The sequence below is a fragment of the Bos javanicus genome, chromosome 15 (genome assembly GCF_032452875.1).
Source record: "Bos javanicus breed banteng chromosome 15, ARS-OSU_banteng_1.0, whole genome shotgun sequence".
Classification (NCBI taxonomy): Eukaryota; Metazoa; Chordata; class Mammalia; order Artiodactyla; family Bovidae; genus Bos; species Bos javanicus.
Genome location: NC_083882.1, coordinates 11,620,284 through 11,764,462, shown reverse-complemented (window position 1 = coordinate 11,764,462; position 144,179 = coordinate 11,620,284).

Genomic DNA, 144,179 nt, shown 5'->3' with positions numbered 1-144,179 from the left:
TTATATCAGAAAAACACTTAGATAAAATTTTATTTTATTTATATGTTAATATTGACTACCTTATCTTACCTTAATGTAATTTTAGTCATCTGTCTCACTAATATCTTGTGAGTTGGATGGTTAATCATGGTTAACTGACTTTATTATTTTTTTAATTTTATTTTATTTTTAAACTTTAAAATATTGTATTAGTTTTGCCAAATATCGAAATAAATCCGCCATAGGTATACCTGTGTTCCCCATCCTGAACCCTCCTTCCTCCTCCCTCCCCATACCCTCCCTCTAGTTCATCCCAGTGCACCAGCCCCAAGCATCCAATATATTGCATCGAACCTGGACTGGTGACTTGTCTCATACATGATACTATAGATGTTTCAATGCCATTCTCCCAAATCTCCCCACCCTCTCCCTCTCCCACAGAGTCCATAAGACTGTTCTATACATCAGTGTCTCTTTTACTGTCTTGTACACAGGGTTATTGTTACCATCTTTCTAAATTCCATATATATGCGTTAGTATACTGTATTGGTGTTTTTCTTTCTGGCTTACTTCACTCTGTATAATAGGCTCCAGTTTCAACCACCTCATTAGAACTGATTCAAATGTTTTCTTTTTAATGGCTGAGTAATACTCCATTGTGTATATGTACCACTGCTTTCTTATCCATTCATCTCCTGATGGGCATCTAGGTTGCTTCCATGTCCTGGCTATTATAAACAGTGTTGTGATGAAGACTGGGGTACACATGTCTCTTTCCCTTCTGGTTTCCTCAGTGTGTATGCCCAGCAGTGGGATTGCTGCATCATACGGCAGTTCTATTTCCAGTTTTTTAAGGAATCTCCACACTGTTCTCCATAGTGGCTGTACTAGTTTGCATTCCCACCAACAGTGTAAGAGGGTTCCCTTTTCTCCACACTCTCTCCAGCATTTATTGCTTGTAGACTTTTGGATTGCAGCCATTCTGACTGGCGTGAAATGGTACCTCATAGTGGTTTTGATTTGCATTTCTCTGATAATGAGTGATGTTGAGCATCATGTCATGTGTTTGTTAGCAATCTGTATGTCTTCTTTGGAGAAATGTCTATTTAGTTCTTTGGCCCATGTTTTGATTGGGTCATTTATTTTTCTGGAGTTGAGCTGTAGGAGTTGCTTGTATATTTTTGAGATTAGTTGTTTGTCAGTTGCTTCATTTGCTATTATTTCTCCCATTCTGAAGGCTGCTTTTTCACCTTGCTAATAGTTTCCTTTGTTGTGCAGAAGCTTTTAAGTTTAATTAGGTCCCATTTGTTTATTTTTGCTTTTATTTCCAATATTCTGTGAGGTGGGTCATAGAGGATCCTGCAGTGATGTATGTCGGAGAGTGTTTTGCCTATATTCTCCTCTAGGAGTTTTATAGTTTCTGGTCTTACGTTGAGATCTTTAATCCATTTTGAGTTTATTTTTGTGTATGGTGTCAGAAAGTGTTCTAGTTTGATTCTTTTACAAGTGGTTGACCAGTTTTCCCAGCACCACTTGTTAAAGAGATTGTCTTTAATCCATTGTATATTCTTGCCTCCTTTGTCAAAGATAAGGTGTCCATATGTGCATGGATTTATCTCTGGGCTTTCTGTTTTGTTCCATTGATCTATATTTCTGTCTTTGTGCAAGTACCATACTGTCTTGATAACTGTGGCTTTGTAATAGAGCCTGAAGTCAGGCAGGTTGATTCCTCCAGTTCCATTCTTCTTTCTCAAGATAGCTTTGGCTATTCGAGGTTTTTTGTATTTCCATACAAATTGTGAAATTATTTGTTCTAGCTCTGTGAAGAATACTGTTGGTAGCTTAATAGGGATTGCATTGAATCTATAAATTGCTTTGGGTAGTATACTCATTTTCACTATATTGATTCTTCCAATCCATGAACATGGTATATTTCTCCATCTATTAGTGTCCTCTTTGATTTCTTTCACCAGTGTTTTATAGTTTTCTATATATGAGTCTTTATTTTCTTTAGGTATATATATTCCTAAGTATTTTATTCTTTCCGTTGCAATGGTGAATGGAATTGTTTCCTTAATTTCTCTTTCTGTTTTCTCATTATTAGTGTATAGGAATGCAAGGGATTTCTGTGTGTTGATTTTATATCCTGGAACTTTATCATAGTCATTGATTAGTTCTAGTAATTTTCTGGTGGAGTCTTTAGGGTTTTCTATGTAGAGGATCATGTCATCTGCAAACAGTGAGAGTTTTACGTCTTCTTTTTGAATTTGGATTCCTTTTATTTATTTTTCTGCTCTGATTGCTGTGGCCAAAACTTCCAAAACTATGTTGAATAGTAATGGTGAAAGTGGTCACCCTTGTCTTGTTCCTGACTTTAGAGGAAATGCTTTCAATTTTTCACCATTGAGGATAATGTTTGCTGTGGGTTTGTCATCTATAGCTTTTATTATGTTGAGGTATGTTCCTTCTATTCCTGCTTTCTGGAGAGTTTTTATCATAAATGGATGTTGAATTTTGTCAAAGGCTTTCTCTGCATCTATTGAGATAATCATATGGGTTTTATTTTTCAATTTGTTAATGTGGTGTATTACGTTGGTTGATTTGCAGATAGTGAAGAATCCTTGCATCCCTGGGATAAACCCACTTGGTCATGGTGTATGATCTTTTTAATGTGTGGTTGGATTCTGATTGCTAGAATTTTGTTAAGGATTTTTGCATCTATGTTCATCAGTGATATTTGCCTGTAGTTTTCTTTTTTTGTGGGATCTTTGTCAGGTTTTGGTATTAAGGTGATGGTGGCCTCATAGAATGAGTTTGGAAGTTTACCTTCCTCTGCAATTTTCTGGAAGAGTTTGAGCAGGATAGGTGTTAGCTCTTCTCTAAATTTTTGGTAGAATTCAGCTGTGAAGCCTTCTGGACCTGGGCTTTTGTTTGCTGGAAGATTTTTGATTACAGTTTCAATTTCCATGCTTGTGATGGGTCTGTTAAGATTTTCTATTTCTTCCTGGTCGAATTTTGGAAAGTTGTACTTTTCTAAGAATTTGTCCATTTCTTCCACGTTGTCCATTTTATTGGCATATAATTGTTGATAGTAGTCTCTTATGATCCTTTCTATTTCTGTGTTGTCTGTTGTGATCTCTCCGTTTTCGTTTCTAATTTTGTTGATTTGATTTTTCTCCCTTTGTTTCTTGATGAGTCTGGCTAATGGTTTGTCAATTTTATTTATCCTTTCAAAGAAGCAGCTTTTGGCTTTGTTGATTTTTGCTATGGTCTCTTTTGTTTCCTTTTGCATTTATTTCTGCCCTAATTTTTAAGATTTCTTTCCTTCTACTCACCCTGGGGTTCTTCATTTCTTCCTTTTCTAGTTGCTTTAGGTGTAGGGTTAGGTTATTTATTTGACTTTTTTATTGTTTCTTGAGGTATGCCTGTATTGCTATGAACTTTCCCCTTAGGACTGCTTTTAAAGTGTCCAATAGATTTTGGGTTGTTGTGTTTTCATTTTCATTCGTTTCTATGCAAATTTTGATTTCTTTTTTGATTTCTTCTGTGATTTGTTGGTTATTCAGCAGCGTGTTGTTCAGCCTCCATATGTTGGGATTTTTAATAGTTTTTCTCTGTAATTGAGATCTAATCTTACTGCATTGTGGTCAGAAAAGATGCTTGGAATGATTTCTATTTTTTTTGAATTTACCAAGGCTAGATTTATGGCCCAGGCTGTGATCTATCCTGGAGAAGGTTCCATGTGCACTTGAGAAAAAGGTGAAATTCATTGTTTTGGGACGAAATGTCCTATAGATATCAATTAGGTCTAACTGGTCTATATTATCATTTAATGTTTGTGTTTCCTTGTTATTTTTCTGTTTAGTTGATCTATCCATAGGTGTGAGTGGGGTATTAAAGTCTCCCACTATTACTGTGTTATTGTTAATTTCTCCTTTCATACTTGTTAGCATTTGTCTTACATATTGCAGTGCTCCTGTGTTGGGTGCATATATATTTATAATTGTTATATCTCCTTCTTGGATTGATCCTTTGATCATTATGTAGTGACCATCTTTGTCTCTTCACAGCCTTTGTTTTAAAGTCTATTTTATCTGATATAAGTATGCTACTCCTGCTTTCTTTTGGTCCCCATTTGCATGGAAAATCTTTTTCCAGCCCTTCACTTCCAGTCTATATGTGTTCCCTGTTTTGAGGTGGGTCTCTTGTAGACAACATATGGAGGGGTCTTGTTTTTGTATCTCTTCGGCCAGTCTTTGTCTTTTGGTTGGGGCATTCAACCCATTTACGTTTAAGGTAATTACTGATAAGTATGATCCTGTTGCCATTTACTTTATTGTTTTGGGTTCAATTTTATACACCATTTTTGTGTTTCCTGTCTAGAGAATATCCTTTAGTATTTGTTGGAGAGCTGGTTTGGTGGTGCTGAATTCTCTCAGCTTTTGCTTGTCTGAAAAGCTTTTGATTTCTCCTTCATATTTGAATGAGATCCTTGCTGGGTACAATAATCTGGGCTGTAGGTTATTTTCTTTCATCACTTTAAGTATGTCTTGCCATTCCCTCCTGGCTTGAAAAGTTTCTATTGAAAGATCAGCTGTTATCCTTATGGGGATTCCTTTGTGTGTTATTTGTTTTTTTTTTTTTTTTTCCCGTGCTGCTTTTAATATTTGTTCTTTGTGTTTGATCTTTGTTAATTTGATTAATATGTGTCTTGGCGTGTTTCGCCTTGGGTTTATCCTGTTTGGGACTCTCTGGGTTTCTTGGACTTGGGTGATTATTTCTTTCCCCATTTTAGGGATGTGTTCAACTATTATCTCTTCAAGTATTTTCTCATGGTCTTTCTTTTTGTCTTCTTCTTCTGGGACCCCTATGATTCGAATGTTGTAGCGTTTAATATTGTCCTGGAGGTCTCTGAGATTGTCCTCATTTCTTTTAATTCGTTTTTCTTTTATCCTCTCTGATTCATTTATTTCTACCATTCTATCTTCTAATTCACTAATCCTATCTTCTGCCTCTGTTATTCTACTATTTGTTGCCTCCAGAGTGTTTTTAATTTCATTTATTGCATTATTCATTATATATTGACTCTCTTTTATTTCTTCTAGGTCCTTGATAAACCTTTCTTGCATCTTCTCAATCTTTGTCTCCAGGCTATTTATCTGTGATTCCATTTTGATTTCAAGATTTTGGATCAATTTCACTATCATTATTCGGAATTCTTTTCGGGTAGATTCCCTATCTCTTCCTCTTTTGTTTGGTTTGGTGGGCATTTATCCTGTTCCTTTATCTGCTGGGTATTCCTCTGTCTCTTCATCTTGTTTAAATTGCTGAGTTTGGGGTGTCCTTTCTGTATTCTGGCAGTTTGTTGAGTTTTCTTTATTGTGGCATTTCCTCGCTCTGTGTGGGTTTGTACAGGTGCCTTGTCAAGGTTTCTTGGTTCGGGAAGCTTGTGTCGGTGTTCTGGTGGGTGGAGCTGTATTTCTTCTCTCTGGAGTGCAATGAAATGTCCAGTAATGAGTTATGGGATGTCTATGGTTTTGGGGTGACTTTGGGCTGCCTGTACCTTGGAGCTCAGGGCTGTGTTCCTTGTTGCTGGAGAATTTGCTTGGTATGTCTTGCCCTGAAACTTGTTGGCCCTTGTGTGGTGCTTGGTTTCAGTGCAGGTATGGAGGCGTTTGATGAGCTCCTGTCAATTAATGTTCCTTGGAGTCAGGGTTTGGACTTAAGCCTCCTGCTTTCAGTTATCAGTCTTAATTTTACAGTAGTTTCAAAGCTTCTCCTTCTATACAGCATCATTGATAAAATATCTGTGTTAAAGATGAAAAGTTTCTCTACCGTGAGGGTCACCCAGAGAGGTTCACAGCGTTACATGGAGAAGAGAAGAGGGAGGAGGGAGTTAGAGGTGACCCGAATGAGATGAGGTGGAATCAATAGAGGAGAGAGTGGGCTAGCCAGTAATCTCTTCCTTATGTGCACTCCACAACTGGACCATTCAGAGTTGTTCACGGAGTTATACAGAGAAGAGAAGAAGGGGGAAGGTGACAGAGGTGGCCAGGAGGATAAAAGGGGGAAATGAAAAAGAGGGAGACAGATCCAGCCAGTAATGAGTTCCCTAAGTGTTCTCCACCGTCTGGAACACACAGAAATTCACAGAGTTGGGTAGAGTAGAGAGGGGTTAGGGAGGAGACACAGGCAACCTGGTGGAGAAAAAGGAGAGTCCAAAGGGAGAGAGAGCAGTCAAGCCAGTAATCTCGCTCCCTAGTGAAAAATGGGTACTGAAAATTGAGTTCTTAAAGGTACAAAATTGGTAACAAATACATAAAAGCAAAAATTAAACATCTAGAGTAGAATTTGGAATATCAAATATATGATGTTAAAGAAAAGAAGAACGAAAAGAAAGAGAGAAAAAACGAACAAACAAAAACCAACAAGGTCACGAAAATTATAAAGAAAATATAGGTACAAAATTGATAACTAATACCAAAAAGCAAAAGTTAAAAATCTAGAAGAGAGTTTGGAATTTCAAAAATACAATGTTAAAAAAAGAAGAAGAAAAAGAAAGAGAGAGAGAAAAAAAAAAAAAAAAAAAACAAATAAGAACAAACAAAGTCACATGAATTATAAAGAAGATAACAAATACCAAAAAGCTAAAATTAAAAACCTAGAGTAGAGTTTGGAATTTCAAAAATACAATGGTAAAGAAAAGAAGGAAAAAAAAAAAGAATAGAAAAAAAAAAGGTCAAAAAATTATAAAAAGTATATATGAAGTTTGCTTTAAAAAAAGAATAGGACCTTCTTTTCCTTTTTTGCAAAGTAATTGGTTATATAAGTGAAAATTAGAGGAATAATAGAGGACTTAAAAAAAAAGAAAGAATAATCATAAATATAGTAAAAATATATCTAGGACTTTCTCCGGTTTTGTTGTGAGTATTGTGGGTTCAGTTCATTTTTGGCTAGTTCCTTGGTCCGACTTATATTTCTCAAGATCTATAGGCCCCTTCCTATGTAGTTGGTACTAACCACAGGGTTATAATCTATTGCCTGTAGCTTCCAAGGCGGTTCCCTCTGTTATAGCTTCTTCTGTTTGCTGGTCTCTTCAGTGTCTGTTTTCCGCCCTGACACAAAGGGGACGGTGGAGGACATCTTTTTTTTTTTTTTTTGGCTCACTTGTTCAGTCGTGCTGTGGGGAGGTAGGAAGGGATGCTGCAAACAAATAACACTGGCATGTGCTCACAGTACTTCAGCCACACTGGGTCTGCCCCCCGTTCACGGCACGTGTAGCCTCCCTGACCACGCTGCTCAGGCTCTAGGTTACTCCGCCGGGAACCATCCATGGCCGGCCCTGGGCTGCCTGCACTTCCCAGGTCCAAGCCTCTCAGGTTCAGGCACTCGGGTAGTCCTCAGAGGCGCAAACTCTCGGGCCTGCATTTTGTGCCCTTCCCAGATCCGAGCAGCTCAGGTGATGAGGTGTTTGGCGCGCGCGATTGCTGTGACTTATCGCCTCCCCACCGCTTGGTTATCTAGGCGTGCAACCGGCGCACCTTCTCAGGGAGATGTTGACCGTCCAGACCCCCAAGAAGTTTTAGGTAGCAAAGAAGCCTGCTTACAGTTTTATAGATAATGTCTCTCTGGGGCTGCAATTGTCCCCTTCTGGCTCTGGCTGCCTGTCACCAGAGGGGGATGATCTGCTGCCGGCTATCTCTGTTCAGTCCTTTATTCCGTGCATGGGCCTGGCGGTGTCTTAGGTTAGGGCTGGCTTTTCGCGTGGTAGATATCCCACAGTCTGGTTTGCTAGCCCAAATAGCGCTCGGGATATTCAGGCCAGATCCTTGAGATGCAGCCCACACCACGCCTCCCTACCCACACTCCACTTGCTAATGGTGGATGCAGGCATCTGCTTCTCCGCTGGGGGAGTTACCGTAGGGCTCGCAATGTGCAGGTTTTAATTGTTTATTTATTTTCCCTCCCTGTAATGTTGCCCTCTGTGCTTCCAAGGCTCGGCACAGATTCGGCAGTGAGAAGGTTTCCTGGTGTTTGAAAACTTCTCTCTTTTTAAGACTCCCTTCTGGGGACAGAACTCCATCCCTCCCTCTTTTGTCTCTTTTTTGGTCTTTTATATTTTTTCCTACCTCCTTTCGAAGACTTGGGTTGCTTTTCTGGGTGCCTGATGTCCTTTGCCGGTATTCAGAAGTTGTTTTGTGAAACTTACTTGGCATTTAAATGTTCTTTTGATGAATTTGTGGGGGAGAAAGTGTTCTCCCCGTCCTACTCCTCCGCCATCTTAGCTCCTCCTCTGTTAACTGACTTTAATCATCCAACTCAGTAATATCTTGCCTACAGTGTGTGATATATACAAATGAGACAACACAAGTAAATGTCTGAATGATAAAAATTAATTTATGAAGTTTAAATATTTTGCACTTTATTTTGAATACTGCCACTTTTGTGAAACAATATTCTAGATGCATTGTCAAAAATAATTTCCTTTTTCATGTTATCATATCTTTTTACATGCCAAGAAAGTAGAATTTAGAGTTGGTAGTTTACTTTTTTCTTTGCTTTATTTTTATCAATTTAATATGGAGATAATACTAGTTCTTACCAATATTTCATACCTTGTCATACTTAATAAAAATTAAATAAACTAACATACATATATATATATATATATATATATATATACACACACAAAATCAATTAGACAAGGGCCCATTATATAATAAGTAATTTATAAGTATTGGCTAGAATGATTATTATATTGCTGTAGCATTATACATACGTTTCCAACAACTGAAAAGACCTTCTTATAAACCTTCTTTCAGTGTTATATGAGTTTCTACTCCTAGCACTAAACAACTAAAAAATGAAAATGAAAGGGAATAAGAAAGAAAAGATGCAAGTGAGTGAGTCTTAAGTCTGATATATTTGAATGTTCTCACTTGTTTGCAGTCTTTTTTGTAATGCATTTGAAAAAATTGTCTATGAAACATACAATATAAGCTGTTCTTAATTGTTTTGAATATATTATCTTTATATCTTGACTAAACAGACCCTTTTGAAATTTCTTAGCCATGCTAATGAAATCCTATTTGCAATAGGATTTCTTCCACTTCATGTCTCTACAGGATTTAATGTGATATATCTGGTGTACTTCTCCATGTACCAACCAACTCTTCCAGATATAGAGGTGTGATATAGGTGTGGAGAGGAAAACTCCTGGTAATCTTTATGTTTTAAATCAAGTCAAACAGCCTTTTTTAAAAACTTCTTTCCAGGAAGGTTTTAATGGTCCTTATCATATGTTCTGAGAGGCTTTTACAAAATTCCAGAAAACTTGTAGGTGCTTAATGAGTATTTGTTACACAAAGAATGAGCTGAGAACAAGAATATGCATAACTTAAACAGTGATTCCTTAAGTTATTTTATCCAGGAACATTGCTGTTTGCATCTTCAGTGATTTGCAAGTGTTAAGGGTAACAGGAGAGGAGGGTTCTCTATCAAATCAGCTATTCAGTGGATTTTAATCAAGAAATATCCAGACAGAGGAACTAGAGGGATAGAGGAGCAAGACCTTTTATCAGGTGTGGGAGGATAGTTTCAGTTTCCTAAAGATGGATAGCAGATACTGTAATTGGCTCTTTATAAATCTACATTTATTGCCAAGATTTTAATTCTATTATGTAGTAATAGAAATGCTCAATATTTATTGGACTTTAAAGATAGTTATTTTTGCTATTTTTTAATCAGCATACATTGTACATAGATGAGTCCCAAGCCACATTTCAAACTGACAGAACTTTTGATTAAGAAAATTAACAAAGTAGTGATAAGGTTACTTCATGGTAAAAGTATTATAGGTCCAAAAAAATTAGTAGAACCTCAAACTCATCACATCAGTTTGAAGGTTGAGGAGGCAAATTAAAAATAAAATATTTTATAACTATTTACATTGAAAAACAAAGCCAAATAAGTGAGTTAAAATTCATGACTTCAAGGGATTATTCTTCTATACAAACAGAGGCACTATTTCAAAATCTGGAAAAATATGGGCTAAATGACAAAAATTATGGATAAAATTTAAAAAATGATCAAAATAGCTGATGCTTTTCTTTTTCAGAATGATTTTCTCAAATTTAGAATGGGAAAAAAAAATCTAAAACTATAGACCAGAAAAGTAAATAACCTAGGTGAGAAAAAATGTGTCTCTGGTATTTAACCTGCCTCTGAAAGATTAATAAAATCATATTCCTTTAGTAATAAGACTCAATGGCTCTATTTTATGTATATAATACTCTTAAAATAGACTGAAGAAAATGTAAAATACTTTTCAAATTACAGGCTCAGCGAATATAGCCTACTTTTTATGTCAATGTACGTCATTATCAATTTAACTGATGACAAGAAAATGAATTCCTCTTAATCACAGAATGAAATTAAAAATTTAATAATCATGGTGGAGTAGTTTTAGAAAGATTTCTATAATGACTTCAAAAGATCTGATATTTAAATGATTTGTATAAAACGCTATTTTTATATGTGATTGAAGTTTTTCTATTGAAGAACCAACCTGTAGTAAGTTTGATTTTTCCTTGAAAAAAACACAATTCACATTTTACCTTTGGTGAAACACACTGAGTAGCTGGGTGAGCTTATGATAATCAACGGCTAGTGTAATCATTTCATTACTTCAGTTCAGTTCAGTTGAGTCACTCACTTATGTCAGACTCTTTGCGACCCCGTGAATCACAGCACGCCAGGCCTCCCTGTCCATCACCAACTCCCAGAGTTCACTCAGACTCACGTCCATCGAGTCAGTGATGCCATCCAGCCATCTCATCTTCTGTCGTTCCCTTCTCCTCCTGCCCCCAATCTCTTCCAGCATAAGAGTCTTTTCCAATGAGTCAACTCTTCGCATGATGTGACCAAAGTACTGGATATTCAGCTTTAGCATCATTCCTTCCAAAGAAATCCCAGGGCTGGCTCCTTCAGAATGGACTGGTTGGATCTCCTTGCAGTCCAAGGGACTCTCAAGAGTTTTCTCCAACACCACAATTCAAAAGCATCAATTCTTCGTGCTCAGCCTTCTTCACAGTCCAACTCTCACATCGATACATGACCACAGGAAAAACCATAGCCTTGACTAGACGAACCTTTGTTGGCAAAGTAATGTCTCTGCTTTTGAATATGCTATCTAGGTTGGACATAATTTTCCTTCCAAGGAGTAAGTGTCTTTTAATTTCATGGCTGCAGTCACCATCTGCACTGATTTTGGAGCCCAAAAAATAAAGTCTGACACTGTTTCCACTGTTTCCCCATCTATTTCACATGAAGTGATGGGACCGGATGCCATGATCTTCGTTTTCTGAATGTTGAGCTTTAAGCCAACTTTTTCACTCTCCACTTTCACTTTTATCAAGAGGCTTCTGAGTTCCTCTTCACTTTCTGCCATAAGGGTGGTGTCATCTGCATATCTGAGGTTATTGATGATTCTCCCTGCAATCTTGATTCCAGCTTGTGCTTCTTCCAGTCCAGCATTTCTCATGATGTACTCTGCATATAAGTTAAATAAGCAGGGTGACAATACGCAGCCTTGACGTACTCCTTTTCCTATTTGGAACCAGTCGGTTGTTCCATGTCCAGTTCTAACTGTTGCTTCCTGACCTGCATACAAATTTCTCAAGAGGCAGATCATGCGGTCTGGTATTCCCATCTCTTTCAGAATTTTCAACAATGTATTGTGATCCACACAGTCAAAGGCTTTGGCATAGTCAATAAAACAGAAATAGATGTTTTTCTGGAACTCTCTTGCTTTTTCCATGATTCAGCAGATGTTGGCAATTTGATCTCTGTTTCCTCTGCCTTTTCTAAAACCAGATTGAACATCAGGAAGTTCACGGTTCACATACTGCTGAAGCCTGGCTTGGAGAATTTTGAGGATTACTTTACTAGCATGTGAGATGAGTGCAATTGTGAGGTAGATGAAGCATTCTTTGGCATTGCCTTTCTTTGGGGTTGGAATGAAAACTGACCTTTTCCAGTCCTGTGGCCACTGCTGAGTTTTCCAAATTTGCTGGCATATTGAGTTCAGCACTTTCACAGCATCATCTTTCAGGATTTGGAATAGTTCAACTGGAATTCCATCACCTCCACTAGCTTTGTTCTTAGTGATGCTTTCTAAGGCCCACTTGACTTCACATTCCAGGATGTCTGGCTCTAGGTCGGTGATCACACCATCATGATTATCTGCATCGTGAAGGTCTTTTTTGTACAGTTCTTCTGTGTATTCTTGCCATCTCTTCTTAATATCTTCTGCTTCTGTTAGGTCCATGCCATTTCTGTCCTTAATTGAGCCCATCTTTGCATGAAATGTTCCCTTCGTATCTCTGATTTTCTTGAAGAGATCTCTAGTCTTTCCCATTCTGTTGTTTTTCTCTATTTCTTTGCATTGATCACTGAAGAAGGCTTTCTTATCTCTTCTTGCTATTCTTTGGAACTCTGCATTCAGACGCTTATATCTTTCTTTTTCTCCTTTGCTTTTCGCTTCTCTTCTTTTCACAGCTCTTTGTAAGGCCTCCCCAGACAACCATTTTGTTTTTTTTGCATTTCTTTTCCATGGGGATGGTCTTGATTCCTGTCTCCTGTACAATGTCATGAACCGCATTCCATAGTTCATCAGGCACTCTATCTATCAGATCTAGGCCCTTAAATCTATTTCTCACTTCCACTGTATAATCATAACGGATTTGATTTAGGTCATACCCGATAGTCTAGTGGTTTTCCCTACTTTCTTCAATTTAGGTCTGAATTTGGCAATAAGGAGTTCATGATCTGAGCAACAATCAGCTCCTGGTCTTGTTTTTGCTGACTGTATAGAGATTTTCCATCTTTGGCTGCAAAGAATATAATCAATCTGATTTCGGTGTTGACCATCTGGTGATGTCCATGTATAGAGTCTTCTCTTGTGTTGTTGGAAGAGGGTGTTTGTTATGATCAGTGCATTTTCTTGGCAAAACTCTATTAGTTTTTGCCCTGCTTCATTCCGTATTCCAAGGCCAAATTTGCCTGTTACTCCAGGTGTTTCTTGACTTCCTACTTTTGCATTCCAGTCAGAAGTTTTATTTTTGGCCAGAGTATATATGAAAAATAAAATGGCTCAATGATCCTAGGCAGTTGCTAATTTTATCTTCTTCTTTTTTTTTTTTTGGATAAGAAAATTGAAACAAAGTGAAGTTAAATAGCTTGTCCAATGTCATATGCTGAATAAGTAGCATACTCAGGGTGGTTGTAATGATTAAGTGACAGAATGCATCCTGGCACTCAATACACTGTTAAATAGGAAACCACTATATATGTTAGCTTTTTTTTTTTTTTTTTCATCACCAGAACTCTCATATGAATATTAATGATCAAAAATCAAGTATAAGAAAAAAATAATTTTACTGCTAAAGTAAAAGACCTTAACATGAAAACTAATTAAACACTGTTTATTGTGATGTGGACCTTTGAAAATTGGCAGTTGGATTTGTAGGCTAATACTTAACTTGTCCTTTAGAGTGGATGGTCGAAAAAACAAGAGAGTACCAAAAAACATCTATTTCTGCTTTATTGAATATGCCAAAGCTTTTGACTGTGTGGACCACAACAAACTCTGGAAAATTCTTGAAGAGATGGGAATACCAGACCACCTGACCTGCCTCCTGAGAAATCTGTATGCAGGTCAGGAAGCAATATTTAAAACTGGACATGGAACAGCAGACTGGTTCCCAATCAGGAAAGGAGTATGTCAAGGCTGTATATTCTCACCCTGCTTATTTAACTTATATGCAGAGTGCATCATGAGAAATGCTGGGCTGGATGAAGCACAAGCTGGAATCAAGATTGCTGAGAGAAATATCAATAACTTCAGTAACACAGATGACACCACCCTTATAGCAGAAAATGAAGAACTAAAGAGCCTCTTGATGAACGTGAAAGAGGAGAGTTAAAAAGTTGGCTTAAAGCTCAACATTCATAAAACTAAGACCATGGCATCTGGTCCTATCACTTCATGGAAAATAGATGGGGAAACAGTGGAAACAGGGACAGAATTTATTTTTTGGGCTCCAAAATCACTGCAGATGGTGACTGCAGCCATGAAATTAAAAGACACTTGCTCCTTGGAAGAAAAGCTATGACCAATCTAGACAGCATATTAAAAACCAGAAACATTACTTTGCCAACAAAGGTCCATCTAGTCAAAGCTATGGTTTTTCCCATAATCATGCATGGATATGAGAGTTGAACTATAAATAAAGCTGAGTGCTGAAGAATTGATGCTTTTGAACTGTGTTGTTGGAAAAGACTCTTGTGAGTCCCTTGGACTGCAAGGAGATCCAACCAGTCCATCCTAAAGGAAATCTGTCCAGAATATTCTTTAGAAGAATTAATCCTGAAGTTGAAACTCCAATGCTTTGGCCACCTGATGTGAAGAACTGACTCATTTGAAAAGACCCTAATGCTGGGAAAGATTGAAGCGGGGAGGAGAAGGGGATAACAGAGGATGAGATGGTTGGATGGCATCACCGACTCAATGAACATGAGTTTGAGTAACGGGAGTTGGTGATGGACAAGAAGGCCTAGAATGCAGCAGTCCATGGGGTCGCAAAAAGTCAGACACAACTGAGTGACTAAATTGAACTGAACTGAGTCCTTTAAAAGGAAGCCTTAGTAGAAACTATAAGCTTGGCTAGCCTCAGTTGGGGAGGTCCCAGAATGATAAATCTTTAACTTAATGCTTAATATGGTAAAGTAGACAACTCAGTCATGTTATTTTCTTAATGAGCACTCGGTCCTTAAGTCACATTTTAGTGAGAACTTGCTACTGAAATATGGCAAAAGGAAATGTATCTATAGATCAAAGATGGTTGAATATTTTTAAAGATTTTCAACATGGAAACATTACTTCTCCAAATAGAAAGAAAGTATATAAACTCAGTCTCTGTCCAAACTCCAGATGGAGAAGAGTTATTGCTATTATTATTTACTTACTTACTGTGTTATTGTTCTGTGTGTTTTTTTTGTTGTTGTTGTTGGTATTATTGTTTTTTCCTCATTAATAACTTTTGGAAATTGGAACAACCTTGAGCAACATTGGTTATTGTGAAGTTTTGCATAAGAATCCACGAGAAGTACTCAGAGACTTGCCAAGAAATGCTGGGAAAAAACTGGAAAGAATAAACAATTATTAAACAAGCTGAGTTCTTTAAACAAATATTTGAGGAAAATGAGCCATCATTTCAACAGCAGATGATATAAATGATGATATACATATTATATAAACTAATCTATATCTTGGCCAAATTTTAAAATTTCTCTTTATATAATTATATACTTTTAAAATTAAAGTTATATATGTATAATCAAATGTGACTTTTACATGACTGTAAGACTATTGACATGAATTTATTTATAAATAAAAAAATAAACTCTGTGTAAGAAAAAAAAATGATTCACAAAATATGCAGAAATCCAGGCTTTGAGATTGAAATGGCTTTGGATTTATTTTTATTTCAATACAAAACACCTCAAGCTATCTAACTTGTATAATTTCTCTTACATATTTTGATATATATGTTAACAAATTTTAATCTAAGTATCCATAGACTATACAGGGAGATGGTATAGTTTGCACTGTACATAAATAGGAGAGAATTTCACCAAAAATTTGGTTCAGATGTCAAAACTGAAACATTGTATACACCAAGAGAATATGAAAAGGTTTACTGATTACATAACTGAGGCTTTCTGGGGAGAATTAATTCTTTGGGGGAGGAGGCAGTCCTCCAAAACAAGTCTGAAAAGTCTTGAGAAAGGAAACAGTTTGCAATTTTTATTGTGGTTGGGGTTGGGACCAAGGAAGGTTAAACAGGAAGTAAGGTGGTTGAACCTCCCTCTAGAGCCAAAAGAGGACCACCCAGGCTTTCTTACTAGAGTTCTCAGGTGTAAGTTGTAAGGAGAAGAGAGAGAGATGAGGCTTAAAATCTGACATCTGTTAAACATCAAAACATGGGGTCAGACATTCTGATACAAGGGGCATAAGATTTCCTCCACAAAGTGTAATAGCTGCACGGAAATGTTTCAAAACATTGAAAATGACTCATAAAGTTTTTGAAAGTTTTTATAAAGGATTATGGACACAACACCCTCATAAATTTGTTTCTTCTTCTCATTCTTTTTCTCTGCATTTCTTTTGTCTTTTTATTCCTTATATTCCTCCATGAGTACATATGTCCTGTGGTTCAGTCCTGTCTGACTCCTTAGGACCTATGGACTGCAGCCCACCAGCCTCTCTGTCTATTCTTCCAGTGTCCATTAATAGATAGCCCACATTTCTTCTATTTTCATGAAACATACAGTCTAGTAAAGGGGAAATAGACTCCAAATTAATAATTACAGAACTAACTTTTATAATTTCTATAAATGACATAAAGAATTTTAGGTGCTATGGAGATATATAATATGAATTTGAGGTGTTCCTGACTAAATGACCTAAACACATTGAGACCTGTGCGTTAGTTATGCTTGGCAGGTGAACAACAAAATGATTATGGATGGTGGGATCAGGGTCCCAATTTTTATGTGACATTTTGTTAAGTTGTGTCCCACTCTTTGTGACCCCATGGACTTCAGAAAATCATTATTTTGACATAAATCATCTCCTACCTCACAGGTTTCTTGTGTATGTTGCTATAATCTTACTTGACTGATATTTTTCCTCATTTAAGAACATGTTTAGAAAATTAACTTTAGTTCAGTTCAGTTCAGTCGTTCAGTCATGTCTGACTCTTTGCAACCCCATGAATCACAGCATGCCAGGCCTCCCTGTCCATCACCAGCTCCAGGAGTTCACTCAGACTCATGTCCATCGAGTCAGTGATGCCATCCAGCCATCTCATCCTCTGTCATCCCCTTCTGCTCCTGCCCCCAATCCCTCCCAGCATCAGAGTCTTTTCCAATGAGTCAACTCTTCGCATGAGGTGGCCAAAGTACTGGAGTTTCAGCTTTAGCATCATTCCTTCCAAAGAAATCCCAGGGCTGATCTCCTTCAGAATGGACTGGTGGGATCTCCTTGCAGTCCAAGGTGTACTCTCAAGAGTCTTTTCCAACACCACAGTTCAAAAGCATCAATTCTTCAGCACTCAGCCTTCTTCACAGCCCAACTCTCACATCCATACATGACCACTGGAAAAGAAGAAAAGTGAAAAGCAAAGGAGAAAAGGAAAAATATAAGCATCTGAATGCAGAGTTCCAAAGAATAGCAAGAAGAGATAAGAAAGCCTTCCTCAGTGATCAATACAAAGAAATAGAGGAAAACAACAGAATGGAAAAGACTAGAGATCTCTTCAAGAAAATTAGAGATACCAAGGGAACATTTCATGCAAAGATGGGCTCAATAAAGGACAGAAATGATATGGACCTAACAGAAGCAGAAGATATAAGAAAATTAACTTATTTGTTGTCAAAAATGAAAGGTAATTTTTTTAAAAAAGGAAATGAAACAGAAAAAATTATAAAACAAAATTTGTTTTTACTTTCTATTGTTGTATCCCATTGCCAAACAATACTTATGAATTATAGACGGTCACTAAGTGTTGGTAGAATAAAGATTGACTATGTAGATGCTACAGAAATAAAAGTAAGCTAAATATAAGAACATTTAACTTTTATTTAAAATTAAAGCTTTTTATGGAAGTCATCAAATATAATTTTATAATAGGTGTATAATCTCCCAAGACAGATTCAGAAAGAAATATAAATCAATTCCAGTTGGATTTTAAATCTAAATATGAAAAATTTAAATTTGTCTAGAAGAAAATTGAAAAATATCTTTATGAATTTAGCATAGGAAAATATTTCTTTAAGAGGACAGGAATGCACTAATCATAAAAGAAATGTACATAAATACATATATAAAAATGTGGTTTTTTCTGTTGTTGTTAGAGCCTAGGCCAATATTCTCTGACACTATCAAAAGATCTATATCCAGAAACACAAAGAAATACAAAGATCCCCTAAAAAAAATTAAGTAAACAGCAGATAGTCCAATTTTAAAAAGAGAAATGAACCTTGAACATTTCATAAAAGAGGCTGTTTGAATAGGAAATAGTTATATGAAGGAACCTTTAACTTTACTAACTTTATTAATAGCATTAGTTCTCATAAAGGTAAATTAAAATCACAAAGAGTTATCTTACACAGCCAGAAGAATGGCTAAAATGAGAAAGACAGACAATATCAAATCCTGATGAGTAAAGTATATAGTATGTGTAAAGATATGAGAATTCTATATACTTATTGTTGTATAATTTATAGCAATCACTTTGGAAAATGTTTTCTAGTGTTTGCTAAAGCTGAAAATACAAATAACCTATAACTCACCAGCTTTACTTTTGGCATATATGGGACTGAAGTGCATACGATGTTGATCAAATATGTTGATCAAAAAAGATGAAAAAGTGTCACTGATGCATAATTTACAATAGTCAAAACTGGAAAAATTATTCATTAACAATAGAATACTTGCATAAATTATGACATATTGACACAGTGGAATAAATGAAAATAAGCAAACTAAATCAAACTGCATAACTACATAGAGCAATGCAGGAGAATCTCACAAATATAAAGAGAATCCAGGTATCAAAGACTATTCTGTATGAGTTCATTCAATCAAAGTTTAAACAGGAAAATTGATTATGACAATGGATAAGGGTAATAGTTAACAGTTAGTGCAGCCACTATAAAGTGGCAAGGCAGATTAAAGAATGTCAGGTATTTTCTATTTCATAATCTGATAGTTGCAAAGATGTATTACCCATTTTATCTAACTGTACTTTTTTATTTATATATATATATTTCCATATATTTTATTTAAAGTTTAATAACAACAGAGAAATATTTTAAATTTTTAAACATTTGGTTTATTATGGTGGTGGTGGTTTAGTTGCTAAGTCGTATCTGAATCTTGTGACCCCGTGGACTGTAGCCTGCCAGGCTCCTCTGTCCATGGGATTCTCCAAGCAAGAATACTGGAGTGGATTGCCATTTCCTTCTCCAGGGAATCTTTCCAACCCAGCAATCGAACCCAGGTCTCCTGCATTGCAGGCAGATTCTTTACTGACTGACCAACAAGGGAAGCCCTTTAGTTTATTATAAAGTCTGAAAAAAGAAGAATATTAATATTTATTTATTCTTTCCTTCAGTTCTGATTGAATACTACAAGCAGAGGGATTATGTATAAGTGTGCATGAGTATATGTATTTAGCTTGCTGTAGCTATAGAAATAGCTTTCAACAAACTCTATATTTATATTTAAAGAAAGAAAACATATCATATCAGATATCATGAATGTTTAGACTAACTCCCAAAGATCCCTTTCAGATTAGAGTTTATGGAGGTCAGATTATCAGTGGAATTTGGTTCAGGTTTATCCCACAATGGACCAGTGCATACCTAACCAAACTCCTACCCTGAGCTCCTAACTACTCCTCCCCAGTATCAGAATGCTTAATTCTAATAGATATGCTCATCAGCTTCCAAGATCTCTATGGGAATCCATGGAGTGAGAATTAAAAGGCCAAGATAAATAAAATAGCCTGTACATATTAAATAGTAAACTAGCTGAATATAATTAATCCTCAACAGATTGAAGAAACATCACACTTATCAAGGATTAGAAAGATGCAGGTCCTACTTTCTTTCAACTTCTGTATTTGACCAATGCAGACTGATAGTGGATTATTATAAATTTAATCATATGGTGACTTCAATGGCTGCTGTTCTTTCATGTTTTATTTTATTGCTACAGCAAATCTACATATCCCATGATACCTCTGGCACCTAGTATCAGCTGGTAATGTAGCAAATCATTTTTTTTTTTTTATTCTCAATATGTAGTTAGTGAAGATCATCAGACGTTTGCTTTTAGTTGGCAGGGCCAAGATTAACCTTCAATGTCCTATTTCCATGCTAGTTCAGGCAGTAACGTTCCAAGTCCTTCTTTCAGGCTATTTCAACTTTATAGCACTGTCATTCAGTGAAGAGGTCAGAGTAGTATGCCAAATGAGAGAGTATTTTCTCAAGAATCTGAAGAGGTCCAATAGACATTTAAGTTTTTTCTTAGTGATAGGAGGGACAATATACAGCAACTTGTCTTTTGTCTTCCAAAGATTCCTAAATATGCTACATACCAACAAGGTAGTAGGCACTCGATTTTTTTCATGGGCTTTATTTCCCATTTCTTGTCTCACTTAAGTTTTATTATGTGTCTACAGTAGTTGCTACTTCCTGCTCACCAGATCCAATCAACTTTATATTACCAGTTAGTTTTCTTTCTTTTTCTTTGTAATGTGATTCTCATTGATTGAACTTTATTGATATATTCATATTTAACACAAGCCCAAAATAAGAGGTTTAAATCATGAGAGAATCTCATTTTTCCCTTATTAATCTATATATTTTATTTCTTTTGTACCTGGTTAAAACAATAAAATTTGGTTCAACAGATATGAATAGAAAAGCATGAACTATTATTCTTACTCTTCAAATCTGAAAAAAAATGTATAATATAAAATAGACACTTCTTTTTCTCATTGTTTTCAAATAGTAGATATTTTCCCATCAAAATATTTATTTTTATACCATAGTGTTTTTATACTAAAACTGCTTTTAAATTGAAACTTAATAGAAAATTTTCTGAGGTAAGAATGACACTTTTAACTATTCCTTATGAATATTTATAACCTTATAATAAAACACATTTTGTATGTAATCAGAGAATGCTGATAATTTCAAGATTCAAACTGTGAATTTATGACTTGTATTTTGTACTTTTTGTATCCAGTAGTCATGTATGGATGTGAGAGTTGGACTATAATGAAAGTTGAGCTCCAAAGAATTGCTGCTTTTGAAGTGCCATATTGAAGAAGACGCTTCAGAGTCCCTTGGACTGCAAAAAAATCAAACCAGTCAATCCTAAAAGAAATCAACCCTTAATATTAATTGGAAGGACTGATGCTGAAGCTCCAGTACTTTGGCCACCTGATGCGAAGAGCCGACTCATTGGGAAAAATCCTGATGCTGAGAGAGATTGAAGGCAGGAGAAGGGGATGACAGAGGATGAGACGGTTGGATGGCATCACCAACTTGATGGACATGAGTCTGAGCAAACTTCGGGAGTTGGTGATGGGCTAGGAAGCCTGGTGTGCAGCAGTCCATGGGGTCTCAAAAAGTAGGACACAACTGAACTGAACTGAAGAAGCAGTATGTTAAGAATCATTCTAGAGGGTAACTACATGTTTAAGAAAGAATTGCCAGAGATGTCTAGAATTATTAGCTTTTCTAAACTAAAAGAAAATATGGAAAACAAAGGCAAATACAGATCAAATTTGGCCAAAATATCCAGCCAAAAAGAAGTGATCACATAATTATATCACATGTAATTCCAAAATAAGGTTGGAAAAATATCCAGAATCAATATTATCAATCATTGTTTTAGCACATGACAAAATGCTTTATGAATCTAATTGCTCAATTCAGAAATGCTATATTTATTTCAAGAAAAAATAGTTGACATAGCTTTTAGCACTAATTTAGGTCATGCAAGTACATCAAATTGAATCAGAGGTTACATAGAATAAAAAATGTATAATTTCACATAGTTAAAAACTGAATTTGATTAATTGTGGATAAAAATTGCACACAGTTAAATTTTTTAAAATATAATTATTAGTAAAATGGGCATCTTAGTTTTGTTTACTGTGAAAGATCATGAGTGAAAAAGAAAAATGAGATACTAATCAAGTATTATTTGAAAAATAGCAAAAGCTGTTTTTTTTCCCCTAATACTGTAATGAAAGATTTGATTGATAAATATATTTATTATTCTAAATTTTATGTTCTCTTTTTCCTCACCACTCTCCCCCAAATAATCATGTATCCTGGAGGATACTTGGATTACTATCTACATTTAAAGTCATACGGAGCTTGTGCTATAATGTAACAAGAGCAAGTTCATAATTTGTTCAAGAGCAAGCTCTTTTATCAAAGATATTTTTGCAGTCCAGCTACTGATAATAATGAAAGACTGAATGAAAATGCTAAACCATGGAAAATCTGACTCTCAGTAAAACTAACTCTTTCATTCCATCACATGGAGAAAATCTTTGTGAGTATGTATACCTCTGTCTCCCCATAGACTGTGGACATCATTGTGGGTAGAAACTCACAGTCCACTTTCCTTACCAAGCATGAGTGTTTTCATTCTAGTTGCATTACCTTTTCAGGGTAGATGGTCTATTTCTGATTTTATTTCTTCTTTATTTTAGTGATTATCTTGCATTTGTCTGGCTATGATTTTACTGTTGAGTATCTAGTATCCCCAAAATTATTCCTTAATAGGAATTGGGGTATCCTGATTCTTGGGTGTATTTCTGATCAAGGAAATTTTGTCTAGAGCTTCAACTTGCCACTAGAACTTCAACTTACCATGAAAAATTTTACTTAAGTGACAGACCTCTGAATCTTTGTACAATTCATTTCCCAACATTTGTAGGGTATGTGTTGTGCCAAGAATTCCCAATGCATTAGTCACTCCTTGATTATCCTGCCTGACTGCCATGATATTGTTGATATAATGGATCATTGTGATACTCTGAGCAAAATACAGATTATTCAATTCTCTCAGGACTAGATTTCAGCAAAACAGGGAAGTTGAAAAAAAAAAAAAAAAACCTGGGACAATGTTGTGTACATTCATTTTGTTTTAATGAGATCTGTTTCTGATTCTGTTTCTTAATTGGGTGGACATTAATGCATTTGCCTAATCAATAGTTACACATCTTGTACCTTATACCATATTTAACTGCTTTAGCAACAGTACTACAACCTCATCTGTGATTGGGGTTCCAACTTTATTGAACATCTAGTAATCTGTTGTCATTCTCAGGGACAATGTGTTTCTCTCAAAGATAAGAATACAAACTAAAAGGAGATGGATAGCATCTACCAGTCCTATATCTTTTAGAACTTTAAATTTAGAAGTAGTCTATACTGCCTCCACCTCAATGTGGTATTAATTTTTATTTACTATCTTGACCAGAGGAAGATAGTTTCAAATATTACCTCTCAGTTTTCTCACTAAAATAGATCTCTCCTATTGAGATAATTCTTAATTTGGTTTGGGGGTTACAACAGCTACCAAGTATATCATCTCAATTATATATTCAGAGACTGAAGGAATGATCTCTGAGCAGATCCAAAAACTCTGAACTCACTGTATGCTGGATCGGGGCCAGGACTCCATTTACCACCCAACTCTAGTTTATTCACACTTACAACTGTTGAACCATGTGAGGTTTTCAGTTGCTGAACTGGTAGCAACTGTAGCAGGTAACATGTAGTTCCAGTGAGAACTATTCTGTGGTGCCTGGCAAGTATATACCTGTTTTTGGGTTTAGAATTTCCATCTCTACAGAGCCCAGATTTTGTGAGAGGAAGCAAAATCTGCCAATGAGTCACTGAAAATGATGACAAGGCCTATTTCTACTCATTGATTCCTAGGGCCATATATCCTTCCTCTTGAGAAGAGAGCATCATAAGAGATTCTAATTTCATAAATACATTGTGACCTGAATGGTCGCACTACATAAACTCTGAGTACTTTCTCTGAGCTGGAATTTCAATTGAACATTTAGGAGTTGATTCCAGCGTTCTCTGAGATCAGCTGCCTCAGGGAGCCTGCGACATACAATAGGACCAATTGATTTCATTCTCATACATCTTTTGCTGTGAAAATGGTCCCCTGTTTGTATGCTATGATGTGTTAATTTCTGTAAATACTCTAGTAATGATTCTGGTTGAAGCTCCACCAATAGGAAAGATAAATGTAGGAATAGATATCTATTCTTATTCAAATAAATTGGTTACTTTTATGCGAATTCCTTGCATGAGTATGTTGCACCAGTTCTAGTGTCGCGGATAGCAAAGGCTGGCTAATTTCACTGAATCTATTGGGTTGTTTAGCATTTCTTCTGTGGTGGATATTATCTTGAGGGCATAGAGCTGTAATACTATAATATTTACATGTTGTACCCACTCCTATATATTCATCGACTTGAATACACAGATATCCTTTAATCTTAAAACCTTTTCCTTTCCGTATCCTTTACCAGAGAGCCAGGCATTTGGCTACTTCCCAGGCCCAGATACTGAAATTGTAGAACTGTCTTAGTTGACCATCACATCAGCTTTGAAATTTAGCCATGTGCATGCATGCTGTGTTGCTTCAGTCATGTCTGACTCTTTGCAGATCTATGGACCATAGCCTGCCAGGCTTCTCAGTCCATGAGATTCTCCAGGCAAGAAGACTGGAGTGGGTTACCATGCCCTCCTCTAGAGGATCTTCCCAACCCAGGGATCAAGGCCACGTCTCTTATTCCCCTGCATTGGCAGGCAGGTTCTTTAACACTAGTGCCACTTGGGAAGCTGAAATTTAGCCACTCTGATTAGTAAATCCTACATTTGATGTTCAGTTTCTTCTTTTCTCCTTGTAAACTACCAACGAAATTATCTGGCCTTCCCACTTAGTTTATAGTTATTTGTTAAGCTTTCCATTTTCCTTCTGTAGAGTATCAGGATAACTTAACAAACACCAGCCTCTTCTATTTTGCTTGTGCGGAACTTTCCTATCTCCTCTTCCCCTCACTCCTGCATCCTCAAATTTTTCCACTGCACAGACCAGAGTCTTTCTTTTTATTGGACATTTTCTCAAGTCACTACCTATGAAAGTTTTAGCAATTGAGCTGGCATTTTTTTTCCAGGACTACCTTACCCCACAAAGTTCCTAGCATAGTGACCTTGTTTCTAGCCAAATGAATCATTGAATCCCCAATTCTGTCTTGCTCTTTGCTTTCTGAAATGACTCCTGGAAATTTTGCCTTCCAGTAATGGAAATACTAAGATAGAGTTAAAAGTTCAAACATGTGATGGGGTGGGATTACACATAGAAAATGAAGAAAGCAAATTTAGTTAGGAGGGGTTGTTGTACCACAAAGAAAATCTGTCAGCCTCTCCTAGGTGAAGGGAAATTTCCATCAAAAGTTGCCTATAAAATGCACACCACGTTAGGCTCAATGCCAGGGGCTTGTGCTTGAGTCCTGTTTGGTCATTGGCTAGGAGCATCTCTGAAAGATTATAGTCTAAGCTCAAAAGCAAAGGTAAATAAGAAAGAGGAAAGAGAAGCTGTCAAATACCAATTTCTCCTAAGTTGTTTAAAAATGCCCTTCTTGAAGAATGATCTGGGCAATAAATGTCTGTCAGCTTCAAGTAAACTGTCAAATTTCAAATCACTGGGAAGTGGAGAAGCCTCAGAAGTTTAACAAAATGCATGATTACATGACATTAATATGAATAAATTACCAAAATTAAACAAAATGATCCCATAAGATAAGCCTGGTTTGAAATTTCTATTGAAAATCCAATATTTATTTTTCTGTAGCTGCTTTTATGAGAAACACTGCTCTGTAGGGAGCACGAGCTGGAATCAAGATTGCCAGGAGAAATATCAATAACCTCAGATATGCAAATACACCACCCTTATGGCAGAAAGTGAAGAAGAACTAAAAAGCCTCCTGATGAAAATGAAAGAGGAGAGTGAAAATGTTGGCTTAAAGCTCAACATTCAGAAAACTAAGATCATGGCATCTGGTCCCATCATTTCATGGCAAATAGATGGGGAAATAGTGGAAAGAATGGCTGATTTTATTTTTCTGGGCTCCCAAATCACTGCAGATGGTGACTGCAGCCATGAAATTAAAAGACGCTTACTCCTTGGAAGGAAAGTTATGACCAACCTAGACAGCATATTAAAAAACAGAGACATTACTTTGTCAACAAAAGTCCATCTAGTCAAAGCTATCGTTTTTCCAGTGGTCATGTATGGATGTGAGAGTTGGACTATAAAGAAAGCTGAGCGCCAAAGAATTGATGCTTTTGAACTGTGGTGTTGGAGAAGACTCTTGAGAGTCCCTTGGACTGCAAGGAGATCCAACCAGTCTATCCTAAAGGAGATCAGTCCTGGGTGTTCATTGGAAGGACTGATGCTGCCAATCCTTTGGCCACCTGATGCAAAGAGCTGACTCATTGGAAAAGACCCTGATGCTGGGAAAGATTGAGGGCGGGAGGAGAAGGGGTGACAGAAGACGAGATGGTTGGATGCCATCACTGACTCAATGGATATGAGTTTGAGCAAACTCTGGGAGATAGTGTAGGACAGGGAAACCTGGCCTGCTGCAGTCCATGGGGTCACAAAGAGTCAGACACAACTCAGCAACTGAACAACAATGGGTAATTTATTAGTAATCCATTTTAAAAATACATTCAGTGCTGAAAATATAATGAATTGAAAAATCACCTGGAAGTATATGACTTAAGGATTTGGTAAAATTCATTGTAGATATTTTTGATATTCTTTTGTAGTATAAACTAATATCAATAATGTAACAAAATACATGATATCACATAAAACATAATTTTATTTCTGTAACTCTAATTTTAGAATGATTTATATCATACCTTTAATAAGAATTGATTTATATGATGCTTACTAGTTGTGACCTGATTTTTTATTTAATGCCTTTTTGTATACATATTTTTATGCCAATAAATAGAGATCTGCAACATCATTTTAAAGACTATAAAATTTTCTTTTCATGAATGATCATATATTATGTGTTCATGTGAATTGATTCCATTCTTTAATAATTCAAACAAAATAGGGTAAAAATCTCTGACTGTATATATTAGTGAATATCTATCTATGTATCAAGTTATCTATAACACTGACAAAGTGAAAGTGTTAGTCTCTCAGTCAGATCCAACTCTTTGCAAACCCATGAACTGTAGCCTACCAGGTTATCTATCTGTTGAATTCTCCAGACAAGAATACTACAGCTGTTCTCTTCTCCAGGGTATCTTCTCTACCCAGGGATCAAACCTGGATCTCCTGCATTGCAGGCAGATTCTTTACCACCTGAGCCACCAGGGAAGCCCACAACACTAAGAAGTCCCTTCAAATTCAAATGCTTATGACTGCCTGCAATGAGTGTAAATAGGAAATACACAGGTCCATGAAAATCAATAATGCTATTTTATAAATGATGAGAGCTAACCCAATATATTTTTATTCTGAGGTTTCTATGAGATCCTGAACATGTTTGCTATCTCTGAGAATGGTATATATTTTGAACACATTATTTACTTTAAAATTTTGAGAATAGAAAAGCAATATGGCCAGAACACATGCAAAAAGATTTACAAATATTGAACTGATTGTTGTTGTTCAGTTACAAAGTTGTGTCCCACTCTCTGTGACCTCATGAACAGCAGCACGTCAGACTTCCCTGTCCTTCACTATCTTCCTGAGTTTGCTCTAACTCATAATGTGATATTGTTGAAAAAAAAAATTGGACATGAGACTACTAAACATGCAAATGGCAATGAAAATAACAAAACAAAGAGTAATAACTTACAGATTTAATTTAAGTACTTGATATGAGTAGTTATTCATATATAATTAACATATCATTATGTAAAATCCAGATTTCTTAAAAAATATTGGGATTGTGGAAGTAGCTAGCAATACTATAGTTGATCAAATATATAATCAAAGGTTCTTATTTATTCTATTTTTTTGTTTCATGATGCATGCAACTTACCTTTTATCTTGGGTAAATGTAAATGGAAGTTGTGGAGAAGTATAATTTGTGTTTTGAAAGAAAAGCCTCCCTCTAGGGCCACTATGAAGTTTTATATGATTTTTGACTGTGCCAAGGATCAGAACATCTGCATCTCCTAACTCTCACATTGTTGTTGGAAGGTCAATTGCACATAAACAAGTGGAGAGGTGTACTGTCCTTAAGAATCAGAAGAATCCTTAATAGTTTTAAGATGCCAAATTCTTCTCAATATCAGTTCAGTTCAGTCGCTCAGTCATGTCCGACTCTCTGTGACTCCATGAATCGCAGCATGCCAGGCCTCCCTGTCCATCACCATCTCCTGAAGTTCACTTAAACTCATGTCCATCAAGTCGATGATGCCATCCAGCCATCTCATCCTCTGTCGTCCCCTTCTCCTCCTGCCCCCAATCCCTCCCAGCATCAGAGTCTTTTCCAATGAGTCAACTCTTCGCATGAGGTGGCCAAAGTACTGGAGTTTCAGCTTCAGCATCATTTCTTCCAAAGAAATCCCAGGGCTGATCTCCTTTAGAATGGACTGGTTGGATCTCCTTGCAGTCCAAGGGATTCTCGAGTCTTCTCCAACACCACATAACTTTAATCTAATTTCAAAAAGCGAGATTCTATTGAAATTTGTAAGTTAATTTTGAAATTTGTATGGAAATAAAATGAGTAGGTCTGAAACAATGTATTTTCATTTTTTAAAAACTTTGAAAGACACATTATTTCAAGTTACAACTGTTTAAGAATGTGGAAGTTGCTTAGTCGTGGCTGACTCTTTGCGACTTCATGGACTGTACAGTCCATGGAATTCTCCAGGCTAGAATACTGAAGTGAGTAGCCCTTTACTTCTCCAGGGGATCTTCCTAACCCAGGGATCCAACCCAGGTCTCCTGAATTGTAGATGGATTTTTTACCATGTGAGCCACCAGGGAGGCCCAGGGAAGCTTTACAACTGTTTAAAGCTACAATGATAAATAGTGTGGTATCCGAGTCAAGATAGAAAAGTATCAGTTCTCAGGATATGAAGGCTTAAAAAACTCCAGATAATTATTTAAAAGATCTACATTTAAAGACAATGCAAATAGCAAGAAAAAAATCTAAAAAGCAGTGGGGAACATTATGATTTGGTATGTTAGAAAAGGGGCTTCCCTGGTGGCTCACATGGTAAAGAATCTGCCTGGAATGCGGGAAAACTGAATTCAATCATGTTGGAGAAGATCCCTTTAAACCTGGCAATCAGTTTCAGGTGTACAGCAAAGTGATTCAGTTATATATATATATATATAACAAATATCTATTTGTTGTCAGATTCTTTTCCCATATAGGCTATTATAGACTATGATAATTAGATGGGTTGCCTTTTGGTTTACATCTTCAGGCTTAGTGGAGGCAAACAAGTAAAATGAGAAAGAAAGTAAAGGACCAAATCACCACCCTCAAAAACAAACAATAGATGAAGATAAACACACAAAAAGAAGACATAGAAAATATGAAATACAATTGCTGTGAAGAGAAACTTACAAGCAGATCAACTATCAGAATTAGTGGTTAATATTTCAGTTAGAAGGCAGAGGCTTGTTCAAAAGCCTTAAAATCTGATAATATGCTCTTCATAATGAGGTCATTTTGTTCACACTTTGATAAAACTTAAAACATAAAGAAGAGGTAATAATTTTACATTTCTATTCAAAATGAATTTAGTATATACAGCAAATAGACAATGTAGTGGACCATTATAAAATACTTTCCTCTAATTGGCAGACAAATTAGTCAAAATATCAATATGTTTATCCATTTACCTATTATTATTTGAGCTATTTCTAGCTTAGGGCTATAACAAAGCTGCTATGAAAACTCGCACTGTATACAAGCTTTTGAGTGAAGATACCCCATCATTATTATTAGAAATTCTGACTTTGAATTTGTTTTTTGTTTCATTCAAATGTTGTTTGCTAGAAGATATTTAATTTTCCTTAAGTAAAGATCTTTGTCTGTTTAAAAAAAAATAATTTCATACTGAAAAATGAAATGATGAACAGAGACGGTTTATTGTGTTATTTGTAGCTATTGTAACTTACCAATGTTTACCTTAGTATAGTATATGATCAATATAGAATAATCTATGATCAACTTTTGTGAATGTTTTGTGAGCTTGAAAAGAAAGTGATTTATTATTTAAATGTAAACATTCATATTAACAAAATATACTCATTTGATGATGCTGTTTAGTTTCTATATCCTTACCTTTTATGCACTTGATCAAGCCCAGAATTGCTGGTTGTCTCACATGTTTTTGTAAATTTCATATTTAAAAAATTATAGCTTTCTAATTTTGTGAATAAATATTCACAATTATTATATTCTTATTGTAAAAAATTAGTTTAATAGTTGAGTTATTCCATTTATATTTATAGAAGAGTCATGTATTTTTGCTTTCAACTCTGTCATATTAATGTTATGTTAAAATGGGTATGTAGTTTTTCCTTATTTTGTTTATTCATATGATAACTTTGCCATTTTATTTTAAAAAGTCTTTTGCTATTTAAGGAGCTTTTATTTTTGTTCTTGTAATTATCTATGAACTTACAATATTTAAAAAGTGCTCCTGGACTTCCCTCATGGTCCAATAGCTAAGAATCCATCTTGCAATGCAGGAAACACCAGTTCAAACCCTGGGCCTGGATGATTCCACATGCGCAGGGCAACTAAGCTTGTGTGGCACAGTTCCAAAGCCCCCACTCTAGAGCCCCGTGAGTCACAGCTACTGAGCCTACATGCTGCAACTCCTGAAGCCTACTTGTCCTAGAGCCCATGCTCCCCAGCAAGAGAAGCTACCACAATTCAAAGTTGCAACTAGAGAAATCCTGTCCTCAACACCAAAGACCCAATGCAGCCATAAATTTAAAAATAGATAAAAAATTTTTAAATGCTTTTGTCACGCTCTCTTATTGTTGGATCTTTTACCATAAGGTCTTCCAGTGTTTATGTGCTATGCTGTGCTGTGCTTAGTCTTTTAGTCGTGTCCTAGTCTTTGTGACTCCATGCACCCTAGCCCGCCAGGCTCCTCTGTCCATGGGGATTCTCCAAGCAAAGAATTGGAGAAGAAAATGGCAACCCACTCCACTATACTTGCCTGGAAAATTCCATGGACGAAGGAGCCTGGTGGGGTACATATAATGGGGTCGTAAAGAGTCGGACACGACTGAGCGACTTCACTAAGCAAAGAATACCAGAGTGGATTGCCATGCCGTCCTCCAGCGGATCTTTCCAATCAGACATCAAACCCAGGTCTCCTGCAGTGTAGGCAGATTCTTTACTATATGAACCACCAAGGAAGCTCAAGAATACTGTATTGGGTAATTTATCTCTTCTCCAGGGGATCTTCCCGACCGAGGAATTGAACTGGGATCTCCTGGATTGCAGGCGGATTCTTTACCAGCTGAACTACCAGGGAAGTCCTCCGTGTTTATAGTCTTCTTTAAATCTCATCTGTTGCTTATACAACAACCAATGAACCTTTCCTCACTTATTTAATGGCATATTTCTACTTTGTCAGATCATGAAACACAGAATATACACAATGTATATAATAATATGATTTCATCTTTGTTCCCATCTTGGTGCCTTTCATCTTAAAATTCTTCAAAATGATCAACTATTATGTCTTTGAAATTTGTATATACCACCTTCTCTTTTTTCTTTTTTTTTTTTTTTGGAGGGGGGAAACTCTTTTCTTGTCTTCCATTATTTTGGTTTCTTTTTCCAATGTACAGAATTCTGAGTATTTCTCATTTATTTCTTAATCCTCTCTTCATGGTCTAATATGCTATTTACTATTTCATTGTGTTTCTAATTTAGTTATTATTTCTAGAGGTCAGCGTGGGATTTTTACTTTAACCATTTCATCCATATTTCATTTCTTAGAGGCTAAGAATTTTGTTTTCAAGAGACATTGGGGATGTTAGAATATCATATAAATTGGATATTTGTTTCATTCTACTGTTATTAATGTCAAAATAGCAATTTCCTCAGTCCTTTTTCTCCCAAAGGAAAGCATTCAGTCAAGGGACATAGAGCAGTTTTAAGTAGCAAGTGTTTTATTAAGCAAACCAAAGTAGGCTCCAGAGAGGTAGAAGGGGGGCAGGTTGTCTGGAAACCAAAAACCTCACTCTTGAGAAATGATGAGAGCAGGCTGTCTCCAAACCAAAACCATTACTACAATGGGAAATGGGTTGATTTTTCGGAGTGGTGGAAAGTCCCTCCTGATGTCCTGTGTCATTTGACTGACAAGTTGATTGACAGCTTTAGGTTACATAACTTGTCTTGAGCACCAGTGTGAAACTCACAGAGAGGCAAAAACTCTAATGCTAATTTATTACAAATGTAGCATAACGAAACCCAGTTTTCTTTGAGTCACTGGGTCTTGGTACACCTGCATCAAACTGTACTGGCACGTTTTATCTTGTTTGGTCCTGATAAGGCTGGAAACCTAGCAGTCTTTGATCACTACAATGGAAGATCTTTGGGCCTATTCTGATTACCAGTGTTGGAGCAAGGAGAGAAAGATGAACCATCCAGTATGTGTGGGTGTGTGTGTGTGGGGGAGCACTCATGTCTGATTAATTACCTAACCATTTCCACACAGCTATTGTCATAGCAGCAATACCAACACTACAACCAGTATCAATTTCTTAAAATAGTTCCTTTTTAATTTTAGGTCATATTTTACAAGGAATGCATAAAACAGTGTTTAAATCTATTTGTAATGAGACTTTTGTTGTGTGACAAACTAGATACAGATTTACTTTCTTGGGTTTTAATTCTTATTTTCTATTATTTTAATAAACTTTTTATTTTGTATCACAGCATAGCTGATTAACAACATTGTGATAACTTTCAGTGATGGCAAAGGGATTCAGCCATACATGTACATGTATCCCTTCTCCCTCAACATTGCCTCCCACCCGGTTGCCACATGACATTGACCAGAGTTTCCCTGTGCTGTACAGTAGGGCTTCCCTTGTGGCTCAGCTGGTAAAGAATCCGCCTGCAATGTGCGAGACCTGGGTTCAATGCCTGGGTTGGGAAGATCCACTGGAGAAGGGAAAGGATACCCACTCCAGTATCAGTCCACTGGGTTGCAAAGAGTCAGCCATGACTGAGTGACTTTCACTTACATAAGGTAGATCCCTGTTCGTTATCCATTTTAAAAATAGCATTTTGTTTTATTGAAGAGTTCATTTATTTTCTTAGCTTTTGAAAAAACATATTTCTTATTTGTCTTCTAGATAAATGTTATATACTTTCAAATTATTTTATAGAATTTAAAATGTCCCTCGATTCCCCATATTACTATTAACTAGAATTAAGTTGAAATTATGCATTGATATAAAGAAAAAAATTAAGATATTTAATAAAAAAGATTCTTTCAATTTGTTCAATTTTTTCTTTTCCCACATTTTTTAAAGTTTGTATTTACGTACTAATTATTTTGATCATTTAAAACAATTTTTATAAGCTTATTTTAATCAGCTGTCTTGTGTTTTCTTATTGAATCATGCTGTTTTCAAATAGCAATGATTTTTACTTCTCTCACTAAATATTTCTTTACCAGCTGAGCCACAAGAGAAGGCCTATATTTTATTACTTTCCCATGTTTTATGATAGTGATGAGAAATTTGAATATAATAGACTTAGCTATATTAATTGTTTCTTTTGTTCTTATTTTTATGGGAACATTTTACTCTTTCATAAAGCTATGTAATGTAAAACTCATGCTTATTTTTAACATTTATTTTATTGAAATAGATGATTTAAAATGTATTAATTTCTACTCCACAGTAAAGTAATTCAGCTTTACATATATACTTTATTTTTCATATTATTTTCCATTATGATTCATCACACTGAAGGAAGTCATGGCAACCCTCTCCAGTATTCTTGCCTGGATAATCCCATGGACAGAGGAGCCTGGCAGGGTGCAGTCCATAGGATTGCACAGAGTCAGCCCTGACTGAAGCAACTTAGCTTGCATGGTTTATCACAGGTTACTAAGTACAGTTTCCTATGCTATACTTTTTTGTTGATCCATCCTGTATATGATAGTATGCATCTACTAATCCTAAACTCCTAATCTATCCCTTTCCTAACTCTTCTCCCCCTTGGAAACCACAAGTCTCTTTTCTATGTCTGTGAGTAGTTTTCTGTTTTGTAGCTAAGTTCATTTGTGTCGTATTTTAAATTCCACATGAAAGTGATATCATATAATATTTATCTTTGCTTTAGGTTCATTTAAGGACTTCCCTGGTGGCTCAGATGGTAAAGCATCCGTCTACAATGCAGGAGACAGGGGTTCGATTTCTGGGTCAGGAAGATCCCCTGGAGAAGGAAATGGCAATCCACTCCAGTACTATTGCCTGGAAAATCCCAAGGACAGAGGAGCCTGGTAGGCCACAGTCCATGGGGTCGCAAAGAGTCAGACATGACTGAGTGACTTCACTTTCACTTTCTTTCTGGGTTCATTTAGGATGAAAGTTTGTAGTTGTATTCATATTGCTGCATATGACATTATTTCATTATTTTTGATGGTTGAGTAGTATTCCATTGGAGAAGGTGACGGCACCACACTCCAGTACTCTTGCTTGGAAAATCCCATGGATGGAGGAGCCTGGTGGGCTGCAGTCCATGGGGTCGTGAAAAGTAGGACACGACTGAGCGACTTCACTTTCACTTTTTACTTTCATGCATTGGAGAAGGAAATGGCAACCCACTCCAGTGTTTTGCCTGGAGAATCCCAGGGACGGGGGAGCCTGGTGGCCTGCCGTCTATGGGGTCGCACTGGACATGACTGAAGCGACTTAGCAGCAGCAGCAGCAGTATTCCATTCCACATATGTAACGCATCTTCTTTACCCAGCCATCTGTCAATGAACATTTAGGTTGTTTCCATGTCTTGGCTATTAGAAATAGTGCTGTGGTGAAGAGTGAGATACATGTATCTTTATGTATCTTTTCAAATTATAGCTTTCTCCAGATATATGCCCAAGAGCAGGAAAACATGGCAACTCTACATTTAGTTTTTTAAGGATATTCCATAGTGTTTTTCATAGTGGGTACATCAGTTTACATCCCCACCAACACTTTAAGAGGATTCCCTTTCTCCACACTTCTTCAGCATTTGTTTTTTGTGAACTTTTAAATGACGGTCATTATGACTGGAGTGAGGTGGTACTGGATTGTATTTTTTATTTGCCTTTCTCTAATAAATATCAATGTTGAGCATCTTTTAATGTGCCTGTTGATCATCTTCATGTCTTCTTTGGAGGAAGGTTTATTTCAGTTTTCAGTCTATTTCTCCATTGGGTTTTTTGCAATTTTTGTTGTTGTTGTTGTTGCTATGCAATAGTATGATAAAGCTCATACTTCTTTTAGAAAAACAATCCAGACTTACTCATTTAAGGCCAGTATATCTTATGGGAAATTGACCTAAATTACTTAGTATCTGAAATAAAATCTACCTTCATATTTCTAGAGAGAGTATTTTCAAATAAGGAATCAGCTACTCATCAATATTTTATAAATGCATTTCTAGTGACAACTTTCTGTACTACAAGTACGTTAAGTTCATGTTTTGAAGTAAATTCAAATCTTCTGCTTTCTTGTATGAACCCTTCAATGTTCCATTTGTAGTTTATGTTATTATCTGTTCTTATCTGTCTAGACGAATTTCTTTTAGTTCAGATTTTTATACCCCTGAGTTGTTAAAATGGTATATTTTAATAATATTTAAAAATTGTTATATCCAGTTGTGGTTACAAAATATCCAGTGGTGTTATGAAGGCCTTTCCAACTTTTTTTTTTTTTTTTTGCTTTTTTATTCCATAGACACCTAAGAATATATTTAAATATTCATAAGGTAGACAGGGAAACTGGCTTATTGAATGCTAGTCTTTTTGCCTAGTAGAACTGACTTTGCAAACCAGAAACAATGTCACTATAAATAGCCATAACAAATTACTTCAGAGTCCATTGATCATTCAGCCTACTTTTATCTTTGTATCTTCTTTTATTCCTTTGTTATAATTTAAATAAAGATCTGCTTCCTTTCTAACCTTGACTTCATTATATCATCCTAATTTCTGGTGAATCCCTCATTCTCTAGGATATTCAAAGTATTTTTATTGGTTGAGTAAAAATGATAATGAAACTATATCTGAACTTTAAGTGTATTTTTTCATGGTCCTGGGATAATATTTCATTTTCTGATTAAAAATAAGTCAAATAACCAAGCAAAGAGGGAAAGTTTTCCATTACTCAAATGCCTTAATACATTGTAGACACTGAGTTCAAATATTTTCCTTTCTAGTATTAAACCTCTTGTCCTATAAGCCTATGATTCATAATATTTATTCTAATTGCTCTTAACTTCTAGTTATGAAACTCTGACTTTCATCTACGTTTGTGCTTGGTCTCTCTGCTTCACATGACAATTTTTTTCCAACACTTTTCCAGCTATCATCACAAACCTCTGGACTTGTCATTGCTTTCCTTTCTCAGAAATTGTTTAGCATTATATACACTGTCCCAATTTCTATTAACAAAGTAAACATTTATTATCTGTTCTTTTTCATATGTTTCTGTACCCCCATTCAGTGGTTTTTTAGGAAGATTAGAATTATTTGTATCAAGTATATCCTCTCTTTAATGTCTACAGAAAAATTACTGCCTTTCTAATGCTTATGTAAAAATTTATTTTAGGTGGAATCAACGTATGTTTCATTTTTTAGACCTTAAGCACTCTGTAGATATTCCTTTATGATGAAACGAATTAATAGATAATTGTTTACCATTTACTCTACAAAAATATAAAATACCAAAAAACCCCACTTTGCCATGCATGAAGAGTTCATAATCAATAACAATGATAATGGTAATTTCTGTTTTGGATATTTTGTTTTGTTTTTGTTTTGTTGTCTTTTTTTTTTAATAAACTAGCAAATTCTTATTTCATTATTTGACTAAGCCATTGATTTTGGTCAAGGGGTGAGAAACTGTGATCTGTGTGCCTAATACACCCCACTGTCTAATTTTGTAAATGAAGTTTAATTGTAGCAAGACTCTACCTATTTAAAATATATATATATATATTCCTTTATAGAGGCATACATGTTGCAATGGCCAAATCTCTTAGTTGTAATAGTGATTATATGACTTAAAATATTTACTATTAAGCTCTTCAGAGGAAAGTTTCCTGATCCCTGGTTTTGATGACAATTTTCAGTTATGTATTTATTTTAAGAAATTTCTATGTTTGCTTTCAACTTACTAGTGAGACAACATAATGGATCCTTTTTATAATAAATCATGCAACAGAGCTTTGTTGAGGAGAGTCCTAGAAAAATATGCAGTAAACTGACACATTAGGTGATATGGGAATATTACTTACCAGTTGGAAATCACTTAAAGTAAAAATAAGAGGCACAAGAAGGAAGGCAACTATATATTCTGAGCACTAAATATGTGGCAGGCACTGTTCTATCTCTAGATACCTAAGCACACACTATTTCTAAATTGTACATCACTTCAGCTGTGAGATATGTAGAAGTATCCTCATTTGTGGAAAGAATGTAGAGTCCCAAGGCAATTTTAATCAGCAATTGTAAATTATTTATTTATTAAATGCTATCTCTGATTTAGGCACACTCTTTTGAAGTTTACACACTTTGCTACATTACATTTACAATTTCATCTAATAACTGCTAACGGCCTAGTAAAATTAACAGATTATTCTCATATTATCTAGTCAGAGTGAATGGCTAATGACTTGTCCAAGGTGAAAGTGACAAAAGAAAATATTTGAAACAAATTCTATTTGACTCTATTTGCTTAATCAAATTATTTGCTGAAACTTATCTTAGTACTTAATTAAAAGCCACAGGTTAAATAACTTTAAATAGGTTAAACGAATTTTTAGAGTTTTGATGTGCACACTTGAGAAAAAATCAGGCTTACCTGATTCAACAGCCAAGTATTTTCCATTTGGAAGGTTGCCTTAGTAAGGAAGAGTATGACAAAACATTATCTAAAACACGTTTACTAATTGAGGGACTCTGATAATGCTACTGTATCTTATACGTTCCATCTGTAATGATACTTTGGCATGGGGTTGTATGGATTCAGATTATTTTTCTATCATTCACAGACTATGATCTAGAGCAGTAAATAAACTCACACTGCATTTGTTTGTGACCCCACAGACAGCAGCCCACCAGGCTCCCCCGTCCCTGGGATTCTCCAGGCAAGAACACGACTGTGTTGCCATTTCCTTCTCCGGTGCATGAAAGTGAAAAGTGAAAGTGAAGTCGCTCAGTCGTGTCGGACCCTCAGTGACCCCATGGACTGCAGCCTACCAGGCTCCTCCGTCCATGGGATTTTCCAGGTAGGAGTACTGGAGTAGGGTGCCATTGCCTTCTACATTTTAAAAATGTGGTAACAATATCTACTTTGTAGAATTTTATTGAGATAAAGTAGCTTGTACAAAGTATTTAGGGGAGTATTTCTATCACTTTCTTCCTTTCTTCTGTTCCTTTTTTTCTTTCATTTCTTTCTTTCCCTTTTTCTCTACTTGATTTTACATGTATTCAGATTCTACTTTTTTTTATCCTATTGAACACAGGTATTTTAATTTCAGGTTAGTTGAAAATCTAGCACTTGGCTTGCATGAGCCCAGGAAGAATTATTCCTATTTATGATATATTTAAATTATTTTAATAACTACTAAAAATTAAATCTTTGAGATATTTAATTGAAACAGCTAAAGATTATATGACTCAGACTAAAATATACATTGATATAACTTATATTGGCTTAAAAATATACAAATAAAATGTTTAATTTTACATGACAAGCAAAATTAATATTTTCATTATTTTAGGAGCATGTTTAACTGTCCAGTTGCTCATTTTTAAAGAAATATTTCATAACAAGTAATGTAAGACTTTTTATGGGTTGCTGCTGCTGCCAAGTCACTTCAGTCATGTCTGATTCTGTGCGACCCCATGGACTGCAGCCTACCAGGCTTCTCCGTCCATGGGATTCTCCAGGCTTATGGGTTAGAGAAAGTGAAAATACAAGGATGAATATGCATACCTGTGAGTATCTGTGCATGCTAAACTCTCTGAAGGCAGGTGATCCATTAATTAAAATGCATTTTCAAAAGAGCTTGAAGTTGCTTAACTATTTTAACATTATTTCCTTCTTAAAAATGACAGTTTTTTTTGATAGATGATGGAGGTAATATATTAATCAGGGTACAGAATCAGTCAGTTCAGTTCAGTCGCTCAGTCGTGTGCGACTCTTTGCAACCCCATAAATTGCAGCACCCCAGGCCTCCCTGTTCATCTCCAACTCCAGGAGTTCACGCAAACCCATGTCCATAGAGTCGGTGATGCCATCCAGCCATCTCATCCTCTGTCGTCCCCTTCTCCTCCTGCCCCCAATCCCTCCCAGCATCAGAGTATTTTCCAATGAGCCAACTCTTCTCATGAGGTGGCCAAAGTACTGGAGTTTCAGCTTGAGCATTAGTCCTTCCAATGAACACCCAGGACTGATCTCCTTTAGGATGGACTGGTTGGATTTCCTTGCAGTCCAAGGGACTCTCAAGAGTCTTCTCCAACACCACAGTTCAAAAGCATCAATTCTTTGGTGCTCAGCTTTCTTCACAGTCCAACTCTCACATCCATACATGAACACAGGAAAAACAATAGCCTTGACTAGACAGACCTTTGTTGGCAAAGTAATGGCTCTGCTTTTGAATATGCTATCTAGGTTGGTCATAACTTTCCTTCCAAGGAGTAAGCATCTTTTAATTTCATGGCTGCAGTCACCATCTGCAGTGATTTTGGAGCCCAGAAAAATAAAGTCTGACACTGTTTCCACTGTTTCCCCATCTATTTCCCATGAAGTGATGGGACCAGATGCCATGATCTTCGTATTCTGAATGTTGAGCTTTAAGCCAACTCTTTCACTCTCCTCTTTCACTTTCATCAACAGGCTTTTTATATCCTCTTCATTTTCTGCCATAAGGGTGGTGTCATCTGCATATCTGAGGTTACTGATATTTCCCCAGCAATCTTGATTCCAGCTTGTGCTCCTTCCAGCCCAGCATTTCTCATGATGTACTCTGCATAGAAGTTAAATAAGCAGGGTGGCAATATACAGCCTTGACATACACTTTTTCCTATTTGGAACCAGTCTGTTGTTCCATGTCCAGTTCTAACTGTTGCCTCTTGACCTGCATATAGGTTTCTCAAGAGACAGGTCATGTGGTCTGGTATTCCCGTCTCTTTCAGAATTTTCCACAGTTTATTGTGATCCACACAGTCAAATAAAAGCAGCTTGATTTTATCTACATTGAAAGCAACATATAGAAGTCAGAACATTGAAAAATTGTCAAAAACTCTTTCATCAAACTAGAAAGCATTTATAAACCATAGTTTCAAACAAACAAAAAAGACTTAATTTGGAATAAAAGGTGAAACTTTGACTCACTATGGGATGTCAAATGCTGTATACAGTATCCTTAATGTGGTGTATATTCAATAGATATCTATTGAATAACCAAATGAAAAAATTTGAGAAATGAATCTGAAATTAGATGCATGATGGGATAGAATTCTGGCATTGGACATAGATACACAATTTTAGGATGAATATACTAAGGATCAAAACCCAAACTCAAAACATAAGCTAAAGTCTGTTTGAAACCAGAAGGTTTAATGTCTAGTTCAATCACAAATAATCTATGGTCATTTCTTTCCATTGGCAATAAATGATACTGACAGAGGAAATCCTCACCCACTTCAGTCCTGTGTGGATAATTGGAGGAGACAAATAATTGGTAATGAATTTTCCAGCAGCTGTTGTTGATCAGTAGAAAGATTAAAACAATTGAAATACAAATTTACTTGGGCATAAATTTAGGTCTAAACACCCCCACTGTGAGCAGCAAAATTTTTCATTGGCCCTAAAGTGAATATTTCTCCACTAGTAAAGCTTCCTAGGAAAGATAAAGATGTGAATTCCTTGCTGTGCAGTAAATAATAGTCACAGTTTTCTTTGCTCCCCTGCCATTAGTGCTAGTATTGATAGAGTCAGGAGAAAAGAAAGAACAATGACATGGATTTTCTGAAATTTATTTAAGGCAAGAGGATAAATGACTATGGCACATAAGAGTAAAAAAAATATATTCAATATACAAAACTTGATAAAAAGTGTGAACACCACACTGGGATGTTTCAAAATCTAAATTGCCTAGTTATATAGTGGCTCATTGGTAAAGAATACACCTGCCAATGCAGGTGACATATATTCAATCCCTGGATAGAAAAGATCCCCTGGAAAAGGAAATGGCAACTCACTCTGGTATTTTTTCCCAGGAAATCCCATGGCTAGAGGAGCCTGGTAGACTACAGTCCATGGGGTCACAAAAGAGTCGGACATGACTTAGTAACTAAATGACAATAATGCTCGAATAGCCATTATATGTTGCTTACATCAATAAACTTAAGTCAAACTACAGTTAATTTAGCTTAGTTAAGTGTTTAGATGGAATTTCAAAATGGTTTAAACAAATGAGTTTCTATGCTAATATGGGAATAGAATATGGACATAGCAATAATAATGCCAAACAATTACTAGCAGATAGAATTTGCTCAAAACATTGAATAAATTTTAGTGCAATATTAATCTGTGTGTGTTGAAGACATATATGTCAATGTTGAGAGGAAATGAAAGTGTTACTCACACAGTCATATCTGACTCTTTGCGACCCCATGGACTGTAGCCCACTAGGCTCCTCAGTCCATGGAATTATCCAAGCAAGAATACCGGAGTGCGTTGCCATTCCCTTCTCCAGGGAATCTTCCTGACCCAGGAACTGAACCCAGATCTCCCGCTTTACAGGCAGATTCTTTACTATCTGAGCCACCAGGGAAGCCAACTGAGAGGAAGACATTGTAATATTCCTTCTTAGATAGAATTCATTCTGAAGCCAGTCCAGAAACTCCATATCAATTACACAGTCCATTAGAAGTGGTCATCATTGTACTCCTATTTCTCTTTCTATCTTAATACAAAAAATGATACATTTTTCTTCATATGGACTAGATTATTTTATGCTAGAATTCAAAAAACCCAGAAACTATCTGCTCCACTAATATAGTTTAAACACACAGTTGAGGATAGGTCTATATATTTTATTTTTCTGGATCTTATATTTCTCTGGATCTTATTTCTTTCAAGTCTCTCTTTAGCTCCTAAGAATTACTTTTTCCTTGTGTGTGATCAAAATTTATTCTGTTCAGAATTTTGAGGCAAAGCCTTTGCAGTTCTCTCAACTTGGTGGTGATTATTGCTCAATAGCATTCACTTCTCTCCATCTCTTGTTGAATATAGCTTCTATTTTTTTCCTACAAAGAGGTTATACATTTCTGCAATCTGTTTTGCCCTATGTGAATCACATCAAACATGCCTGTGGGAGATTATGGTTCATCTTTTCTGACATCTGGGGAGCAATCCAAAGCTAAGTAGACAAATACAACACTGAGTTCTTTGAGTGAGGGGCTTGAAAATTCTATTTGATGATTTTATTTCCCCTGCAAAGCACTAAAAGAATAACAATACTTATCCATATCTGTTTCTTATAACGATTGCAGGGATTCATTAGATCATGTATGTAATGGGCTGAAAGCTCTTCACAGAAAAGCCCTCTAGGTTCTTATACCAGATTTTTATCCTTTGACACCTTTTACTGAAGCTATGATAGTTAATTTTTTTTTTTTAATTTCAAAAGATAGCAGTGATAAAGAGAGGGTGTCACAGAACTTGTTCTTAAAAGTTCAGTATTAAACAGCAGGCATTTGGCCAATATTAGTTTTCTTCACTGTGGGATTTTTCTCCAATAAATACCTCTAAAGTACCCTGCAGCCGTGTGCTTACCTGCAGGTTCCAACTCAGTGTGAGGGATTTTGCACTAATTTGAGTTCTTACAAAAGGTGTAACTCTCCAATTTAAGACACCCAAATTCCGTATACATTCAGTATATACAACTATGTGCTACATGGGAAAGTATAGCAGTGCTACTTTATAATTCTTTATATAATAAAATCTGCCACAAATTATTGGGGCTATAAGAATGTATGCATGTATTCTCAGTCACTTCAGTAGTGTCCAACTCTTTGCAACGATATGGACTGTAGCCTGCCAGGTTCCAATGTCCATGAAATTCTCTAGGCAAGAATACTGGAGTGGGTTGTCTTGCCCTCCTCCAGCAATCTTCTCAACCCAAGGATGGAACCCACATCTCCTGTATCTCCAGCATTGCAGGCGGATCTTTACTGCTGAGCCACTGGGGGAGACTGGGGCTATAAGAATACATACATAAAATACAATAGAGTCACAAATTCCAATCAAGAAGAGTTCCAATAAATAATCTTTGAACACCTAGCATAGTACTGTCCTTGAAATAAAACAGGTGCTAAATAAATGTTCAATAAAGTGATTGCTAAAAAATACAGCTCTGTTTTAACACACAAAGCTGGTTCTAGTGACTTGAGTTCTTCCTTCTGCCCTTGAAGAGATAGAAGTGAGTAGTCCTGAGGCAGGATTTCAGTTCCCTGACCAGGAATGGGACCTGAGTAGCTGGGATGAAAACCAGGAATCCTAGCTGTTAATCCACCAGGAATAGAGTCTGGAAGCAAAGTTGTCCTGGCTCTTGCCCCATTTGAGAGAAAGAAAATTTCAAAGAAGCAAAAACTATAAAAACAATTGCAAACTTTATTATTACTAGCACAGCACAGGTTGGAGAGCACACAGAAAAGCAGTTTATTTATTTAAGAGATAAGCCAGACAGGAATACACACTTAAAAAAAAATAGGGTGTCCTCTCTAGAGAAGAAGAGTACAGTAAACAGGCAGTTAAATAATTTATACAGGGGCAGTTGTCTTGGTTCTTTGTTCTGCTTTGGCCAATTATCTTAATTATTTTCCCACATTTGGCCTGCGATCCAACCAGTCCATTCTAAAGGAGATCAGCCCTGGGATTTCTTTGGAAGGAATGATGCTAAAGCTGAAACTCCAATACGTTGGCCACCTCATGCGAAGAGTTGACCCATTGGAAAAGACTCTGATGCTGGGAGGGATTGGGGGCAGGAGGAAAAGGGGGCGACAGAGGATGAGATGGCTGGATGGCATCAGCGACTCGATGGACGTGAGTCTGAATGAACTCCGGGAGTTAGTGATGGACAGGGAGAGACCTGGCGTGCTTCGATTCATGGGGTCGCAGAGTCGGACACGACTGAGGGACTGAACGGAACTGAAGACTCTCCATATGCATGCCCATCTTTTTGCCAAAATGGATTCCAGCACAGAGGTTAATGGGAGGTATGACAACACTTATTATGGGGTGGTGGTAGCGTTCCCTCCCTGTTTTAACTTCCAAGGGGACTTCTTGTGTTCCTGTCTATGTGCAGTCAGGGAAGTTTCCCTGACCTCAGCAGTAGTAGATGTGGCCATCTCTTTACTCCAGTAGAGTTCAACTCCTGCCATTACCTTTGTCCTTAGGAGTATCTACAGAAAACAAAGCTCCAGTTACTCCACGTGACAAACTCCAGCTGCTCAGTCTAGAGGGCCATCTACTTCCCACCTCACTTTTTCATGCATTCTCTCAGTCAGGAACCATAATAGATGTCTCACTCACTCATGCCAATTTGGAAAAAAGAGAAGCTGCTTTATTAATCAGTGGGCCATCAGCATAAGAAATAAATGCACCCTTGGAGATTTGTGATCGTTTTTCTTCTCTATAGTCATCGTGGCCTTTGGTACCTTTAATTTATTATCCCTAAATTTTCCAATCCCATGCTTCATAATGGCTAACTTTTTTTGCACTAATTTTTTTTCTGCCATGGAGTTAACAGACTGATTTAATCTTTTGATTTAAGGATAGCATCAATAGTAGAATTTAGTTAATTTGAGGCTCTACACCTACTATTAAGAGTATAAAAGCTGAAGAAAGGAGAAAGCAATAGAACCATATGATTGAAATGCTATTGAATAACAGTGACATTATTGAAAGGATATTGCACTTTTCAAAAAGATAAAGTAATCATAAATATAATAACAATCCATCTTTAGGTTTTGCTATTCACTTGTGTAAATTAGAGTCATGTAAAATTTCTCACTTGTTTGATATTTTTCAAAGATAAATGTTACTAGCCACCATACCGCACACATGCAAACAATATAAGGACTAGATATTTCAAAAGAAAGTACTGTTGTCACTTTTTATATAACTTTCATTTTGTTCACGTCTCCATAGTATTGTCATGCTGCTTTTCCAAAACAGTTACACTATTTCCTATCCTTAACAGTAATGTGATAGATCTTTGTGAATATTTCATATAGTCATTCATTTTTATTTTAGTCCTTCTAACTGGTGCAGTATTATCTCACTGTGGTTTTGTCTTCCCTAATAAATAATGATGTTGAGTACCTATTTCACATACTTACTAATCTGTCATCCATATTTCTAATTTGGAATAGTGTCCTCTCAAATTTTTACTCAGTTCTTTTCTTATTTTGGATTTTTGATAATGCCTTATATATTCTAGATAGAAGGCATATTTAATATGTGACTTGCAGATTTTTTCTTCCTATCTCTGCCTCATCTTTTTATTTCTTCATATACTTTTCAGAGAGTCAAACTTTATAATATTAATAGATTTAGATTATGAATTTGGTCTTTTATGATATTAATTATAGGTTTTTAAAGATGCTCTTTGTCATACTGAGGAAGTCACTTGTGTTCTGAGTTTGCTGAACATTTGGATTTTTATATCCTTTTTTCTGTGTTTACAGAAGTAGTCTTATATATTTGTGTGTGTGTGTGTATATATATATATATATATATATTATTTTTCAGTTTTTTAAACTGATCAATTTCATTGACTGACCTTCAAGAGTTAGACCTTCCTTTCCTGATACAAAATATACTTAGATATGATGTATTTGATATACAGTTATATTAAATCTGCTAAAATGTTGTTTAGAATATTGTTATGTATTTGCATTAGAAACACTAACCTATGTGAGTTTTTCTATTTGAGTTGTTTATTTCTATGTGAGTTCAAATTTTTGTAATACCTTTTTATGATTTTTGTATAAAGATAATGCTGATCTTACAATGAGTGGGGAAATATTTTCTCTTTGTTGAATTTCTGGAATCATTGGTTATTATTCCAGAAGAAGAAATAATAATTTATTCCCTGTGTATTTGCTAGAATTCATAGGTGAAGCTACCTGGGATTGGAGTTTTATTCATAGGGAGGTGTTGTTAAGAACTATGAAGGGCCTGAGATTTTAGCCAATTTACAGGCCAACAAGTTAGCCTGTCACAGTTTCATAAATGCTGGAAAAAGACAAGACAGCTTTATTATTCACAACACAACAAGCATACTAATCATTAACATATTTATATCTTTTTTCCCTTGCATACAAGTCCCATGAGTGTGGAGTTATTAGGCCCACACGGATATCTGCATATACAGTGCGATGTGCTATTTGAGAGATAACTTGAGTTTAGGGAACCTACTTATTACTTGGTGGCCCATTAATACGTCTGGTCTGTGCTCTAAGGGAGATATTACCTTTATTATCCTGAATAGCAATAAAGCCAGCCCTTTGCTCTAGAGAGATACTAACTTCCAAGGCTGTAAACAATGCTTCCCTATCCTCTAAAGGGGCTGGGGGAGGGCGGGGGGGAAGGGGGGCACTGTCTCAATCTTCCAAAACTGTTTGCTACACAAACATTCTTGAAGAAATGGGAAACAAGGGGCAGTCAGCATTTCTGCTAAAAAAAATGTACAAATATGGGGGAAATTCATGGAAAATTATTTTTTAAAGATTGCTAAATAAAAATTCACTTGATTTAGTAGAAATATTGTTTTCCAGATCATAGATTTCTTTCTGAACATAATTTGGTATGAAATTTTTCCATTTTATTTAATTTGTTGACTTCATTGGCATTAAATTTATTGCAATATTCTCTTATCCTTTCAATAACCATAGAATTGTTATGTTGAGTAACTTTGAACTTTTCTCTCTATATTTCATGTGATTCCCCAGTGACTCAGTAGTAAAAAAAATCTGCCTGCAATGGAAGAGACTCAGGTTCAATCCCTGGGTCAGGAAGATCCCCTGGTGGAGGTCATGACAACCTACACCAATATTCTTGCCTACAGAATCTCATGGACAGAGAAGCCTGGTAAGCCACAATTCATAGCATAGCAAAGAGCTGGGCATGACTGAAACAACTGAGCTTGCACACACACGCAGTATTTCCTATGAATATAGAGAATCCCAGAGCAATGAATGTTCCTCCCTTTAATGAAGTGCATATGATGTCATGTGCAATCAACTCAAATAGGGTCCTTCAGATCTCATTTTGTACTGAAGAAGCTAAGCACTTTTCAAGCCATTGTGTTTGGATCTGTTTTGCCTACAAGGAAGATGATAGGGGAAGACTTAAGATGGTGTTTTTTGTTAATGCCTCTGAGGATAAATACAACCCTCTTCTCAGGAGATTCAAGGTAGCAAAGGTGACACTTATTGAAGACAATTGTAAAGCATGAATCTGTGAGAGTCTGACACTAATATAATCCTCTCCCTCTTAGTCTTTCTCCCCACTTCTCTTCAACTCACCCTCACCCCCAAATTTTCTGTTTCATGTTCATTGTAATTGGATTAAAAATTTAGCATAAAATAGTCAAGTTATTTTTAGTTTTCTTCTTTTCAAATCTTTCCATTAAAATTAATTCTTTATTACATTGGAGGAAATATATGTCTTCATCTGACAAGGAAAAAAAAACATATGCAATGTTTGACAAGACAAACATTGATGTATATTCTTGATAATAAATGAAATAATTCATTGATATATATTCCTGATAATAACTGAGAGAAATCTGATTCTAAATATTTTAGACAAACATAAAATAGTTATTGGAAGTATAAGTGAATATTTGACAATTAAAAATAGAATTTTAATTCTATTTTCAATATGACCTTTTGTTTTTTTAAATAATTTTTAGTTATTTAAATATTTAAAAAAATTATTTAAAAATTTTAAATAACAAAAGTCCGTATAGTTAAAACTATGGTTTTTCCAGTAGTATGTATGGAAATGAGAGTTGGACCATAAAGAAGGCTGAGCACCAAAGAATTGATGCTTTTGAACTGTGGTGTTGGAGAAGACTCTTAAGAGTCCCTTAGATTGCAATGAGAGCCAACCAGTCATTCCTAAAGGATTATCCATTTAATAATCCTGAATATCCATTGAAAGGACTGATGCTTAAACTGAAGCCACAATACTTTGGCCACCTGATGTGAAGAGCCAACTCATTGGATAAGACCCTGGTGCTGCGAAGATTGAAGGCAGGAGGAGAAGGTGATGACAGAGGACAGGATGGTTGGATGACATCATCAACGCAATGAACAAGATTTGGAACAAACTCCGGGAGATGGTAAAAGACAGGGAAGCCTGGCGTATTGCAGTCCATGGGGTCGCAAAGAGTCGGAAAACTGAGCGGCTGAACAACGACAAAAATAGAATACATAAATTAAAGTTTAAAATGTATAAATTTAACTGGACCTCAGGAACCTGAATAATGTCACTACTTTCTACACTTTTTACCTATGCTTCTCTGTGAATAATTTAAATTTTCTTCTCATTGAAGATTGACTCCTCTCATATGGAAAGGAAAAAAAAAAAAAAACATCCTCTCTGAGAGGGTTTCAACTTCATATCTCAGAGTATCTACTGACAGGACTGACTTATGGGCTGTTTAGTCCTCAAATCCAAAGTTAATAGAAAATTCAATGATAAGGTATAGTATAATTCCATAGAAAGCTGGTGAGAGTCATTCTTGAAAGCAAAGAAGAGTCACACATTCTGGGAACCCATTAGCACAGGCATCAAGCTTAGGCAGATAGCATACATATAATATTGGTTTCTAAAACCAATTTTAAACAATATATATAATGCTTATTCTATATGGCATATGAAAAAAAAATTAGACTTGCTTGTCTGGCAATTCCTTTACCCTCAATTCTACACACATCAATTCCAAGTACATTTAATTTAGTATATATACTTTTTGCTGAAGATACCTGTAAGTCAGATTTTACTCCATATTTGTTACCATGGGAATGTTTTTTTCTTTTTTCCATCATGATAGTCATACAAATATGAGACTAATCACTGATATCTATGATGTTTTGTTACATTAATATGAAGAACTTATTATGCAAAATTTATGTTGCTACCATTGAAGAATATATTGCCTAAAATTTACTCCAGCTCTCAGATGCATTGATATTTTGCTTGGCCTGCACAATCTTAGTTTTGTTTTTGTTTTTTTTGTTTTGCTAAGGAAATCCTGATTATCTGGCTTCAGTTGAATTATAGAAATACATGGCAATACAAAGCTGGAGGAGAGTAGCACTTGCCCTCTTCCTTCTATTTACCATTCCTACACATCTGGCACCACTCTCATGTGGAACTAATTAACACTGTCAAGCAACTGATACTGTGGATCCTGGCTAACTGGAACAATGGATGTGAGAATGCTTAGCCCTCTTTCTGTTGAATCTAAATCCCAAATGTGGCATTTCTATTCATTACCTTCATTTGTCTACAGAACTATAAATTCCTTAAGCACAGATATCATGTGGATTATCCACATTGTTTAATCTATTGGTCATAAGAATAAAATTCCTGGAAACATTTGTTAGGCTATATTCTGAGTTTTTCTTTCTGGGTATTGTTCATTCAGATGCAAAGGGATTATGAGTTTTAACTTCACCTAGAGTTAACACTTAGCACTTGTGTAGGACATAAATCAGAATCTGAGATAATAACCTGGAGCTGATATTCACGTTATTATAATATTTCATAAATGATTTTTCTTTAAGGCTTCAGGAAGACAGAAAAATAATTGCTTAGAATTGTTGTTCAGTTGCTCAGTCGTGTCCAACACTTTGTGACTCCATGGCCTGCACCACACCAAGCTTCCCTATCTTTCACTATCTCCCAAGTTTTCTCAAGCTCATGTTCATTGAGTCGGTGATGCCATCCAACCGTCTCATCCTCTGTTGTCCACTTCTCCTGCCCTCAATCTTTCCCAGCATCAGCGTCCTTTCCAATGAGTCAGCTCCTCACATCCCATGGCCAAATTAGCTAAGCTAAAAACTGTGTTTCCAATAAAATCTGGAATTCCTTTTGGTTAACAAATTATTTGAACTATTTTCTACAGCTGCACATTTTGTAGATGAGTTGAAAGATGGATGGTAAAAATAGACATATTTGATTTAATTGAAGTGTATATGCATGAATGTGTGTTTCCCAGGTTGCTATTTTATAATTTAATTTCAGAGTGGTAGGCATCAAAATTTTTAACCACAGTATTTTAAGTTTGAAATTTGTGTGATAACTAGCTAGGTGCAATGAAAGAAATGAATAAAATAAACAAAAATTTAAAATAAATTAAAGCCTCTTCTTCTTTATACTGCAAAAAATATTGATACCAATATCACAATCTTTAATTATGGTCATGTCTATAATTATATCTATATATAGATACATTTGTACTATTCTATCTGTTCTAATAGCTCTAACTGTTCTACTGTTTTCCAGATTCTTAAAAGCATTACAATCAAATCAAATCAAATTCTAATTTATTTACCCACTTTGAAATTTGAATAGATCAGCAGTAGGCAAACTTGGCTGGCCTTCTTCCTTATTTTCTTAACAAAATTTTATTGGAATACAGCCATGCCTGCTCACCTACATATTGCCTATGACTGCTGTCACAGAACAGCCATAGAGTGAAGCAATTGTAAGAGAGAACACAAGCCCAGACTATAAAAAATTACTAACTGGTGCTTTAGAGAAAATGTTTAACTCTTGTAATACATAATACTGAGGAAAGAAAAATTATATTTGAGTGTAAGGTAGTTTCAAATATAAAACCATATATATGCACTTTGTTTTTCACTATAGTTTATGTGCCAAAGTGATTTTAAGTGAACATAATAATGGTATTATTAATACCAAATAATTTTTAGTATTTGTTTACTTATTTATCTTGCAAAGCACTTAATATAGAATAGTTTCTTATACTTTCCTGTTTTTATTTTAAATAAACATGTTTTGGGGCAATATTATATTAGTAATCAGGCTTCCCAGGTGGTGCTAGTGGTTAAGAACCCACCTCCCAAAACAGATTAGATGTAAGGCATGCCAGTTTGATCCCTGGATCAGGAAGATCCCCTGGAGAAGGGCATGGAAACCCACTGCAGTATTCTTGCTTGGAGAATCCCATGGACAGAGGAGCCTAGCAAGCTATGGTTCATAGGGTCACACAGGATTGGACACAACTGGCCTGGCTTAGCAGGCATGACATATTAGTAACCTCATAATTCAGTGTGCTTTTGCAATTTTTTTTCTGTAAATGTCTTTAAACATCAGAGTACTAATGATCCCAATAAATCATGAGAAACCTAGAGATTTATCTGTCTTCAAATCATATGCTGATACAATGAGAAGCACCTATAATTAGAAATATAGCTGTTTTTCCTCTAATGTTCACAACCAACTACTCAGATGGTTCACATAACAATAACCTTGTAAATCATCAAGTGAAGTATTGTGTAAAACTAACCATAATTATTGACTTTAAGTTTAAAATAGCCTACTCATATTTTTTCATCTATTACTTAATGACATGTTTGTTCAATTTGAAAATATTTTCTAACCATAATGGCATGAATCGAGTACTGATTCAGGTATTTAAAAGGAAATCATTTCTAAATTTAATTGCAAAGCAAACTATAAATATTAATAAAAAGTTTAGAACTCAGTGCACTGGCATATTTATTGTTTCATCACATCCTTATAGTTGTGCATAAAAAAAGTGAGATGTAATTTACCAATTTAGTTGTGAATTTGTGCATTAAGATAATCAATAATGGAAATAAAATAGTTGGTTTTAAGGTCATCTTTTTCTTTTTAAAGAATCAAAATAAAGATTTTTATCCTTAAAGGATGAAGAGATTTTACATAATTATTTATGTGTTCATTTCTATTTATTTATGTTATGTTGAAATGATTTAAAACAGATGGGGAATTTGCAAAGTCATAAAATTAGCACACTCTATTAGCAGACATTTTAAGCATGTGCTTTAGTTTTTCAGATAATAGCTGAGAAAAACATTTTGGAATAAGGCCAATACAAATATATAAAGTTAAGAAATGTTTTGTTCTAGTTTTGTCATCCAAATAAAGATGCCCTGAATAAATCAAATAGCTGTACTCCTTGGGAAGATATATATCCTACATGTCCAAATATATGACAAGAGCTTTTTCCTCATAAATTATACCTTAAGGAAGAGAAAATCAACGTACATCCCTCACCATACACACACTTTGACTTGCTGCTGCTGCTGCTAAGTCGCTTCAGTCGTGTCCGACTCTGTGCAACCCCATAGAAGGCAGCCCACCAGGCTCCCCCGTCCCTGGGATTCTCCAGGCAAGAACACTGAAGTGGGTTGCCATTTCCTTCTCCAATGCGTGAAAGTGAAAAGTGAAAGTGAAGTTGCTCAGTCATGTCTGACTCCTAGCGATTCCATGGACTGCAGCCTACCAGGCTCTTACCTTATGTTAAAATGGATGAGCCACACTGTTCCAAGCTAATATTAAGTTCTTAATGGTGCACTGGTTTCTGTAGAGCCTGGAAAATCCCGTGGATGGAGGAGCCTGGTAGGCCTGCAGTCCATGGGGTCACTAAGGGTCAGACACGACTGAGCGACTTCACTTTCACTTTTCACTTGCATGCATTTGAGAAAGAAATGGCAACCCACTCGTGTTCTTGCCTGGAGAATCCCAAGGAGGAGGGAGCCTGGTGGGCTGCCATCTATGTGGTTGCACAAAGTTGGACACGGCTGAAGTGACTTAGCAGCAGTAGCAGCAGCCTGGCAAGGTCACAGATTTGGAACCCTGTACCAAAGTTACAGGATAAAAATCTCTGGAACTGATCAAGTCCCATAGCAACTGTTGCCATGAGTCTCCAGATTTAAACTGACCAGTCCCCTGATGCCATATTAGGTAAAACACCCACCCTATTATCAACCCTGTATCATAGTATCCAATCACCCAATGGCACCATTCCCATAGGAATTCTCTCCATCTCGAGGCTAGCCTGCAAAAGGGTTCAACTCTCCCTTGAGCCAGCCCACTGTTTTAATAACATCTCCCACTATTATAAACTTTATTCTCCTCTCATTCTGCCTCATGTCTGGAAATTCTTTTCCAGCCCGCACATGGACCATGACAATTCCCATCCCTTGCTCCCATTCAATTGATTTTCCTCTGGCAATTATTTTTCTACCTTTAATATGAAAAATTTATCCCTTTGTATAGTTAATGATTGTTGTTGTTCAGTCACTAAGTCCCCTCCTACTCCACGACCCCATGAACTGCAGCATGCCAGTCTTCCCTGTCCTTCACTATCTCCTGGAGTTTGACCAAATTCATCTCCATTGACTCAGTGATGCTATCCAAACCATCTCATTCTCTGCCCCTCTCACCCTCCCCTACTTCTTCTTCTGCCTTCAGTCTTTCCGAGAATCAGGGACTTTTTCCCAGGGACTGGCCAGTTTAAATCTGGAGATTCATGGCTCTTCTCATCAGGTGGTGAAAGCATTGGAGCTTCAGCTTCAGCACCAGTCCTTCCAATAAATATTCAGGGTTGATTTCCTTTAGGGTTGACTGGTTTGATTTCTTTACTATTCAAGGAATTCTCAAAAGTCTTCTCCAACACCACAGTTCGAAAGCATCAATTTTTCAGTGCTCAGTCTTTTTTATGGTCCAATTCTCACAGTTAATGATATATAGTGCTTATAATGTGTGGGGAACAATTTTAAACATTTTACATAAGTCATGATTTAATTAGTCCTCATTTAATCTTATGGTTTGGAATGGCTGTGCTGTGCTAAATCGCTTCAGTCATGTCTGACTCTTTGCAACCCTAAGGGTCATAGTCCGCCAGGCCCCTCTGTCCATGGGATTCTTCAGGCAAAAGCACTGGAATGGGTTGCCATGTCCTCCTCCAGGGGACCTTCCTGACCCAGGGATTAAGCTCCTGTCTCTTACATATCTTGCATTGGAAGGCAGATTCTTTACCACTAGCAGCACCTGGGAAGCCCTTGAAATGACAACCCACTTCAGTACTCTTGCCTGGGAAATTTCATAGAGGAGCCTGGGAGGCTGCATTTCATGGGTTGCTGGAGTTTGACATGACTTAGCAATTAAGCAACAGCAACAATCCCATGGTTTACTATTATTAAACCAATTTTGAAAAGACAAAAAAGAAATTAAGTTAAGAAAATTATGTCAGAATTTGAGCCCAGGCATATGATTCCTCCAGACTCTGATCTAAAACACTGTACTATTTTGCCTCTCGTTTTTAGCTGCATATGTAAGTAAAACATTTTCATCTAGAACAAACAAAAACAAAGCTCTCCCTCAATTTTACACACTGTCCTCCAGCTACAACACTTATTTCTTGTCTAGATCAGCAGTCAACTCTTTTGCTAAATGACATTCTCTGTAAATGTGTTACTGAAGCAATCAGAAGCAGTTAATTCAGTTGTTGATCTTTTCAAATTTAAATTAAGATCAATCACTCCCATTCTGCTGGAGAAGGAAATGGCAACCCACTCCAGTGTTCTTGCCTGGAGAATCCCATGGACAGAGAAGCCTGGTAGGCTGCAGTCCATGGGGTCACACAGAGTCAGACATGACTGAAGCGACTTGGCAGCAACTCCCATTCTGAACAGAAGCTTCCATTGGTTTTCTGCCACAATTAGAGGACTCTAACATACTCACTGTGGTAGTCAAGACTTAACTCAGGGGGCTTCAACTATCTCTCAGTCTCACATCTTACCTCTTTCCTTCCTTGACAATGTTTCTAACACCAGCATGCTCCTTCCTTGGGGCTTTTCCATTACTCTTTACTCTGACTCAGTTTACTATAGTCCTGTCATTTCTATGTTTATTTTCCTATCTTCAAGTCTGGAGCTAAATTTATTTTACCTGGCTTAATCTGAACAGAAAATTCATACAATCCATAGAAGATAAGAAAATTGCCTCATTAAGCTCAGTTGTTTGACCATTCAAATTGTTAGGGAACCACTGACTGAAACTGCCCACCCTGATTAGGCACCATGCATGATAACCACTTCAGTGAGTTCTCTTCAACAAGAAGTCCTAGTAAGAAATGCAGAACTAACAAGCTACAAAGACCTGGAAGAATTCAGAAATATCAAAAGGAGACTCCAGTCCTCATACCCTAACAATCTCCCAGGATCCTTCTTTCTGGAACCCTTCTTGGCTGAGTGATGTGCACACAACCAGCAAAGATCCTGAATTCAGAATGACTGGCCAGTCACAATTCAGAAGCTAACCAATTACCATAAAACCTGAGGCTACAAGCCACATGCAAAGCAGTTCTTCTAGGATTTCCTTACCCTGCTGCTCTCCATCCTGGCATGTGTGCATCCTCTATTGCTCAGTTGTGTCTGACTTTTTGTTACCTCATGGACTGCTGTCCACCAGGTTCCTCTGTCCATGGGATTCTCCAGGCAAGAATATTTTAGTGGGATACCCATTTCTTCTCCAGGGGATTTTCCCAACCCAGAGATTGAACCCATGTCTCCTGCATTGCCAGGTAGGTTCTTTACCACTGTGTCACCTGGGAAGTCCCTGGACACCCCTTCCCAATAAAGTCTCTTACTTTGTCAGCATCTATGTATCCAACAATTCATTTCTGAGTGTTAGAAAAGAGCCCACTCCTGGGTCCTGGAAGGGGTCCCCTTTCCTGCAACAAAATGGTTGTGCTTTGTAAACAGGTCATATAATTTAACTTAGTAGACTTTTCTTAGCATCAGAAAGCATGTGGAGAACTCCCACACTGTCATTTATTAACTGGAACATTTTTACTGGAATAAAAATGAGCTTCTGTACTTTGTTGCCAAAATCCCAGCCTCTGTTTATGTTGAGATAGAGCTTTGGAAGAGTAGAAAAGAGTAACTTTATTACTATGTCAGGCAAAGGGGGCCTGAGTAGGCCAATGCCTTCAAAATTGTGCTCCCCTTTCTGGGAAATAGGAAGACGTTTTATAGTGAAAAACAGGGCTGTAGATTAGGATTGGGGCTGATATAGTCTGGCATTCTTCTTTCCTCGTGGAGACACTGAGATTACTAAGGCTGGCATTGGTTCAGAAACAGGTACTGGTGGTCCTCAAGGTTACTGTTTTGCAACCTCCTTTCTAGAATAAAGAAAGCACATGAAGGAAAGGTGCGTTAGGTAGTAAGTAGACATCAGTTGCATAGTACAACTTTAGCTAGAAGGCAATTATTTTCAGCATGCAATTAAGCAAGAAAGAGGAGAAAAAAATCTGTAGAACAGTTGAATGTGTGGAAAGACTAAGGGCTGAATAAAGGCTAGCATAACGGGCGTGTCTCAACAAGTTTCTATTAGAGTACTTTCTGAGGAGACTGTGATACAAAACTGTAAAAAAATACAGTTTCTAGTGGTGATGGATAGGCAGCTGGTAAATGGACAAAAGAGCAAGAGAGTGAGTGGGAGAGAAGGAAGAAATTTATTTATATGTTGAAACAAAACAGTTCATAACCGCAATTACTGTAATATGTGTGTATTTTAATTTCCTTGTGGATTTAACTTTTTCTTTTTCTTTAAATTAGCTGTTCATTATTTGTCTGAACCTAGAACACCCTATAACTTAAAAAAAATGGGGATCTAAGGATATGTATGTAAGTTTCCTTTCATAATTGTAGGATTGCTGTGAATTTTGAGAGATGAGAATGTGATTAACTTTCTTAGAATGTAGTATAGATTCAATGAATAACTATTATCATTATTATTATTAGTTTTAATTGAACTTGGAAAGCCAGCTTTTGCGATTATCTTTATCAACATAATTACTAATAATTATTTTTCACTCTTTAACATTTACGTATATGACCCTAAAGAAAAATTAAAATGTACATTTGATGGTATCCAAAAAGAAACATTTCACTCCCTAGGGTAATTCTGCATTTAAATCCTTTCAAGTGAATCCATTTAGTGGAAATAATTTAAGTCAACATTTAACAAGACATGAACCCACAATATGTGAATATAATTGATGAACTTTTATCCAACTCTAGAATCCCATTCTGAAAGACTGGTTTTGATATCAAATGCTTAGATCAGATTTCTCAAAAAGGAACCTAATATGGAGATTCTAGCTAAATGGATTTATTTGGGCAGTGCTCTCAAGGAGAATAAGAGTGGATTCAAGGAGAATAAGAGTGGATTCAGGGAAACAAGATAAGGCAGTGTGATTTTATATAATAATATACATTATTCTATATATCCAGAGTTAGACAGAGGGGGGAATGGCAGGTTTACTTAATTGTATATTAAAACTTCTGTTCAACAAAGGCTTACTGCTACTGAATCCAAGCTCACTATGCTCTCTGCACCACAAGCCAATAAATTGCAGACAAGATTTTGAGTTAAGGAATACGGCTTTATTTGGAAAGCTACCAGACCAAGAAGGTGTTAGACTAATGTCTAAAAATAACTATCTTATTGGATTCTAGATGCTGGTCTCTTTTATAGAACAGAGAGTGGGAAGAGATGAGAAAGTAAAGCAAAGGCTGTTAGTTTCATGGCTTGACCAGCACTGGGGAGAGAATGTGTTAATTTCTTTTTTGCAGCATCCACAGCTTATATGCAGAGTACATCATGCAAAATGCTGGGCTGGATAAAACACAAGCTGAATCAAGATTTCAGGGAGAAATATCATTAACCTCAGATATGCAGATGACATCACCCTTATGACAGGAACTAAAGCCTCTTGAAAGTGAAAGTGGAAAGTGAAAAACTGGCTTAAAACATTGTCAACAAGCCATATTCCTTAACTCAAAATCTTGTCTGCAATTTATTGGCTTGTGCAGAGAGCATAGTGAGCTTGGATTCAGTAGCAGTAAGCCTTTGTTGAACAGAAGTTTTAATATACAATTAAGTAAACCTGCCATTCCCCCCTCTGTCTAACTCTGGATATATAGAATAATGTATATTATTATATAAAATTACACTGCCTTATCTTGTTTCCCTGAATCCACTCTTATTCTCCTTGAATCCACTCTTATTCTCCTTGAGAGCACTGCCCAAATAAATCCATTTAGCTAGAATCTCCATATTAGGTTCCTTTTTGAGAAATCTGATCTAAGCATTTGATATCAAAACCAGTCTTTCAGAATGGGATTCTAGAGTTGACAACATTGAAAAAACTAAGATCATGGCATCCAGTCCCATCACTTCATGGCAAATAGATGTGGAAACCATGGAAACCGTGCAAGACTTTATTTTCTTGGGATCCAAAATTACTGCAGGTGGTGACTGGAACCATGAAATTACCTGGAACAGTTGACTGTAGTATATTATTGCGCTTCCCTTGTAGCTCAGCTGGTAAAGAATCCACCTGTAATACAGGAGACCTGGGGTTTGATCCCAGGGGGAAACAAAATCAATAGAAGCAATAATGCAGCCTTGGGGCATGGTCCAGTTTCCCCATCAAGTAATACACATAACAATGTCTTTGAGCTATTTTGAAGAACTGAAACCCCACCTGGTGGGAGAAGTTAAAAACAGCTTGCTGCCCACCGCATGTAGACCCCAGACCTGAAGACTGATGATGTTGACTCCCACTTACCTCACCACCAATCAATCAGAAGAACGTCCATGAGCTGATCACACCCTATTTGAACCTTTACTATTAAACTTCTCACTACCCTATCCAAGTTGGGAGACAAGATTTTGAGGGCATTTATCTCCTGTGGCCCTTTTTGGCTGGCAAAGCAATAAAGTTATTCTTTTTTACTTCACTCAAAACTCTGAGAATTTGGTGTCAGTGTAAAGGGGCCAGATTTTCCTGGACTTGAGGTCCACCTAGAAACAGAAGTTAAGCGGGATCTAATACAATCTGGTTTTGGCTACAAAATATTTGGATATACTCTTACTAGTAGAGAACAGACAACTTCTAAAAGAGAAAAATAAATCTGCCATTAAACTTTTGGGGGAGTGTGTAATTTCCTTGGTTCTGTCTCACCATAGCAAAAATTTGAAATGGTGGACCAGTGTTACAGTTGGTTACAGCTCAGTTTTATTCAGCAAGCAAAGGATAGTACACCCTTGAGGCATGAGGATGAGCCAACCCCAAAGGAAAGGCCTCAATCTGTCTTGGCTTCCTTCTTTTATAAGTTTGTCTCCTCCCCCCGCCTCTTGAGCCTACACTATGCAAATTGAACTGGCCAAAAAGTGGCGTGTTTGTTTCACCTGAAGTTCTCACTCCGGTCCATGGATTTTCCCATGCTCCATTTTCACGAGTTTTTCTCCTTTTTTGTCTTTTAGCCACCACCATTTTGGACTCCTTTTTCCTATCTTAACTACCTAACATTCTCCCCTCAAGATATGGGAGGCCCAATTCTTTGGGAATAAGGGTGTTGAAATCTCCCTGTCTACTTCCTGCTGAACTGGGATGGCGAGGGGTATTGGATCTCCCCCTCTTGCTAGTCTCAAGCCTCAGAGACACTATAAGCCTCCTTATAGCAGTGTCCCTCTAGGAGTGAGTGATATTTTCCATGGTCGGGTGTAGTTTTATATATCCTTGTTCAACTGGCACTGCATGTTGTAGCTTGTCGACAGGTGTATTGAGTGTCCTCTTCTGTTTTCTTCCACAGTTTGACTTATAAGTAGTGAATACAGAAGTTGTGCCCTGGTACCTTGGCTGCTGTGGAAGTAGAAAGTATTACAGTGTAAGGGACATCCCATGCGGGCTGGAGTTGAGCCTTTGGGGACCCATATTTCCAGATTTTAATTAGGACTTGAGTCCCTGGACCATCTAGTGGTAGCTCTTCAGAATCTTTTGGGTCCTGGTTGACACCCTACAAGTGTATATCTTGTTGGAATTGTTCAATGGCCATAGCATAAGACTGGAGGGTCTGAGACTCTGGATCTAGGAAGAGGTCATTGACATAAACAAAAGGTCTCCCATATAGCATCTCATAAGGAATAAAACCAGCCTGTTACCTAGGGACAATACCAGCGTGGAGGAGAGCTATTGCTAAAACCTTCTTCTATCCCAGGAAGGTCACCTGGGTTACCTTTTTGATCACTGATTTTAGAAATTGATTGGCTGTTTCTACTTTTCCTGAAGACTGAGGGCTCTGGGCACAATGCAGATAATAAGCAATGCTCAATGCTTTAGAGACCTCTTGACTGATCTTAGAAGTAAATGATGTCCCATTGTCATTTTGTAATGACCTGGGCAGACCAAATCTCAGAATGACTTCATGAAGCAGTTTTTTTCCTACCTCCTCAGTCTTCTCAGTCTGGGTGAGAAAGCTTTCAGTCCATCCTGTGAATGTATCTAATAGGTATTTATACCCTTGAGAAACTGGCATCTGGGTGAAGTCTATCTGTCAGTCCTCTCCCAGGTAGGTCCCTTGCCATTGGATGAACTGGGCCAGCTAGGGTCTTCAAGCTTCTTGGGGGTTGTTTAATTGGCAAGTGGGACAAAAGGAGACCATTTGTCTTATAGTTGTTTGGGGGTCTGTTCCTCTGAAGGAACTTTCTAGTAATCTTTGGAGGGCCTTCTCCTGTAAGTGAGTGATGGCATGTAAGGAGTTAACCAACTTCCTTTGGAGGTTCCCATGCTGAAAAAGGAGTCCCTCCTTTTGGAACCACCCCATATGATCTTCTTGAAAGTCCTCACTCTTAGCTTTAAGAGTCTCACCTTCAGTATATGAAGGAGTTTCTGGCTAATTAGTCTGTGGAACTAAGGTGGCAACCCCTATTAGGCCATTGTTCTGTAACGCTGCTCTCTTAGCTGCCTGATCAGCTGCTTGGTTCCCTCATGCCACTTCCATGCTCCCTTTTTGGTGTCCTTTACAGTGGGAGACTGAAACCTCAGTGGGCAGATGGACTGACTCCAAGAGCCTTAGGATTTGATAACCATATTTTATTGGGAACCCTTGGGTGGTCAAGTGGCCCCTTTCTTTTCAAACATCAGCATGTGCATGTAGCATCCAAAAGACATACTGGAATCAGTGTAAACAGCTACTCATCTTCCTTTTCCCAGCTCTACAGCTTGAGTCAGGGCTATGAGCTCAGCCAATTGGGCTGAAGTACCTGATGGCAAAGGCTTAACTTCTATGGTCTCAAAATTGGAGGCCGCTGCATATCCGGCTCTTTTCTTTCCATCTAAGACAAAGCTGCTTCCATCAGTATAACAGATTTCCACAGAATTGATCAGAAGATCTGACAATCCATTTTGGGGTTTTGTCCAGTGGTCCAAGGTTTATAGGCAAGAGTGAAAGGGGAGAGAGCCCTTGGGGATAGGCAGGAGGGTAGCTGGATTAAGAACCTCACAAGGGGATATAGTCAGGCCTGGATTTTCCATCAGCACTAGTTGATATCTGAGGATCCTTTGATCAGACATCTATAAACGGCCTCCCCCAATCAGGAGTTGTTTCACTTGATGGCTGACAAAAATAGTTTGTCCCCAAGACAGAGTTTTAAAGCATCTTCTATCAGGACTGCAAGATTTCGAAGGCAGAGAATGATCTCTTTCCAATAAGGGAGTAGGACACTTAGGAACCACCAGAAACTGGTGGGAAAATATTTGTCCGTCCCAGCAACAAAAAAGTGCTCAGGTGAATCTTTTTGTAATTGTCTTTTATGCAGCACCCAAAATGGTACAGATTTGGGAGAAGAAGTCCCCAGAGTCAGAGGTTAGGACAGAGTAGATAGCCTTTGTGTCAACCAAGAAATTCTTGGACCTACCTGCCACATCCAGTTCCACCCTTGGCTCCAGCCCCACGATGGTTATCTGTTACATGCAGGCTGGCTGGAGGAAGTTGCTTCAGTCTTGTTGAACCATCCTGAGGGATTGGGCTTGGTGATTGACTTTGAGGCTCTTGGGTCCCAAGGGCGGAGTACTGCCCAGTGTTCCAATTGATGGTATTTGTAGCAAACCATTTTAGGAGACTTGTTTGGACCCTCTTTGGCCCAGTGTCCTGCCTATCTACAGATTAGGCATTTGTCTTGTGCCTTGTCCTTTAAGAACTCAGGGTTTGCCACAGGGCTTCCCTGGAGGGCAGTCAGCATCTCAGCATGCCTTGCCTTTTTCCTTTTCTTCCTTTCCTGGTCCTTGGCCTTCCTCTCCTGTTCCCTGTTATAAAAGTATTGGGGGCTATCTGGACCATCTCATCTAAAGAGGCAGCAAGATCCTGTTGCTGTAGCTGTTGTAACTTTATCCTGATGTCTGATGCACATAGGTGTGGCTCCTGTATCACCTATCTGTTCTTCCTTCACATTGGGACAGGAATTTGTTCTTTAAAATTGCCTGTCCCTCATAAAAGTCTAAGTCCAGATTGGTAAACTTTTTGAGGGCTTCTTTTAGCCTGTCCAGAAAGGCAATGGATTTCTTGTTGGACTTCTGAGTTATTGCTGAGACAGTCCCACAAGTAATATACTTCTTCCTATTTCCATGGGTGGACTTCCTTAGGGGTGAGTCTTTCTGAAGCTTATACTACCCAGTATTGTTGCAAACTGAGAGCCGGGCATCCCTGAGTCAGGGTGAAGACCCCAAGGCAGGTTGAGGAGCAACGACTTCCTGGAATTCAAATCCCTTGGCAGGTCGAGGTATGTTGACTTCCCGAGAATTGGGTCCGTGGGAAGATCAAGCCATGTCAATCCTCTGGGACCCTTGATCTGGCAGATCCCCGAGCAGGTTGAGGAATGACAAACTCCCAAGGACCAGATCTCTAAATAGGTCAAGGCAGCTCGATCTCCTGGAATCCCTAGGATGGAGTTGGGTATCCCCAAGGTTTTCAGCATGACTGATGTTGGGTAGCATTCAGATCAGATCGGATCAGTTGCTCAGTCGTGTCCGACTCTTTGCGACCCCATGAATCGCAGCACGCCAGACCTCCCAGTCCATCACCAGCTCCGGAATTCACTCAGACTCATGTCCATCGAGCCAGTGATGCCATCCAGCCATTTCATCCTCTGTCGTCCCCTTCTCCTCTTGCCCCCAATCCCTCCCAGCATCAGAGTCTTTTCCAATGAGTCAACTCTTCGCATGAGGTGGCCAAAGTACTGGAGTTTCAGCTTTAGCATCATTCCTTCCAAAGAAATCCCAGGGCTAATCTCCTTCAGAATGGACTGCTTGGATCTCCTTGCAGTCCAAGGGACTCTCAAGGGACTCTCAAGAGACTTCTCCAACACCAGAGTTCAAAAGCATCAATTCTTCGGTGCTTAGCCTTCTTCACAGTCCAACTCTCACATCCATACATGAACACAGGAAAAACCATAGCCTTGACTAGACGGAGCTTTGTTGGCAAAGTAATGTCTCTGCTTTTCAATATGCTATCTAGGTTGGTCATAACTTTCCTTCCAAGGAGTAAGAATCTTTTAATTTCATGGCTGCAGTCACCATCTGCAGTGATTTTGGAGCCCAGAAAAATAAAGTCTGACACTGTCTCCACTGTTTCCCCATCTATTTCACATGAAGTGATGGGACCGGATGCCATGATCTTCGTTTTCTGAATGTTGAACTTTAAGCCAACTTTTTCACTCTCCACTTTCACTTTCATCAAGAGGCTTTTGAGTTCCTCTTCACTTTCTGTCATAAGGGTGGTGTCATCTGCATATCTGAGGTTATTGATATTTCTCCTGGCTATCTTGATTCCAGCTTGTGTTTCTTCCAGTCCAGCGTTTCTCATGATGTACTCTGCATATATGTTAAATAAACAAGGTAACAATATACAGCCTTGACTTACTCCTTTTCCTATTTGGAACCAGTCTGTTGTTCCATGTCCAGTTCTAACTGTTGCTTCCTGACCTGCATACAAATGTCTCAAGAGGCAGATCAGGTGGTCTGGTATTCCCATCTCTTTCAGAATTTTCCACAGTTTATTGTGATCCACACAGTCAAAGCCTTTGGCATAGTCAATAAAGCAGAAATAGATGTTTTTTTTTCTGGAACTCTCTTGCTTTTTCCATGATACAGAAGATGTTGGCAATTTGCTCTCTGGTTCCTCTGCCTTTTCTAAAACCAGCTTGAACATCAGGAAGTTCACAGTTCACGTATTGCTGAAGCCTGGTTTGGAGAATTTTAAGCATTACCTTACTAGTGTGTGAGATGAGTGCAATTGTGCAGTAGTTTGAGCATTCTTTGGCATTGTCTTTCTTTGGGATTGGAATGAAAACTGACCTTTTCCAGTCCTGTGGCCACTGCTAAGTTTTCCAAATTTGCTGGCATATTGAGTGCAGCACTTTCACAGCATCATCTTTCAGGATTTGGAGTAGCTCAACTGGAATTCCATCACCTCCACCAGCTTTGTTCGTAGTAATGCTTTCTAAGGCCCACTTGACATTCACATTCCAGGATGTCTGGCTCTAGGTCAGTGATCACACCATCGTGATTATCTGAGTCATGAAGATCTTTTTTTGTACAGTTCTTCTGTGTATTCTTGCCATCTCTTCTTAATATCGTCAGCTTCTGTTAGGTCCATACCATTTCTGTCCTTTATTGAGCCCATTTTTGCCTGAAATGTTCCTTTGGTATCTCTGATTTTCTTGAAGAGATCTCTAGTCTTTCCCATTCTGTTATTTTCCTCTATTTCTTTGCATTGATCACTGAAGAAGGCTTTCTTATCTCTTCTTGCTATTCTTTGGAACTCTGCATTCAGATGTTCATATCTTTCCTTTTCTCCTCTGCTTTTTGCTGCTCTTCTTTTCACAGCTATTTTGTAAGGCCTCCCCAGACAGCCATTTTGCTTTTTTGCATTTCTTTTCCATGGGAATGGTCTTGATCCCTGTCTCCTATACAGTGTCAAGAACCTCATTCCATAGTTCATCAGGCATTCTATCTATCAAATCTAGGCCCTTAAATCTATTTCTCACTTCCACTGTATAATCATAAGGGATTTGATTTAGGTCATACCTGAATGGTCTAGTGGTTTTCCCTATTTTCTTCAATTTAAGTCTTAATTTGGCAATAAGGAGTTCTTATTAAGGAACTGGGTAGGATTAAGGGGTTGTAATTTTAACTCATTGCTGGTTTGTCCACCATAAATGGGAATAGATACCATGATTTAAAGCAGTTCAAACCTGTGCCCTGAGACTGGGAACCTAGCCATAAGTCCTAATATCTTATTCCTCTGAGGGAATGTAAGTCACTGATTTCTTCCCCTAGTCCTCCATAAGAGCAGTTAGGGTGTTTCCAATGGTAAACATTTCATTGCCATAGGCCCATTTTAGGTATAACAAAAGTAATGACAAAGGAGTGGGTTATCTGGTCATGTTAAGGGCATTAAAAGTATTTTAATAATAAGCTGGGTGGAGAGATGTTGCCTACAAGGGTCTAGTTGTAGGAGTTAGTAAGTGGCTTAAGAACGAATTGATAAAAGCAACAGACCAAATGTTCCATAAAAGTGGAGTGGAGACTTGATCCAGGGGTATGCTTGTTGCTTTAGGAGAAGATTGATAACAGTTTGGGCTCAAACAACCTGCAGGCTAACTCTCAAAGTGGCAAACATTATACCTGGAAGCCCAATTGCCCTTGAAGGGATACCACCAACAAATGGACTTCTAGCAGTCATTGTGTGCCTATCTCCCACCTTAGCGGGTTCACTGAGAGATGCTGTTGTTGCACATGCTGTAGGAAACATGGAAGATGAAGGCTTTAATATCTAAAGAGATTGGATATGGTGCTATATTTCCCTCCCAAGGGCTAGCTATTTTCTGATTGTCCCTCCAAGAGATTATAGAGGCAACACTGTGGGCCCTAATGGGGCTCAGGAAAAGACAATGAAACAGGACGGAAGGGGGCAAGGCACAACTTTTCAAAGAACGATGTAGTCCAAGGGCATAACATAAACCAATTAAAATCAAATGCGTCCAAGATGACAAGCTCAGTTCAGTTCAGTCGCTCAGTCCAGTCCGACTTTTTGCGACCCCATGAATTGCAGCACGCCAGGCCTCCCTGTCCATTACCAACTCCCGGAGTTCACTCAGACTCACGTCCATCAAGTCATTGATGCCATCCAGCCATCTCATCCTCTGTCGTCCCCTTCTCCTCCTGCCCCCCAATCCCTCCCAGCATCAGAGTCCTTTCCAATGAGTCAAATCTTCGAATGAGGTGGCCAAATACTGGAGTTTCAGTCTCAGTATCATTCCTTCCAAAGAAATCCCAGGGCTGATCTCCTTCAGAATGGACTGGTTGGATCTCCTTGCAGTCCAAGGGACTCTCAAGGGTCTTCTCCAACACCACAGTTGGAAAGCATCAATTCTTCAGCACTCAGCCTTCTTCACAGTCCAACTCTCACATCCATACATGAACACAGGAAAAAACATAGCCTTGACTAGACGGACCTTTGTTGGCAAAGTAATGTCTCTGCTTTTGAATATGCTGTCTCGGATGGTCATAACTTTCCTTTCTCCCGGCAATCTTGATTCCAGCTTGTGTTTCTTCCAGTTCAGCGTTTCTCATGATGTACTCTGAATATAAGTTAGATAAGCAAGGTGACAATATACAGCCTTGACGTACTCCTTTTCCTATTTGAAACCAGTCTGTTGTGCCATGTCCAGTTCTAACTGTTGCTTCCTGACCTGCATACAAATTTCTCAAGAGGCAGATCAGGTGCTCTGGTATTCCCATCTCAGAATTTTCCATAGTTTATTGTGATCCACACAGTCAAAGGCGTTGGCATAGTCAATAAAGCAGATAGATGTTTTTCTGGAACTCTCTTGCTTTTTCCATGATCCAGCGAATGTTGGCAATTTGATCTCAAGTTAAATTCAACTAAACCTTAATCCTCAATCTGCGAGATAAATGACACACCCAGATGTGCCAGGACAGTTCCAGGTCACCATCAAAAGTCAGAGAAGTGGGTGGTTCCCCAGTTACCGGAATGATCCTCCCACTTATTAGCACATGAAATCACCCAGCCTATAAAGAACTAAATTAAAATTGAAAGTCCTTCAGTTATGCCCCACTCTTTGGGACCCCATGAAGTTAGTCCATAGAATTCTCCAGACCAGAATCTGGAGTGGGTAGCCTTTCCCTTCTCCAGGGGATCTTCCCAACCCAGGGATTGAACCCAACTCTCTCACATTTCAGGCAAATTCTTTACTAGCTGAGCCACAAGGGAAGCCCAAGAATACTGGATTGGGTAGCCTATCCCTTCTCCAGCAGATCTTCCTGACCCAGGAATTGAACCAGGGTCTCCTGCATCATACGTGGATTCTTTAGCAACTGAGCTATGGGGGAAGCCCAAGAAAAACTAACTGGAACACATTTCATGGCTGCTGGGTCTTTTATAGATCAAGTTTACTGACTGCTACTTGAAGCCATTGTAAAGATATTGGTTTTATTGTAAACATGATATAAAGCCAGGTATTTTATTCCTATTGCTTTTATGTCCTTAAGGCACTGATAAAGGTTTTGGGTTTATTCTATATTTAATTAGATGTCTTTGAAGATATTTAATTAGGGCAATGATCAGAGGATTATTATAGTGATTTTGTGAACAGTATATTGTAACAAAGTGAGAATAGAGGCATAGAGAAGACTTAGTCTAAAAACAGAGAAAATAAGAAATGATAGAGGTTTGAACAAAGAATATAACATTAGAAAGAAGAAAGGTATGACCAATGGAAATTATTTATATATTGGTTAAGATAGTGAGAAAAAGTTAAAAATCAAGAATCACTCCTAGGTTTATAAACTGAGTAATTTGTAATATAGGAACATTTTGGGTAGATCAAGTTTGGAAGAGGGAGGATACACATGGCTGTTATGCATATGATAAATATTGGACAATTATTACATTTCCTACTGTATATACAAATAAAAATGGATATAAAGATTCATGAGACAGAACCTTTGTATGCGTACATGTGTATATATGTGGTGAAAAAGTTTTACAGCCATTGGCCTACAGAGAGTACAAGGAAATGGCAACCCAGTCCAGTCTTCTTGCCTGGAGAATTCCAGGGATGGGGGAGCCTGGTGGGCTGCTGTCTGTGGGGTCGCACAGAGTTGGACACAACTGAAGTGACTTAGCAGCAGCAGCAGATGATGAGTTTAACTAGAGAGAACTTATTGGTGAAGGGGAAATTTTAGGTGTCTATCAAAAAGTAGAATGAGATCAAGGGAGTCTGTAACTTTGTGGGGCAATCAGGGTCCCCACAGAAAAAAAGATGACAGTATTCATCTCCATGATTATGGACAGAGTATAATCAGTGGTTCATATTAGCAACAGTTGGAATTTTGGAGGAGGATGAGTACAATGAAAAGAGAACAGTTGGAGAGTTAAGGGTTTCAGATAGATGATTTTAATCATATACCATATTTTCTGAACATTATCAGAGGGAAGTTAAGACATCAGGAGTTTTATGGATATTGAAAAACTGGTAGATAAATGACCTCTATACAAAGAGAAAACTTCTCATAATATAATGACTATTAAATATAGGTTCAAATATTTATTACTCAGGTTGATCTTCAGCTTTCCCTTTTCATAAAGAGAATAATAACTCTATTTTTATAAATCATTGTATTTATGTGCCATTTTATAGTTTAGATGATATACCTTTATCAGAATATCTGAAAATTAATCAAAGAGTAAATGAGCTATGAATATTTTCTTAGAGACTTAATAAATGAAGGTATTCTGTCAATATTATCAGCAGAATAATTATCAGCAGAAAATAACTTTAGGTATATCCTAAATAAGAAAACAGGAAAAAATTAATTAAAATTTGATGTAAGATATGCTGAATTTGGACATCCCTTTACTAAGAATTCCACTTTATAAGTGATATTTTAGTCACAGGGAAAAGCATTGTCAATATTGGATAATTAACAAAAGCAGATTATTATTTTCTGTTTGTGTCATTCCTAGGAAATGAGCAGTTATTTTTGTCAATTACATGGTCTGAAAGGTAAGAACTGATATGTTTTCTTAAGTACTGGAGCTAATCAATGAATATAGTAAAGTTGCAGGATATAAAATTAACACAAAGAAATCCCTTGCATTCCTATACACTAACAATGAGAAAACAGAGAAATTGAGGAAACAATTCCATTCACTGTTGCAATGGAAAGAATAAAATACTTAGGAATATATCTACCTAAAAAACAAAAGACACATGTATATAACTATATAACACTGATGAAAGAAATCAAAGACAACACAAATAGATGGAGAAATATACCATGTTCATGGATTGGAAGAATCAATATAGTGAAAATTAGTATAGTACTCAAAGCAATCTATTGATTCAATGCAATCCCTATCAAGCTACCAATGGTATTTTTCAGAAAATAATACAAATAACTTCACGATTTGTACGGAAATACAAAAAACCTTGAATAGCCAAAGCAATCTTGAGAAAGAAAAATAGAACTGGAGGAATCAACCAGCCTGACTTCAGGCTCTACTACAAAGCTACAGTCATTAAGAGAGAATGGTATTGTCACAAAGACAGAAATATAGATCAATGGGGAAAAAAAAAAAAATCCAGAAAGCCCAGAGATGAATCCACACACCTATGGACACCTTATCTTTGACAAAGAAGGCAAGACTATACAATGGAGAAGAGACAATCTCTTTAACAAGTGGTGCTGGGAAAACTGGTCAACCACTTGTAAAAGAATGAAACTAGAACACTTTCTAACACCATACAGAAAAATCAACTCAAAATGGATTAAAGATCTAAATGTAAGACCAGAAACTAAAAAACTCCTAGAGGGAAAACATAGGCAAAACACTCATTGACATAAATCACAGCAGGATCCTCTATGACCCACCTCCCAAAGTAATGGAAATAAAGCAAAAATAAACAAATGGGACTTAATTAAACTTAAAAGCTTCTGTACAATGAAGGAAACTATAAGCAAGGTGAAAAGACAGCCTTCAGAATGGGATAAAATAATAGCAAATGAAGCAACTGACAAAGAATTAATCTCCAAAATGTATAAGCAGCTCATGCAGCTCAATTCCAGAAAATTAAAGACCCAATCATAAAATGGGCCAAAAAACTAAACAGACATTTCTCCAAAGAAGGCATACAGATGGCTAACAAACACATGAAAAGATTAGCAACATCAGTCACTATCAGAAAAATGCAAATAAAAATCACAATGAGGTACCATCTCATGCCAGTCAAAATGGCTGCTATCCAAAAGTCTACAAAGAATAAATGACGGAGAGGGTGTGGAGAAAAGGGAACCCTCTTACCCTATTGGTGGTAATGCAAACTAATACAGCCACTATGGAGAACAGTGTGGAGATTCCTTTAAAACCTGGAAACAGAACTGCCATACGACCCAGCAATCTCACTGTTAGGCATACACACTGAGGAAACCAGAATTGAAGGAGACACATGTACCCCAATGTTCATCGCAGCACTGTATACAATAGCTAGGACATGGAAGCAACCTAGATGTCCATTAGTAGACAAATGGATAAGAAAGCTGTGGTACATATACACAATGGAATATTACTCAGCTATTAAAAAGAATGCATTTGAATCAGTTCTAATGAGGTGACTCTTATACAGAGTGAAGTAAGTCAGAAAGAAAAACACCAGTACAGTATATTAACCCATATATATGGGATTTAGAAAGACGGTAATGATGACCCTATATAAGAGACAGCAAAAGAGACACAGATGTAAAGAACAGACTTTTGGAGTCTGTGGGAGAAGGTGAGGGTGGTATGATTTGAGAGAATAGCATTGAAACATGTACATTACCATACATTAAATAGATCACCAGTCCAGGTTCGATGCATGAGACAGGGCACTCAGGGCCGGTGTACTGGAATGACCCTGAGGGATGGGATGGGGAGGGAGATAGCAGGGGGTTTTGGAATGGGGGACACATGTACACCCATGGCTGGTTCATATCAATGTATGGCAAAAACCACTACAATATTGTAAAGTAATTAGCTTCCAATTAAAATAAATAAATACATTAAAAAATAAAGTATACTTCTGAAAAAATATTTACTCCCTTTTCCTTCCAACTTCTTGGGGTTTGAGGGCGACACTATACTGAGACTCATAATGTTACACAAAAATGCACAAATCATGTTTCCAGGATCCTTCTTAAACAGATGAGCTCTGTACTTGGTTAGATATAAGGCACATTTTTAAAGGAGACTAAGTACTACTACATCTTCTTTAGTGTGTAATAAGTTTTGAATCCATTACAGTAGAAATGGAAATTAAACATTAACTATATTTTAAAAGCTTGTCTTACAAATGTTAGCACAGAATCAGCAACTTGATCTCAAATTTAAATGCTGTTCTTGCACAAGCATTTGGTGCCAGAACATTCTTTACAATTTACTGAGCTGTTTTGAATGATTGCACACCCAACTAGCACAGTCATTTTCCACTTTACTGAGTAGATTCAGAGCCAAAGCAAAGACATTTATTCAGTGTCACCTATAGTTAAAGCTAGGTCAGGATTTCCATTACAAATCTGTTTTAGAGCTTTATAACTTTATAATAGTTCTAATCACAGAGTGAATCCAAATTTCTCTCTAAAGAGTATCAAGCATCGTAGGTTTATAAAAAGCAAGCTGCATATGTAGGGCTAAGACATATTCCAGTATTAACCAGAACACAATTTCTAAGGAGCTAATAACTAATCCTACTTGAATTTAAACTCTTCCATTTGAAGCATCTATGACCCTGAAAAATAATAACTCTTATTTCTATTTTCATCATGTAGTTAGTATTGAATAACAACTATTAAATTAATAGCTAAAAAACCAATCGTTTATTCAGTACCAGGCAACTTCTAAACACTTTTAACACATTAACTAATTTAATTCTCACAACTCATTGAGATGAGCTGTATTACCTTAATTTTATAGTCAATGAGAGAAAGTGAATTAGAGAGATTAAGTAATTTACCTGAAGTCATGATTAATTTAGTGAGGAGACTAGGATTTGAATCTAATATTGTCTGTATCCTAACTTCATGCCCTACAGTCACCTTTTGTGAGAACTGAATAAACAATACCTTCAACAAATTTAACCCAATGCTTGGCACACAGCTAGCTTTTAATAAATAATAGCTATAGGATTAAAATGAATAGAATAGTAGATTATTTTAGAGGTGTAAAATAGAAATATCTTAGCCAAGTCTTTTCATTCAAAATCAGAAAAATGAAGTGTAGACATATTATGGCTTGGTCAGTTTCAATTTTTTTTAAGTGATTACATTTATTATTTAAAATTTTAAGGTAATTAAATGTAAAGCTGTATACATATTCATTAATTTACCTATCCAAAAATAATTATCAGCAACATGTATATATATATAAGATAGTCCTTCAGAATAGAGAGATGTAGTGAATTAATTAGACATAGATATTCCCCTCAGACATTGTCATTTTTAGGTGATCATAGGCCCTGAACAAAAACATATGAGATTGTTGGTCATTTTTCAGGTGGTTTATTCAACTAGTCAGTCAGTCAGTCAGTCAGTCATCAAGTATTTCATGAGAATCTCCTATATGACTTTCAGAAAACCTGCTTGAATGTGGGATACATTGGTGAACAACACAGAAGTTGAATGTATTCTCATGAAAGCAAAAGTCCATAAAAGATTCATTAATAACATTTTCAAATGGTTCAATATTAGTCAAAACTGCTTAGAACATGTTTTATGGAAGACATGTTTAATGAAAGAAAGTTCCAGGTTTCCACTGGAACTTAAAGAAAGGTAAGATTTGGCAAAGTGGAGATAAGGCTAGAAAAGCATTTCTTAAAACAATGTAAACTGAAAACGAGATGACAAGATATCGGACAAATACTAAAAAATTTAGGAGTTACACTTATCTTTAATTTAGAACAGTGGTTCTCAAATTTTATTGAACATTACGTCATTTGATAAAAATCCCAATGCCCAGTTCTCAATTCATGCCATTTAATATGTCTGCAGGCAGGTGCTAAGCTGCATTTTTTTTTTTTTAATCCTCTGGTAATTTCATTGTGCAGAAAATTTTGAAAACAACACATTTGCAGTATAAAATGTGAAAACAAAACCTTCCTACAGTAAAATTTGACTGTAGTTCAAGTGTAGAACAATTTGAATTATAAGGAAAAACATCTCAATGTAATTCAGCAGAATATGTGAAGTGATCAGAGAAGAAAGTCTAGAAGCAAGAGAGAAATTTGCCCTAAAAATCAATGGAAAGGAAACTTTATATCGTGATCAAAGCCTGAAAATGTCAAGGAGAATGAGAACAGAAAAATAGCTTATAGAATTTGGAAACTAGGGAGTGTTTGATACATTTCAAGGAGGAGTTTCAGAGAGTAAGGAGGTAAAGGACTGGATTCCAAGTGGTGAGAAAGTAGTAAATATGAGTATACACCTACTCCTTTGATACACTTGAACATAAAGGGAAATCTTTAGTTATTCAGAGTAAAATGAAGCAAAAACAAACAAAGAAAAAAACAGGGAGAAATAGCATACATGGTTATGTTACGAGGCTAAAGAAAATATAACAGCAGAAAGAAAAGAGGGATGAAGATAATGATTACTTGTTTACAGCCTTGAGAGTGTATAATTTTTAGTTTCTACTCTAATAAGAGAATGGATGTTAAGGATATGGGCACAGGTAGCTTACTGAGAAATGATTCCAAGAAGCAAAGTTAGGAAAAAAGAAAAGTGAGATCAAGAAGGAGGAAGATTCAAAACCAGAATATGTTTTAAGGTGACCTATGTGAGCAATGTGGAGATGGAAATGGCAACCCATCCCAGTGTTCTTGCCTGGAGAATCCCAGGGATGGGGGAGCCTGGTGGGCTGCAGTCTATGGGGTCGCACAGAGTCGGACATGACTGAAGCGACTTAGCAGCAGCAGCAGCATGTGAGCAATGAGAGCTTGATCCAGAAAATCTCTAGAAGTGTCAGGGATGCTTTCCAGAATTATGCCTTTGCGATATGGGAGATCAGAATATTTCTCCATTTGCTTTAATCCCTCAGCATCTGTGGAAGTCCTAGGGGATTAACTCATTTTCATGTCTTGGCTGTACTTTAACTAGATACAGCATGTTTGATTCTGTGTAGAAAACCCTGAGGTTGAATACAGAAGCTGGTAGCTGGCAGAGTTCTCCTAGATCCATGTACTGCAGCTGTGGCTGCAATTAGAAGGGGACTGAGGCAAAGATACAAACATCACATGTTTGCTACAGTAAATATTGCAAGACTAATACAAATGAGAAGATACCAAGGAAAGAACATAGTACAACGTAGCAGCCTTAAAAAGATGAGAACTTATTTAGAAGAATGGAAAATTAAGGACAAAGAAGAGTGGCCAATCCTTCTCCATGGTCTATGAATTGGGATCAATGGAAAAAGATCTGTAGAGAGAACAACCATCTTTCAATTAAGACAAGGAGACCAATGTATAAGAACAGGGTGATAGAATAAACAATTAGAGAGGGCCAGAGCTCACACTGCTACTGCTGCTGCTAAGTTGCTTCAGTTGTGTCCAACTCTGTGTGACTCCATAGACGGCAGCCCACTAGGCTCCTCTGTCCCTGGGTTTCTCCAGGCAAGAACACGGGAGTGGGTTGCCATTTCCTTCTCCGATGCATGAAAGTGAAAAGTGAAAGTGAAGTCCCTCAGTAGTGCCAGACTCTTAACTACCCCATGGAATGGAGCCTACCAGGCTCCTCCGTCCATGGGATTTTCCAGGCAAGAGTACTGGAGTGGGTCGCCATTGCCTTCTCCAAGAGCTCACACAGGGAAATGCTAATAGTAGAGATGGCACTAATAATAGGAATAAGTTCTATGGAAATGAAGAGTACAAAAAAATGTGAGTGTGGAGTCTGGAGGGAGAATGTATCAGACCAAAAAAAAAAAAAGTTATGGTTTTTCAAAGTTGAAGATAAAGATAAACAACACAATATCTTTGTGCTCTTCATTAGGTGCTCAATATATTCTGCTCTTACCAAAACTCTGTCTTAGATGTTCATACACATTTTATACCTGAGGAAAGTAAGACTTGTCCACAAAAATCTTTGTTAATCCACTCGACCATATTAATTCCTTGAGGAATAGGGACAAGTTTACAATTAAGCTGGAACTATATAGTTTCTGGACAAAGAGAATTTGAGCACATGAAGATAGCAGTTGCCATGTTATTGTTTTAATTCTAGTTCATATAACATGCCCAAAGGAGACACGAGCACTAAGAGTTATTCTTGACAGGTTTTCTTTGGAGGGGGGCTGGTGGGTTAGGTGGGTGGGGAGGATTGATTGGGGTAGGGCTGGGGAGAAGATTCATATCAGGGAGGGAGAACAGGCAGAATATAAAAAGCAAGAAACAAGTTCAACAGACTTCAGTCAGATGATGGATTTGCCAGTTGGAGAAGCAAGGCAGAAAGCAGTTCTTGAATATCACTAACAAAGAAGTGTTTTTGAGCTACTTAGTTTCCACTGCTGTGTATTATTGAGTAATATCATGTTTCTCATGGGAACAGCACAGAAACATTCTTCTCAAATGTATTTTCTAGTAAGGAGAAGAAATATAAACAAGTATTTAAATAATATTGTAGGTTGCATAAAGGAAATGTGCATAGTGTTGTGGTCTGTAATTTAAGGTCTTTTTCTAGTGTGAAGGATTAGCAAAGTAACTCCTGGGTAAATAAGTGGAATGACAAACAGGTGTGAAATCCAGGAAACAAGGGTTCTAGCAGTAGTTCTGGCATTTGTTAGTTTTGTGACATAGGTGATCTATTGAATTCTCTCACTCTTCTATTTCCTTATCTGAAAAGTATCATTAACTATACTGGAAGTAAATTTTAAAAGTCAGGCAAGAGAAAAATAATTTGCAGAATAATAATGTTAAGGAAGAAGTGTTCATTTTTCCTAGCATAGTGGTAGAAATGCATTCAAATCAGCAAACAGAAGCTCAAAGTTTATTGGAAACAATGCTTCTGTCAAAATCTGACAGATGCATCTTGGACACATCCTAAGCTGTCAGCCAAAGCAATCATTTTTGATAGGTCTTCTTCAACACTAACTTAGTGTTTGGATTCCTGACCCTATTAGGGAATAGCAGAAACAGCAAGACAGAAGTACAAGAAGTATAGAAGCAATATTAGTTGTCAGCAGTGTTGTCAGAACTGCTAAGTATAGAAAGCTTTAAGATATGTACCGAAGAACTGTGGATTTTGCTTTTAGTGATTTTAACAGCATGAAATGCTTTGTGTTCAATCAGAAGAAATATAAAATAATAATGATACAAATTTATAAAAAGAATAATGAAATCCTGCACACTGTGAAAATCTTACCTGTGAAAAAGCCCCTGGAGCATCATACAAGTCAAATGCTGCCAAAGTCTATTTCTAGGCTGAATCTTTCTTGGCCTCAGGGAACAGCTGTCAAATGTCTCTTGAGTAACAGTCAGACAAAGCCATAGAGTCAATTGATAACTTCTAATGAATAAAGAAAGATTAATAAATGCTTGTTGACTTGGGGAAAAAAGAACTCTGCTCTGTTATTGTATTCCAATTTCATATTGTGGAAGGAAAATGGAGAAAAGTACATAAACTAATAATTACCCATAATTTTATAGCATCCTAATATAAATTGCAGTCATTCAGATGAGTGAATTTAGATGGCTAACCTAAGGGTTACACCAATTGTGTCTCTGATTCCTTCTAAGGAGAGGAGGTACAGTAACAAATTCTTTAAAGGAAATATATTTCCAATTATGCTTTTTATAAAAAAGTAGTTTATTTATCTTTTAAAAATTTCTTATATGAAGCTATTTAATTACATTCTATTGAAAGTGTCTATGTATAACAATAACACTGGGATAAGTGTTTCTATAAAATAGTAGAAAACTTCCATAATATGAACTCACATTCTTAACTTTAAGCTCCTGCTTTTATCTCACTGTTCAAAATGCACAGCACTACCTAAACTTCAACCTAGTATGAATGATCATGAAGCACATATTAATTGCATTAAATCCTTTATTTTGAAATTTTTAATTTTTATTAATGTAATATTTAATTTCTCCAAAAAATAAAAAAAAACATACACCTTGTTTTCTTTGTGTTTTGCTTTATTGGACATTATAGATACTGTATGTTTTTACAAATTGAAGATTTGTGGCAATCCTTTGTCAATAAAATCTATCAGCACCATTTTTCCAATAGCATTTGCTTACTTGGTATTTCTATATCACTTTTGGGTAATTCCCAAAATATTTCAAAGTTTTCCATTATTGTTATATTTGTCATGGTGATCCTTGATGAGTGGTTTGATGTTACTATTGTAGTTGTTTTGAAGCACAATTAACTATGCCCACATGAAGCAGCAAACAGTGGATAAATGCTATGTGTATTTTGACTGCTCCACCAACTGCCCATTCTCCCAAGTCTCTCTTTGTGCTCAAGCTTCTCTATCACTTGACAAACAGTAATATTGAAACTAGAACTATTAATAACCCCACAATATCCATATGTGTTCAAATGAAAGAAGAATCATATGTCTCTCACTTTAAATAAAAAGCTAGACATGATTAAGCTCAGTAAGGGGGGCTTGTCAAGAGCCAACATAAGGCCAAAAGCCAGGCTTTCTGGGCCAGTTAGCTAAATTGTAAATGCAAACAAAATGTTCTTGAAGGAAATTAAAGATGCTACTCTAGTGAACATATAACTGAAAAGAAAGCGAAACAGATTTGTTGGTAAAGATGGAGAAAGTTTTAGTGATTCAGCTAGGAGATCCAACCAACCACAATATTCCTTGAATGCAAAACCTAAGCCAGAACAAAGTCCTAGCTCTCTTCAATTCTCTGAAGATTGAGAGAGGTGAGGAAGCTGTAGAAGAAAAGAGTGAAGCTGGCAGATATTGATTTAACATTTATAAGGAAAGAAGCCATTTCTATAACATGAAAGTGCAGGTTAGCAGCAGGTACTGACATAGAAGCTCCACCAAGCATTTCAGAATATCAAAGATAACTAGTGAAGATGACTCTACTAAACAGCAGATTTCCAGTGTAGGCAAAACCTTATAATAGGAGAAGATGCCATGTAGGACTTTTACAGCTAGAGAAGAGAAGGCAATACCTGGTTGCAAAACTTCAAAGGATAGGCTGACTCTCTTGTTAAGGGCTAATGTAACTCATGACATAAGTTGAAGCCAACTCTTAGTCACCATTTGAAAATCCTATGATGATTAAGAATTATTCTATATCTACCCTGTGTCCTACATGGACCAATAAAGCCGAAATCACAGCACATCTGTTTACAACATGGTTTAATGAATATTTTAAGCCTACTGTTGGAGCCTTCTGCTCAGATAAAAGGTTTCTTTCAAAATATTACTGATTATTGACAATGCACCTTGTCATCCAAGAGCTCTGATGGAGACGTACAACAAGATTAATATCATTCTCTTGCCTGCTAACAACATTCATTCTCTATCCCATGGATCAAGGAGTCATTTTGACTTTCAAGTTTTATTATTTGATAAACATATATTTAAGGCTATAGCTGCCATTGATAGTGATTTTTTCTGATAAATCTCAGCAAAGTAAATTGAATACATTCTGGAAGGGATTCATCATTCTAGATGTCATTAAGAATATTTGTGATTCAGAATAGAGGTCAAAATAATATTAACAGGATTTTGGAATGACTTGGAGGGGTTCACAAGTTCAGTGGAGGAAGTAACTGCAGATATGCTGAAAATAGGAAATTAGAAGTGGAATGAGGTGTGACTGAATTGCTTCAATATCATGATGCAACTTTAGTGGCTGAGAAGTTGCTTCTTGTGGATGACCAAAGAAAGTGATTTCTTGGGATAGAATCTTCCACTGGTGAAGAGCCTGTAAAATTGAAATAACAACAAAGGAATGAGAATATTGTTGTTCAGTTGCTAACTTTGGAACTACATGGACTGCAGCACACTGGGCTTCCCTGAATCGATTCTTCATGTCAGGTGGCCACAGTATTGAACTTTCACCTATAGCATCAGTCCTTGCAATGAATACTTAGAGTTGATTTCCTTTAAGATTGACTGGTTTGATCTTTTTGTAGCCCAAGGTACTCTAAAGAGTCTTCTCCAGCACCACAACTCAAAAACATGAGTTCTTCAGCACTCAGCCTTCTTTATGGTCCAACTCTCACATCCATACATGACTACTGGGAAAACCATAGCTTTGACTACATGGACCTTTGTCAACAAAGTAATGTTTTTATTTTTTAATATGCTACTTTACATATTTAATTTGCATTTTATATATATTATAATATGTAATATTTGAGGATATTACATAAACCTGGTTGATAAAGCAGTGGCAGAATTTGAGGTGACTGACTCCAGCTTTGAAAGAAGTTCTACTGTTGACAAAGTGTTGTCAAATGTCATTGCATGCTATAGGGAAATTATTTGTGAAAGGAAGAGTTAATTGAAGTGGTAAAGGTCATTGTATTTTTTTAAGAAATTGCCACAACAACCCCAAATTTGAGCAACCATCACCATAATCAGTCAACAGCCATCAATATTGAGACAAGACCCTTCAGCAGCAAAAATATTATGAAGGATCAGATGATGTTTAGTACATTTTTTTTAGCAATAATTTCTTTTTAAGTAACATATATACCTTGTGTGTTTTTTCATACATCACTGCACAATTAATAAACTAGAGTGTAGTGTGAACATAACTTGTATCTGCAATGAGAAACCAAAAAAAGAAAATTTGTATGACACTTTTGTAACATTTGCTTTGAGTCTGAAACTGAAACTACAATAACTCTGAGATATGCTTCCATTTTATAATGCATTGGAGACTGTGCATTGGAGAGCATTTCATGCACTTCTTCTATTTTATTTAGAAATAGGAACATATTTTTAAATATGTATGCATTCTCTTATTTAAAACATTATGCTTTATATGCCTGAAATCATGCTGTGTTTTGGAATAAAGATAAAAAACATATTTCTCCTGCCAAGAAATTGCAAACAATTACAATACAATGGGACGAGAAAGACTTTAGATGTACGTATAGAAAAGCTCTGTATCTGGGAGTGCACATTTTTCACGACCTCAGTATTAAAGTATGAGTTAGTATTTACAAGGTTGTGATCATAGAGAAGCATATGTAAAGACCCAGAGGCTTGAGATAACATACCATTCTTGAGAATACAAAGTAGTTAAGCATCACTATAACGAAGCTTGTTCATTGGAATATTGTGGATGATAAAGTTTAAACAGTGACAGGTGGAAAATATTCATTGCATGTCACTGGGAATTAATTTAAAACCTCCTAAAATAGATTAATATAGCATACGTTTCTGGCTTACTTTAAGCATAACTAAAAATTGCAGTCATTATTTCCCTGATATTTAAACAGAATATGAAAAAATGAAATGCAGAATGGTCAAAACAAGAGAAAATAGTATCTTCAGTCTTTCAGGTGATTATAAACAGAAATTTAAAAAAAAAAGAAAGGAAAATGAGATACAGGTGAATAATCCTGAATATACTACAGAATTTTACTGTAGTATATCCAAGCAGAGATGACAATAAAACAGGAATAATCATGTTATTCAACTCCCTACACTAACACATCCACAAAGAACTCCTTGACTTCCAAACAGAAAGAAATTTCCATTTTAAAGTGGAGAAATCTACCAATTCAGTTCAGTTCCGTTCAGTTACTCAGTCGTGTCCTACTCTTTGCAACCCCATGAACTGCAGCATGCCAGGCCTCCCTGTCCATCATCAACTCCCGGAGTCTACCCAAACCCACATCCATCGAGTCGCTGATGCCATCCAACCATCTCATCCTCTGTTGTCCCCTTGACCACCTGCCCTCAATCTTTCCCAGCATCAGGGTCTTTTCCAATGACTCAGCTCTTCACATCAGGTGGCCAAAGTATTGTGATTTTCAAACATTTTTCTATATCAATTTCAAAGCAAAACCTTAAAAATTATATATATCCCACCTCTATGTCAGAATATATGGACCTATAACTAAAGAACAGGAATTTTAATTTGATACTTGTAAGGTAAAATGGAAATTCTTAGATGGCTCTAACATAATGCCAGGTTTGGCTAACTAAGTGTTACAACCATTGTGTTAATCAGATATATTATTTATGTCATTAAAATGTATTATTTTACACATATGAATCTCTACTGAATCTGTTTCATTCTGTTTTATTAATTTCTGTATCCATAGCATTGCTTAATACCAATTTTTATGAATATTTATTGAATAAATTCATTTATTCACACAATCTACTTAGAATACATATGTATGTGTGTGTTAATCACTGTTGTGTCCAACTCTTTGCAACCCCATGGACTATAGCCCACCAGGCTCCTCTGTCCTTGAGATTCTTTAGGCAGGATTACTGGAGTGAGTTTACATTTCCTTTCCCAGGAGATCTGCCATGGGATCCATGGGATCAAACCCAGGTCTCCCACGCTGCAGGCAGATTCTTTACTATCTGAGCCACCTGGGAAACTCCCAAAGTGTTAGTCGCTCAATCGTGTTTGGCTCTTTGTGATCCCACGGACTGTAGCCTGCCAGGCTCCTCTGTCCATGGAATTCTTCAGGTAAGAATATAGGTAGCCATTCCCTTTTCTAGAGGATCTTACTGACCCAGGGATCAAACCCAGGTCTCCTGCATTGTAGGCAGATTCTTTACCATCTGAGCCACCCGGGAAACCCGTATGTATGCATATGTGTATTTAAAAGAATGTATTATTAATAGATTTTTTTCTCTAGCATTTTAATCCCTCTCTCAACTATATCAATGACAGCAATAATTTAGTGACTTTCACTGATATGCTCTTTTGATTATTTAGGGAACTCTTTTCATCGGGAAGTACTTCCCTGGTGGCTCAGAGGTTAAAGCGTCTGCCTGCAATGCGGGAGACCTGGGTTCTATCCCTGGGTCAGGAAGATCCCCTGGAGAAGGAAATGGCAACCCACTCCAGTATTCTTACCTGGAGAATCCCATGGACGGAGGAGCTAGGTGGGCTACAGTCCACGGGTCGCAAAGAGTCAGATGCGACTGAGGGACTTCACTTACACTTTCATAGCCCAGACTTCAGAAAGTCCATTTACTATTACTCAAATATAATAAATCTTTCTCCTAGCAACTAATCACTGCTAGCATATATAATCTACAATAAGGTTCAAAGACAGGTTAATAACAAGCTATTTATCTCTAGATCTACATGAGGCAAACACAACCACATTGCACCATAATGTTAGGTCAAACAATTCTTCAACCTTCAAAGAAAGAAAGTGAAAGTGAAAGTCACTCAGTCATTCTTTGTGACCCCATGTACTGTGCAGTCCATGGAATTCTTCAGGCCAGAATACTGGAGTGGGTAGCCTTTCCCTTCTCCAGGGGATCTTCCTAACCCAGGGATCGATCGAATCAACCTTCAATAATGTTTATTTATTATGACATATATATTATAATAAAAACTAGACTTATTCTGCTTTTAGACTATATAAATTAAGGTTTTTTCTTCATTATTCTTATCAGAAATAACCTATGAGGAAATAATCAATTTACAATTAAATGAAATATATTCTAAGTTCAATTAAATGCAATGTATTAAACTTGAAAGTTCCTAAATCCAGTATATCCTGTATTGCTAAATACAGTATACAGTACAATCTAAATATTATATTATAGATTGATTTCTTAATTTAATTAAGCACAACAAAATCATGATATAGTGATGTAATTACCATTTTAAAAAGTGGATGCACTAAGATTTTAAGTAGCTGACGATTCACACTCAGTTTTTAGTTGGATACAAATCTGTTGTTTCCACCATATCAACTTCATCCTGTGAGTAATAAGTAAATGGGGCAAATCCTTAAAAGTAACACATGAAAATCAAGAATTGTGTGGATTATGTAAGATTTATCTGCAAATCTGAAACACCTGGGCCTTAAAAAAACATTTACAAATAATCAATCCCAATGCTACATTTCCAAATCAGTCCCTATTGAGACAGTCCAGAAAGCCAAATTTATACATTGTATCACAACTTCTTTTGACTTACCCAGCTTAGGGATGTACAGTCTGTAAGAAATTCTGGTTACTCAAATGTAGTAATTAATTTCCACTAAATTTTTATGGTTTTTTAAGGACTTCCCAGGTGGCACAGTGGTAAAGAATCTGCCTACCAATGCAGGAAACACAAGAGATGTGAGTTCAATCCCTGTGTCAGGAAGATCCCCTGGAGGAGGAAATGGTAACCCACTCCCGTATTTTTGCCTGGGAAATTTCATGGACAGAGGAGCCTGCCAGGCTACAGTCCATAAGGTTACAAAGAGTCAGACATGACTGAGCAAAGCATGCGTGAGACACATGAGAGACAATCTAAATATTTACTTACTAAATTAAATAATGAAATAAAATATATTATTAAAGTTTTCTAACAGTAAAAATGGGAACATTTTGATTCATTGATATATATTTGTGATTTTTTTCATTCAACAACATAGGTCAGCACAAATAAAATACTTATTCCAAAGTTAAAGCCTTTATACATACATATGTGTCTATTATAGATACATGAATCTATATCTATATGTGTATAATTTGATATTATAAAGTTGATGCTAGATAGCTGTTGATATAATGTTTCCAAAGTATATCATTTGGTTCAGTGTCCTTGCAGCAATGTTTGATTAAATGGAAAATTTCCTTCTGTTCTGTCAATAATTTCTATGCATGACAGGAAATATATATATATTTTTTAGTTTCATGATTTAATATTATAATTAAAGTTACCATACAGTGTTCATATGATACATTTATTGACTAATTCAAAAACAATTTCATAGAGTATGTTTAAGAAATATCTGCTAGCATTTTCTGTTTGAATTGAAGTGTTTCTGTTTTAGTTAAACCATTTCATGAAGGCATGCTATTTTCTGAGAATTGAGCAAAACACAATGACTATATAGCATCCTCACTGAATAAATTCTTATGGATCAGAACTTTGATTTATATGAACTATTTCAATATGCCTGATACCTGAATCTACACAGAACAGTGTATTAAAACTATATCTAAAAGAGCTGACATTGCCCAATTCTTCATATACTCAAGATTTGCTATTAAAATCGAATTAATAAAATTAAAAGAAATACGAGTCAAATTAATTATCAACATGAATATAATAAAGATAACTTTTTCTATGTGTATTTTTCACATTTATCACAATGTCTAATAAGGACCTTATTTTGTTTTGACACTTTGAATTTTCTTTAATGCAGTTTACTATGCCCTTCACAAAAATGTAATATGAAAACTCATCAGGTTAGCAGCTGAGAATCTCTACCAAAAAGAATAAGAGACATTTGAGCAGATTTATGTCAACATTTGAAGCAGCAAAGAATATTTGCCTTCATAGACCAGAGCAATGACTTTGAACGGGCCTGCATATGTCATACTTTGCCCTATTAATGAAGATCATGTGGGTGGAACTGTCAGCCATGTGACATTCCTTTTCTTGTTTTAGAAATTCAAATTCCAAACTAGACACATTGATAGTTTGTTTATTAAACTGACACTAGACTTGTGTACACCCAGATCTCTATGATTATATTTTGTTCATTTACATAGAGTTTCAGTTTAAAAAAAATCATATTGAGACATTTACTGAAACCTTGAATTTCCATCAGTGAAAAATAATTAAGGACTGTTAAATAAGATTCTGAATTTTTACACCAAAAATAGTTTGTAGCTCAAGAGATCAACCTTCAAAGTATTAGATACACTAATAAATTCATATTGTTGAATGAGTAATTAGTGCATGATTAAATAACCTACAAAGCTGCTTCTCCTTGATAAACAAAACCTAAGCAACTCTCTATGACTACTTTAAAATTCAACTACCTTCTGAACACACAAACACTATGCCAGCCTACACAAATCTCTCTCTGCCCTGAATGCTTAATCATTATGTTGTTATCTAAGATTCTTAATTTAAAAATCACAGTATGCTAACATGTAATGATGACTTTATGCTGTTTCACATATAACTTATTAATAGTCCTATGTGTAGACAGAGTTTGTCTTTATAGATATTTGTTGTAGACATAATGGATTGAGCAAATGAATGAATGAATGATTATTGTGTGTGTTAGTAGCTCAGTCATGTCTGACTCTTTGTGACCCAATGGACTGTAGCTCTCTAGGTTTCTCTCTCCATGGAATTCTCCAAGTAAGAACACTGGAATGGGTTGCCATTCCCTTCTCAAGGGGATCTTTGAACCCAGATATCAAACCCGGGTCTACGATATTACAGGCAGATTCTTTACCATTTGAACCACCAGGGAAGCCCGATATGATATAAGGAGAGGCTCAAAGTTTTTAATGATGTCATTTTTTAAAATCACAAATTAAAGTATGACTAATTTTATGACTCTAATGAAGATATTTTCATAACGACCTGTGATTACAGATTTTAGAGTCAGGGAAATGAGGTTAGATGTTCACCAAGTACCCATCAGAATATTATTAATATTTATGAAGTATGGCATGCATGGGCTTCCCTGGTAGCTCAGTGGTAAAGAATCTGCCTGTCAATGTAGGATATGCAAGTTCAATCCCTGTTTTAGGAAGATCCCATGGAGAAGGAAATGGCAACCCACTCCAGCATTCTTGCTAGAGAAATCCTATATACAGAGGAGCCTGCTGGGCTATAGTCCATGGGGTCACAAAAGAGTCAGACATGGCAACAATGCCATTTGTGATATTGCTTTGTTTTAGCAGAAAAGAAAATTGACAACATTCATCTTCAGTGAGTGTTTGAAAAATGTAAAATTGCAAAACTCTTAGAAGATAATATAGGAGAAAACCTGGTGATCTTGGACTTGGTGGTGCCTCTTTAGATAAAACATCAAAGATATAATCCATGAAAGAAGTTAAACTACACTTCTATTCAAATTAAGCATTTCTGTTCCATGAAAAACATTGTCAAGAAAATGAAGAGTCAAGCCACAGACTGAGAAAAAAATATTTGTAAATTCAAACCTGATAAAGGACAATTTTGTAAAATATACAAAGAACACTCAAAGCTCAGTAATGTGAATATAAACAACTAAATTATAAAATGAACAGAAGACCTTAACAGACACCTCACCAAAGAAAATATATCAGTGGGAAATAATCATATGTAAAGATATTCTACATCGTATATCAGTGTTGATATTGTTTAGTCACTAAGTTATGTCCCACCCTTTGTGATCCCATGGACTGTAGCCCACCAGGCTCTTCTGTCCGTGAGATTTCCTAGGCAAGAATATTGGAGTGGGCTGCCATTTCCTTCTCCAGGGGATTTTCCTCTCCCAGGAATTGAATGTGCCTCTCCTGCATTGGCAGGTGGATTCTTTACCACTGAGACACCAGGGAATCTCATATGTTTTTGAAAGTTAAGTCGCTCAGTTGTGTCCAACTCTTTGCAACCCCATGGACTGTAGCCCACCAGGCTCCTTTGTCCATGGGATTCTCCAGGCAAGAATACTGGAGTGGGTTGCCATTTCCTTCTCCAGGGGAAATTCCTGACCCAGGGATCAAACCCAGGTCTCCCGCATTGCAGGCAGACGCTTTAACCTCTGAGCCACCAGGGAAGCCCAACCATATGTCATTAGGGCAATGAAAATTTAAAAAGTGAGATATTACTAATAAACACCTGTTAGAATGGCAAAACCCAGAACAATGACAACACTAAATGCTCAGAAGGATTTGGATTAACAATAACTCTCTTTCATTTCTGGTAGGAATTTAAAAAATGATGCAGCGACTTTAGAAGACATTTTGGCAGTCTCTGACAAAAACAAGCATATTCTTAAAAGAGTAAACTCCTTGATATTTACGCAAATTTATGTCCACACAAAAACCTCTGCATGATGTTTATAGGAACCTTTTTATTCACTATTGCCAAATGTGGAAGCAATCAAAATATCTTTTAGTAAATAAGTGGATTAAATAAATGATGATACATTCAGACAATGAGATACTATTAGGCACTAAAAAAAACAAAAACAAAAACTGTCAAGCCATGAGAAGGCATTAAGAAGCCTTAAACTTACTAAGTGAAGTAGCCAATCTGAGAAGTTCACACACTATCTCCTTCCAACTATATTAAGTTTTGGAATAGACAAATTTATGGAGACAAGAAAAGGAACACTGTTTGCCAAGACTTAAGGAGGGGGAGTTGTGAATTAATGATCAGAACATAAAGAATTTTTATGTTCTGCAGAAATATTTGACATAATACTTTAATAGGGGATACACATCACTACAAATTTCAAAACCTACAGGACGTACAATGCCAACAGTGAGTCTTAATGTAGACTAAGGACTTTGGATGACACTGATATGTCAATGTAGGTTTATCATTTAAAAAATGTACAACTCTGGTATCACGTATTGAGGAGGGAAGCAATGCACATGTAGAAGCATGTGATACTAGTAAAATCTCTGTACTTTCTACCCAATATTTCTTTGGACCTAAAAATGCTCTAAAATAGTCTATTTAAAAAATAAGAGGGTTAGAAATGAAGAATAAAGTTTTAACCTCTAGTCCTGATTTTTTTTTTTAAATCATTTACTGATTATATGTCTCTGTAATGGCTTAAAGCTCAACATTCAGAAAGCGAAGATTATGGCATCCGGTCCCATCACTTCATGGGAAATAGATGGGGAAACAGTGGAAACAGTGTCAGACTTTATTTTGGGGGGCTCCAAAATTATTTCAGATGGTGACTGCAGCCATGAAATTAAAAGACGCTTACTCCTTGGAAGGAAAGTTATGACCAACCTAGACAGTATATTGAAAAGCAGAGACGTTACTTTGCCAACAAAGGTCCGTCTAGTCAAGGCTATGGTTTTTCCAGTGGTCATGTATGGATATGAGAGTTGGACTATGAAGAAAGCTGAGCGCCAAAGAATTGATGCTTTTGAACTGTGGTTTTGGAGAAGACTGTTGCGAGTCCCTTGGACTGCAAGGAGATCCAAGCAGTCCATTCTGAAGGAGATCAGCCCTGGGATTTCTTTGGAAGGAATGATGCTAAAGCTGAAACTCCAATACTTTGGCCACCTCATGCGAAGAGTTGACTCATTGGAAAAGACTCTGATGCTGGGAAGGATTGGGGGCAGGATGAGAACGGGACGACAGAGGATGAGATGGCTGGATGGCATCACTGACTCTATGGATGTGAGTCTGAATGAACTCCAGGAGTTGGTGATGGACAGGGAGGCCTGGCGTGCTGTGATTCATGGGGTTGCAAAGAGTCAGAAGTGAGTAAGAAGTGAGTGAGAGAAATTGGATGAAAACTGACACCTAGACCCACCCACATATCTTTCCCAGCCTCTTGTAACAGATTTGATGATGTCATTCCTTCTGTATCTCTGAGTTTATTATAGGAAGAGACAGTACAGATTGAAAGGGTGTGCATGAAATTTAAAGAAGATGAAGAATATGACACTAAAATAGATCACACATGGGAAGTTTAACAGAAAAGAGGATATTCCAGAATTAGAACGTTCAACTAGTCACTATCATTCCCCATTAATTTGCATTGCACTTCACTTTCTTTCAGGTAATGGGGAACCTGATCTTCTTCAAGTTCTACTCATGACAAGGAATACTCTTCCACCTTCTTTGTCAACTTTGATGATGGCAATGATTGAAACCAATTTCTGGCTAATGTGAAAAGTGAAGTCACTCAGTCGTGTCCGACTCTTTGCAATATCATGGAATGTAGCCTACCAGGTTCCTCAGTCCATGGAGTTTTCCAGGCAAAAGTGCCAGAGTGGGTTGCCATTTTCTTCTCCAGGGGATCTTACCGACCCAGGGATCAAACCTGTGTCTCCCTCATTTGCAGGCAGACTTGTTACTGTCTGAGCCACCAGGGAAGCTAAAGTAGCACATCATAAAGAGCCATTTAAAATCAAAGCTCACTTATTTTTCCCTTCTTCAATCATCTTGTCATAGGTCTGCGTAGAGGGAAAGGCATCAGGAAGCAAGTCTGCTAATTATTTGAGCAACGTGCTCACAAAGCTTACATTAAATATTGTAAAGTAAAAAAAAAAAAAAAAAAAAAGGATTCTTGTTCAGTCTCATCTCTACCAATGTAACTTTCTACTTGAATGCTGTTTAATATGTATACTCTTTGATCAGCCTAATCCAATATACAGGGCACCCCAACATTATCCATTAGTGAGTCATGATGACTCATTAAAATCCAATAGCATGCCAGGACAGGAATCTTTTCTCAAAAAGTTCTTAAGAGATTATGACTTTCTCCAATATTCTACCAGGTATTGGTAAACATTTTCTGTAAAAGGCCAATAGCAAATATTTTAGACATGGTGTGCCATATGGTCTCAGTTGCAACTACTTTACAATTGTAGTGTGAAAGCAGACATAAACAGTATTTTAACAAGTGAATAAGGCTAAAAACAGGGAATTAACATAGGATATAGTATTATTAGCATGGGATACAGAATTATTAATTAAAGTGCAGATATTATTCAAATCTCACAAAATTTTATGTCTATCATTTGTTTTCATACCTTATTCAATACACCTCATTATATTTAATTGCTTTGAGCAGCTTCAGCTGCATGCAACAAATTCTGGCAAATTCTCTTTTTATTTTTGTCCTATTATAAATATTTTATAATATTTCTCATTGTGACTTCTTAGATATACCCCTCATTTAAAAGCAGACATTTAATTTCCAAATACATGTTTTTTGGGTTTTTTTTGAGCATCTTTGCTATTAATTTCTCATTTTTATGTTAATTTTTTATTTAAATGCTTTCTTTTCTGCAATCACCTACTGCGTTTTTTCAGTCTTCTAACTTTATTGAGGCTTTCAATGGCTAAGTAAAAAATTTCTTTTGTTAAGGTCACACTGCATTGGAAAACGTGGATTATTTTCAAATATCTTTTGATGTTGATCTCTAACATAGCTCAACAGTAATAAGAGAACAAATTCTGTATGATTCCTATATTTTTAGACCTGGAAATTTCAGCACCTGGTCTTAGGTCTCTGCATATGTTCCAGTTTATAGTCCATAGGAACTTGAATAAAATGTGTATCCTAATGTTGTGTGAAAATTGTATAAATCTTAGGTCAAATTGGTTCATAATGTTTTTTGTGTTTAATATATTCTTCTTTTTTTGTATATTCATTCTATTAATTGCTGAGAGTTTGTTATTGAAGTTTCAATTAAAAATCTTAATTTACCTACTTAAAATAAACAATTGCATTGGGAGAATGGCATTGAAACATGTGAAATGTCATGTATGAAACGAGATGCCAGTCCAGGTTCAATGCACGATGCTGGATGCTTGGGGCTGGTGCACTGGGACGACCCAGAGGGATGGTATGGGGAGGGAGGAGGAGGAGGGTTCAGGATGGGGAACACATGAGAAATAAAGGAATAAATTAAAAAAAAAAAGATGATTAAGGTCTGAGGACATAAAGTATAACATAAAGACTATAGTTGATAACATTGAATTCTATAATTGAAATTTTAAGAGTGTCAAACTTAAATGTTCTCACCCAAAAAAGTAAAAAAAAGGTAAATATGTAAGGTGATGGCCTTGTTAATTAATAAGATAGCAGGACTCTTTTTACAATGTATATCAGGCATCCCAATGTCGCTATAAATATTTTAAAACAATAAATAAATAAAATAAAAAAAAATATATTCTGGAACTATATGTAACTTTGTTCTGTATTTTCCAAGTCTCCTGTGAATGCACTTTCATAAAATTAAAATTAAAAAAAAATATTTAAAATATTAATTAAAAAATAAAATTTAAAAATAAAAACAAAAATGAAATAAAATTAATATTTGAATAAATCTATACACATATTAACTATATATATAAATATGTGTGTTTACGTGTGTGTACATACATATATATATATATATATGCATGATGATAATAATACATCAAAGGCAGCTACATAAATAGATCTAAAGTGTTTAAGGTCCTTAGTGCTGTGCAGGAGAGATTCTCCAGGAAAGAACACTGTAGTGGGTTGCCATGCCTTCCTAAAGGAGACCTTCCCTACCCAGGGATTGAAACTGGCCCTCCTGTGGCTCCTGCATTGCATTTTTTACCACTGAGCCACCAGGGGAAGCCCAGAGTACTTTTCAGTATATTTTAATATGCCAAGAATGCATGCTGTATTCTCTATGGTATATCTAACTAAGTCAGAATGAAATTCAGTAAGAAAATGATCATTAGTAGAAAAAAAGCAGACAGAGAAAACACTAAAAAACAAATAGCAAAATGGTAGATACAGGGAACAACAGACAAGCAATCCCATTAAGATGAGAACAAAATAATATAAATAAATGGCACAGCTTGTGTGAATGGATGATAAAAGAGAAGCTGATTATGCACTGATGTTTTTTCTTATTAGCTGATTTTTATGTAAGAGATATTAAATTTACAGTTTCAGTTCAGTTCAGTTCAGTCGCTCAGTCGTGTCTGACTCTTTGCGACCCTATGAATCGCAGCACGCCAGGCCTCCCTGTCCATCACCAACTCCTGGAGTTCACTCAGACTCACATCCATAGAGTCAGTGATGCCATCCAGCCATCTCATCCTCTGTCGTCCCCTTCTCCTCCTGCCCCCAATCCCTCCCAGCATCAGAGTCTTTTCCAATGAGTCAACTCTTCGTATGAGGTGGCCAAAGTACTGGAGTTTCAGCTTTAACATCATTCCTTCCAAATAGGAAAAGGAGTACATCAAGGCTGTATATTGTCACCCTGCTTATTTAACTTATATGCAGAGTACATCATGAGAAATGCTGGACTGGAAGAAGCACAAGCTGGAATCAAGATTGCCGGGAGAAATATCAATAACCTCAGATATGCAGATGACACCACCCTTATGGCAGAAAGTGAAGAGGAACTCAAAAGTCTCTTGATGAAAGTGAGAGTGGAGAGTGAAAAAGTTGGCTTAAAGCTCAACATTCAGAAAATGAAGATCATGGCATCTGGTCCCATCACTTCGTGAGAAATAGATGGGAAAGCAGTGGAAACAGTGTCAGACTTTATTTTCGGGGGCTCCAAAATCACTGCAGATGATGACTGCAGCCATGAAATTAAAAGACACTTGCTCCTTGGAAGGAAAGCTATGACCAACCTGGATAGCATATTCAAAAGCAGAGACATTACTTTGCCAACAAAGGTTCTTCTAGTCAAGGCTATGGTTTTTCCTGTGGTCATGTATGGATGTGAGAGTTGGACTATGAAGAAGGCTGAGCGCCGAAGAATTGATGCTTTTGAAGTATGGTGTTGGAGAAGACTCTTGAGAGTCCCTTAGACTGCAAGGAGATGAAGAAACTAATTTATATGAAGAATAGTTGAAATGAAGAAATAAGTATTTGAAATGAAGAAAAAAAATTAGCTATAGGTAGATTACCATCAGACACAGTAGTCTTTAAGGCAAGAAGTGTTATTGCTGAAGAGAAGTATAATATTAAGGAATGATAACAAGTTCAAGGGCTTCCCGTGTGGCTCAGTTGTGAAGAATCTGCCTGACAATGTAGGAGACGCAGGTTCAATCTCTGGATTCGGAGGGTTTCCTGGAGAAGGAAATGACATACCACTCCGGTATTCTTGCCTGGGAAATGCCATGGACAGAAAAACCTGGAGGGCTACAGTCCATGGGGTTGCAGAGTTGCATATGTCTTAGTGACTAAACAGCAACAATAAGACAGGGCCAAACTGTAAGAAAAATATTAAAATCTTAAATATATATTCATATAAAATAACTTCTAAAAGTAATGAGCTGGTTAACAGAATTGAAAGAACTAGATAATCTGAAAATCATAGGGAATGTAATATACGCCTCACTTGACTAATAGAATGTGGGGTATGCTTAGTTGCTCAGTAGTGTCCAACTCTTTGAGATGCCATGGACTGTAGCCCACCAGGTTCCTCTGTCCATGGGGATTCTCCAGGCAAGAATACTGGAGTGGGTTGCCATGCCCTCCTCCAGAGGATCATCCCAACCCAGGGATTGAACCCAGGTCTCCTGCATTGCAAGGAGATTCTTTACCATCTGAGACACCAGAGAAGCCCAGCTAATAGGATAAATAGAGGGGAAAAAAAAAAAACAAAACCTAGATATAAACAATTAACAAACTTGGATGGGTTTGCCTAAAGAAAACACTATATTTAACAACTACAGAGTATATTGTCTTTTCAAGTATATACCAATTATTTAAGGAATTAGCATCTTGCTAATCACAAAGCAATTTACAATAGATTGGATTATATATCAAAATTTGAAAGTTAAAAAATTTCAGGAGATAACAACAAACTATTTTTATGATCCTGCAGACAAAATGTTTTTAAGCAGTACCCACTCACAAAAATTATCAAGAAGAAAAATAGCAATGTATTATTGAAATAAGAACTTATATCTCAGTGCTGATCTATAGGTCAAAGTACCTAGTGGAATAATCTGCATCATGTAAATGTCTTTACTGTTTTAATGATAGTCAGTTTTGACTACTTAATCATCAAGTTATGCTTGCACTATTAAATCTTTTTCTTTTTTTTTTTTATTCTCTGCTGCCAATTTAAAACTAGGAAAGAACTGTTTGCAACAAATCATGTTATTATTGCCTTATCCAGACAAAGCTTCCAACATTCCCTTTAGTTTTTTCTAAATGATCTATTGCATATATTAGAAAAAGAGCAAACATCTTGACCATGACAATAAACTACAAAATTTAGCTATAGTATTTGTCCCTAAAGTGAGACTGTCATGCTGATCGATAAAGACAATGATGAATAAGTCCTTTATCTCTTCCTGTATGTCAGTGTGAGCTTGCATGGTACAAGCTTTCAGACCACCCATTAAGAGCAGTTTTATTAATAGTTCCTGCTTACATAAGGGTACTCCATTTATCAACTTCATTGACTGCAACAAAGTGCTTATGCCACTGGCAACGGCTGGCTCAGCCAAGGGGCAAAGAAATAGCAACTGCGGAAGTCACTGAAAGAATGGGGCTTGCTTGAATCAGCCAACTTAGAAATGTTCCCAATTGTTTAAGCTGAACAAAAAAAATGTGGAGTCAAAAATCCTGCAGTATTTTTTCTCATAAACTGGTATCCCTAAAGATGGCAGTAATTATAATTTTACGGGTGGAGAACAAAGATCAAGCATTTTCTTGGTTTTCTGAATTATATTATAATTCAACAGAGTTCTTTGAATATCCTCAGAATTTGGATGCTAGTACTTATTTATATCATCAAGGCAGAGTGTGAAATTTCTTCCATACATTTTAAAAGATTTCCCTAAAAAATTTGATGTCAGCTTAAAAATTATTTGATCATCAAGGTTTGGATTTGATTTATTTATTGGGTTGAGAACTATGTTGCTGTGATGCTTTCTTATACATCACATGATAAATAAAGGCAAGATGCTCATTAGAATAATTGGCAGAAAGGCAATTTAAGCTAGTAATAGTAGAATACTCATGCTATAGGATATATTTTAAAAATAAGATCACATATTATTAATTTAGGAATATAGATGGACTTCAATATATCAGTTCCATTAAATAGGAAGTAATTTCATTATACTTTAGAGGTTTTGAGAAATTTTGAAATTAATTTTGTTGATTTTTAGTAGATTAATCAAAATTAATCCTCAGTTAGTCCACTGTTCACATTTTTAGCAATTTCTAGTGAAATTGATTAGGTTTATTTATTTTTTTAACTTTTGATTTTCTATAATGGTATAGCTGATTAACAATGGTATTATAGTTTCAGGTAAACAGCAAAGATAGTCAGCTGTACATATACATGTATCCATTCTCTCTCAAACTCCCCTCACATCAAGGCTGCCACATAACTGTGTGCAGAGTTCTGTGGACCATACAGTAGGTCATGTAGGTTATCCATTTTAAATACAGCAGAATCTACATGTCCATCCCAAACTAGGTTTCAATAAGCATATTACTATTAGGTTTGAGTCTCCACACTTCACATGGAAATAAGAAGAACCTGAACAAAAACAAATACATGTGTTTAGTGATATAAAGAGAGAAATTCACACTCCAAATTGTATAAGTGATATTAAAAATACTTACACCAACAGAATTAGGCAAGAGTCCCATTTAAAAAAAATGTAAGTCCCACAATTCAGAGGACAGTTTTACTGGATGAATAAGGAAATCCATGCCCTAAAGTTACAGAAATTAAAAAAAAATTCATGTCTTTGACCACAAAGAAATATCAATAAAATTTAAAAAGTTGAAATAATAGCTATCTGATTTTACTGTAATAAAATATCTAACTAGTAACAAGGTCAGACAGAACATACACAAATGAGCAAAATAACATCTGTTTAGAAATTAAACACTCTATCAACTCCTGAGTAAAATTTTAGATTTCCTAAGAAAGAACAATCTTGAAAACATTATACATCACAACTTATGAGATACATGCATTTTCATAGTGAGTCTATGGCCATCAAAACCTCATCACTGGGCCTAGTGACAATTTTTCATACCTTCTTCATTGCCATCACTGTCACCCACTTCATCTCCACACTGACATCCATCCATGCTACAGACACTATTGATGGTGGTGGCATAGCCATCTGGCATTGCTGCCCTCCCTTCCTTGCCTTTAGGTCATATTATTGATCTTAACAGGACTGCCATTATCTCCTATTGGATGACTTGAACTAGAGACAAAAGGAAAACAAAATAACTCTAGACAAACAATCATTCCTTTGAGCATGCTGCTGCTGCTGCTGCTGCTAAGTCACTTCAGTCGTGTCCAACTCTGTGCGACCCCAGAGAGGTCAGCCCACTAGGCTCCTCTGTCCCTGGGATTCTCCAGGCAAGAATACTGGAGTGGGTTGCCATCTCCTTCTTCAATGCATGAAAGTGAAAAGTGAAAGTGAAGTTGCTCAGTCGTGCCTGACTCTTAGCGACCCCATGGACTGCAGCCTACCAGGCTCCTCCATCCATGGGATTTTCCAGGCAAGAGTACTGGAGTGGGGTGCCATTGCCTTCTCCATCCTTTGAGCATACACAACTCATTTCTAGCTTTCTGCTCCATGGTGGGGGGGGGGGTGGGGGTGGGCGGGAGGGGATGGTGTGGAAAAGCAGGCTCAAAATAGTGTGAGCTTATTTCTTATGTTGTTTAACGTTCTTTTTCTCCCAATTCTGGGAGAGGCATCTGAAACAAACACCTTAAATTTCTGAGAGTGAAATCTCATATGTCTAGCTTTGCAGTTTGGAGAATGCATTAGATCCCAAGTAAAATTAGAGTAACTCTGCTGCAGGCTCTTTTTTCAATTTTCAAGTTCCCATTCCAGTTATCTAAACTGCTTTTGAGAACAACATTTCATTTTCCTTAAGCCAGTGGTTTCCAGCCCTAAATATAATTAGAATCATTTGGAGATGGGGGATTTATAAGAAGTAGATTATTTATTTATGTATTTATTAAATTTTATTTTATTTTTTAACTTTACAATATTGTACTGGTTTTGCCATATATCGAAATGAATCCACCACAGGTATACATGAAGTAGATTATTTAATTGGTATCTTGAAGTAAGTACAGAAGTATATTTGAGCATTGTGATTTATTTTTAACTGTAGATGATTTGAACAGCCATGAGAGATCTTTTGCACAATCACTTCTATTTATAGTTTCAGAGAATTGGCATGGAGCTTGAAAACATCCAGGTACCTTATGTGCTGAAGATCCATAAGAGGGTTTATTCAGAGATCTCTAACCTAGTTCATTTGAAATAAAGTATTACTAAATAGCAAACCTTTTACTATATTACACTTAACAGAGGTGAAAATTTATGCATTCACACATATATTAAACTCAATTTTTTGGTGAATAGAAAATCACAAGTCCTTCACTGTAAATTCCCTAAAGACAAGAATACATTTGATTTTCTTTGGTATTCTCCATCAATACCTAAATACCTAGCTAGCAAGTTGCCTTGGCTGCATGAATGTCAGAATAAACCAGTTAGTAATATGAATAACCAATAAATAAATGGCATTTATATATTCAGCCTTAATCTCTCACTTGGGGTTCAGATTCATATACTCAACTGACTAGTTACTATAAAACAGAAATCAAGATTTATCTTCAGAATATCTGACCCCACCCTATCTCAACTCACCTTCATTTTCAGAAAGACTCTTGGTAGTAAACCACATTTCAAATTATCCACTTGTTAAGATCACATATGTGTGAATCAGCCTTAATCTCTACTTTTTCACCATTGACCGCAAGTCTTTCACCAAATTTTGCTTGTATATATCCAAAATAAATCTGGTATGAATTTACTTTTTTCTATCTCCATTGCAACCACTCTGGTCAATGTTTTCCTTGAATCTCACTGGGCTACTGAAATTACCTCATCTGAGGCCTCCCAGCTCCCATGATTTCCTTCTCCTAGTCAATGTGCTGCACAACAGCAAAAACAACACTTAAACAAACAAACAAACAAACAACTTTATTGAGGAATGATTTTCATCCCATTCATCCAAAAGGTGTACAGTTCAACTTTTCAAAGCATATTCACACATATGTGCAACCATCACCACAAATTTGGTATTATAATGGAGTTATGGTTCTAAACAGACTGGTTCCAAAATGGGAAAGGAGTACTCAAGGCTCTGTAATGTCACCCTGCTAATGTAACTCATGTGCAGAGTACATCAGGTGAAATGCTGGGCTGGATGAAGCACAAGCTGCAATCAAGATTGCCAGGAGAAATATCAATGACCTCAGATATTCAGATAACACCAACCTTATGGCAGAAAGCAAAGAGGAATTGAAGAGTTTCTTGATGAAAGTGAAAGAGCAGAGTGAAAAAGCTGGCTTAAAACTCAACATTCCAAAACTAAGATCATAGCATATGGTCCCATCACTTCATGGCAAATAAATGGGGAAACAATGAGAGATTTTATTTCCTTGGGCTCCAAAATCACTGCAGCTGGTGACTGCAGTCACGAAATTAAAAGATGCTTGCTCCTTGGAAGAAAAGCTATTACCAACATAGATAGCATATTAAAAATCAGAGACATTAATTTTCTAACAAGGTCCATCAGTCAAAGCTATGCTTTTTCCAGTAGTCATGTATGATGTGAGAGTTGGGCCATAAAGAAGGTTTACCACTGAAGAACTGATGTTTTTGAACTGTGGTGTTGGGGAAGACTCTTCAGAGTCCCTTAGACTGCAAGGAGATCAAACCAGTCAATTCCTAAAGGAAATTAGTCCTGAATATTCATTGGAAGGACTGATGCTGATGCTGAAGCTCCAATGCTTTGGCTACCTGATGTGAAGAATTGACTTATTGGAAAAGACCCTGATGATGGGAAAGATTGAAGGCAGAAAGAGAAGGGGATGACAGAGGATGAGGTGGTTGGATGGTATCACTGACTCGATGGACATGAGTTTGAGCAAACTCTGGGAATTGGTGATGGACAGTGAAGCCTGGTGTGCTGCAGTCCATGGGATCGCAAAGAGTCAGACACGACTGAGCGACTGAACTGAACCAAACTCTGCATAAAAATTAAATAAGCAGGGTGACAGTATACAGCCTTGACCTACTTCTTTCCCAAATTGGAACCAGTCCATTGTTCCCTGTCTGGTTCCAACTGTTGCCTCTTGACCTGCATACAGTTTTCTCAGGAGGCAGATAAGGTGGTCTTTGATTCCCATTTCTTTAAGAACATTCTGCAGTTTGTTGTGATCCCCACAGTCAAAGACCTTATTCAGTGAAGTCAATGAAACAGAAGTAGATGTTTTTCTGGAGTTCTCTTGTTTTTTCTATGATCCAATGAATGTTGGATCTAAATCCAGCTTGAACATCTGGAAGTTCTCTGTTCATGTACTGCTGAAGCCTGGCTTGGAGAATTTTGAGCATTACCTTGCTAGCATGTGAAATGAGTGCAATTGTATAGTAGTTAGAACATTCTTTCGCATTGCCTTTCTTTCGGATTGAAATGGAAATTGACCTTTTCCAGTCCTGTGGCCTCTGTTGAGATTTCCAAATTTGCCGGCATATTGAGTGCAGTGCTTTCACAGCATCATCATTTAGGATTTGAAATAGCTCAATTGGAATTCCATCACCTCCATTAGCTTTGTTCATAGTGATGCTTCCTAAGGCCCACTTGACTTTGCAATCCAAGATGTCTGACTTTAGGTGAGTGAGTACTCCATCATGCTTACCTGGGTCATTAAGACCTTTTCGTATAGTTCTTCTGGGTATTCTTGCCTCCTTGTCTTAATATCTTCTGCTTCTGTTAGGGCTATTCTGTTTCTGTTCTTTATTTTTCCCATCTTTGCATGAAATGTTCCCTTGGTATCTGTAATTTTCTTGAAGAGATCTCTAGTCTTTCACACTTTAACATTTTCCTCTTTGCTTGCATTGTTCACTTAGGAACGTTTTATTACCTCTCCTTGCTATTATTTGGAACTCTGCATTCAAATGGATGTATCTGTCTTTTCTCCTTTGCCTTTTGCTTCCCTTCTTTTCTGACCTATTTGTTAGGTCTCCAAAGACATAGCCATTTTACCTTTTCTCCTTTCTTTTTCTTTGTGATGGTTTTGATTACTGCCTCCTGTACAATGTCATGAACTTCCATCCATAGTTCCTTAGGCATTCCTTCTATCAGATTTAATCCCTTGAATCTACTTGTCACTTCCACTGTATAATTGTAAGAGATTTGATTTAGGTCATACCTTAAGTGGGCTTCCCTGGTGGCTCAGAGGTTAAAGTGTCTGCCTGCAATGTGGGAGACCTGGGTTCAATCCCTGGGTCAGGAGGACCCCCTGGAAAAGGAAACGACAACCCACTCCAGTATTCTTGGCTGGAGAATCCCATGGATGGAGGAGCTTGGTGGGCTACAGTCCACGGGGTCGCAAAGAGTTGGACTTGACTGAGGGACTTCACTTTCACTTTCACTGTAATGGCCTAGTGGATTTCCCTACTTTCTTCCATTTAAGTCTGTATAACTTCTAATCTACTTTCTCTGTATGTAGATTTCCCTGATTTGGATATTCATGTGTGTCTTGTGGTATATTTTCTTTAAGACTGGTTTCTTTTACTTAACATAAAGAACATGGATTCATTCATATTTTAGCATGTATAGTACTTCATTGGAAAAGGCAATGGCAACCCACTCCAGTACTCTTGCCTGAAAAATCCCATGGATGGAGGGGCCTGGTGGGCTGCAGTCCATAGGGTCGCTAGGAGTTGGATATGACTGAGTGACTTCACTTTCACTTTTCACTTTCATGCATTGGAGAAGGAAATGGCAACCCATTCCAGTGTTCTTGCCTGGAGAATCCCAGGGACGGGGGAGCCTGGTGGGCTGCCGTCTATGGGGTCACACAGAGTCGGACATGACTGAAGCAACTTAGCAGTACTTCATTCCTTTTTATGGCTAAATAAAATTCTACCACATATATGATCCAGGTATTATTTATTCATTTCTCCACTGATTTATATGTAGGTTATTTCTTTTTGATTATTATGAATAATTGAGAAATGAATATTCATATACAGGTTTCATATATATGAACATTCATGTAAATGTTTTAATTTCTCTTGGGTATATACCAAGGGCTAGAAGTACTTATCATATTGTATTGTAACTCTTTGTTTAATAATCATTTGAGCAACTGACATCCTTGTTTCCAAAGGACCTGTACCAGTTTACCTTCCTACAAGCAATGTATGAAGGTTCTGATTTTTCCACAGCCTCACAAAATTTGCTCCTTGAATTTTTGTTTCTAGTAATTCCAGAGAGTGTAAAGTAGTATCTTATTATAGTTTTGATTTGCATTCTCCTTATGACTAATGATGTCAAGCATCCTTTCAAGTGTTTGTAGATATTATTTTTTAACACTTAAATCAGATGATGTCACTCCTTTTCTCTGTCATCACTATATCTCCAGAACTTAAAATGCTATCTGACACATGATAAGAGATTAATAATTAATATTTAATTATTAGTTAATATATGGTAAATGAGTGAATGATTAATAAATGCCTCCATAGCAGTATAGAGTGCTTCTTAGAAATGAGTGTTTAGAAGTACAGCTAATGAGACTATCTTGGCTATGTCTTTCAAAGAACAAGTGTAAACATTAGAGAAATTTAGGAAAAGATATTTAGATGTTGAAAGATTGTTCTAAAGACCAAATGAGAATCTAGTAATTCCTATTCAAAATATGGTCTGTGGACCTCCACTATTAACATCAGCTTTAAATGGTTAAAAGGCTCCTGGGGCTTAAATGATACCTAGAAAATAGGACATGTTTCTACTACCTCTTTCTGAAGCTGTCGTCATCAGCATTAGCTCTTATTAGGTAGTATTACTACCACATATATATTGGTCATCCACAATCAATGTAGCATGGCTGTCATCAGCATCAAGATGCTCACTCATCATTTCTTGCCACCAATCAATTTCAACACAAAGACCGCTCCTAATGTTGTCAAGAACAATATCAGGTGCTATTTCTCTGATTCACACAACAGTAATCTCTGAGATCCCTTCTACCTCACTCATAGAAATCCCTCAAAAAAAAAAAAAAAAAGAAAGAAAGAAATCCCTCAAACCCCTAGTACTCTCTGTTCCTCCAGCCTCCTTTCATCTACCGCTCTGAGACAAGGGTCAGTTCAGTTCAGTTCAGTTCAGTCACTCAGTCGTGTCCGACTCTTTGCAACCCCATGAATCACAGCACGCCAGGCCTCCCTGTCCATCACCAACTCCCGGAGTTCACTCAGATGCAAGTCCATCGAGTCAGTAATGCCATCTAGCCATCTCATCCTCTGTCGTCCCTTTCTCCTCCTGCCCCCAATCCCTCCCAGCATCAGAGTCTTTTCCAATGAGTCAACACTTCGCATAAGGTGGCCAAAGTACTGGAGTTTCAGCTTTAGCATCATTCCTTCCAAAGAAATCCCAGAGATGATCTCCTTCAGAATGGACTGCTTGGATCTCCTTGCAGTCCAAGGGACTCTCAACAGTCTTCTCCAACACCACAGTTCAAAGGCATCAATGCTTTGGCACTCAGCCTTCTTCACAGTCCAACTCTCACATCCATACTTGACCACAGGAAAAACCATAGCCTTGACTAGACGGACCGTTGTTGCCAAAGTAATATCTCTGCTTTTGAATATGCTATCTAGGTTGGTCATATCTTTCCTTCCAAGGATTAAGCGTCTTTTAATTTCATGGCTGCAGTCACCATCTGCAGTGATTTTGGAGCCCTGCCAAAAAATAAAGTCTGACACTGTTTCCACTGTTTCCCCATCTATTTCCCATGAAGTGGTGGGACCGGATGCCATGATCTTCATTTTCTGAATGTTGAGCTTTAAGCCAACTTTTTCACTCTCCACTTTCACTTTCACCAGAGGCTTTTGAGTTCCTCTTCACTTTCTGCCATAAGGGTGGTGTCATCTGCATATCTGAGGTTACTGATATTTCTCCTGGCAATCTTGATTCCAGCTTGTGTTTCTTCCAGTCCAGCGTTTCTCATGATGTACTCTGCATAGAAGTTAAATAAGCAGGGTGACAATATACAGCCTTGATGTACTCCTTTTCCTATTTGGAACCAGTGTGTTGTTCCATGTCCAGTTCTAACTTTGCTTCCTGATCTGCATACAGATTTCTCAAGAGGCAGGTCAGGTGGTCTGATATTCTCATCTCTTTGAGGCAAGGTAGATTTGTTTAACTGGACAGAAATTCCCAAAAAAAATCCTGAATGGAGAACAGTTTTTGACAACTTTTGTTTCTGGCCCTCTCAGAGGGGTGACACAGTCCAGTGATATTTCCTTAGATTCAGTGAGCCCAAAACTCAGACTATAAGGACTGGCCATGTTTTTGTCTGCTTTACTTTGAAGAACAAGACAAGTTAAATACTAATAGGGATGATGAAAAACATTTTCACTTACTCTAAGAAATTATCCTGCCACCCTATAAACGCTGATAGCAACTGCATAGCCCTTAGTGTATCCCAGCTGTGTTCTGGATGTTTTATTATCACACCCATTTTCAGAGGAGAAAATACATTTAGAGAGATTAAACAATTTGTGAAACATTACTCAGCTAAAAAGTGAGAGATCCACATGAAAAGATGCTCAACATCACTCATTATCAGAGAAATGCAAATCAAAACCACTATGAGGTACCATTTCACACCAGTCAGAATGGCTGCAATCCAAAAGTCTACAAATAATAAATGCTGGAGAGGGTGTGGAGAAAAGGGAACCCTCTTACACTGTTGGTGGGAATGTAAACTAGTACAGCCACTATGGAGAACAGTGTGGAGATTCCTTAAAAAACTGGAAATAGAACTGCCTTATGATCCAGCAATCCCACTGCTGGGCATACACACTGAGGAAACCAGAAGGGAAAGAGACATGTGTACCCCAATGTTCATCGCAGCACTGTTTATAATAGCCAGGACATGGAAGCAACCTAGATGCCCATCAGCAGATGAATGGATAAGAAAGCTATATACACAATGGAGTATTACTCAGCCATTAAAAAGAATACATTTGAATCAGTCCTAATAAGGTGGATGAAACTGGAGCCTATTATACAGAGTGAAGTAAGCCAGAAGGAAAAACACCAATACAGTACACTAACGCATATATATGGAATTTAGAAAGATGGTAACAATAACCCTGTGTATAAGACAGCAAAAGAGACACTGATGTATAGAACAGTCTTATGGACTCTGTGGGAGAGGGAGAGGGTGGGATGATTTGGGAGAATGGCATTGAAACATGTAAAGTATCATGTATGAAACGAGATGCCAGTCCAGGTTCAATGCACGATACTAGATGCTTGGGGCTAGAGCACTGGGACGACCCAGAGGGATGGTATGGGGAGGGAGGAGGGAGGAGGGTTCAGGATGGGGAACACATGTATACCTGTGGCGGATTCATTTTGATATTTGGCAAAACTAATACAATTATGTAAAGTTTAAAAATAAAATAAAATTAAAAAAAAAAAAAAAGTGAGAGATCCAGGATTAGAGCTGAATCTTGTTCCAGATTCTGAAATTTTAACTACAGTGCTATACTACATTGTCTCTCTATTCTTGAAAACTTACTATGTGCCTTATGTGCAAAGTAATACATTATAAACTTTTCAAAATTCAGTGCATTTGATCCTCAAATTGCAATAATGAAATAGACATTGATCTACCAATCTAAGTCCCTGTAAAACTAAAGTTTACAAATGCTAACCATCTAAAGTCAAACACTAGTAAGTAGAGAAGTTATGATTTTAAAGTTTATTTGATTAATAGCAAAACCCACTAATTCAATGAAACATTCTTTCTTTCTTTTTTTTTTTCCTGTAACAGTCTTTCCATATTGTTACTTCTATATATTTTTTTCATGACCTATCCATCTGATATAATCTCTTTCTATTTAAACCTGTGATAGTCAGTTTTGTGTGTTAACTTCGCTAGGCCTCAGTACCTACTCATTTGGACAAACACTTCTCTTGATGTTGCTGTGAAGCTATTTTTCAGATGAGATTATCATTTAAATCAGTAGACTTTGAGTAAAGCAGATTATCTCCCCTTTAAAGTGGAAGTCTCCATCCAATTAGTTGAAGGTCTTAAGAGAAAAAAGATTTTTTTGCTTTCCTGGTGACTCATATGGTAAAGCATCTGCCTGCAATGCAGGAGACCCAGGTTGGATCCCTGGGTTGGGAAGATCCCATGGAGAAGGGAATGACAACCCAGTTCAGTATTCTTGCCTGGAAAATACCATGGTCGGAGGAGCTTGATAGGTTACATCCATGGGGTCGCAAGAGTCGGACCCAACTAAGTGACTTCACTTTGAAAGAAAAAAGCATTCTTGCCAGGAGAATATCTGCTGGCATGCCCTGAACATTTTAGACTTGGCATACCCTGAACATTATGGAAAATGTCTCTAATCATGTCAGTCAGTTTTAAAGAACTTCTTTCAGATAGATACATAGATGCATCTGTTCAGTTCAGTCTCTCAGTCGTGTCCAACTCTTTGTGACCCCATGAATTGCAGAATGCCAGACCTCCCTGTCCATCATCAACTCCTGGAGTTCACTCAGACTCACGTCCATCGAGTCAGTGATGCCATCCAGCCATCTCATCCTCTGTCGTCTCCTTCTCCTCCTGCCCCCAATCCCTCCCAGCATCAGAATATTTTACAATAAGTCAACTCTTCGCATGAGGTGGCCAAAGTACTGGAGTTTCAGCTTTAGCATCATTCCTTCCAAAGAAATCCCAGAGATGATCTCCTTCAGAATGGACTGGTTGGATCTCCTTGCAGTCCAAGGAACTCTCAAGAGTCTTCTCCAACACCACAGTTCAAAGGCATCAATTCTTCAGTGCTCAGCCTTCTTCACAGTCCAACTCTCACATCCATACTTGACCACAGGAAAAACCATAGCCTTAACTAGATGGACCTTTGTTGCCAAAGTAATATCTCTGCTTTTGAATATACTATCTAGGTTGGTCATAACTTTCCTTCCAAGGAGTAAGCGTCTTTTAATTTCATGGCTGCAGTCACCATCTGCAGTGATTTTGGAGCCCCCAAAAACAAAGTCTGACACTGTTTCCACTGTTTCCCCATCTATTTCCCATGAAGTGATAGGACCAGATGCTGTGATCTTCATTTTCTGAATGTTGAGCTTTAAGCCTGCTTTTTCACTCTCCTCTTTCACTTTCATCAAGAGGCTTTTGAGTTCCTCTTCACTTTCTGCCATAAGGGTGGTGTCATCTGCATATCTGAGGTTACTGATATTTCTCCTGGCAATCTTGATTCCAGCTTGTGTTTCTTCCAGTCCAGCGTTTCTCATGATGTACTCTGCATAGAAGTTAAATAAGCAGGGTGACAATATACAGCCTTGATGTACTCCTTTTCCTATTTGGAACCAGTGTGTTGTTCCATGTCCAGTTCTAACTTTGCTTCCTGATCTGCATACAGATTTCTCAAGAGGCAGGTCAGGTGGTCTGGTATTCCTATTTCGTTTAGAACTTTCCACAGCTTATTGTGATCCACAGAGTCAAAGGCTTTGGCATAGTCAATAAAGCAGAAATATATGTTTTTCTGGAACTCTCTTGCTTTTTCAATGATCCAGCAGATGCTGGCAATTTGATCTCTGGTTCCTCTGCCTTTTCTAAAACCAGCTTGAACATCAGGAAGTTCATGATTCATGTATTGCTGAAGTCTGGCTTGGAGAATTTTAAGCATTACTTTGCTAGCATGTGAGATGAGTGCAATTGTGCGGTTGTTGTAGCATTCTTTGTATTGCCTTTCTTTGGGATTGGAATGAAAACTGACCTTTTCAGTTTTTTGTTTTCAGACTTTTTCCAGTCCTGTGGCCACTGCTGAGTTTTCCAAATTTGCTGGCATATTGAGTGCAGCACTTTCACAGCATCATCTTTCAGGATTTGAAATAGCTCAACTGGAATTCCATCACCTCCACTAGCTTTGTTCATAGTGATGCTTTCTAAGGCCCACTTGCCTTCATATTCCAGAATGTCTGGCTCTAGGTCAGTGATCACACCATCATGATTATCTGGATCGTGAAGATCTTTTTTGTACAATTCTTCTATGTATTCTTGCCACCTCTTCTTAATATCTTCTGCTTCTGTTAGGTCCATACCATTTCTGCATAGATAATCTCTATTTCTTTTGAATCCACGTAGGATACTGACAACACATTCTATTACATCATACAAGTACTTGTTTCTTTTGTTTTTATATACATTCTTTAGATTGTTAATAACAGAGAAGTACAGTATCTACTTTAATTGGTTTGAAGCATATACCATGATTCACCTGCTACATAATAAGTGCTCCATGCATGTGTTTTGAATTAATAAGAAAACGAGGGTGACAGAGTCAATTGTATGTAAAATCCCGCCAGCATTTTAAAGACCTCTCTTCTCAATTTCTTCACCCCTTTCCTCCCTCTCTAATAAAAACTTCTCTTTAATATAATATGAGGAAAATTCAATAATCAGCTCAGCAACTATAAACCATTTTGAGGAAAGCTATTCATCACAGAAATTAAAGATATATTGATATCAGCAATTTTACTTTTGCCATTAAAATGTAGATATTAATAGATGATTATGTTAATGGAGTTAGATTTTTCACTATTGAGAATATTTGATAGGCTGCAAGATTTTAATATGTCTCAACATAAAAAGGACTTTTGCATCAGTGTAAAGTAAGACAAGACACTAAATATAATCAATAGTGGATCCAAATATAAGTGTCTATTGTATTATATGCTGTTTATACACTACTCTTCTCATTTTCTACACATTTCATTGGGATCTTTTATGCATCTAAAGGCTAATATTTCCTAAATGATGATTTTCTATCATATTCAGTAACATTTGAAGAAATGTCATTGCATTGGCTTCAGTTTCCATTGGGTTGATGAGTTTTAACAAACATACACTTTTTTTTTTTTTTTTAATTTTCTGTGTGGCCCATGTCTGATCTTTCTTAGCTGCCTCTGCCTTTAATTAGCTGTGAATTAGTTCTTGCACATTGTAGCAACAGAGAACAATTCCTTGCATTAAAATATATTTCATACTTTGGTACATAAAATTGAACATTTTTCTAGGTTCCATATCAAGCAATTTGTCCTAGTCATCTTACTTTCTTATAGTTTATGGGTGTTTAATAGCTCATTTACCTAAAAATGACTTCTGATCTCTAAACATTTCTTTAGTATGCTCAGAATTAAGGTTCAGCATAAGGTAAGCTGTCTTTTGTATCCTCGTATAGTATATTCCTGGAAGAGTTAATTCTTTTCACATAGGAAACTTTTCTGTTCAACAGGAATCCTAAAAAAACATTTCTTCTTCCACTGCTTTCACTTTTTCCCCATTTATTTGCCATAAAGTAATGGGACTTTATTTTTCTGGGCTCCAAAATCACTACAGATGGTGACTGCAGCCATGAAATTAAAAGACGCTTACTCCTTGGAAGGAAAGTTATGACCAACCTAGATAGCATATTCAAAAGCAGAGACATTATTTTGCCAACAAAATTTCGTCTAGTCAAGGGTATGGTTTTTCCTGTGGTCATGTATGGATGTGAGAGTTGGACTGTGAAGAAGGCTGAGCACCGAAGAATTGATGCTTTTGAACTGTGGTGTTGGAGAAGACTGTTGAGAGTCCCTTGGACTGCAAGGAGATCCAACCAGTCCCTTCCGAAGGAGATCAGCCCTAGGATTTCTTTGGAAGGAATGATGCTAAAGCTGAAACTCCAGTACTTTGGCCACCTCATGTGAAGAGTTGACTCACTGGAAAAGACTCTGATGCTGGGAGGGATTGGGGGCACGACGAGAAAGGGACGGCAGAGGATGAGATGGCTGGGTGGCATCACTGACTCGATGGATGTGAGTCTGAGTGAACTCTAGGAGTTGGTGATGGACAGGGAGGCTTGGCATGCTGCGATTCATGGGGTTGCAAAGAGTCGGACACGACTGAGTGACTGATCTGATCTGATCTGAATGGGACCAGATGCCATGAACTAAGTTTTTTGAATTTTAAATTTTAAGCTGGCTTTTTCACTCTCGCCTTTCACCTTCTTCAAGAGGCTCTTTACTTCCTCTTCAAATTCTGACATTAGGGTTTTGTCATCTGTGTATCTGAGGTTATTGATATTTCTTCTGACAACCTTGATTCCAGCTTGTGATTCATCCAGCCTGGGATTTTGCATGATGTACTCTATATACAAATCAAATAAGCAGGGTGACAATATATAGCCTTGATGTATGCCTTTCCCAATTTGGAACCAGTCCATTTTTTCCATGTCTGGTTCTAAATGTCACTTCTTTTTTTTTTTTTTTTTTTTAAATTTTATTTTTAAACTTTACAAAATTGTATTACTTTTGCCAAATATCAAAATGAATCCACCACAGGTATACATGTATTCCCCATCCTGAACCCTCCTCCCTCCTCCCTCCCCATACCATCCCTCTGGGTCGTCCCAGTGCACCAGCCCCAAGCATCCAGTATCGTGCATCGAACTTGGACTGGCAACTCGTTTCATACATGATATTATACATGTTTCAATGCCATTCTCCCAAATCTTCCCATCCTCTCCCTCTCCAACAGAGTCCATAAGACTGTTCTGTACATCAGTGTCTCTTTTGCTGTCTCGTACACAGGGTTATTGTTACCATCTTTCTAAATTCCATATATATGCATTAGTATACTGTATTGGTGTTTTTCTTTCTGGCTTACTTCGCTCTGTATAATAGGCTCCAGTTTCATCCATCTCATTAGAACTGATTCAAATGTATTCTTTTTAATGGCTGAGTAATACTCCATTGTGTATATGTACCATAGCTTTCTTATCGATTCATCTGCTGATGGACATAGGCAAAACACTCTCTGACATACATTACAGCAGGATCCTCTATGACCAACCTCCCAGAATATTAGAAATAAAAGCAAAAATAAACAAATGGGACCTAATTAAACTTATAAAGCTTCTGCACATCAAAGGAAACTATTGGCAAGGTGAAAAGGCAGCCTTCAGAATGGGAGAAAATAATAGCAAATGAAGCAACCGACAACAACTAATCTCAAAAATATACAAGCAACTCCTACAGCTCAACTCCAGAAAAATAAATGACCCAATCAAAAAATGGGCCAAAGAACTAAATAGACATTTCTCCAAAGAAGACATACAGATGGCTAACAAACACATGAAAAGATACTCAACATCACTCATTATCAGAGAAATGCAAATCAAAACCACTATGAGGTACCATTTCACACCAGTCAGAATGGCTGCAATCCAAATGTCTACAAGCAATAAATGCTGGAGAGGGTGTGGAGAAAAGGGAACCCTCTTACACTGTTGGTGGGAATGTAAACTAGTACAGCCACTATGGAGAACAGTGTGGAGATTCCTTAAAAAACTGGAAATAGAACTGCCTTATGATCCAGCAATCCCACTGCTGGGCATACACACTGAGGAAACCAGAAGGGAAAGAGACACGTGTACCCCAATATTCATCGCAGCACTGTTTATAAATGTCACTTCTTGACCTGTATATGGGTTTCTCAAGAAACAGGTAAGGTAGTCTGGTATGCATATCTTTTTAAGAATTTCCACACTTTGTTGTGATCCACAAAGTCAAAAACTTCAGTGCAGTCAATGAAAAAGAAGTAGATGATTTTCTGAAATTCTTGTGCTTTTTCTATGATCCAAGGGATGTTGGCTCCTCTGCCTTTTCTAAATATGACTGGTACATCTGGAACTTCTCAGTTCATGTACTTTTGAAGCTCATCTTAAAGGATTTTGAGCATGATTTTATTGGCATGTGAAATGAGCAAAATTGTGCAGTAGTTTGAACATTCTTTGGCATTGCCCTTCTTTGGGATTGAAATGAAAACTGACTTTTTCCAGTCCTGTGAGCACTGCTGAATTTTCCAAATTTGCTGGCATATTGAGTGCAGCACTTTCACAGCATCATTTTTTAGGATTTGAAAATGCTTAGCTTTAATTCCATCACCTCCACTAGCTTTGTTTGCAGTGATGTTTCCTAAGACCTACTTGACTTCACACTCCAGGATGTCTGGCTGTAGGTGAGTAAGCATACCATTGTGTTTATCTAGGTCATTAAGACCATTTTGTATAGTTCTTCTAGGTATCACTACCACCTCGCAATACCTTTTGCTTCTGTTAGTTCCTTGCTGTTTCTGTCCTTTATTGTGCCCATCTTTGATTGAAATATTCCCTTGGTATCTCTAATTTTCTTGAAGATATCTCTAGTCTTTCTCATTCCATTGTTTTCCTCTACTTCTTTGCATTGATAATTGAGGAAGGCTTTCTTATTTCTCCTTGCTATTCTTTGAAACTCTACACTCAGATGGATATATGTTTCCTTTTCTCCTCTGTCTTTTGCTTCTCTTCTTTACTTAGCTATTTGTAAGGCCTCCTCAGACAGCCATTCTGTTTTCTTGTCTTTCTTTTACTTGAGGATAGTTTTGGTTATCACTTCTTGATCAATGTTACAAACATCCATCAAGAGTTTTCAGGCACTCTATCAGATCTAATTCCTTGAATCTATTTGACATGTCTACTGTAAAATCATCAGGGATTTGATTTAGGTCATACCTGAATGGCCTAGTGGTTTTTCCAACTTTCTTCATCTTAAACCTGAATTTCACAATAAGGAGCTTATGATCTGTCCAACAGTCAGTTCTAGGTCTTGTTTTTGCTTTTTGCTAAGAGTATAGAGCTTTTCCATTTTTGGCTACAAAGAATGTAATCAGTCTAATTTCAGTATTGACCATCAATTGGAGAGTTACTATCTGTCAGACATTGTGCCAAATATCTTTAAAAAGTTTTTACTTTTTTTTTTTTTAAATATCCAGGGCCAGCTTCCATGATAAGCATTTTTATATTATTGTTTTAACTTAGGCAGAGGAGGCTGGCAGGCTACAGTCCAAAGTATTGCAAAGTCAAACACAATTAAGCATGGACAAACTGTCACTTTAGACACAATGATACCAAATTTTACTGAGATGAATGATACACACAGATCAGCAAGATGATTGAATAAGAAGTCTTGCATTCTCCTTTCCCCAGGATATACCAATTTGATAACAACTCATAGGTAGATTACCTTTATAAGAAATGCCAAAACTAATTAGAGGGCACTTTGTATTGGGTAATGAACATCTGGTGGCTCAGATAGTAAAGAATCTGCCTGCAGTGCAGGAGACACAGGTTTGGTCTCTGGGTTGTGAAGATTCTGTGGAGTAGGAATTGGCAACTACTCCAGTATTTTCACCTGGAGAATTCCATGGAAAGAGGAGTCTGGCTGGGTACAGTCCATAGGGTCTCAAAGAGTTGGACACAACTGAGTGACTACCACTTATACTGAGTAAAAGTATAAAAGCAACCACATGGAAACCAGAAGAAAAAGTGAAGGCATTTTTTTTTTTTTTTTTTTTTGCCAAAATCCCAACCATAGCAGCAGTGTCATATAACTAGAAGAAACCCTCTGCCTCCAAGCTTTTTCCTGAGTGGCTAAAGGGTTGGACCTTATAGTTGAAGCCTCAGCTATTTCAAGGCATTACCTAAGGGACAGGTTTCAGGAACTAAAAGAGATCTGTATACACTAGTAGTCCTGGGGTTACAATAAACAAAGCCGTCTGAACCAATATGGAGGCAAGCACTCATCACAGCTCTTTCCCCCCACACCTTGCAGAGTGAGCAGGCAATAAATCCCAGCTGACAGATACTCTCTGAAAAGGAAAAAAAAAAAAAAGTCAAATTGTACATCTGATGTTCCAATTTATCTGGGAGTTACCTGAAGGATTGGATACTGTACCACTTGTCTTGGAGTATAGACAAGTCCTGGCCTATTCCAGATACCCAGATTTTGCTAAGAATAAACACAGCAGTTTTGACTAGCAAAAGGGTCTGTTATCCCCATTGAAGCTTTAACCTGATTCGTAATATTCTTCTGTACCAGGTCTTTTATATAGAAACATCCTTAATAATCCATCAAAAATGGTTAGAACTATTTAATGAACTGAGTAAAGTTGAAGGATATAAAATAAACATACAAAAAATATTTAATTTCTATATAGTCATAAATAAATGTCTGAAAAGAAATGAGAAAAATAATTTATCTGCAATAGTGTCAAAAGAATAAAACAATTAGGAAGAAAATAACCAAGGCAGTAAAAGACTTGTATAATGGAAAATGTATAATAATGATGAAAAATATTTTTTTAATTAACAAATAAAATTCAATAATAGAATCATACACCATGATCATATGGGATTTATCCCAGGGATGAAAAGATTTTCAATATCTGCTGTAATAGTCAACAATAGAGCCTGAAATGCACTACTTGGGTGCAATCTCAAAAACGACAGAATGATCTCAGTTCATTGCCAAGACAAACCATTCAATATCATAGTAATCTAATTCAATGCCACACAAATAATGCTGAAGAAGCTGGTGTCAAATGCCTATATGAATGTTGGGGGCCAGAGTGAGGTACTCCGCCCGTGGCAAAGGTCATGAGGAAGGAGCCTCGACATACGCAAAGCCGGGATCAAGCCTCAGGAGTCCCCCTGGAAATCCTCTAGCATCTACCCCCATAACCAGAGCCTGCCTATTTTACTACTTTGTGCTCTCACCTACATCTCTGACTTTACGGGGGGCTGTCCCCCACCACCTTTTTCGGAGAAGGAGTTAACTTAGACCTCCAGTTAATAAAAACTTCTGGGCGTGACAAGAGTGTTTTAACCTACAAACTCCTCTGAAGGTTCTCTGGCCTGCCTGACAGGCTTGTCCGGCCACATGTGATTGCTCACAGCCTCCCAACCATGAGAGGCATGAGATGCTTTAAACCTTCTAAAAACAGGTTCCTTAGAAAAGTTAGAAAACTATTAGTATTAGTATAATAGGCTGATTAGAAATTGTATTGGTGAAGGGTTTTTCAATTTTTGAGCCAATGTTTGTTGCTAAGACTCCACATCCCCTGCCCTTACACACATTAATGAATATATAGAAGAAATAAGTATTAGCCTTTGATATAAATCACATTAGACCTTAGGCTAAGTAAATTCTTTCCTTAACTAAAACCCATTACACCCTCACCCTATAGGAATGTAATTTTATTTGGGTGGCGTCTGTTTTAAGAATAATCACCCCTGGAGAAATAAGTGTCCTGGTTGACTGACCGCTGTCACAAGGAGAGGGTCATAAATTGTCAGCAGGCCCCCCTGGCCAGAAGATGATGTAACACCCCTAAAACCTCTGTATACATTTGTATGAAGCACCTGACTTTGATAAAAGTCAGGACTGCTGACGCTGCGTGACTTTTGCATTACATCTCAGTGTATAAAAGTAGACCATGGAAAATAAAGAATGGGGATCGGTCAGTTTCTCGAAATACTGGTCTCCCCATGTCACTCTCTCTCTCACTCTGGTTGAGTCTCCATCTGGAGCACGGAACCTGCCATGCTTACTAATTATGCCTGGGCTTCTAAGATCCGACCGGGGAGGCCTCAGTGTCTCCTCTCCTTTGGGAGAATGGAAGGACGCCTGTGGCCTACGTAAGTGGTGCAAACTTCTTGTCTTGAAGTTTTATTGGTCTCCCGCGTAAACCAAGCTACTCAGCCTCTTTTCTCCACTGAATTTTCCTACTGAGCTATCCTCATCCTGTTACTCTTTATATCTTTGATAAAATATTTAAATAAATAGGTCGCCGAAGCCGTCCCCGCTTCGAATACCCTGGATCAGCTATGAAGGCATACAAGATTCTCTAGAATTAACACCAAAAAAAAAAAAAAAAAAAGATGTCATTTTCATCATAAGGGACTGGAATGCAAAAGTAGAAAGTCAAGAGATACCTGAAGTAACAGGCAAGATTGGCCTTGAAGTACAAAATGAAACAGGGCAAAGGCTAACAAAATTTTGCCAAGAGAATGCACTGGTCATAGCAAGCACTCTCTTCCAACAACACAAGAGAGGACTCTACACATGGACATCATCAGAGGGTCAATATCAAAATAAGATTGATTATTTTCTCTGCAGCCGTGTTGGAAATGCTCTATACAGTCAGCAAAAACAAGATTGGGAGCTGACTGTAGCTCAGATCATGAACTCCTTATTGCAAAATTCTGACTTAAGTTGAAGAAACTAGGGAAAACCATTAGGCTACCAGGTATGACCTAAATCACATCCCTTATGATTATACAGTGGAAGTAACAGATTCAAGGGACTAGATCTGATAAACAGAGTGCCTGAAGAACTATGGACAGAGTGGTGACATTGTACAGGAGGTGGTGATCAAAACAATCCCCAAGAAAAAATGTGCAAACAGGCAAAATGATTGCCTGAGGACTTCTTACATTAGCTGAGTAAAGAAGAGAAGCAAAAGACAAAGGAGAAAAGGGAAGAAATTTCCATCTGAATACAGAGTTCCAAAGAATAGCAAGGAGAGATAAGAAAGCCTTTCTAAGTGAACAATGTAGAGAAATAGAGGAAAACAGTAGAATGGGGAAGACTAGAGATCCCTTCAATAAAATCAGAGATACGAAGGAAACATTTCATGCAAAGATAGGGACAAAAAAGGAAAGAAGTAGTATGGACCTAACAGAAGCAGAAGATATTAAGAACAGGTGACAAGAATGCAAAGAATTGTACAGAAAAGAAAACTTAGTGACTTGGCTAACCATGATGGTGTGGTCACTAACCTAGAGGCAGATATCCTGGAATGCGAAGTCAAATGGGCCTTAGGAAGCATTTACAAACAAAGCTAGTGGGGGTGATGGAATTCCAGCTGAGTTATTTCAAACCCTAAAAGATGATTATATTAAAGCACTTCACTCAATATACAGCAAATTTTGAAAGCTCAGCAGTGGTCACAGGACTGGAAAAGGTCAGTTTTCATTCCAATCCAAAAGAAGGGCAATGCCGAAGAATGTTCAAACTCTCTCTCAATTGCACTAATTTCACATGCTAGCAAGATGGAGGAGCCTGGAAGGCTGCAGTCCATGGGATCGCTAAGAGTCGGACACGACTGAGTGACTTCACTTTCACTTTTCACTTTCATGCATTGGAGAAGGAAATGGCAACCCACTCCAATGTTCTTGCCTGGAGAATCCCAGGGATGGGGGAGCCTGGTGGGCAACCGTCTATGGGGTCACACAGAGTCGGACACGACTGAAGTGACTTAGCAGTAGCAGTAGCAAGATAATGCTCAAAATCTTCCAAGCTAGGCTTCAACAGTACATGATGTATGGGCTTACAAACATACCAACTGGATTTAGAAAAGGCAGAGGAGACAGAGATGAAATTGCTAACACACGTTGGATCATAGAAAAAGCAACACAGGTTGGATCTATGAAGCATCTACTTCTGCTTCATTGATTATGTTAAAGTCTTTGACTGTGTGGATCACAACAAACTGGAAAATTCTTCAAGAGATGGGAATACCAGAAGACCTTACCTGCACTTGAGAAACCAGTATGCAGGTCAAGAAGCAACAGCTGGAACCAGACATGGAACAAGTGAACAACCAATTGGTTCAGAATTGAGTACGGAGTGTGTCAAGGCTGTATATTGCCATCATGTTTATTTAACTTACATGCACTGTACATCGTGAAAAACTTTGGATAAATGGTCACAAGCTAGAATCAAGATTGCCAGGAGAAATATCAATAATCTCAGATATGCAGATGACACCACCCTCATGGCAGAAAGTGAAGAGGAAGTAAAGAGCCTCTTGATGAAGGTTAAAGGGGAGAGTGAAAAACCTGGCTTAAAAGTCAACCTTCAAAAAATGAAAATCATGGCATCTGGTCCCATCACTTTATAGTAAATAGAAGGAGAAACAATGGAAACAGTGACATAATTTATTTTCTTGGTCTCCAAAATCACCATGGATGGTGAGTGCAACCATGAATTAAAAGATATTTGTTCCTTGAAAGAAAAGCTATGACAAACCTAGACAGCACATTAAAAAGCAGAGACATTACTTTGCCAGCAAAGGTCCATATATTTAAAGCTATGTTTTTTCCAGTAGTCATGTATGGCTGTGAGAATTGGACTGTAAAGAAAGCTGAGCACCAAAGAACTGATGCTTTCAAACTGTGGTGCTGGTGAAGTCTCTTGAGTCCCTTTAAAAGCAAGGAGATCAAACCAGTCAATTGGAAAGGAAATCAACGTTGAATATTCATTGGAAAGACTGATGTTGAAGCTGCAGCTTCTGTTCTTGGCCTGCTGATGCAAAGGGCTGACTCATTGGAAAGACCCTGATTCTGAGAAAGATAGAAAGCAATAGGAGAGGGGGACAGCAGAAGACGTTTGGATGGCTTCATCGAGTCAATAGACATGAGTTTGAGCAAGCTCTGGTCAGTGGTAAAGGTCAAGGAAGCCTGGCATGCTGCAGTTCACTGGGTCACTGAGAGTCAGACACAACTGAGAGACTGAGCAACAACAACTAATTACACCTCATTAACAAACTGAAGAACAGAAATCAGATGTTCATCTCAGTAGATGCAGAAAAGCTTTTGATAAAAATCAACATCTGTTTATAAAAAAAAAACTCTTCAGAATGTGCTCATAGTAGGAGCATACTTCAACATAATAAAAGCCACAAGTGACAAACTCAGAGCTAACATTATATTCAGTGGCATAAAGCTGAAAGAATTTCTCTAAGATCAGGAACAAGACAAGGATTCCTGCATTCAACACTTTTATTCAACCTAATTTTGAAAACTCTCACTATAGCAATCATAGAAGAAAAAGAAATTAAAGGAATCCAAATTGAAAAGGAAGAAAAAATGTTTCTATTTGCAAATGACATATACTATACATAGAAAATCCTAAAGACATCACTGGAAAACTACTAGAGTTCATCAATGAATTTGGTAAAGTTGCAAGATACAAAATTAATATACAGAAAATCTAGTGAATTTCTATATACTCACAATGAAGTATCAGGAAAATAATTTAAAGAAAAAACCCATTTACTGTCACATCAAAAAGAATAAAATACCTAGGAATATGCCTTTACTAGGCATAAGAAACCAAAAGAATCATACTACAAAAACTATAATACTCTGATGAAAGAAACTGAAAATGATAAAAACAGATGGAAAGACACATCATGCTTTGTGGTTGGAAGAATAAATACTGTTAAAATGAATATACTACCCAAGGCAATCTACAGATTTAATGCAATCCCTATCAAAATAAGGAAATTTTTCATAGAACTAAAACAAATAATTTTAAAAAAAATTGTGGAACCATAAAAGACACTGAATAACCAAAACTTTATTGGGAAAAAAAAAATCAGCTGCAGTAATGATTTCCCCTGTCTAAAACTATACAAATTTTACCATCAAAGTATGGTATTGGCATAAAAACAGATATATAGATCAATGGAACAGAATGTAGAACCCAGAAATAAACCCACACATTTATATGTCAAGTAATCTATGACAAAGGAGGCAAGACTACACAATGGAGAAAAGACAGTTTCTTCATATGGAGAACTGGGAAGACCATAGCCTTGACTACACATCTTCCGAGTGGTCATGTACGGATGTGAGAGCTGACTATAAAGAAGGAAGAACACCAAAGAATTAAGGCCTTCAATCTGTGGTGCTGGAGAAGACTCCTGGAAGTCCCTTGGACAGCAAGGAGATCAAACCAGTCAATCTTAAGGTAAATCAGCCTTGAATACTCTTTGGAAGGACTGATGATAAAGCTGAAACTCCAGTATTTTGGTCATCTGATGCAAACTCGTTGGAAAAGTCCCTGATGCTCAGAAAGATTGAGGGCAAAAGGAGAAGAGGGTATCAGAGGATGAGATGGATGGATGTCATTACCTATGCAATGGACATGAATTTGAGCAAACTTCGGGAGATAGTTAAGGATAGGGAAGCCTGGTGTTCTGCAGTCCATGGGATGGCAAAGTCAGATGCCACTGGGCAACTGAACAACAAAACAGTGGAGAACTGAACAGCTACATGCAAAAGATGAAATCAGAACATTAGAACAGGTCTTCCCTGGTGACTCAGATGGTAAAGAATCTGCCTGCAGTGTAGGTACCAGATACTGTAAAATTTGAGGAAAACATAGACAGAACCCTCTTTTTCATATTGTAGTAATTGCTTTAGATCTGTATTCTAAGTGAAGGAAATAAAAGCAAAAAAAAAAAAAAATCGACCTAATTAAATTTAGAAGCTTTTTCACAAAAAAGGCAACAATTGATAAAACTAAAAAACAACCTACTGTATGAGAGAAAATATTTGCAAATGGTGTAACTGATAAGGGATTAATATAAAGCATGCATAAGCAGCTCATAAACTCAATAGTAAAAAACAAAAACATCAAATTAAAAATTAGCAGAACTAAATATATATATATATATTTTTCCCCCCCAAAGAGCAAATATAGATGGCCAACAGATACATAAATGGTACCATCATGAAATGGAAATCACATCCACAGTGAAATGTCATCTCATACCTGTCAGAATCGTTATCATAAGAAACAGCACAATAACAAATATTGGCTGGATTTTTCTACAGAGAAAGGAACACTTATTCATTGTTGGTGGGAATGCAAATTGGCACATCCACTGTGGAAAAAAAAGTATGGAATTTTCTCAAACCATCAAAATAGAACTACCATATGACCTGGCAATTTTATTCCTGGGTATATAACTGATTTTTTATTTTTTTTTTTTTTTACTATGGCTAGGATTTTATCCCTGGAATAAATGTATTATTATATTTGGTTTACTAGTATTTTGTAAAGTATATTTTGCATTTATATTCATCAGTGGTATTGGATTATAAGTTTTCTTTTTTGTGATATCTTTGTCTGGTTTTGGTATCAGATTCTGGCTCCATAGAATCAGTTTGGAAGTGTTCCTTCCTCTGATTTGTTTTTTTTTTTAATAGTTTGAGAAAGACTGGTGTTTATCCTTCCCTAAATAATTAGTAGAATTCATCTGTGAATCTATCTGGTCCTGGACTTTTGCTTGTTGAGAGTTTTTAAAGTTCTGATTCAAATTCAGTACTTGTAATTAATCTGTTCATATTTTTTTATTTCTTCCTACTTCAGTCTTGGAAGATTGTACCATTATAAGAACTTTTCAATTTCTTCTAGGTTGTCCATTTTATTATCGAGTTGAGTAGTTCATAGTAGTCTTTTATGATCCTGTGCATTTCTGTGGTGTTATTTGTAATTTCTCTTTTTCAATTTCTGATTTTAGTGATACGGGTTCTCTCCCTTTTTCCTTTATGAGTCTGGCTAAAGGTTGACCAGTTTTCTTTATCTTTTCAAACAACCAGCATTTAATTTCACTGATATTTTCTACTGTTATTTAGTCTCTATCTTGTTTACTTTTGCTCTGATTTTATTATTTCCTTCCTTCTACCATCTTTGGGTTTGACTTGCTCTTCTTTTATAGTTTCTTTCAGTTAGGTTGTTTATTTGAGTTTTTTTTTTTTTCCCTGAAGTAATCACTATATCGCCATATTTGTATCACTGTAAACTTCCCTCTTAGAACTGTTTTTGCTCCATCCCACAGGTGTGAATTTTCGTATAGTCATTTTCATTTATTTCTGATTTTTTTCCTTTGATGTCTCCAGTTATTCATTTGTTATTGAGAAGCATAATAACCAGCCATGGTTTCCTGAGTTCTTTGATCATCTTTATGATCATTACTCTGAACTGTTTCTTGGGTGGGTTTCCTATCTCCACTTCACTTAGTTTTTCTTCTGGCATTTAGTTTTGCTCTTTCATGTGTATCATATTCCTTTATTATCTCATTTTGTCTAAGTTACTATTTATATTTTTATGCATGTGGTAGGTTAGTTATGCTTTTCAAATTTGAAGGTGGCTTTCTGTATGATTCATCCAATGAGTACCTGCTATGCACTCCCTTTTAATCTTTCAAGCTATGTGCTCTAATGAGTCCCTTTAAGAGGGCTGTGTGGGTCCTTCTACTGTGGGAGGCTGACTATATGGGTGGTCTAGTAGGCTTTGTTGGCTCCCAACCTGGTTGGTTGCCAGACTCTGCCAAGCTGTCTGCTGTCTGCTGTCAGATGAAGAGTCAGCTTCTCACTGTAGAATTGTAGGTGGCCCCGGAGTTACTGCTGGCTCACTGGTGGGGAGTGACAATGTCCCTTTGACTCCAGGGCTGTTTCTCACCCACTGGCATGTAAAGCCAGGTTTGTGCTGGACTACTGGTAGGCAAGGCTCATTTTCTGAGTACAAGTGCAGTTTCCAGACATTGCAGAACTTGTCTCTAATCCTTGTTGGAGAGGGGCACTTCCTGGCATACTTGTGCCTGGGTTCCAGTTATCCTGAAGCTTTCTTTGGCCTGCTAGTGGACAGAGCAAAGGCTTAGCTTGTCCCAGGTTAGGGTCTGGCCTGCTGTGGTTGGCATGTATTTTCAAGCTGCAAGATACTGTTTGTGTATGTGTTTGTGTGTGTGTTTTGCAGGGTGGGACAGTGGAGTAGGTTCTGCACCATAGTGGGTGAGGTTGGTTTAGAGGCTAGTGCAGGATTCTTGGATGGGAAGGGCTGATATCTTCTCACTTCTGCATGGAGCTCAGTCTTGTCCCTTTGGTGAGAAGGACCAGGTCTTGGGGCATCTCTAGAGGTGTCTGTGGGCTGAGGAAGGCTTTAAGCAGCCTATCTGCTAAATTATGTCCAGTCAGTTATTGGGCCTGAGGCTTCCTAGCACTGAAACCTATTGGATTGAGCAGGCTATTGGATTCAGCCAGTTCTTAAAGGCTCTAATGAACCAAGATGGCAGCTTCCAATAGCAGTGTTCATCCAGTAGATGCCTCCAAATACAGCTGCCACCAGTGTCTTTGTTCCCGAGGTGAGTCATAGCCCACCTGCCCTACCCAACTTCAAGAAACATTCCAAGACCAGTAGGTAAGTCTGGTCCATGATTCTAGTAAATTAGGCTTTTTCCTTGAAATACTAGCTTTCAAGCGTGTGAGAATTTATGTGCACATTTTAGAATGAAATCTCTATTTTCCCCTTTCTTATGGGGCTTCCAAAATTAAGACCTGCTAGTCTTCAAAGTCAAATATTCTGGAGATTCATCTTCCTAGAGTAGGCTCCCTGGGTGGTAGGACACATGTGGAGCTCAGTACTCTCATTTCTGGGAGAGAACTTCTGCAATATAATTAGTATGTATAATCTACTGATATTTGATCTAATTTAGTTATCTATTTGGGTGTGCCTAAATTGCCAACATCCGCTGGATCATGGAAAGCAAGAGAGTTTCAGAAAAACATCTATTTCTGCCTTATTGACTAAGCCAAAGCCTTTGACTCTGTGGATCACAATAAACTGTGGAAAGTTCTGAAAGAGGTGGGAATACCAGACCACCTGACCTGCCTCTTGAGAAATCTGTATGCAGGTCAGAAAGCAACAGGTAGAACTGGACATGGAACAACAGACTGGTTCCAAATAGGAAAAGGAGTACATCAAGGCTGTATATTGTCACCCTGCTTATTTAATTTCTATGCAGAGTACATCATGAGAAACGCTGAACTGGAAGAAACACAAGCTGGAATCAAGATTGCCAGGAGAAATATCAATAACCTCAGATATGCAGATGACACCACCCTTATGGCAGAAAGTGAAGAGGAACTCAAAAGCCTCTTGATGAAAGTGAAATTGGAGAGTGAAGTTGGCTTAAAGCTCAACATTCAGAAAACAAAGATCACGGCATCTGGTCCCATCACTTCATGGGAAATAGATGGGAAAACAGTGGAAACAGTGTCAGACTTCATTTTTGGGGGCTCCAAAATCACTGCAGATGGTGACTGCAGCCATGAAATTAAAAGACACTTACTCCTTGGTAGGAAAGTTATGACCAACCTAGATAGCATATTCAAAAGCAGAGCCATTACTTTGCCAACGAAGGTCCATCTAGTCAAGGCTATGGTTTTTCCAGTGGTCATGTATGGATGTGAGAGTTGGACTGTGAAGAAAGCTGAGTGCCGAAGAATTAATTCTTTTGAAGTGTGGTGTTGGAGAAGACTCTTGACAGTCCCTTGGACTGCAAGGAGATCCAACCAGTCCATCCTAAAGGAGATCAGTCCTGGGTGTTCATTGGAAGGACTGATGCTGAAGCTGAAACTCCAGTACTTTGGCCACCTCATGCAAAGAGTTGAGTCATTGGAAACGACCCAATGCTGGGAGGGATTGGGGGCAGGAGGAGAAGGGGACGACAGAGGATGAGATGGCTGGATGGCATCACTGACTGGATGGACATGAGTTTGAGTGAACTCTGTGATTCATAGGGTCGCAAAGAGTTGGACACGACTTAGCGACTGAACTGAACTGAATGTTACATTGTGTATATGTACCACAACTTCTTTATCCATTCATCTGTGGATGGACATCTAGGTTGCTTCCATGTCCTAGCTATTGTAAACAGTGCTGCAATGAACATTTGGGTGCATGTGTCTCTTTCAATTCTGTTCTCTTTAGTGTGTATGCCCAACAGTGGGATTGCTGGTTCATATGGCAGTTCTATTTCCAGTTTTTTAGGAATCTTCACACTGTTATCCAAAATGGCTGTACTGGTTTGCATTGCCATGAACAGTATAAGAAGGTTCCCATTTCTCCACACCCTCTCCAGCATTTATCGTTTATAGGCTTTTTGATGAGAGCCATTCTGACCAACGTGAGATGGCATCTAATTGTGGTTTTCATTTGCATTTCTCTGATGATGAGTGATGTTGAACATCTTTTAATGTGTTTGTTAGCCATCTGTATGTCTTCTTTGGATAAATGTCTGTTTAGTTCTTGGGCCCACTTTTTGATTGGGTCTTTAATTTTCTGTTATTGAGCTTCATGAGCTTCTTGTTTTGGAGACTGATTCTTTGTCTGTTATTTCATTTGCTATTATTTTTTCCATTCTGAAGGTTGCCTGTTCACCTTGAATATAGTTCATTGTGCAAAAGTTTTTAAGTTTAATTCAGTTCAGTTCAATCGCTCAATCGTGTCCGACTCTTTGCGATCCCATGAATCGCAGCACGCCAGGCCTGCCTGTCCATCACCAACTCCCAGAGTTCACTCAGACTCATGTCCATCGAGTCAGTGATACCATCCAGCCATCTCATCCTCTGTCGTCCCCTTCTCCTCCTGCCCCCAATCCCTCCCAGCATCAGAGTCTTTTCCAATGAGTCAACTCTTCAGATAAAGTGGCCAAAGTACTGGAGTTTTAGCTTTAGCATCATTCCTTCCAAAGAAATCCCAGGGCTGATCTCCTTCAGAATGGACTGCTTGGATCTCCTTGCAGTCCAAGGGACTCTCAACAGTCTTCTCCAACACCACAGTTCAAAAGCATCAATTCTTCGGTGCTCAGCCTTCTTCACAGTCCAACTCTCACATCCATACATGACCACTGGAAAAACCATAGCCTTGACTAGAAGAACCTTTGTTAGCAAAGTAATGTCTCTGCTTTTGAATATGCTATCTAGGTTGGTCATAACTTTCCTTCCAAGGAGTAAGTGTCTTTTAATTTCATGGCTGCAGTCACGATCTGCAGTGATTTTGGAGCCCCCCAAAAATAAAGTCTGACGCTGTTTCCACTGTTTCTCCATCTATTTCCCATGAAGCAATGGGACTGCATGCCATGATCTTCGTTTTCTGAATGTTGAGCTTTAGCCAACTTTTTCACTCTCCACTTTCACTTTCATCAAGAGGCTTTTGAGTTCCTCTTCACTTTCTGCCATAAGGGTGGTGTCATCTGCATATCTGAGGTTATTGATATTTCTCCTGGCAATCTTGATTCCAGCTTGTGCTTCTTCCAGTCCAGCGTTTCTCATAATGTACTCTTCATAGAAGTTAAATAAGCACGGTTACAATATACAGCCTTGACATACTCCTTTTCCTATTTGGAACCAGTCTGTTGTTCCATGTCCAGTTCTAACTGTTAATTAGTTTCCATTTGTTTATTTTTGCTTTTATTTTCATTATTCTGGAAGGTGGGTCATAGAAGATCTTATTGAGATATATATCAGAGAGTGTTCTGCCTATATTTTCCTCTAAAAGTTTTATAGTTTCTGGTCTTACATTTAGATATTTAATCCATTTGAGTTTATCTTTGTGTATGGTATTATAAAGTGTTCTAGTTTCATTCTTTTACAGGAGATTGACCAGTTTTCCCAACACTACTTTTTAAAGAGATTGTCATTCCTCTATTGCATATTTTTGCCTCCTTTGTTAAATTAAGGTGTCCATAATTGTGGGGATTTATCTCTCGGCTTTTATTTTGTTTAACTGATCTATATTTCTGTCTTTGTGCCAGTATTATACTGTCTTGATGACTGTAGATTTGCTGTATAGTCTAAATTCAAGAAGGCTAATTCCTCCGGTTCTATTCTTTCTCAAGTTTGCTTTGGGTCTTCAAGGTTTTTTTTATTTCCATACAAATTGTGAAATTATTTGTTCTACTTCTGTGAAAAATACCATTGGTAGCTTGATAAGAATTGTGTTGAATATATTGATTGCTTTGTGTAGTATACTCATTTTCAATACATTGGTTCTTCCAATCCACAATCATGGCATATTTCTCCATCTATTTGAGTCATTTTAAATTTCTTCCATTGGTCTTATATATATATATATATATATATATATATATATATATATATATATATATATATCTGTCTTTGTTTCTTTAGGTAAATTTATTCCTAAATATTTTATTCTTTTCATTGCAATGATGAATGGATTGCTTCCTTAATTTCTCTTTCTGTTTTTTTCATTGTTAGTGTATAGGAATGCAAGGGATTTCTGTGTATTAGTTTTATAGCTTGAAACTTTTCTATATTCATTGATTAACTCTAGTAATTTTCTGGTGGTGTCTTTAGGGTTTTCTTTGTAGAGGTTCATGTTATCTGCAAACAGTGAGAGTTTTATTTCTTATTTTCCAATCTGTATTCCTTTCTTTTTCTTCTCTGCTTTTGTGGCTAGGACTTCCAAAACTATGTTGAATATTAGTGGTGAGAGTGGTCACCCTTGTCTTGTTCCTGATTTTAGAGGAAATGCTTTCAATTTTTCACCATTGAGGATAATGTTTGCTTTGAGTTTGTTGTATATGGCTTTTACTATGTTGAATTGTGTTCTTTCTATGCCTGCTTTCTAGACAGTTTTGATCATAAATGGATGTTGAAGTTTGTCAAAGGCTGTCTCTGGATCTATTGGAATAATCATATGGTTTTAACCTTTCAATTTGTTAAATGGTATATCACAAATATTGATTTGTGAATATTGAAGAATCCTTGCCTCACTGGGATAAAGCCCACTTGGTCATGATGTATGATATTTTTAATATGATGTTGGATTCTGTTTGCTAGAATGTTGCTGAGGATTTTTGCATCTATGTTCATCAGTGATATTGCCCTGTAGTTTCCTTTTTTGTGTGTATTAGGGTTTTGGTATTAGGTATTTTGTAGTAGGTATGTGTATTACATATTTGTGTTAAGTATTTTTACTAGGTATTAGGTGTTTTGGTATTAGGTATTAGTTTTGGTATTAGGGTTTTGGTATTTGGTATTTGATCTGTTAGTTACTCAAAAGCATGTTGTTTAGCTTCCATATGTTTTATTTTTAATAGTTTTCTTTTTCCTGTAGTTGACATCTAATCTTACTGCATTGTCATCAGAAAAGATGCCTGAAATAATTTCACTTTTTTAAATTTACCAAAGCTAGATTTATGTTACAGGATGTGATCTATCCTGGAGAATGTTCCATATGCACTTGAGAAAAAGGTGAATTCCATTGTTTTTGGGTGAAATGCCCTATAGATATCAATTAGGTCTAACTGGTCCATTGTATCATTTAGAGTTTGTGTTTCCTTGCTAATTTTCCATTTAGTTGATCTATCCATAGGTGTGTGTGGGATATTAAACTTTCCTACTACTATTTTTTGGACTCAGGTGGCTATTTCCTTCCCCATTTTAAGAAAGTTTTCAACTATTATCTCCTCAAGTACTTTTTCATGCACTTTCTTTTTGTCTTCTTTTTCTGGGACACTTATGATTTGAGTGTTGTGGTGTTTAACATTGTCCCAGAGGTCTCTTGAGGTTGTCCTTATTTCTTTTAATTATTTTTTCTGTTTTCCTCTCTGCTTCCTTTATTTCCACCATTCTATCTTCCACCTAATTTATCCTCTTTTCTGCCTCAGTTATTCTACTGTTGGTTCCCTCCAGAGTGCTTTTCATCTCAGTTATTGTATTGGTCATTATTGATTGACTCCTCTATTTCTTTTAAGTCCTTGTTAAACATTTCCTGCATCTTCTTAATCCTTGTCTCTAGTCTATTTATCTGTAATGGCACTTTGTTTTCAATATTTTGGATCATCTTTACTATCATTATTCTGATTTCTTTTTCAGGAATACTCCTTATCTCCTCCTCTTTTGTTTTGTTTGGTGCATTTTTATCATGATGGATTTTTACCTTCACCTGCTGAAAATTTCTTGCCTTTTCATTTTATTTAGATTGCTATGTTTGGGACACCATTTTTGCAGGCTGGAAGTTCATGATTCTTCCTAACTGTGAAGTATTCTCCCTGTAGGTGGCTTGGACTAGTGGCTTGTCAAGGTTTCCTGGTTGGGGGACCTTGTGTCTGTGTTCTGGTGGGTGGAGATGGATCTCTTTTCTCTGAAGTGCAATGAAGTGTCCAGTAATGAGTTTTGGGGTGTTTATGGGTTTGGCATGGTTTTGGGCAGCCCATCTTTTAATCTTCAAGTTTGTGTTCCTATTTTGCTGGAGAATTATTGTGGTGCATTTTGCACTGAAACTTGTCAAATCTTGGGTGGAGCTTGGTTTCAGTGTAGATATGGAGACTTTTAGGTGAGCTCTTGTATATTATTGTTCCCTGGAGTCAGGAGTTCTCTGATGTTCTAAAGTTTTGGACTTAAGCCTCCTGCCTCTGGCTTTTAGTCTTTGTCTGACAGTAGCCTCAAGACTTCTCCATCCATAGAGCACAGAAGATAAAACCCCTAGGTTAATGGTGAAGCAATTCTCCACAGCCAGGAACACACAGAGAGATCCAGAATTATATGGAAAAGAGAAGAGGGAAGGAGGAGATAGAGGTGAGCTGGAGGATAAAAGGGAGAGTCAAAGGGGAGAGAGCAATCAAGCCAGTAATCAAAAGTGAAAATGGATTCTGAAGATTAGATTCAAAAATCAAAGATTAAAAATGAAGAAAAAAAGTTATATTCTCACAAATACAATATAAAAAAGCAAAACAAATTCAATCACAAAATTTAAAAAATATATATATATGTATCGAATTTGTTTCAAAATGTAGTCTTTTTTTGAATGGTAATAGTGGCTATAAGGAGAAGGAATTGGCAACTCACTCCAGTATTCTTGCCTGGAAAATCCCATGAACAGAGGAATACTGTGGGCTACAGTCCATGAGATTGCTAAGAGTCAGAAACGACTGGGCAGCTAAACAACAAGTGGCTATAAAAATGAAAGTTAAAGGAGTAATAAAGAACTAAATTTAAAAAATAAGTGATAATACTAAAATATATATCTAAGAATTTCTCTAGAGTATTGTGGACTGTGTGGAGTCAGTTCAATGTCAGATAGTCCCTTGTTCTGGCTTGTACTTTTCCTCAAGGTCTATAGAAAGTGAAAGTCCCTCAGTCATGTCTGACTCTTTGTGACCCCATGACTTATACAGTCCATAGAATTCTCCAGGCCAAAGTACTGGAGTGGGTAGCCTTTCCCTTCTCCAGGGGATCTTCCTGACCCAGGGATAGAACCAGGGTCTCCTGAATTGCAGGCAGATTCTTTATCATCTGAGTTATCAGTGAAGCCCCAAGGTCTATAGGTACCCTTCAAACGCACAATCTCAGTATTAACTGAAGGGTTTTAATCTGTTGTACCTGTCACTTCCAGAGGGGTTCCCCTTTGTTTATTTTGGCTTCCTCTGTTTGCAAGTCCTTTCAGTGTCTAATTTCCACCCTGACATAAGACGGTGAAGGTGGCCACTTATTTAGGCTCACTTGTTCAGCTGTGTCGTGGTCAGGGAGGGACACTGAAAACAAATACTACTGGCATATGTGGGGAGTGCTCACAGTGGATGGTCCATACTGTGTTTGCCACAGCCCAAGGTGACGTGTACTTCCCAGGTCCACACTGCTCAGGCTCCAGGGTGCTTTGTAAGGGCACTGTCCCAGGTGGGTCCGCATTTCATGTAGTTCCCAGGTCCATGCCGCTCAGGTTCTCAGATGGTCTTCAGGGGAACAGACCCAGATAGGCTATGCATTCTGTGCCCTTCCCAGATCTGAGCAGCTCAGGCAACCTGGTGCTTTGTGAGTCCACTGTCCCAGGTGGGTTGTGCATCTTATTCACCTCCCCAGGACTGGCCACTCAGTTTCTAGGGAGTACTACAAGAGCGCAGTCCCAGATGTGCCGTGAGTCTCTGAGCAGCTGATCTCAGGCTGTGACACTCCTAGAAGATGGGAACCATCCAGGATCCAGGAATACATGGTTAGCAACTGGGAGCCTGTTCAGAGTTTGGTGGAAAATGCAGTCTCTGGGGCTGAGATTGCAGCATCCCCTTGTCTTCTGGCTCTGGCTGTCCCACATCTGCCTCTTTGCCTCTGGGGAGGGAGGGCCCTATATGGCAGCTGGCTTGCTCTCCTTTGGTACTCACTCAGTCCTTTGTTCTGTAAGCATGCTAGGGGTCATGTACACTAAGAGCATTTCCTGGGAAAGGCTTTTTTTTTTTTTTTTTTTGTCTCTGGCAATTCCTTCGTTTGGGTTGCTATTTCACATTAGCTCTCTCAGATTGTCCTCAGGGCATTCAGGCCCTGTCTTTACCCTAAGGACAGATGATGCAGACTGTGCCTCCCTGCCCAGCCCCAACTCGCTGGTGGTAGAGGCAAGTTTCTGTGCCACTTCTCCATCTCCACTTGTAGTTGAGGTTAGGCCCATGTTCTGTGTATGTGTGTGTGTGTGTGTGTGTTTTGTTTTGTTTTGTTTTTTCACCTAGTTATATTGTTCTGAGATTCCAAAACTACCCACAGACACACCTGTGAGAGGATTTGCTACTGTGTGGAAACTTCTCCTTCATGACTCCCTCCCAGGGATGGGTCTCTGTCCCTAATTTTTTTGTCTCTGTTTTCATCTTTCATATTTTGATCTACCTCCTTTCGAAGAGATTGGGCTGCCTTTCTGGATGTCTGATGTCCTCCATCAATGTTCAGAAGTTTGTTTTGTGGAAATTGGTGAGCATTCAAATGATCTTTTGATGAAATTGTAGGGAAGAAGGTGGTCTCCCTGCCCTATCACTCTGCCATCTTGGGACCCTTTTTATGTTTCTTGTGTTTATTTAGATTAGTGATTTATAAGCATATGCATTCTAGATCATTTTCATATCATTTTTAGAAATATTTTATTCCCTAATATTTATTTCTCCTATTCTTCTAGCATTCCAATAACAAATATATCAAACTCAAAGAGATCACTGAGCTTCATTCATGTTACTCAAACTTTTTGACCTTGATTCTGCTGTTTGGAGAGGTATTTTGTTTGTGTCTACTCTATCTATATATATTCACTGATGTTATCTAGTTTCTAATATTTCCAAGTCCATTCAGAAAAAAAAAATCATATTCTTCAATTCTAGAGATTCAGTTTTTTAGTACATTAATTTATATTTTCTAATTGTTCTCTAATTATATTTATAATTGACTTTCAAACTTTTTCACATTTATTAGAGTTACTTTGAATAGTTTACTACCCTTGTGGCTAAATGCTAAAGAACATGCCTGCAGTGCAGAAGACATGAGTTCAATTCCTGAGTTGTGAAGATCCCCTGGAGAAGGAAATGGCAACTCACTCCAGTATTCTTGCCTGGGAAATCCTGTGGACAGAGGAGCTTGGTGGGCCACAGTCCATAGGGCCTCATAAGTGTTGGACCCAGCATAGCGATTAAACAACAACAAATTACTAATTTCATAATTTCCGTGTTTTAAAATTTTTTCTCTTGCTTAATTTTTACCTTAGCTATGAATAACATTATTCTAATCAATCATATGTCTTTTAATTTGTGATTTTATGCTGGATATTACAGAGGATATTACAGAGGTTACATTGGTCAGTCAGTATATCTGCTATCAGTGTTTGCTATCTGTTTTAGAAGAACTTAGTGTTTTACTAGTATACAAATATTTGCTTTTGTTTCAGCTTAATCTTTTTGAGGTTTCTTTTAATTTTTTAACAAAATAGGTATAGAGTATTGTGATAAATGGTACTTTAAATCTGAGTTGTCTATGGAATGCACATGGTGTTCAAGATGGCCTCTTTACTCTGGCTATTTGGAACTAGCTAGCCTACTCTTGTTTAATTTTTCACTTGGAAGTTTTGTGACAGTTTTTGTTTTTCTGGTAGGTATTTTCTTCCTAGTAGTTGTTCTTCATCCAGTCTTTTAGGTGTGTATCTCTGTATATGTGCAACTTTGTATTTGGAAAGAAGTCAAAGTGACTTCTCTGCACATTCTCCAACACTCATTATCTTGCTTCAAAAAGTCAAGCTATCCCAATAGCTTCAGTATTAGTTTTTTTTATCTGAACAAGACCATCATGCTCTGTTTGAGGTACCCATCTCTGCAATGCATTTAGAAAAAGTGGCTCTCAGCAGAAACTCAGAATAAGTAATAAATTTAAATTACATATTTCCCTTTACTCATAGAGCTCAAATCTTTTTTTTTCCCCCCTAATTTCAAAGTGGTTTATCCTAAGAGACTAATCCATCACCAGTTGAGTAATAGTAGTGAAAATGGAAATGAGTGAATGGATTCAAGATATATATATATGATTTCAAAATTGAATTAAAATTATTAGCATACATTTCCTGTTATTAGTCAGCTGCAGGTGCTAAATACTTGCAAAATATTGGATAGCTTATTTTCTGAAAAATTTATACCAGTCTGGCAGAATACAAATTGGCCTACTCTCCTGAGTTTCTAAAATGAAAATCTCTGTCCTGATGCTCCAAATATGCCTGGTCTGAGTCCCTAGACCTTGAAATCCACTTAATAACAATATTCAATATATATTCTATTGTTATGCACTAATAAACTAATTAGTTCCTTTGGAATTTTCTCTATACCAGAAGTATGACACTTGAGGGAGAAAACACTATAAAGTACAAATTATCTGATTAGCTGATTATCTGATAATCCCCATTGTTGCCTTTCTCTCTTCTACTATATGCTTCTATGGACCCAGTCTGACATAATCAAAGGGAATAGAAGTTAAAAAAAATTTAAGCCGTTTGGCTCCAGGATGAAGAATGAGACATTGTAGATATTCACATGATATTAAATTATCATAGAAATCTGTGAGCCAACTCTTGAATAAAGAATATTATCTATTACTCAGAAGGAAAGTAAAAATATCAGAATAGAATTAGCATCAAATTCAAATCACTACTTCATTAATTAAGATTCTTAGTCAGAATGGTATTTCTTAATACTATTTAGAAATGCAATAGTGGGAATCTCACTTTAGTTATGAGGCGTCCCTAATGGCTCAGGGTAAATAAACTGCCTGCAATGCAAAAGTAGCAGATTCAATCTCTGGGTCAGAAAGATCCCCTGGAGGAGAAAATGGTGACCCACTTCAGTATTCTTTCCTGGGAAATCTAATGGAGAGAGGAGCCTGGTGGGATACAGCTCATGGGGTCCCAGAAAGAGCTGGACACAATGAGTAAACAAAACAAAAACAGCAAGATTTTGGTTATAGGAAGATCAGGTTAAATGCATATTAATGTCTGTTTATTTTTACTGAAAAAATAATATAGACATTTTATATACAGGAATGTGTATGCCAAATGTTTTCAAATTTATCATTGTTTCTAAACAAGTGACAGAACCATTTCAAAATTGCTGTGATTTATAACTTCCAATTCTCTCAGTTATGCCTGAGGTTCTTGCAACTATGTGAGAATAACCAGTGCACTGATGAGGGAAAGTCATAGATAAAATTGTCCTATGACAATTCTAACACTCAAAATAAATGGAAATAATTTAACACTTTATTATTCCTTTTGCTTTTGTGAGAAAACTTAACAAGGCTTCTGATATTCTGTGCAATTAATTAAAAGATTCTGTGAGTTTTTATGAATTCAAATTTATGACTCTACAGACATGCTTCTGGCAATTATCAGCTAATTTTATTTGTTTATCAGGAATACTGGGGCACATTCCAAGAGAATCTGTGTACTTAAAATACCAACTGAGTACTTATGCCATTTTAAAATTAAATCTTCATTAATTTTTTAATTTGGAAAATAAACAATTGTCAGTTAATAAAGAGATTTAAATTATTAGTTCTATTATTAGTACATCAAGGCTGTATATTGTCACCCTGCTTATTGAACTTATTTGCATAGTACATCATGCAAAATGCTGGGTTGGATGAAGCACACGCTGGAATGAAGATTGCTGGGAGAACTATCAACAACCTCAGATACACAGATGACATCACCCTTATGGTACAAAGCGAAGAAGAACTAAAGAGCCTCTTGTTGAAAGTGAAAGAGGAGAGTGAAAATGTTGGCTTAAAGCTCAACATTCAGAAAACTAAGATCATAGCATCCTGCCACATTACTTCATGGCATATAGATGGGGAAACAATGGGAACAATGAGAGACTTTATTTTTAGGGGATCCCAAATCACTGCAGATGATGACTGCAGCCATGAAATTAAAAGATGCTTGTTCCTTTGGAGAAAAGTTATGACCATCATAGACAGCATATTAAAAAGCAGAGACATTACTTTGCTGATAAATGTCCACCTAGTCAAAGTTGGACTATAAAGGAAGTTGAGTGCCAAGGAATTGATGCATTTGAACTGTGGTGTTGGAGAAGACTCTTGTGAGTGCCTTGGACTGCAAGGAGATCCAACCAGTCAATCCTAAAGGAGCTTAGTCTTAAATATTCATTGGAAAGACTGATGCTGAAGCTGAAGCTCCAATATTTTGGCCACCTGATGTGAAGAACTGACTCGCTGGAAAAGACCCTGATGCTGGAAAAGACTGAAGGTGGGAGGAGAAGGGGACGACAGAGAATGAGATGGTTGGATGGTGTCACTGACTCAATGGACATGAGTTTGAGCATTCTCTTGGAGTTGGTGATGTACAGGGAGGCCTGGAGTGCTGTAGTCCATGGGTCTCAAAGAGTCAGAGACGACTGAGAGACTGAACTGACCTGAATTATTAGTTTTAACTGTTATCCATTGAGTAAGACTGGATCAAGAATGACATGTCTAGGTAATGCAATTACTATCAGAATTTTATAATATGCAACATGAATATTATTTTCTCCTATTTTATTTATTTCTCTCTTTAGGATCTAAGGTTACATTTTTTCAGCTTTTTATTTTATTTCTTACCACATTGACCCCAAATAAAGCATTTCACCGATGCTTGTAATAAAAATTCTCACATCAAGAGTATAAAAGTTTACTGGACATAGCTATTTGAAGAGCATGGAGGAGACTAACATGGTGGAACTGTACCACTTCCCATTATATACTGTTTTCCCATTACATACTCTCCCTCTGTTCCTAACTCTATCCTTATAAAATTGTCTTAAGAAATTCCAAATATTCTCCTTAATATACACATAACATTATCTATTAGGGGTAACAGCACACTCCATTAAATTTCTTTAAGGGAAACATTTACCTGGGCCATAAAAGTACACAGTGAAAGATAAAAGTACACAGTGAAAGGAGGCCACTCATTTCATTATTTAAAAATAAATGAAATATACAGTATTCTAACGCATATATATGGAATTTAGAAAGATGGTAACAATAACCCGGTGTACGAGACAGCAAAAGAGACACTGATGTATAGAACAGTCTTATGGACTCTGTGGGAGAGGGAGAGGGTGGGAAGATTTGGGAGAATGGCAATGAAACATGTAAAATATCATGTAGGAAACGAGTTGCCAGTCCAGGTTCAATGCATGATGCTGGATGCTTGGGGCTGGTGCACTGGGACGGCCCAGAGGGATGGTATGGGGAGGGAGGAAGGAGGAGGGTTCGGGATGGGGAACACATGTATACCTGTGGCGGATTCATTTTGATATTTGGCAAAACTAATACAATTATGTAAAGTTTAAAAATAAAATAAAATTGGAAGAAAAAAATATATATATATTAAAAAAAATAAATGAAATATAGATCTTAGGACACTTGTCTTACACCCCTAATCAGAGAAGAGTTTGAAAAAAAATCTATATTTAGACAGATAGAGATATAAATTCTACCCCCTTAGCTACCAGAAAAGATAAAACATATGTAGACACCAAGGATTGGCAATCTGTTCTACACTGTGGTAAAGATGTCCTTTGTGAAACAATGAAATACTTGACATATAGAGTACATATATGTCTAAGTGCTATAGAAAATAGTTAATAATTGCCTAGGGAAATGAATGGGGGGAATGCAAAGATAATGACAATAGTATAACTGTAAACCTAAAACAATCCAAATTATTAGAAAATTTGGCATATGGGAGAGGAAGTTAACAAATGGTTTGTAAAATCTCAAGAAACAAAAGGGAGGGAAGGGCAAGTATAGAAAAAAGGAAGATGGATATTGATTCAAAAGGAGGAAGAATGGGAACAAGTTTAAATGAGAATTGTGACATTCATAAGAAAGGAAATAAATCAACACTCTGGTAACGTGGTATAAGCCAATTTAAAAGCATCAATTCTAGCATGACAAGTGTATTATAAGAGCAGATATCACAGTTTAAAGCATGGGAAATAAGAATAAACAAAATCTTATATGTAAGATAATGAGTTATGACAAAGGAAGATGCATATGAGGTAAAGAACAATTTTTTTTTTCATTAAAAAATAGCAGAAATTGGGTTGACTGGCTAAAAATTTCAGACAACTCCTCCCAAATTAATATATTTCAATTATTACAAAAGAAAATGAAAGTGAGTATAAAGAGACAAAAAAAAAAAAAAAGGTGGGGGGAAAGGAGAGAAAGTGGAGTTTCATCATATATTTCAGGTGACCTGGCAAGTTTAAAGACAATGGAAATCATTGTAGAGAAAAAAGTGAAGCTTCATAAGATAATATAAAATTAATATGTGTATATGTCAGATTAGTGGTTGGGGCATAGACTTGCATTACTGTGATATTGAATTTTTTTTGCCTTGGAAATGAACAATTCTGAGATTGCACCCAAAAGTTGCATTTTAGACTGTTTTGTTGACTATGAGGGCTACTCCATTTCTTCTAAGGGATTCTTGCCCACAGTAGTAGATAAAATGGTCATCTGAATTAAATTCATGCATCCCAGTCTATTTTAGTACACTGATTACTACAATGTCGATGTTCATTCTTTTTTTTTTTTTTTTATTCTTCCAATTTTATTTTATTTTTAAACTTTACATAATTGTATTAGTTTTGCCAAATATCAAAATGAATCCTCCACAGGTATACATGTGTTCCCCATCCCGAACCCTCCTCCCTCCTCCCTCCCCATACCATCCCTCTGGGCCGTCCCAGTGCACCAGCCCCAAGCATCCAGCATCATGCATCGAACCTGGACTGGCAACTCGTTTCCTACATGATATTTTACATGTTTCATTGCCATTCTCCCACATCTTCCCACCCTCTCCCTCTCCCACAGAGTCCATAAGACTGTTCTATACATCAGTGTCTCTTTTGCTGTCTCGTACACCGGGTTATTGTTACCATCTTTCTAAATTCCATATATATGCGTTAGTATACTGTATTTATGTTTTTCCTTCTGGCTTACTTCACTCTGTATAATAGGCTCCAGTTTCATCCACCTCATTAGAACTGATTCAAATGTATTCTTTTTAATGGCTGAGTAATACTCCATTGTGTATATGTACCACAGCTTGCCATCACCTTTTTCACCTCTTCAAATGTATCTTGATTCATGGACCTAACATTCCAGATTACTATGCAATATTGTTCTTTATAGCATTGGACCTTACTTTCCTCACCTGTTCAGTTCAGTTTAGTCAGTCGTGTCCAACTCTTTGTGACCCCATGTACTGCAGCACTCCAGGCCTCCCTATCCATCATCAACTCCAGGAGTTTATTCAAACTCATGTTCATTGAGTTTCCCAGAATAAGTGTCTTTTCAAATAAGTCAGATCTTCCCATCAGGCGGCCAAAGTATTGGAATGTAAGCTTCAACAACACTCCTTCAAATGAATATTCAGGATTGATTTTCTTTAGGATGGACTGGTTGGATCTCCTGCTGTCCAAGGGATTCTCAAGAGTCTTCTCCAATACCACAGTTCAAAAGCATCAATTCTTCGATGCTCAGCTTTCTTCACAGTCCAACTCTTACATCCATACATGACTGCTGGAAAAAACGTAGCTTTGACTAGGTGGACTTTGTCGGCAAAGTAATGTCTCTGCTTTTTAATATGCTGTCTAGGTTGGTCATAAGTTTAGTTTTCAGTTTGATTTGTTTTCATTCTATCTGGACTCTGATGGATAAGAATAGGAGGCTTGTGGAAGCTCCCTGAAGGGAGGTACTGGCTGTGGGGAAACTGGGTCTTGCTCTGATGGGTGGGGCCATACTCAGTTCAAGTTCAGTCGCTCAGTTGTGTCCGACTCTTTATGACCCCATGAATCACAGCATGCCAGGTCTCCCTGTCCATCACCAACTCTTGGAGTTCACCCAAACTCATGTGCATTGAGTCGGTGATGCCATCCAGCCATCTCATCCTCTGTCATCCCCTTCTCCTCCTGTCCCCAATCCCTCCCAGGATCAGGGTCTTTTCCAATGAGTCAACTCTTTGCATGAAGTGGCCAAAGTATTGGAGTTTCATCCTCAGCATCAGTCCTTCCAATGAACACCCAGGACTGGTGTCCTTTAGGAGAGACTGGTTGCATCTCCTTGCAGTCCAAGGGACTCTCAGGAGTCTTCTCCAACACCACAGTTCAAAAGCATCAATTCTTTGGTGCTCAGCTTTCTTCACAGTATGACTCTCACATCCATACATGACCACTGTAAAAACCATAGCCTTGACTAGATGGACCTTTTTGGCAAAGTAATATCTCTACTTTTCAATATACTATCTAGGTTGATCATAACTTTCCTTCCAACGAGTAAGTGTCTTTTAATGTTATGGCTGCAATAATCATCTGCAGTGATTTTGGAGCCCAAAATAATAAAGTCTGACACTGTTTCCACTGTTTCCCCATCTATTTCCCATGAAGTGATGGGACCAGATGCCATGATCTTAGTTTTCTGAATGTTGTGCTTTAAGCCAACTTTTTCACTCTCTTCTTTCACTTTCATCAAGAGGCTTTTTAGTTCCTCTTCACATGCTCAGTAAATCTTTAATGCAATTTTCTGTTGATGGATAGGGCTGTGTTCCCTCCCTGTAGTTTGACCTAAGGCCAAATATCAACATCCTTCAAAAGAACTTATGCCAGCATGCCTTCACTCCCAGGATTGTTCCATTCAGTGCCTCTGACCTGACAGCAGTCAACTGTAGACCCATGCCTCCACTGGAGACTCCTGGACACTCCCAGGCAACTCAGGCTTAGTCTCTTGTGGGGTCACTGCTCCTTTCTCCTTGGTCCTGGTGTGCACAAAATTTTGTTTGTGCCCTCCAAAAGTCTGACTCCCCAGTCCTGTGGAAGTTCTGTAATCGAATCCCACTGGCCTTCAAATTCCATGGGTGTTCTCAGTCCATTTGCCAGACTGCCAGCTTTGGAAATCTGTTCTGGGCCCTAGAACTTTTGCAACAGTGTAAGAACTCCTTTGGTATAATTGTTCTCCAGTTTGTAGGTTGTCTGCTCAGCAGTTCTATGGTGGGTTAATGGTGATGTCCTGCAAGAAGACTTGTGCAACATGACAATGTCAAAGAATGTTCAAACTACTGCACATTTGCACTTGTCTCAAACACTATCTAAGTAATGCTCAAAATTCTCCAAGATAGGCTTCAACAGTACATGAACTGAGGAATTCCAGATGTACAAGCTGGATTTAGAAAAGGCAGAGTAATCAGAGATCAAATTGCCAACATCAAAGAGAAAGCAAGAGAATTCCAGAAAAGCATCTATTTCTGCTTCGTTGGCTACAAGAAAACGTTTGACTTGTGTGAATCACAACAAACTCTGGAAAATTCATCAAGAGATGGGAATATCAGACCATCTTACCTGTCTCCTGAGATATCTGTATGCAGGTCAAGAAGCATTGGTTGCAACCACACGTGGAACAACACAGTGGTTCCAAATCAGGAAAGGAGTATGTCAAGGTGGTATATTGTCACCCTGCTTACTTAACTTCTATGCAGAGTACATCGTGTGAAATGCCAGGCTGGATGAAGCACTAGCTGGAATCAAGTATTCAGGGAGAAATATCAATAACCTCAGATATGCAGATGCCACCAGCTTTATGGCAGAAAGCGAAGAAGAACTAAAGAGCCTCTTTGATGAATGTGAAAGAGGAGAGTGAAAAAGCTGGTTTAAAACTCAACATTCAAAAGCGAAGATCATGGCATCTGGCCACATCACTTTCTGGCAAATACATATGGAAACAATGGAAACAGTGACAGACTTTATTTTTTTGGGCTCCAAAATCAAGGCAGATGGTGACTGCAGACATGAAATTAAAAGATGCTTGCTCCTTGGAAGAAAAGCTATGACCAACCTAGACAACATATTAAAAAGCAGAGACCTTACTTTGCTGACAAAGGTCACTATAATCAAAGCTATGGTTTTTCCAGTAGTCATGTATGGATGTGAGAGTTGGACCACAAAGAAATCTGAGCTCCGAAGAATTCGTGCTTTTGAACTGTGGTGTTGAAGACTCTTGAGTGCCCCTTGGATTGCAAGGAGATCAAACCAGTCAGCTATAACAGAAATCAGTCCTTAATATTCATTGGAAGGACTGCTACTAAATCTGAACCTCCAATATTTGTCCATCTGATGCTAAGAGCTAACCTTTTAGAAAAGACCCTGATAACACTTTAAAGGATTGGGTAAAAAAATAAAAAAGATACAGCTTTGTTTTAAATGCTTTCTCTCATTTTCTCTCTCAGATTCAATTCAGTAGGGAAAAAACAAACAAACAAACAGCTGCCAATTTTTGAGCAGTCCATGGCGAGAACCATATGGCAAAGAATGGAGAGAAGTCTCTTGTTAACGTTCAGCTGAGGAATGAATGTCCGTTGTTAATCATGTTATTGATCTTGGGAATGGACCTTCCTTCATCAGAGAGAGAACTGTAGCTCCATGGACATCTTAATTAGACCCTTATGAGAGACTGACTAGGAGACATCCAGTTTAGCCACATCCAAAATTCTTAACCCCTAGAAACTGAAAAAATAAGGGCGTGCTGTTTTAAATTGGCAAGCTCTGAGGTAATTTGTTACATATCAATATGTAGTTAATACAAACATTAACCCTGGATATTCTTTGGAAGAACTGATACTAAAGCTGAAGCTACAATACTTTGACCATCTAATGTGAAGAGCAGTCTCATCGGAAAAGACCCTGATTCTGGGAAAACCTGAAGGCAAAAGAAGAAGTTGACAGAGGATGGATGGTTGAATGGCATCTCCAACTCAATGGGCATGAGCTTGAGCAAACTCCAGGAGATAGTGAAGACAGGGATGTCTGGTGTGTTGCACTCCATGGGGTCACAAAGTGTTGGACACGACTCAGTGACTGAAGAACAACAAACATCAAGATCTTAACTGGGTAAATTAAAAAAAAAAAAATTCCCAGGCAAATTTTAGGTAATATTGACCAGAGGAGAAAACAATTATACTGGAGGAGCAAAATGTATCAAACTCAACTTGTAGAAATAATATGTGTTATGTCCATAAAGTTAGAATAAACATTAAGAGAAAATAGACAAAACTAAGAGGACAGTTAAGAGGCTGCAGAGATTTCACATTCCTAAAGTTGAAGTGGGCAAAAGATATAATTATAGTTCAACAAAATAGAGCTTAGTGTCCAGTAAAGATGGAAACTTATAGGTACCATTGCCAATTTCCCAATTAGAGTGTCTCTCTTAACTTTACTGACGTAATGACAGTGACCCCTTGCTGGACCACTTTAGTCAGTCTTCTCTGAGCCCTCTTCTCAACTACATCTCAGTCTCACTTAGCCAATCATTCTTTGCTTGTCAAGCCCATAGTTAGCAAGAATCCTGATAAATCAGGAAACTACATGTTTGGGGACACTCATACTCATGAACTCTGTCAAGTGGCTGTTGTTGCATTGGAAGCAACTCTCAGACTTGAAGAGAATCAAGTTCATCTTCCTTAAGAGGCCTTTTTAAATAGTTTGGCTCAATTTGTTAATAAATGTGACAGTATATTTTCCTGACTGATCTCAAAATTTCCTGTCATAAAAAGAGTCAACATCACCCCAAAGAGATTAGGATAGATAGAGATGCAGTTAACAGTAAATTGTTAAAATGTAAAAAATATTCAATGCTCTAAAAACAAAACTAATGCCACTTAAAAGATCTAAACATGAAAGGCTCTCCTTAAATACAGGTTATACCTTTGCTATTCAAAGCTGGACAAGCTTGGTGAAAGGAAACTTTTACATAGATCTATCCATTAAATGTACCTTATACCTTAAAATGGAATAGCCATGAAGAATAAAATGATATTTGAAAAGAATAGAAAATGTAGTTGAAAATGAGCTATTAGAATGTCATAAAATAACTACACAAAAGGTTCTAACATAGGGAAACAGCAAAATCCTAATAAAAAATGAAGATTTAATTTAAAAATACAAAGTATCAAGTATCTCTATACTGGAGTGGGTTGCCATTGCCTTCTCCGCAATTAATGTTTACTATGTAATAAACCACCTCAAAACTGAGTGGCTGAAAGAAAAATAAATAAATAAATAAATGAAGTTTTTCTTTTTTCTTTACAAATCTATAGTGTGCTCGAGTGGTTCTTCTGGTCTAACTTGGCTAGTAGTAGAAGTTCTAGGTTGACATCATTCACAGCTACTCAAATGTTTGAGTAGGAAGCCATGTTAGTCAGAACAGCTGGGACCTCTATTCATGTGGTCTCATCCTTTAGGAAGATGGCCTAAGCTTGATTGCATGGTGTTGTAGGATTTCTACCACGAGAGAGTGCAAGCTCAAAGCAAACGAACTTTCTTGGACTTTGCCCCCTATTCTTTAATGTCCCATTGGCCAAAGCAAGTTATTTCTAAGCCTAGATTCAAGGAATGGAAAATTAAACTCTTTCTTTTGATGAGAGGAGCTCAAAAGTCACATAGCAAACTGGTTTATAGTGATAAAATGCATTATTGCAGACATTTTTTTTTCATTATTCTACTTTAAAAACATACAAAAACTTTAAAGCAAAGCATTTATGGTTCTCTTACATATAATTAATAAAAAGCATTTGGCATTTAACAAAGTTAAAATAACACTACTAAAAATAGTTATTTCACTGTAGAAAGAAAAGATCATTTATTTAAGTGATAAATATTTTCTATATCAATATTAAACACTAAAAGCTTTTCAGTAAAAACAGTAACAGATTAAGAATTCTAAATAATTTCCAATATCATTGATCTGACATTCTATATAATCAAAACAAGAAGCATAAATGCAGGAATTATTTAAAGGATGAGAACAAAACATCATTCTATTTAGCTTTAACTCTATATTTACTGGTGTATATTTATTAATTCATCTATACCATAAGCTTCTTATTATAGAGCTCTTTTGAGCAGTTACAGGCCATATTATGCTTTTCAACATCTAAATTAACATGGATGTTAGTTTGACTTGTAATGAAATTATTAGGTCATAACCTCATTGCTACATCTTATAACTCTCTATAAATATTTCATTTATAATTCAAAAATAAAAACTTGTTTGAAATAAGTATTACATTGCATATCATTCAAGTATACACATACACTCAATTCTACTTTTTAAAATATAATTCATTTAGAGTAATGATTACTTTGAAAAGTTATGTGTCTCATGGGTCCAAATTTGAGAATAAGTGGAAATGTCTCTGTTGGCCTGGAGAACAGGATTATTCTTCATGTTGAAATGGTTAAGCTGCCTGGGAAGTACAAGTTGAGATATAATGTTAAATATCACTACCTTCTGGGAGATATTTCAGGAACTAGGTAAGTCAGTCAGGCAAAGAGACTGTGTATTTATGCATGCCTTTCCAGGAAAAATGCATCCCAGCTGTAAATCTATAATGTAGTTAGTTTAGAGAGACTGGAGGAAGCCATTTACAAGCTTCAGGTCAAGTTTTCATGATGTGAACTACATATTTTGATGCTTTATCATTCCTGGGTATCTGTCTTGCTGTTGTTCTCTCTGATGTTTTAATAAAATGTTTTGAAAGCTTAATAATTGATGTAACAATGTGATTGCCTGTGAAAAGAAGCATTTCTTTGACAGGGCTCAATGTTCAATTCTACAGATATCTGAGAATTAAAAAAAAAATTAGAAGGATTGGTCATTGTTTTTAATGTATAATAGAAGAAAAACAAAATTAAAAAGAAATGACATTAGTTATCAAAGCAAACTACAAACAGTGGAGAATTTAAAAGAGTATTAAGAATAAAAAATAGAGGAAAAATGGTTTGAAACTTTTGCATATAGCTTACTAAAGTAGAAGTTTTAAAAATCTGGAAGAATATTGTCAGACAAGGGTTTGGAGATAAGAAGAATATGTATTTTCTGACATCAGTATTCTGGAATATTATATATGTAAGTTCAAGTAAATAGGAGGAAAAAAAGAAAGATGAGTTAATCTGATTTTTTTTTTAATAAGTATAACAAGGACACAGTCAAGAGGCATTTAGCATAAGGGAAGAGATTTGGATATTGTTTTTTAAAATCAAAGTGTTTGTAAATGCAATGGGACAGTTTGTAGTCTAGGCAGATGAAATCATATTTTATGTCATTTTCTTAGAACCCAGAAAAAATTGAGAATAGCCTTTAAAATTCTACACCCTTATAAGAAAAAAAAGACAAAATGCTTTGACAATTTGTTGAAAAAGAAAAGCAAATTGAAAACATAAGTAGGAAATGCATTTTTCTAATAATGAGAAGTGGTATAATAAAGATATTAGAAGCATAGAAACTGAAGGCAGTTTAGATTCCAACTTCAACTTCACCATTTACTACTAGGGTAATTTTGGACAATATGTGTAATTTTTCATATTTTTCTAATTTATAAAGTTGAGGTCGATTATAACTACCTTTTTCTTAGGTTCACTATAGGTTTTAAATAAAGAGTATATTTAAAGATTTTAAGACAGCAATTGGCCTCATAATGGTTATTATGTGTGTTTCATTTTGGTCTGTTCATCACTAATTAAGGAAAATATGGTAACTGATAAATTGAAGTAAACCATAAAGCGTGATAATTTGAAAGGAAAAGCAGAAAGCAGTAGGTAAAGAACCTATCCAATAGTATACAAAATTAAATAGACATTTATTAAGTAGATATTTCAAAAGAAATCAGATACAATAGGAT